General features: G+C 25.5%; 3 protein-coding genes and 1 long non-coding RNA gene across 6 annotated transcripts; 2 read left to right on the plus strand and 2 right to left on the minus strand.

Moving 5' to 3' along the window:
- The first annotated feature begins 23,791 nt into the window (after nt 1-23,791).
- Nucleotides 23,792-73,721, plus strand: LOC126906816 (intraflagellar transport protein 172 homolog). Of its 2 annotated transcripts, XM_050687688.1 has the most exons (31): nt 23,792-23,921; nt 28,547-28,690; nt 29,354-29,466; nt 29,565-29,750; nt 31,394-31,481; nt 35,316-35,539; nt 37,091-37,258; nt 38,206-38,408; nt 40,275-40,431; nt 41,181-41,299; nt 43,133-43,311; nt 43,548-43,691; nt 44,022-44,322; nt 49,377-49,523; nt 49,589-49,769; nt 54,519-54,721; nt 56,271-56,428; nt 58,217-58,361; nt 58,443-58,633; nt 58,692-58,874; nt 60,505-60,651; nt 60,897-61,051; nt 61,359-61,539; nt 62,146-62,337; nt 62,902-63,019; nt 63,602-63,746; nt 63,856-64,063; nt 64,823-64,996; nt 67,467-67,673; nt 69,022-69,246; nt 73,449-73,721. In XM_050687688.1, the coding sequence occupies exons 1-31, from the start codon at nt 23,883-23,885 to the stop codon at nt 73,719-73,721; spliced, it is 5,298 nt and encodes a 1,765-aa protein (XP_050543645.1). In that variant the 5' UTR covers nt 23,792-23,882. The 2 variants fall into 2 exon arrangements, with proteins under 2 accessions (XP_050543645.1, XP_050543646.1); XM_050687689.1 differs by lacking the exons at nt 67,467-67,673; nt 69,022-69,246; nt 73,449-73,721 and adding an exon at nt 65,063-65,304.
- On the minus strand, nt 73,387-79,222 carry LOC126906823 (regulation of nuclear pre-mRNA domain-containing protein 1B-like). The gene is made up of 7 exons (XM_050687705.1): nt 79,090-79,222; nt 78,612-78,895; nt 77,644-77,883; nt 77,352-77,575; nt 76,062-76,161; nt 74,525-74,700; nt 73,387-74,166 (listed from the first exon to the last, which is right to left on the minus strand). The coding sequence occupies exons 2-7, from the start codon at nt 78,760-78,762 to the stop codon at nt 74,017-74,019; spliced, it is 1,041 nt and encodes a 346-aa protein (XP_050543662.1). The 5' UTR covers nt 78,763-78,895; nt 79,090-79,222; the 3' UTR covers nt 73,387-74,016.
- A 6,233-nt stretch (nt 79,223-85,455) lies between these two features.
- LOC126906837 (uncharacterized) lies at nt 85,456-90,669 on the plus strand. Of its 2 annotated transcripts, XR_007704358.1 has the most exons (4): nt 85,456-85,569; nt 85,636-85,752; nt 90,140-90,251; nt 90,334-90,669. It is a non-coding gene; the product is annotated as an uncharacterized LOC126906837 (long non-coding RNA). The 2 variants fall into 2 exon arrangements; XR_007704359.1 differs by lacking the exons at nt 85,456-85,569; nt 85,636-85,752 and adding an exon at nt 87,523-87,790.
- Nucleotides 90,670-101,969: 11,300 nt separating this feature from the next.
- Nucleotides 101,970-104,523, minus strand: LOC126908235 (uncharacterized). The gene is made up of 2 exons (XM_050690148.1): nt 102,847-104,523; nt 101,970-102,544 (listed from the first exon to the last, which is right to left on the minus strand). The coding sequence occupies exons 1-2, from the start codon at nt 103,826-103,828 to the stop codon at nt 101,970-101,972; spliced, it is 1,557 nt and encodes a 518-aa protein (XP_050546105.1). The 5' UTR covers nt 103,829-104,523.
- Between the last annotated feature and the right edge of the window lie 13,157 nt (nt 104,524-117,680).

The following is a 117,680-nucleotide window of genomic DNA, read 5'->3' on the forward strand; positions in this document are numbered from 1 at the left end:
ACTATCTTACGAGGAATAAAACCCAATTTTTCTGTTCAAGTGTTCACGTCTTATCATGCTATTGATAAAATTTGTGCGCCAATATAAAGATCAACCTGGAAATCAAACCATGCAAAATCTATTACGCCAAAGTTATTGGGTTCTTTTAGCACAAAGTATCATCAAAAACACATCCATAAAAGTATTCCCCGTTTTCGTGCAAAATCAAAAGTAAATCATTCATTATTAGGTAACTTGTCAGTATCTCACATCTCTCAAATCAAATCATTCAGTAGTGATAGGGTGAACTTCGTTTGAAGTAAAAGCTACTATATTACAAAAACTTAAAACAACCAAGGCGTATCTTTGAATATTTATGTTTACATCGACCACATAGGTATATCGTAAATTGGTATCCGATCTATCCACTTCACTGTCTATTGCTGCTTAAATTCTATTCATCATTAGAAAGAGCACTGTTTTCATATTTATAGCGACTGCGGTATACATTTTATTGGGACGCTGAGATAATTAATAGAAGTGAACGTCATACTTCGAGAATCAAAATTCAGTAAAAAATATTGTTAGTAATCAAATAAGCTGACACTACGATCTTCCAGTGACCTCACGGAGAAGAGTTGTTTAAAGTGATCAAAAACGGTAATAGTAAATTTTTCAAAATATTTGTACAAATGTAGCACTAAAAAATGGTAAAAGAAAACATTTATATTCATAACTTGGTGCCTGAAATGATGACATCCCAGCCAACCGCAAATGTTTTTTTTAATTACTAAAAAGCGGTTATAGTAAAAATTGTCTAATATAACCAAAAAGAATTTTTTTTAAATTCCAAGATGGAGAGTCTGATGAAATTTACATTATGTTGTCTGTAAAACTTAGCTCTTGAACTCATATTTAATAATAAAAATAAACATTGACATTTTAATATATAATTGAATCATATTACGTTTTTAATCATTGATATTGTGTTCGGTAATTAAATTACGAATTTGATTAAATGTACTGTAACTTAATATCGGTTTCATATACTTAAAAATAATTAATTTTATGGATTGAAAACACTAAAATAAAATTTATCACTTAAAGTACAAGTTGAACTATAAGGTAAATATTATAACGCTTAATAATTTTCAAACTCCAATTTTTTACGTGATCATAAAAGTAAAAACAAGTTTTTAAATTATTATGATTAAATATTTTCTCAGTTTGTTTTTTATAATGGTTACTTTTTTAGAGTAAAAAGTGAGTAAAACTTGTTTACTTATAAAACAATAGGAAAAAACTTACTATAAAGTCTTTCAAATAAAGTATCAACAAAATAATATGATAAAATCTAACTACTGTCTAAAAATTTATACTACAACGATCGTAATATAAAATATATTTTCAGAAAAACTGCTACGTTCTTCGTTTACTGAAATATTATTTACCCTTACTGTGTTATTGTGACGTACAAAGTGTATTTAGTATCTGATTTTTGTTTGGTACATTATACACGAACTTAAAACATTACTTACATGATAAAACTAAGTGAAAGATTAAATTTTTCATGTAATATGTTTAGATTATAAACCTTAAAAACTTATAATTCCAAGTCACGTGATTTTTTAAGATACATGAAGACATGTTTAACAAAATTACACATCGGATCACGTACTATATTTATTTTTCTTAGCTAAATTATTATCAATTTTAATACCAAAATGACATTATTTTTAATTCTTTTATTTTATAAGTAAACAGTATTTTGGAGCAGAATTAATGTTATCTTAACATTACTTTAAAATAAGAAAGAACTACTTATTAAAATATCTAAAAGATATATTAAAAATTATTTAAGCATATTTGAGCAATAGTTTATAATGATTAGACTTAGGCATGATTTTCGAAAAAAAATAATTTATTAAGTTTTTGTGATAAAATTATATACACAATGTTTACAATGTATTTTACAACTCGAGGGAATTTAAAAAATGCTAGTAAAATATTATAACTTGAAATTGTGTTATGTGGTATGTTTTCAAGAATTTAAAAGATTTCAAGAACAGTTTTGAAAGCCACAATATGTCGAGAGAAAATTTAGGGTTTCAGTTTGTGGTATTACTTTTGTTTTCCGTATTTCTGTTGGTGCATTAAGAAACACATTCCAAAAACAGAGTTTAATTTAAATTTCTTTAAGACAATTGAATAGTTGTTTTTTGTGGTGCTATATTTAATTATTATTTAAATAAATCTATTTCCATATCAAACAATTCCTATGAGAAAGTAATTGTTTTATTATAAGTCATGGTTATTATGACAGAAACATGTCAAACTCTATTTTTATTTTTACTGAACTTAAAATTATAAATAACATCTTTAACCAAAAAAAATGATAAAAAATCGGTGTCGCAACACAATGTGGGCGTAGAATAGTTAGGACAAGTATAGATGATATCTGACAGTAATTAAAATCACAATCATAAGAGAAACGCTTCGATGCAAATCTGTAGATACTATTTAATTTTAAGAAATTGTTGAACTATTCCAAAAGTAACATCAACTCCTATTTTCTAAATTATATTCTGATTATTAATTTTATAATTTATATGTGTATTACAAAAATTAATACATATTTTAAAAATGAAATTTAGTATGAAATTGATATTCAATAATTTAATATTTTATTTTTACGAAAAAATTATAAAAAATTATAAAGTAATTGTATATTTCGTTTTTTTTTTTTTATTGATTAGTGAAGCTCAATATTTCGTAAAAATCAGTTTTTTTTTTGCATTTTTACGTNAATAGTTATTATCAGTTTAACTTAATGTTATAGAAAACTGGCTATAAACAAGAAAAAAAAATTCGATATTGCTGCTGGTTCTCCGAAGAGTTTCTTTTAGGCAATAATAGTGTAGAAAGAACGATACGAATTGGAAATAAGGTAACGCACCTTAGAAATAGACGTGCAATAAAGCGCATCTATTATCATATTATTATAGAACTCGTCGGTGATATCTAAAGAAATGGAAATTCACTAGTGCACGTCTACAATTGAAAAAAAAAACACCAAAACATATTGGCTATAAAATTAAAGTATTATAGTTGGGACTTCTGGGAGAATTTTTTACTTCAATATACAGTACAAACTCGAGTGTTTTATTGTGTAAAATTGAAAGGTGTTCAAATAAAGTTAAGGTGGAAAAACTATACGTTTTGTTAACGCTAAAAATATATTGTATTAATACTTTTTTACACAAGTATTTATTGGCTAATGGAAGCTTACAGATATTTTTTTTTTATAAAGCTCCATGCTAACTTTATTTATTTTATTTCTTCATTACCAACAGTATGTTCACAATAAAAATTTACATATTTTTCAATATTATATGATATTTAATACACTTCTAACATCTTTTTATTATAATATAGTTACTGTATCATGAGCATAACTTAAAAAAATTGTCTGTGAGGGCATCTCCCTACTCTCCCTATAAAATTTATTTAAAATATTTATTAAACGATAATGATCTGTATATTATTAGCAATGATGCTAAAGTTAAAAAAGTATATTTAAAGAACCTGAATTTGATCTAATTGAAGATTTCTCTTTCAAAAATAAAAAAACTTCTCTCAAAGGTTGATATTAAAAAAAAAACACACAAAACAGATAATCGTCAAAAATTGCAAAAATTTTCTGAATTTTAAGATTACAACAGCTTTTTTAAAAACAGTCGGATTTTATTGAAAAATTTAATAAAATATAATAAACTACATTTTTACATGCTATTTATAAAAATCCCATTAATAAGGCATGTGTGTGTATTAACCTTTTACGATGTACTGCAACTTATCACTACAATTATAATAATCATGGAGGGTTTGAACGAGGCCACTTACGCATACCAATTATTTTTTTTAATTCTAATTTTAAAAATGTGTCCAAAATGCATGCAATCATTTTTATTATATCAAATAAAAATATTATTACTTTACGTCCAATTGAGTCTATAAATCAAATATTACAACAATTTATTTACATAGAAAAGGTTTTCAAAACGGAGAATAGTTGTACAACTAATTATGAGCACAAGCAGATCTATACAACTACAACTACATCGTGACCGGATGGCCACTACGAAGTCCATCTTCCTTTTAGGCAATATTCGCCCCTTATGAAAATGCATAACCAATTCAATTCACTAATAATAGTTCAAATCGATGTGTAGAAAAAGTAAAATTAAAAGAAAACCTATCACTATTTTTACTCAGTCTATCGAAGAAGAAGCAGACGGAAAAATTTCCAAAGATTCTATACGATTTATTGGCTATGGTCAAAGGATCATTTTTCTGGAAAGTCTACATGGTCTACGTCACCACCCACTACAAGGGAAGGTCTTATAAGCTTTAATACAATGGTCGCATTGTGTATTTTTTGATATCTGCATGAAAACCAGTTTCCTTAAGCGATTGAAAATTATCACAATTTATTGAATTTTTATTTCGAGTGGGTGGTCGTTTATAATATTCACTACTATCTTACGAGGAATAAAACCCAATTTTTCTGTTCAAGTGTTCACGTCTTATCATGCTATTGATAAAATTTGTGCGCCAATATAAAGATCAACCTGGAAATCAAACCATGCAAAATCTATTACGCCAAAGTTATTGGGTTCTTTTAGCACAAAGTATCATCAAAAACACATCCATAAAAGTATTCCCCGTTTTCGTGCAAAATCAAAAGTAAATCATTCATTATTAGGTAACTTGTCAGTATCTCACATCTCTCAAATCAAATCATTCAGTAGTGATAGGGTGAACTTCGTTTGAAGTAAAAGCTACTATATTACAAAAACTTAAAACAACCAAGGCGTATCTTTGAATATTTATGTTTACATCGACCACATAGGTATATCGTAAATTGGTATCCGATCTATCCACTTCACTGTCTATTGCTGCTTAAATTCTATTCATCATTAGAAAGAGCACTGTTTTCATATTTATAGCGACTGCGGTATACATTTTATTGGGACGCTGAGATAATTAATAGAAGTGAACGTCATACTTCGAGAATCAAAATTCAGTAAAAAATATTGTTAGTAATCAAATAAGCTGACACTACGATCTTCCAGTGACCTCACGGAGAAGAGTTGTTTAAAGTGATCAAAAACGGTAATAGTAAATTTTTCAAAATATTTGTACAAATGTAGCACTAAAAAATGGTAAAAGAAAACATTTATATTCATAACTTGGTGCCTGAAATGATGACATCCCAGCCAACCGCAAATGTTTTTTTTAATTACTAAAAAGCGATTATAGTAAAAATTGTCTAATATAACCAAAAAGAATTTTTTTTAAATTCCAAGATGGAGAGTCTGATGAAATTTACATTATGTTGTCTGTAAAACTTAGCTCTTGAACTCATATTTAATAATAAAAATAAACATTGACATTTTAATATATAATTGAATCATATTACGTTTTTAATCATTGATATTGTGTTCGGTAATTAAATTACGAATTTGATTAAATGTACTGTAACTTAATATCGGTTTCATATACTTAAAAATAATTCATTTTATGGATTGAAAACACTAAAATAAAATTTATCACTTAAAGTACAAGTTGAACTATAAGGTAAATATTATAACGCTTAATAATTTTCAAACTCCAATTTTTTACGTGATCATAAAAGTAAAAACAAGTTTTTAAATTATTATGATTAAATATTTTCTCAGTTTGTTTTTTATAATGGTTACTTTTTTAGAGTAAAAAGTGAGTAAAACTTGTTTACTTATAAAACAATAGGAAAAAACTTACTATAAAGTCTTTCAAATAAAGTATCAACAAAATAATATGATAAAATCTAACTACTGTCTAAAAATTTATACTACAACGATCGTAATATAAAATATATTTTCAGAAAAACTGCTACGTTCTTCGTTTACTGAAATATTATTTACCCTTACTGTGTTATTGTGACGTACAAAGTGTATTTAGTATCTGATTTTTGTTTGGTACATTATACACGAACTTAAAACATTACTTACATGATAAAACTAAGTGAAAGATTAAATTTTTCATGTAATATGTTTAGATTATAAACCTTAAAAACTTATAATTCCAAGTCACGTGATTTTTTAAGATACATGAAGACATGTTTAACAAAATTACACATCGGATCACGTACTATATTTATTTTTCTTAGCTAAATTATTATCAATTTTAATACCAAAATGACATTATTTTTAATTCTTTTATTTTATAAGTAAACAGTATTTTGGAGCAGAATTAATGTTATCTTAACATTACTTTAAAATAAGAAAGAACTACTTATTAAAATATCTAAAAGATATATTAAAAATTATTTAAGCATATTTGAGCAATAGTTTATAATGATTAGACTTAGGCATGATTTTCGAAAAAAAATAATTTATTAAGTTTTTGTGATAAAATTATATACACAATGTTTACAATGTATTTTACAACTCGAGGGAATTTAAAAAATGCTAGTAAAATATTATAACTTGAAATTGTGTTATGTGGTATGTTTTCAAGAATTTAAAAGATTTCAAGAACAGTTTTGAAAGCCACAATATGTCGAGAGAAAATTTAGGGTTTCAGTTTGTGGTATTACTTTTGTTTTCCGTATTTCTGTTGGTGCATTAAGAAACACATTCCAAAAACAGAGTTTAATTTAAATTTCTTTAAGACAATTGAATAGTTGTTTTTTGTGGTGCTATATTTAATTATTATTTAAATAAATCTATTTCCATATCAAACAATTCCTATGAGAAAGTAATTGTTTTATTATAAGTCATGGTTATTATGACAGAAACATGTCAAACTCTATTTTTATTTTTACTGAACTTAAAATTATAAATAACATCTTTAACCAAAAAAAATGATAAAAAATCGGTGTCGCAACACAATGTGGGCGTAGAATAGTTAGGACAAGTATAGATGATATCTGACAGTAATTAAAATCACAATCATAAGAGAAACGCTTCGATGCAAATCTGTAGATACTATTTAATTTTAAGAAATTGTTGAACTATTCCAAAAGTAACATCAACTCCTATTTTCTAAATTATATTCTGATTATTAATTTTATAATTTATATGTGTATTACAAAAATTAATACATATTTTAAAAATGAAATTTAGTATGAAATTGATATTCAATAATTTAATATTTTATTTTTACGAAAAAATTATAAAAATTTATAAAGTAATTGTATATTTCGTTTTTTTTTTTTATTGATTAGAGAAGCTCAATATTTCGTAAAAATCAGTTTTTTTTTTGCATTTTTACGTAATAAATAATTTCAATTAAAATTATAGGAATCGTTTTTAGGCAACTCTTAGTATTAAAAAAGATTCTGCAATTGAAATTTACAGAACTTAGTTAATTTGAATTTTACTTTAACTAAAAAAATCTACTCAATTGAGCGAATTATAAAAATTGATTATAATTTTAAAAATCAATTGTTAAATTCACGTGAAAACAATAATTATTTCTTTAGAAATGATTTATATAATTATATGTTAGCAAAAAATTTGGAATATTATAAAATGGTAGTAGCACATACAAATTAAGTTTAAAATTAAAAAATAACAAAGTAAAATTATTTAGTTTAAATTAGAAATCTATTATCATATCATATCTGATTCGACAATAAATACTTTAAAAACATAATAAATATTTTAGTGATTTTAATCTTCTATAAAGATAATGTGAACCAAGTAACGTTTTAATTAATAAAATGGAATTTTTTTTTAATTTTCGAAAATAACATCTTCAACTATATATGAATTGTAATAATTTATCATTAAAGTAATTCAATCTAGACGAGAAAAAAATCAAATTAATTTTAAATTTTTTTCTAATTTTAAAAGAATTAAGAAAAAAATTTAATAAAATTCGACAATCAGAGTTTGAACTTTTTAAAGTGTCTTCGACTCGACAACCGTACACTGCACTTATAAAAAAGATAAATTAAGCTAGTTCAAAATTTCAAAGACATTTTTCTTTAACTTGATGTTCGTTTTCACCACAATGACAAATTCAAAGTTCAATTTTTTTTTCAAATCAAAGCATATTACACAAGTTGCTAACAATCAGTATTTCTGGAAAATTTTCAAAAGTTGAGTTGAAAAAATTGCCGTTTTGAAACCCCTCCTGTAAGCATGTAAACGGTTAGATTTTCAAAAAAATATATACCAAACGATTGGCAAATGCCTAAGTTATGTATAAAAAAAAATTATTTTTAATCCTTACATTTTTCAAAAAGTTATGGTAGTTTTAAGTAACAAACGTTAAAAAATGTCAAAAATTATCGATTTTTAAAATAGTAATTTTTTGTGGGTTTTCAACATTTACGGGGAATGTAGAAAATATTTTCGATTTTTGAGTGTAATATTTTCGACTAAATGCAATTTGAGATATTTTGACGTATCGTTGAATGAAATCAGTTTTACGAGAGCTGAGAAAAAATGGTAAATACCTTTTTAGAATCGCATCGTAGCTAAAAACAGAATAAATTTATTTCCGAAATGAATCTAGAAATTCTTATTTTTACAATTTCATTCAAACTATGCATGGATATTAACTTATTGTCGGTTATCTAATTATCTCAATTTAAAAAATATCAACAGTTTATCATTTTTTTGAAAGTAATAAAATATATGTATTAAAATTCTACATAGAAATATTATATACTTGTTTTCAACTTTTAGTGAACATCATATTCGTACTCTTGTAACTGTTCTAATGTTTGTTTTATCCTTCAGAAAATATTGATACTGCATGATACATTTTTATATGCTACATATTATAGTGAATTCCATGTGATCCACTTATTTTGTTGAGACCTACTATTTCCTCAAAAACGATAACGCTTCCTAAATTTATCGAAATACACTTAATTGGACTGATGTGTCCTACACGTATACTCAGTGCCATAACAACATCTAAGACCAAAAAAATACATTAACCATAAATCTACCTAGATTATTTTCCTTAGTTTTTCAAACTTCAATTTCTATAATACCCCATTATAGGGGTTTTCTTCAATCATATCCTTATACACACATGATGTACATATATAGTATAACAGCGTTTAAAATCTTGTACATTAGAATACAGTGAATTTATAAAATAAAAACCGGCACTCGTGTATTACTTGCTTGATTCCAAAATATTTGATCGATCTTATAAAAAAATTAAAATAGTAGAAAACATTAAAAATGTATCGATGTATTAAAAATAGGAAATGAATTAAAGTATATCATAAACAAAATACTTGATTGAATATTTTATAATATATAATACATGGATATACAGAGTGTTCAGGAAATAAGGGAACAGGTCAATTCTTACAAACAAAGAAAACAATAGAAACCCGTTTCCTTACTTATTGAACATTCTGTATAATACAAAACATGTAAAAACCACTTTAGATTAAATTTAAATACTTTGGATCATAAAATTGAGTATAGAAATATTGTTTGTATTCAAAAATCAATTATTAATAAATTATTATAGTATATTTATACCCTCCTTATTATTACAAACCCTATAAACTGTCATTACAAAATTAAGAATAATAAAATCTAATAAATAATAGATTCATTAAGGGAGTTAAAGTAACCTTTGAATAACTTTATTTAACTTAAAAAATTATATTCTAGATTTTTAACATAATTACTTTTTTTCTTCAAATGCGATTTTACTAAAACCTTATTGTTTCATTGACTTTAGTTTAAACTCATTGTATGGCTCATAGTTATTCGGAAAAACGCATAAGTAGTAAATAAATGATTGATGAATGACATCTGAAATTCTAAGTATACAGTATGATTTATTATGTATGCGACCCTCTCACATTTTTTTAATAAATTATAAATTTTTCATAAAAAGTTACTTTATTCAACTTTTATTCATTTTTATGAACTGTAATACTTGTCCATGTAAAAAATATACTTCTTAGTGAAACTCTGTAAGGTAAATTGCGAAACTTAATTAGAAATCAACCAAGAAAAAATCGAATAGGTTTAAAGTACATTTTTTAAGTTAATATAACTCTTAGGTAATGGCAATTGGAGTTCGTAACGAATTAGTGTTCTTATCTGTATAATAGAGCAAAGTAGAACGTGGCTAACTATTATTTCACTTCTCACCTTGTCTAAATTTTTAAATATTAATAACTCTAAACCCAGATTATAATAAACTTAGTAACAGAGATGAAATACTAGGAGAATTTTAAAAAACATTTTTGTTCAAGTAAGGAGCATAAAAATCCAATCTCAACTTAGGTCAGACTGAATAATTTTAACAATATTCTAAAACACACAATTATTATTTTTTTTAGTTTATTCTTCACGTCTAATATGATTTAACTTAAATAACCATATAAAGGATAAAGTGGAAGAATAATAGTAGTTTCTTTTTTTTTGTAATGATTTTTTGGTTCGATTCGAAGAAACAATTGTAGTACTATAATATTATTATAATGAAAAATATGCTGTGGAATTTTTTTCAATTATTATAAAGTTAAAGTGTTTTATAACCAAAGGAATAGACATTTATAACTTTATTTTTACACTCCTAAAAATCTTTAGACATGCACTACTACCATTTTTACTTTGTACACGTCATATAAATTTTTTTCGTAAGCATAATACATAACTCGACATTTTTTTCATTAGATAATTATAAATTAAATAAGAATTTTTAGAGTCTGGTGTACCTATATAAAACTACAAAATTAAACTTTTACATATAATAATGAACCAAAGAAATATAATGCCTTAAGAATCCTAAGTTTTAAATAAATGATAGAATTTTAAGTACAACGAAGTGAAAATTAGGTGTATTTTAAAATTAGTACTGATTGATAAATGATAGTGATTAAAATAACTGTAAAACGTTTCGGTTAGTATAAAAATTATATGTATTTTAACTTTAAAAGACCAATTACTCATATAAGTTGTCGGAACGTATTTTTTTTTTTAATCGCGTAGTATATACAAAACCTATCACTTGATATAATTCTGAATGATAAAGATGTTCCGTTGCTATGTAAAACATTTGAAAATTAGAAATTTCTACTGTAAGTTGTATGATTTTTGTCTTCAATGTCCAATAACTTGCAGATATTTAATTTTCGGAAAAATTTATTTTTTCATCTTAAAGTACATAATTTTATGTAATGTTAAATAAGTCCACTTTTCTGGAACATTATCAGATAATAAAATAAAAAAAGGTTGATATGATTTTTTAGCAAATATTCGAAAATCTTGTTGAAAAATTAAATTTTTAAAAAAAAGTTACCATCAGGAAGGCTTCTGTTTAAAGTATTATCAACAAAAATTTCGCAATGATATATCTATATATATATAAATATTTACTTGTCCTCTAATTATAGATTTCAAGTAATTGTCTACGAATTTCAATTTTATACTAAAAAATACAATGGTATAAAAACAAAATAGTATCAAATATTTTTGTAAAAAATTACCATTGAAAAAAATATTAAATAAATTAAAATCGGACTTATCAAAATTCAAACTAAATAAAAACAAAACAAATAAGTATATAATTAAAATAACAATTCAATTTTGAGCCAATATTTGGATATTGTTTAATAATTTTTTTCAAATTAAGTTAAGCGTTATTTGACTATCCATTTTTATACGCCTCTGTTTAATCCTACCGATAAGATAAATTGGTTTGTTTTCAGTTCTAGTTAATAGATAAATTCTTGATTAATCTTTTAGCTACTGTTTATAAATAAAAATATATAAATAATAGTGTTACGAATGTATGGTAGTCATATGTTAAATATAATTGTGAGATCTATACAATATATCTCAATTTAATCTTAGAGCTAAACCAAAGATTCTTTTTAATTTTAATCGCGTTTTCTATCGCCAGGATATTCCGTTGAAAGATTGTTTAGTTTTCGTAGTTAACAAGTAAATTTGTATATCTCTTGTGATGGGTTTCGAATTTTGCCATCAAGTTAAACCACTTGAGAAAACTTTTAGCCTTTATAGTTTACAGTTAGATTAATCAGGTTATCCGTTAAGTTTTAGAATTATTTTATGGTAATAATAATTTTATTTATAAGTGTACTGTCCCATTTTTATGATTTAATAACTATGTTATTTAATTAATAATTAAATAACTAATACTCAATGTTGAATGTTTAAAATAACTCTGTAAGTGTAGTAACGGAAAAAAGTTAGTAACTATCATATAAAATTACACTGCAAAAAAACTTTAGTAAAATTAAAAAAGTTTATTGTTAATATACATCCGACTATATAATTTTGTAGATTAAACAAATATCTTTGTTAGCAGAGTAAAAAAAAAATATCAAGCAAATAAATGTTTTGTTCCAGTACAAAAATATGATTGATTTAACAATAAAAATATTGTCAACTGTATTTTTTTCTCAGTGTAGTTATCTTATTGAAAAAAACTTTCTCATATGCAAAATTATATTGAAGGGTAATTTTCAATAAATAAACCCTATAAGTACGTGATATTTTGTTATTTTATGTATAAATGAAATAGAGAAACAGTGATTTATCTATAGTCTAATTAAAATGTGAAAAAGGGATTTTAATAATAAATCTAACTAACATCCGACATAATTGTCAAATTGAGATTACACTATTTTTTTATCTCATTCATCATGTACGTCAAACTTATAATTATTGAAATGTTACAGCATTGTACTAATATTTATGTACACATGAAAAATATAATTTATCATAATACGTTAGTTTATGTATTTTTTTATTGTTGTTATTTATATGGTTCAAAATTTTGAAAATAAAAACATTTAATCTAATAGTATGTCGTAAATATCTTTAAATATTTGAGCTAATGTAAAATTTAATACAAATATTTTAATTATAAAATTTTACAAATTTAGTTAATTGACACAAATATTTAGTCGTACAGACTATGTAGTAATTTTAATGGGATCTGTAGCATATTTTTGAAACATTATATAATTATTAAACAATTGAACTATTCTGTAAATAATTGTAACAACAAAGAAACCTAAAAATTACTTACATAGATATATTTAAGTAAGTATTAAAAGTTTTTAGAATATCCTTAAAATATACATTACTAGCAATAATTATATTCTAATTAAATATGTATGTTGCTATTTAAAAATATTAAACTGGTATCCTTATAAGCAATATAGGGTGGGCTAAAAAAAAATATTTTAATATTTATAAATCAAGTAATAAATACTAATCAACAAAAATTAGAAAATAATTCTTATTTTTCTTTATACTATTTTCTTTTCAATCGCTAGTTCAATTTTCAGTCTTTCATTTCATTTAATAAAATTTGTGTAAAAGCATTTTTGGAGACTGATTTATTAGATTAAAAAATTGTTTATAAAATATAATTTTTAAAATAATACAAAATAACTATATAATAAATACTGATTGGTTGACAAAATCTATCACGCTTAAATTATATAAGTTTGTCTGTCAAATTATACGTTTACTCAAGTATTTTTTTAAACAATATTAAAATATTAAATAAAATATGTTGAACTGTGTCTTAAAGTTGTAATATTTTGTTAATTAAATATAATGGTTCTCAAAAATTATTGTGTTGGTAGAAATATATTTGGTAGAAACATTATATGTAAACTGTCGCTAAAACGTGACGTGTAGGTTACATTTTGCATTATTTTGCGCAAACGATATCAAAAGTGGTAAAGAAATAAAATTAAATAGTAATTTTGTTACTCAAAATTATCAGGAGAAACTTTAGATTGAAGCTCGAGTACTTGACTACCATAACTATAATTTTGCTACCATAGCATCACTCGTATTTGAGATCATTACACGGCCGTCAATTTATAGCTCAAAGCCATATAATTATACGATGACATTATATTATTAATGACAATGCTTTGAGGTAGTACGTTAGTTATTTCTGATGGTAGTACACCATGATAAAAGTGTATAGACGTGTTGATATATACAGCGTATAAAACAACCGTTCAATGAAGCTAGAACTACCAGAAATGGGGGAAAATCCTAAGAAAGGGCAAATAGTGTCGATGACAGTTTTAAATGACAATCTCTTTCATTGTTATGCATCTGGCTATTGGCCAACAGTTTAAAAGGTATATGAATACATCAAATTTATCAGATTCTAACAGCTCATAAATATAACACATGAATATTATTCAACAATTTAAATATCTCATTATTCTTGGCTCCAACTTTTAACAAAATTAAAATTATTAGTTAATGATAAAGTATTTTATTAATATTCATCTTTTAAGTGTTTTCTTTAAGTGTAGTGGAGCTTCCAAATAAAGTAAATGAAGTGAAAAATACTCTTTGTAAAGACTAATTTAAAATGAAAAGAAAATGCTGTCGAAGGGGCAATAAAAGTGACAGATGATAGAAAAGTTGGTGTATCTTAGTGGCCTAAGAAAAAAAGTAAGTTTGATCAAAATTAGTAAAGTTATAAAGTGTGTTATTTGTTCAATGAAAAGTATTTTAAACAATAATAATATTTCAATATATCTTGTATTAAACTGATTTTCGATTAAAACTCTATAATATTAACTGTACTATAAAACTCTGAAAGCTCTCTGAAAGCTTGATAAAAAAAAAAACTATAAATCCAATACAAATTTATATTAATATTTTTTAAAAATTTCAAAATGATGTAATTAAGAAAATGACTTGACGAAAAAAATGTATGTGTTGATATTTAAAGAAATAGTGTTGATACCCTTATAAAGATAAATTAAAAAAATTATTATTAATAATAAATTGAGAAATATATGTATATGTAGCTAAAAATCCATATAGGATTTTGGTTACATAATTATTATTTTAAGAGAAATCGAAATGATATAAGAGTAGTTATCGAATATCTATTAAAAAAATCCATCTGTATTTCGTTATCTCGTTTATCTTGAGCCAGTGATAACTAGAACCATTTTTGGGGGGTATATACCAATTTTTAGAATTGTAATTTTTGTCGATATTTTATTCATTTACAACGAACGAGGAAATTTTTTTTAGTTTTTAAGGACAATGTCTTTAACTAGATACGCTTTTAATATTTTGACGTATTGTTGAAAAAAATCGGTCCAGCGAGAACTAAAAAAGAGTGTCAAGACATAAAAAAAAATTAGACATTGTACAGTTAATACCTTCTTAGCTTCGCGTCCGATCTGAAATCAGCTTAAAACATAAATGAACAGTTTAAATTGTCTGATAAGACCAACGTAAATTTTGAACAATATGTTGTTTTAAAAATACTATTTAAAACGTAATAACTTTGCTAAAAATAGCCATTTTAAAATTTCAAAAAAATTTATTTTTAACATTGCTAAAAGTATTTCACTAAACATTGTTTAAAAATAATAATAATGCAAAATATTTATTGAAATAAATGTTATTAAAGATATAAAAACGTGGTAAGACACTTTGATTATTCTCTGGTATAAAAATTAGAAACTGTACGATCTTTTTTTGATATTAGGAAAAATTTTGTGTATTTGTATTATCATTTCATAGATTTTTTATTTTTCTATTATTTCTAATGTAACACAGTTATTAAAAAATACTAATATCTTTAAGCATTTTAATGTTAATATCAGTGTAATACATATAACACGTCAAATAACCATATTATTAATTTATATTTTATTTTATATTATTATTTTTAAGCTCTTACTTGTGCGTGGGATATCGTGTCAAAGTGGAAATTTAGGATATGGTTGGCCGACATTAAGTAGTTGGGATAAATAATATGGAAAAATATGAAAAAGTTTTAATTTTATTATTTCTCTTAATGCTAATATATTATCATATTTACCATCTTTGTTTATATTAATAAACAAAATTGAAATTCCATATATAGTGTATGGAGTGATATTAACTTTTAAACTGTTAAGAGTTTTTCTTATTTTAAAGCATATTACTTTGTTTTAAGCATATTTTCTTTGTTTGAAAAATTAAAAACTACAACTTGTCTTAATCAGATTATAATATTTTAAAACTCTACGTTATTCGTCCACTAATAATATTCATTTATTGTTGATATTAGCCTAGATATGGGTTTTAAACTGTTTCATATATATAATTTTTTTTACATAATAAATACTACGTTAAAAAAAAATATTTACTCTGAACTGTATCTTATATATTTTTTCTACAGAAATGATGTAAAAATTTCATTGATAATAATTTTAAGGGCTATTAAACGTTTGCTAAAGCGTTTACTTTTAAATGTTTCAGTTATAACTGCCGTTTAGTACAATCTCGAATTAGAAATAATAGTGTTGTTAAAGAAACTTCCAATTACAAAACTGCTATGTTTGTGAAAGTAAAGAGATTTAACGGTTAAAATAAATGCACAAACATGCAATAATGAAGCATAAATGGACGAATAAAAGAAATATCTTAAAGGGGCTTAATGTGTAACCAAGACTATGGGCTTGAATTACTGGCATATAAAACTGTGTAAAACTAATATGCCATGAAAAAATAAATTACCATCATGTTATATGCACTGTACATATAAATGTATGAATAATTCATCTAGTTAACAACTAGTTAATTATCTCCACTAATGAATTCACCAGACATACATACACATATATATATATGTATAATTTTTTGAAAAATAATCAATTCAATGGATACAATTTTTAATCTGAATACACTAGACTTTTTAAATGTTTGTTGAAAAGAACTACTATAAAAATAAACTAACCTTATTTTTAAATTTATCATAATTTAGGCAGTTTTTGCATTAAAAATGCATATATTTCAAAAACTTTTCGCTTAACTAAAATTTACGGATACACTTGGGACACTTTATTACTTCTTTTCGCCAATTTTATTTTGACACTTGTACTTGTCATGAATAACTAGTGATAACGAATATTAAATGTGGTAAAAGTGAAGATAATAAAGCTACTTTAAAAATCTACTACAGTCTTGTAATTTGAAGATGTTTACTGTGCATAATCTAAGAAAAATTAATTAACTTTAAGCTTAAAAACCATTGAAAACTTAAGAATATTGGTATAACATTTATTTTTAATAAGATTTAGCTAAGCATCTTTAGATCATAAAATTTTTAAAAAGTCTTTCACGTTTTATACTTGAATGTCAATATCTATATTCAGAGCTTCATTGAATAGTAGCATTCGATAATAAACGTAAATGGGATAAGGTAGATACAAGCTGACATTATTTTAGTTTGTCATTTGAAATAGTCTAAAAAGACACATTATCCTATTTGTTAAAAAAAATAAGGAGAAAATAAATAACATTTATATACATAACCATAGAAAATAATGTCAAAATAATATATGTATAACTCCACGCTATGATTTATCTAATAACAAATATGATTAAAGACACTAATTTCCACGTATTTAAACTTTGAGCTTGAAATTATTTAAGGATCAATTTATGTTTAGACTAAATGTTTTACATGGAATAATGACAAAATATTAACATTTTACTTGCCACATAAATAAATAAAATATACTGATAATTTCCATAACCATCATAATTGTAAATGCATATTACATAAATTTAGATAAAGAAACTAAATTTCGTAAGATACAAAGGCTTTTAAATTTTACTAAAATTACTGATAAGTAAAGCTCGAATTTTGATTCATCAATAAATATTTTCCCGTCATTAAGTCATTAATGATTATCGCTAAATTATTTATCTATTTAATTACTAAAATAATCAATGGTGTTAATTTTTACCAAAATAATTACATTTCATATTACTATGCTTACATTTTGAAATCGGTTGCTTAGGAGAAAATTTAAACAACATTTATAAATATAATGTTATAATCATTAAAAATAAAAAAATATTAGAAATTTATTTAAAATAGAAAAATATTCACTCAATAAGAATTGAATACATACAATAAAATATTGTGTACAAAAATCCTGATTCAAACCTGATGACCAAAAATAGGGTTGTCAAAAACAGAAGTTAATTATTATTAAGGCATAAAGGGTGATAGTAAAAATTTAACTTTTCATAAATAAATAAAGAACTATTATTGTTGCGAAAAAAAAAAATAATTGGCTTTATATTTTTAAAAATATTTTGTCAGATGTAATTAAATAATCACTTTTTCCATATAGTATTTTTGTATAAAAAATAAGACTTGCTGTTAACCTAATTAAAAGGGTCAAAAGAAAAGAAATCGTGCAAAATTAAACTACTTAATTCGTGTATTTAGTAAATATTTAATTCTTTAAAATATTTTTATTATTATTTATTATTAGTCTAACTGAATATGTGAATATAAATTTTAGAACTAATAGAACAACTACTAGTCAACTAGAACAATAATACACTTTCGTGTGTACTATGATTCAGTGTGTTGCTCTTAAAATAAAAAATTCAGATTTATAATTTAAAAAGACANGTGTGTTGCTCTTAAAATAAAAAATTCAGATTTATAATTTAAAAAGACACCAAAAAGATTTTTTTATTCTATAGGTAATCATTATATTATCTCAACATGTAAATGTTAACAAGATTTAATATTCTAAGACAAATAAATTGCATCTCATCAATTGTTCTTGTTAAAAAAAAAAACTAAATAAATGATTGTACATGGAAATTCTATCACACAATTCTCGTCTGCTATTACTTAAATACATTACGATTTATTCTTTTCTCAATACATTTCAAATAACCGACACCACCTTAAGCTCATTTATCTATAGTGACTTTGATGGTCGTATTTTTGTTTTATTCGGTGATTTACTCCGAATTTACTTTACAGATGCGAATGCGATGAATGGAGGAGTAAGTATAGGCTAATACAAAAAGAAAAATTAATAACCGTCAACAAATAAAGTGACTAGTTGATTTAAAACATGTTAATTTTTTCCGTTTTGTCAATTCATTGTGTTGATACTTCGTATCAGTGGCGTACCTAGGATTTTCTAAAGTCCTAAAAAAGGTTTGTTCAGGTACCGATGAAGTAACTGATAGAGTTACAAATAATTGCAATTTGTATTTTAGCATTTTTATTGGACAAATATTTCTTCTGAGACTAAACTAACAAAGAAAACTTACACAATAATACACAAATGACCAAGTGTAAAAAAAACGGTAGCACAGTGGGGTCGTGGCACAGTACGAACGTGGCATAATTGAGATAAGTATAGATAATATCTGACAGTGATTAAAATCACTATCTTAACAAACGCTTCGATGCAAATCTGTAGATAGTGTGTGATTTTAAGAAATTGGTGGATTATTTAAAAGCAAAATTAACTCATATTTTTTGTTTTACTTCGACTGCCATTTGCACATAAAAAATAGGTCGATTGACTTTAAAAAGGCAAAATAATCAAAAGTTCTTGAGGTTTCAATAAAAAAAAATTATTTTTATTTGCTTATTTTTTTCAAAAATTTATAACAGTTTTAAAAAAAAAAAGTCAAAATTTAAAGATTTTAAAAAATGTAATTTTTTGGGGATTTGGATCATTTACAGAGACCTAGGGAAATTTATATTATTGCTAAATGTTATAAATATTTTAATTTATCATAAGCCATTTGTTTCAAGTTTACAAAAATATATACCAAAAGAAAAGAAAATACCTATGGTATTTAAAAAAATTGTTGATATTGTAATTATAATTATAATTACTAGATATTTGTACCTATTTTCCAAAATTACAATAAAACTATAAAAAAAAAAAATATGTTAAATTAATTGAGTTTAATTAATAACAAAATTAAATCAGATTAAATCTTTTATAAAAATATGAGACCTTAACTTAGGTTTCTCGACATTCTTGAATTAATGGGTTTACTAAAAAATGAATAAAAAATATTTTACATAATAACTGAAACCAATTAATTTATTTTATCAAAAAATTTTATTTAATTAAAAATGTTTTTTACCTTCATTATTGCAATTAATAATTAGGTGTATTCTGAGGTTTTCAAATGTAAAAGATCTTCTATTGTTTGACAATATCGTTTTATAAGCTGAAAATGTGTGTTCGATAATAACCGATGTAATAGGGGCATATTTAAACTATATCGTCACTGGAATAGTCTTCGGGAAAATCACTGAAGCCATATGTCCACTGTCATCTTCACCATTCAGTATTTTTGATATTTTTTCAATAATTCTCAAGCCATCATTTTTGTCAAAAACTTTATTTAGTATAGTAATAATTGGTTTCCCGTGATTACCTTTTAATGTAGAAAATGTCTCTTGTACATTTTGAACCACTGCTAGTGAATCACATAGTAAAACATCTTTTTTTTGTAGTTCTATAATGGCTTTGGTAAGAATTTCAAAATTAAATAGATAAAGCTCTACAAAATATTTTTTTCATATTTGATATTAATTCATCAACTGTACCAAATTGTACGAACATTTCTCCGGCAATTCTGTGTAGTCCGTGGGCACAACAAGTAATGTGAATCATTTTTGTATATACATTTTTAAGAACACTACCTGATTTTACCATATAGGGAGCAGCATCTGATAACAATAATAAGACGTTATTGTATTTTATATCAACAGGCTATATAAACCCCATTGCTTTTTCAAATAGTTTACAAATAGTTGAACGATTGGTTTTCTCTAATTCTTCTGAGTGTAGGAAAAATAACGGCCTGGACAATCTGGTCTAAGAATTCCAACAATAACATTGGTTATAAACCGTCCTTCAACATCACATGTCTCATCAATTGACACCTAAATTTTGTTTTGTTGAATTTCCATTTTCATTTTATCCATAGTAGTATAAAACATATCATCAATATAACCTTTTCGTAATGTCGATTCCGTTGGGATACTATTACCAGTATACTTCTCTAAAAATATTCTAAATATATTATTGGAAAGCTTATTTAACAGAATATTGGCAGAAACCATGGCTTGGCATAAATCCATATTAAAATTTGATTTCGCAGAATTTTTACTAATTAAAAGTGTTTGAGCTTTATTCTTCGCATATTTTTCGTAACGCTCTACACTGCTAATGTATTTATCAGTTCTTAAGTGTTGTGATATATTATACTTCTTTCCAAACTTTATCTTTATTTTTGTGGACAAAATTTCAGACCCGAATACTAAAACGTATTTTTTAAAAAGTACACTACCTAATACCTTTTCTTTTACCATTTTATTTTAAACACACGACCAAGATCAACTAATCACTAGTTAATACAACATGATCGGTTATCCCTATCGTGGTTATCATATTACGATGGTCTCTTACTATTTATAAAATATATTATTTATTGATAATGCCGAAATAACAAAAATTAGTTCTAATGTCTGCCATAAACTTAGCACTCTGCTACTTATTATGTTAATCCAAAAATATAAGCAAATGCTTTAAGTTCCGAGCCCTGATTATCATAGATAATAAAATGATACTGTACATGTATAATGAACTGTATCAGTATATATTGACAACACGTAGTTAACAGATATGATATTCATGATAAACTGATCTATTAATTTAACTGACTTTAATTTTTCTAAAGTATCTTAAAATAATCAGCGCTTTTCAACTGTATTATTTCTCCTAAATTTGAAGAATTTAATACTCAATTATTTAGTTTTAAATGATTCTGTAATAACTTACTGAGCAGTGTATCTTCATTTGTGTAGTTTTATTACTTTAAACAATATTTTAAAAGACTTTTCTTTGAGTAAGTTTATTGTATTCATCATAACCAATTTTCATACGATATACCTAATCAGTATCACAATCTCTAAAAGTCAAACTATAGTTTTACGTTCATTCTTAGTACAGATTTAAATAAAAATAATCATTTTTATTTCAACAGGTGTAAATATATTATTAACATATTAATTTTAAAATTCATAAACTCGATCAATGAATATGTGACTAAAAAATAAAAATTGTAAAGAAGGTAAAGAATTCACATTCAATTTGTTTAATTATGAAATTCAGTTTTCAGGGTCATAATATCTGCTAAATTAATAAAATAAATCTGTAATATTTTCATTTTTATATTCTGATTACATGAAATATTGTTATACATTTAATAATATGAAACTAATAGTCTATAAGGATAATTTTAAAAATTTTGAGAGGAATTTGCCATTTTTTCATATTAGGCTAATTCGAAGTTAACCACATAAGGGCGATTGATAAGTAAAATAATTTGATTAATTTTGCCTTAGTTTGATAGATAAAATCAATCAATGTAATTTCTCTTTATTAATTGATATGACGACACACATATCATGCAAATATCATGTATACCATTTTAATGTGATAAAACTGACATGTCTTAACTACTTAAAACAATAAATATCATTAAAAAAAAATTACATTAAAAATTAAGTGAAAATATTTGGTTATTATTGAACATGATCTTAAACAGTTTAAATGTCCGTGAACGAATTAAAGTTTTGTTGATATCTGTCCAATTCTATATTTAACAGAGATACGGTCTGTTATGCACGTTATTGACCGTATTAAGAAAAGCCTATCATCGTTGTAAACACATTGGAAATGACTGAAGTCTCAACGACAAGATGTTGGCAATACTTCAAAGGTTTTTAATATTATTCAATATTTATATTAATATTGTGCGTGAGATTTTTAACTAACATATATATTTATCATATTTAATAATATATCAAATTAAATATTTTTAATATTTCAGAATTTAATCATGAACAAAAATGTCATTCTTAAACAAAATACTAAAATTAATTTTTTTGTTAAAAATAAATTTAAAATTGTTTGTAGTGTCCAATTTTATTTCATTTTTATTTGTGATTATTCCGTTTAATTAGCTGCAATTTCAATTCTTATTTAATTATCAAATAATGAACCGAATCGTATCAAACCCAACATTGGTTCTATCATAATTTGTTAATGTAACATAATTTTTAATCCATTGTTTAATTGGAAACATTGGTTGTTCCTTTACTTCTTTTAACATTATAAAACGTAAATAAAGCATGCCGTTCTTTACTTTATTTTCTGTTAAAATAGCTAATAAATCTTATTTGCCACAAAATTGTGAAAAAATTTCATTAGAATTAAAAGTATATTTTGAATTTTAAGTATTTTTTTGTGGCTGCTTTTTACCAAGGGTTTTTTACACAATGGATTTCCGTTCCTTTATTTTAAAAGAAAATTTTATCCAATGATTATTTTCCGTAGCTTGTTTTTCCGTCTACTATCCAATACTTATATTATTCTAATAATGTTTTATATAACCAGATCATCTTGAAACACTACCCAGGTATTAAAATAAGTATGATTAAAATAAACATGATCAATAATTTGTTTATTGGACAGTGTGATTAAATTTAGGGTTTTTTTATATGTTTTTAATATTATGCATTTTATGTCAGCATCGAAAAATGGATGAATGTAAAAACTGTAGGTATAAAGTTAAAAAAAAAATTGATTTGAAATTTGTTTTTGGCTCATGGTTCTAAATGAAAACTTCATTCTATAGTACATTATTTGCACTCACTTGACATAACAATTCCTTCTTTATTTACAAGAAAAATAGTAATAGTAATAACAATAGTAGTAATAATAACAATAATATGTGTTAAAACCGTTATTACCAACATTTTGTGCACACTTTTCTAAAATATACTTATTTTACTCATTCTACCATAACCACTAACCGCAGCTGCTGCCTATGGCCAGGCGTAATACAGTCACCATAGCGACTAATTTCGATAACACAACACATATCGTATTAGTGAACATGTGTATGTTAACTCTATGAGTTTTTAACATTTTAATGTTTTATTTAGTTATTTCCGTTTATTTCTGAACAGGAAATTTAAAAAGAGTTGAACGTGTTATGAAGTTGAAACATTTACAAACATTGGTAGAAGTAGAAGTAAGTTCTTAATACTACGCGCTTGGAAAAAATTTCCTACACGAAAAATTAGAATTGTAATGAAATTAATTTAATGATAGATTACTAAAAACAAAATTATACAATTAATACTTAATAAAAATAAATAGTTTTAATACATAAAGTGCTTAAAAAATAAATGAAAACAACAAATGTAATTGGACAAAATGTGATGTCTTCAAATTATTCTAATAGTTATATAGTCTCATAAAATCTCTATAAAAAACACTTAATCAATTATTGCAGATAGTTTTTATGAATTTATGAATACAGAAAAATGTGAAGCAATAATATACGTATAAAATTCAATGACGATTTGTTAAAAATATCTTTAAGAGTAAGTTTGATAAGAAAAACAATGATAACACGAAATACTATCAATTTGATTTTTATAAACTCTACTATGAAATAAATTCAGATTTGTTATAATAAGTTACTATTTTTGAATAAAAAAATCATATCATTTATTATTCCTTGTTCGTATTGTTTCAATTGACCTTATATAAAGAAACTTTTTGATGGTCAATATCACATTAATATAGATTTATAGAGGTACCAGAAAACTGCTCTGAAAACAGTTTAAATGTGAACTTTGTCCTAGTAATCACTGGAAAAAAAACTACAAAACTTTACATTGCTAATCAATTATAGTCTGTTGCACAAGAAATAATCCACATAATTACTAGTATGTAAACTAATAAAGTCTACAAATAAGATTATGTTAACTGAAATTTATTGGACTAAACTATCTTATTAGTTTTACCATTAACTACTAATGTGTAATTTGAAAACAATGTAATTTTTCTTAACTTAATCAAAGTTTGTTACTTAACCTATTTAAATTAATCAGACAATATAATTCATTAATAAAACTGGTTGTTATATTAGTTAACATTGTAAGCAGAGTAATTGTCTATCTATATTATTAACAACAATATAAAAGTCTCATTTATTTTTCGTTAATTGTAAATCGATTTAAATGCATTTTTTAATCGACTAAAAAATCACTAAATTATTTTTATGAAAAAATTGAATGGGTAGTAAATTTTAAAATAAATTATAAATTAAACAAAAAAGCCTGTGTAAAATTATTAACAACACTTCTCTGTAATTGTTAAATGAACTCATAAAATTAACTTGACATCTCAACTTCTATATGTATTTAATCACAATTTTCTTCATTAACATACGATGACATATTTTCAGAATTACTGTGAAGTTACACGCTCAACTTCTTGTAGTTGTTATCAGTTCAATTTTCATAAATATAATGTCCATTAAAACACTTCAATATGATGTTCATCTTCAATTAAATAATTGTAGACGAATGCATAACATTCAATATTATGCAATCGATGCGTTTTTCCTTATATAGAAGAAATGGAATGTGATTTTTTTAAATTTTTAGAACCTATTTTATGTATGAACAGAATTGTTTTTTTTTAACTTAACAAATATAACTTTGAATAGCCCTTTCATCCTATAATTTTTTTTTTAGATGACATAAGGCAATGTTAATATTTTCAATTACATTTACTCTTTACATTTTAATTTTTTTGATAAAGTAAGATTATGACTACGTGTAATTAATTTATCAAGTCATCAGTAAGATACCATACAGATAGTTACTTATTTTTTAAAACTAACTGAACTTAAACTTCAACTAGCCAAAAAGAAATCATTAACTTGCCCAATCTTGCTTACAATTTTGATACACGTTCATCCCATAAAAATAATGAAATATAATTATTTATGATATCTTCGTAAAAATTTTAATATTAAGTTATTAAATAATAATAGTTTACTTATTTTAATTACAACTATAAGTATTTATTTAAGTTTTGTGCTTATAAATTTAATTTAAATGTATCCATTTTTATGAAAAATCAATATTTTACAAAAAGAATATTGTACACTTTAATTGGGATATAGTATACTTAAAAAATCACATTGAATGTCAGATATGCAGAACTGCAACACTTGGTTAACTTGTCTAAAAAGTTAGGGGCCAAATACGTAGGTCCATTTTTTTCAAACAATTCTTATTTTAATTTATCTATTTTTTTTAAATTTTACTTATTTATTCTTGAGAGAAACAATTTTTAACGAAACGATCTATTAATGTGACAAAACTGTGTATCTAATTCAACAGCAGCAAAAACAATTTTTAAATAAATACTTTAGATATTTTAAATAAAATTGTAGTAGACGGAAGTTAATCTTTGAGTTTTAAGTAAAAAGACTAAACACCTCTTAACGCTACTAAACACAATCGATTGTTAGAAATGTCTAATAATAATGTTACAAACACGACATAACGAAGAATAAAAAAAACCCAGCACAGGGGGGTCGCGGCACAGTGGTGACGTGGCATAGTTGGATCAAGTATAATGATATCTGACAGTGATTAAAATCACTATAAAAAAAAAACGCTTCGATGCAAATCTTTAGATAGTGTTTAATTTTAAAAAATTGGTGGATTATTCCAAAAGCTTCATAAACTGCTAGTTCCTTATTAATATCCTGATTAAGATAAAGTATGTCGAATAAAAAAGAGATTATTAAAAAATAGTATTTCTCATAAAAAAATAATGTTGATCCATACACTTTTCAATAAGTTATAGCATTCTAAAGTTAAAAATGTAAAAAATAAAATTGAGAATTTTCACACAATAATAGCATTTGGTAGCCATTTTCACCGTGAAGACAAAATAAAGTCTGAAATTTTTTTTTTTCATGATAAAGTATATTACATTAGCTTTAATTTAAGATATATATAAAAGTGTCAGACCTTCCGGAACACTTTCAAAAGTTAAGTTGAAAAAATTAATTTTTTTGTAAAAAAGTTGTCATTTTAAATCCCCTCCTGTGGGCAGGTAAAAAGTCAGATTTATAAAAAAAATATACCAAATGATAGGTAATGACATCATGCATCTATAAAAAAAAAATAATATTGATTTGTGCATTTTTGAAAATGTAATTGTAGTTTTAAGAAAAAAAAAAGAAAAAAATTTCGAAAATTAGCGATTTCTAAATTTATAATATTTTTTGAGGTTTCCCCCATTTACGGGGAATGAGGGAAATTTTTCAATTTTTAAGGGTAATGTCTTCGACTAGATACGATTTGTGATCTTTTGACGTATCATTGAAAGAAATCTTGTTTTTTTTTTTGATTTTTTGAATTGAGAAAAAGTGGTAACAGACAAAAAAAAAAAAAAAAAAAACACATCTTAGTAAAATCAATACCTTCTCAGCTTCGCATCGAAGCTAATATAATTCTATTATAAAACTATTGACAAAAAAAACTATGCAATATACTGACGAAAAAATAATTGAATTATCATATGAAAGACTGTCTATGACGTCGAGAATAACTGCTCTTATATAGTGTGGGGAAAACCTCTAGATGCGGTGCGATAACGACACACGGCGTTAAACATTCGAGTATCTTCCATTGCGTACTCTTTGCAATGAACCGGTTTTGATCTGATAAATTAATTTAATCTCATTATTTTGAAAATTGTCAACGTCGTAGAAAGTATAATTACTATAATTTGTGGGCTTTTTTTCTCTGCTTATTCATTTTTGCTACTTTTATAAGTGAAAATAATCGTCTGATCAAAAATTTTCATATAACAATTAAAGATAATTTTAATTTTGACTTTCTATCATAAATATTGAAAACAGCTGATACTCTAGTAAAATACATGCAATGTTTACAATGTAATTTTCCTATATGTTTACATGTCATGTTAAACATATAGAAAAACCCAATTATTAATAAGCCATTAAAAAAAAAAAAAATTTAGGAAGAAAACATTTTTTGTTTTATATAATACACAATTTTGAGGAAAGGAAGACAATATGTTTTTTTTTTAATATGTATAGGTCTAATATGATGTTCAAAAACAGGGACAATCATTTTACATAACATTTAATGTTAGCCCCGTAATAGCCGTTACAGGAAAATATCTTAGACGAAGAGCAATAATATGTAGCTTCGATACGACGCTGAAAAGGTGATTTTGGAATTGTAATGGTGTGTGTTTTTTTTATGTCTGTTCACAAAAATTCTCAGCTCTCACTGGACCTATTTTAATGACGAATACATCAAATGAGCTCTATTATAAACTAGTTATAACCTATCAGCGCTATCGCTGATATTAATCGCATAATTTTAGAATGAAATTAGTAACCATAAGCATAAAATAAAAAAAGCAAATTAATGAACAAAATAAAAGGTTAACCGCATTAATGAAATTACAGCCCTTTTATGTTCTAGGGGTGTGTCCCCACACTTATTCGATTTAGTCGGTAATTTTTTAATATAAGAAAATTCTACCAAAAAATAATGATTAAAAAAAAGGTTTTATAAATAAAAAAAAAATTATTCAATCTGCAAAAATAATATTGATAATTGAATTAACTGTCATATATACTAGATGTTGATTTGATGCCCAAGTCTTTTAAGTACAATTTACGTTGTAGCTTGTTTATTAAATAATCATATTTCCCTCGATATCCATAGAAATGTCTCAAAGAATTTATTGAAAACGACGTCGATGATCACATGTAGAAATTAATTATTATATTTTCATTTTTTATAGAATGGACCATGTCGAGTTTTGGCTGTTGCGTGGGCACCAAATAACCAAAAATTGGCGGTGTGCAACAATGACCGTGTGGTATTGTTGTACGACGAGAACGGTGCGAAAAGGGACAAGTTTCCGACAAAACCTGTGGACCACGGGGTAAATTTAAAGTGGCGGGGTATTATATTTGGGGTAGTAAGTCGAGGGGCTTATGTACACCCAAAACGCTAACCGACTACAAATCGGTGTATTTAAATGCATTAGGAGGAAGAGAGATGAACATAAACTCGTAAAATCATTCAGTGTATCCTAACCCTCCAACCTTGTTTTAACCAGTCCATTTTGTTTTTATGAAGGTTCTCGGAGGCGTCATTATTTTATTCATCCCAGTGGGACAGCATTATTTTATTGTAGTTCTGGGAATAGATGACATTATTATTGTTAATAGTACAAATAACAATTCGGTTATCAAAAAGGATTTTTGAAATACGCGTAAAATTAGATGCGAATTAAAATTTTTTTTCCATAATAGAATTACAACAATTTAAACGATTTGTTACAATGAGTAAACATATTATAGTTAAAATAACAAATCAATATGTTTCAAATTGCGTTTTTAATTATTCAATTAAAGTTACTCTTTTTGCACAAAGCAAATTTGATGCCATTTATTTTAGGAATATAAATAACTAATAACATTTCTGCGTCTAAATTTACCGTTTATATACTTGAACGACGATTTTAAATTATAATATCAATTTTTTACTAAACTATTTTCTGCCAATGGTTTTCAATAATTACATAATTCTATTTTGAACAAAGGCGGGTCGCAAAAGTTACACAGTCAAGGGTTTAGCATTTTCACCAGATTCCACAAAAATAGCCGTCGGGCAAACCGACAACATGGTGTTCGTGTACAAAATTGGCGACAGTTGGTGAGTTACATGGTTGTGTTTAGAAATGTAAAACACTCAGTTCCGTGTATATATTTTGAATATACATGTTAATGGCATGTGTTTATTTGGAATTACAGGGGAGCCAAAAAGGTGATATGCAATAAATTTAGTACACAGTCTCCTGTGACCTGTATGCTGTGGATGTCTGAAGGGCCGATAATTTACGGGCAATTAGACGGCAAGATACGAGCTGCCCACCACAAGACCAATAAATCTCAAACCCTTTACGCTTCTGGTTCATATGTTGTATCGTTAGCTTCTAAGTAAGTTAATCGTTTTGAATATTTTTATTTATTAATGCACATACTAATACTATCGATACATCGCAGTTGTATATTTTACCGTTCATAAGGTAACACAACCAATGAACGAACGCCACTGAGTATTTAACTAAAAAATTGTGTTATCTCATTGAAAATTTTTTATATTTTCTCATACTGCTGTATGAAAAATTGTTGGAAATTTTACTAGCTATTCATTCTCTGAAGAAAATAATTTCCATTATAAAATAATAAATTGAAATTTTATTTTTAGTTAATTAAAAATAATTTTTCAATATTACTATAAAGAAATTTCCAGACAACAAACATTTTTTTCTTAAATACAATTAAGTGTAGAAATTACGTTCCACATCTACAAAAATTCATCGCGGCTATGATTTTCAATAAATTTTAGTTATGATACCAAGTTTAAATGAATTTATGTAGCAATAAGTAGAGTAAATATACGAAATTTTCAAGCACTCCAATTAAGAAAAGTTAAACTAAGCAGATGGCTTTACCATTTATTACAGAAACAATTAGTTTAGCTATCCCATAAGTCATAATAAGAGAATATTACACGTTTTGTTTATAATAATAACATAAGACTCACAAGGATTTGAACATTATGTTAGTTATATAAAATGTTATGAAAACCTGTTTAGCTAGCTTGTACAAAGTGTCTCAAGTTTAACTGACAACTTTTAAAACTTTTGATACAGTTATCATTTTGTTGAATTCTTTTTTTAATAATTACCTTCTTAGACTACGTTTAAAGCCTATTTTCTATTTATGTCTAAATTAAAACAAAAAAACAATTTTTTTTTAGGTATTTTTCTTAAAAAAATATTAATTGACCAATAACAATGTTAGGGCAAATACATACTGAATTACAAGGATTTTAATACATAAAGTGAGTATGGAACAGCGTGGAGTGTACGTACACCACAATGAACTGCATCAACTCAAACTATATATATTTATTCTATATTTTAAATTACATGTTACTGAATGAGTACTTATCTTATAATTTTTATCGACTTTTCACCTTTTTTTGTACAATACGTCTAAAAAAATAGTAATTTTGAAATATTGAAAAAATAATTTTTTTTGTTATTTTGCTTATTAATGATAAATAATAAAACATATGCTTTGAACATAGTTTAAGAAAGCAAAAATTGTTTTTAACAAAATGATAATTGTAGTTATAAATTGTCAGATAAATCTAAGACACTGTATAGTGTAATTGTTATATATTACTATTATTTTTTTTTTCAAACTTAATATGAAATTTTGATAAATTATTGGAAAACATAAAATGGCACATAATTTAATAATCTGGCAATTTAATTGTATTGGTATAAATGTATAACAAGGATTTACTCGATATGGTTTAATTATATTATGATAAGTCTATATTAGCTTACATGCTTGATCAGAAATTAGTGTCCCCGCTGATTTACATTTTTTTTTTAATAAGGATATTATATTTTATATATTGCAATAAAACATATTTTCGGATGGAGAAAAACAAGTTTAGTATCTCCTCCAAACATATTATTCTATTTCTATATCTAAGTATAAATTTTGAGTTTTAACATTTTTATTAATTATTATATATATTTTATATTCATGATATTCTTTAGTACTAGGGGTACTGCTTTTTTATCCGGTCATGCTGATGGCTCAATTGTACGATATTTTTTGACTGAAGGATCATCAAACGAACCACAAGTAAGTATTTTTTACTACTAAAGTTAGGGATTTTATGCACTTATAAATTTTCTTTGAACCACTTGTGGGTCCCAAGTTTGTGCGACTTTACTATTGGTTTATAAAGTAGCATAGAAATATTTTTCATTCTGAAGGATACATCTCCCTAATCTACCCCAAAACTATATTCTCGGTAACAACACATTACTATGTTATTAAGTCGATATTATAAACAATTGTAGTGACTGATGGGGTGTTAAAAATAACTTAACAAAAATTATAAATTCATATAATTCTTAGCCCTAATGAATACAATATTAAAAACTAAAAAAAGTAATACTGAAAACGAAATTAATTTTCACTAGAGCACATATAATACAACGCTATTTTAAATTATTAACTTTATTTAATAACATTATAGTAGATCAAAAATGTATGTTTTTGTTTATAAAACTTTTGTGCTGTTATTTTATTACACGTTTGTCTAGGCAAACATACATAAATAATGTATGACGATTATTTCTTGGGATCTTTGACAGTTTTCTGTTATTCTAAAAAAACAGATATTTTCCCTTAAGACACAATTTATGTCAAAACTTTATTTATCATTTTTATCAGCTTTATCAAAGATAAAATAAATATCTAAATAAATCATTCATAGGTTCCGAGACTATTTTCTTTGTTACTATCTTAATTATAAGTTATTTGTGTTTAATATTACTATTTAGAAATAAAACAAATAAAAGGTAATATTATTTAAAATTTACAACACGAATGTGTATTTAACATTGTTATCAACGCGTGAAAATAAACAATATTGTATATGATATTATAAATAGAATAATATTTCATAGAACTCGCTACGCATTAAAAGTAGTTGCTTTGCAAAAGCAATTTAAATTCGTTAACTTTTCTAAGAATGCTGTATGAAAATGATTCATTATACTTTTAATTTAAAATAACAATGAAAAACTTTTACTTGCATGTTCAAAAATTAATCTCCTCATATGTTATGAAGACTGTTTTAAGTTAGAACCTTGGTCGTTTTCATACATCGTTTTCTACAGCGTAAACAATAATCCCCAAGGACTACATGTCTTCGTTATAATAGCACATAAGTTCTATAGCAAAACAATGTCTTCTAGAACGTACTGTGACACGTCTAACTCTCTATGTCAAGATCATGAGATAATTCTTGTAGACCACACCATAATTTTAAGTGTTTTGTCAGATTATTGTTTAGTCACATGAGAACAAATAATTAATTTGTATAGAATTAATTATATATGCTTAGTGTTTAAAAGGAATTTATTCATTTGAAATGGGAGTTCCTTAAAATTGAAATATAAATATGTTATTCAATTAAATAACTACAGTCTAGAAAACTTAAAAGTCTTAACTTAATAATTTGCCAATAATTTGATTAAATATTCTGTGTTATTGAACAACTGGTTGTTTAAACTGTTCGGTTTGGGTGTGATTATTCGCGTGGTTCAGTTTTTGTTATCAAGAAACGGTTGACGAGAAGACTGTATCGCAACAAGGGTGTAACTTAAAACTAATAGAAACTTAGGATAATCGATAAAACAACAAAATAAGACTATGTATTAAATATAAAACGAATATATATTATATCAATGACCAGAAGAGGCTAACTAATCACCACGAGTCTCAAATACAATAAAGTTTAACAAAAATGTTAAGTTCAGTGGGAATTCTGCGTAGTGGATATGAAGTATTTTTTAGATTAGCATTGATTAATATCTGATCAAAATCGCTGTCGCTTTGATGCGTTTTGTGATCTTTTGATGTGTCGTTGAGCAAAATGATAAAATGCAAGAGAGAGTAATTGTATATAGTGTCACAAAAAAAAAAACACGATAGAACAAAACCAATAGTTGCTCAGCTATGCATGAAAGCTAAAAATAATTAAATAATTACAATAAATAATATATTTTTTTATATCGAACTGATGACTAGCGGTCCAGACGATGAGTGGGTTGAATTGCAGTCTCAAGGTTAATAATTGAATAGTTTTGTATGGAACTGCATCATATTCGTTAGGACACTCTCGTGCACAAGATAGTGCGATGAATCGTAGAGACATGTGCACAGGAACATATAATTTCTACTTAAATAGTAACTAACAACAGGTGTAAAATAGCACCAATACTGGGAGTTGTGGCGCAAAAGCGGCTACCAGTACTGTATGAGTACTGGAATACGTCTAGGATGATAACGGTTGTCCGTACTAACAGATCAGTACAGCAGGTTTTGTATGATCAGTATTACGAAAATACTCTGCCATCAATGGCAACCAAGTACTGACCGTCAAAATTGGATTAGTGCTTAAGAAAGATGCCAATCAGTACTGCGCTATTACGGACTGGACAATAGTCAGTTGCCAGCACTGATGAATACTTCACACGTTGTCAATACTTGTACTTAACAAAAATTTCTGTTTGCGTAGGGCGATTAAATAGAGAGTACAATGTGCTGCTAATCACAAGAATAATTAATCAATAAAAATATCTATACAGTAATATACACTATAGAACAATATCGCAAATACTAACAATGTTAGCAAAATAAACATAAAAAAAGCATTCTTGATAGTCGTTTTAGTACTTTGTATCTCTAGGGATGAGAATCAATCAAGGTGCCTGGTACTTTCACTTCGATTCTTTAAACTTTTTCTATTTAACTTAAAACACTTATTGCCGTAAGTATTTTAAAAATGCTTGAGTCAAAAAAAAAATGTTGTTATAAATAATTTATGTATATTCTTTTCATTAAGTATATACTTATTGAAATTCTGACAACTTACATACCCACAAGAAAGGATAGCAACTTTTCCATGAAAAATTAACCTATTCAACTTAAGTTTTGAAAATATTCCGGAAGTATCTGAGCTTCAAACATATATTATATTATAACTTATGTTACCTACTATAAGATAAAAAAAAATGTATCCAAGTGACTTGTCTTCTTTATGTAAGTGGCCCCCGTTTAAATTTAATCGAAATGTTATTTTTATGTAAAAAAACCATTCCTGTATAATTTTTTTGTTAATTGTTCAAGTCTATACATTGTATGTAATTATTTACAATTATATTAACATAATTTTAATACACTTTTGCCATTGAAGTAATAAAATATATTACTTTATAAATTCTCCGTAAAAATTATAGTACTAATTAATTTCATACTAAATTTAATTACTATAATAAGTATTTATTCATGTATTATATTTATAAATCTGAAAACTTGTAATCAGTATATAATGAAGGGGATAATAATTGGTGTTTCTTTTGAAATAAACTAAAAATTTCTTTGTAAAATTGAACACTATCTACAGAATTGTATTGAAGCATTTTTTGTTATAGTGATTTTATCACTGTTAGATATCATAAATACTTATGCCACTATATCGCATTCCCTGTGGTGTAGATTTTTTTGTACAAAAAACTTTAGGGGGAATTAATATTTTTAAAAGAAATTCTTTTATAAAAACCGTATAACGATTACTTTCTGAATATTGTTCAATACAATTGAATGGACTAGTTTTAAAAGAACGTAGTCTAAGAAAAATTTTTTTTTTTTAAATTTAACTTTTTCCTATCTTATTGTTTTAAACAATTTTTTTGGACATACGTTCATTTTCAACTAGAATATTTAATTAATATATATTAGTTGAGCTTTTTTAAAGTTTTATTTCATAAAGTTGTTATTTTTTAGACAAAGAAAATCATATTACCTAGTTGACAATATAAATTAGAGCCATAGTTCTTGTAAAAGTTATTTACAACTATAATTCTTTCCGTTATATTAATAAATGTCAAATTTGTCTTACAGGGGCGCATCGTTGTACATCCGGTTCCGCCGTATGCATTGTGTTGGGCTTCCGGGTACATAATTGCGGCTGGATGCGACTGTACAGTACATTTTTACGACCAAAACGGACGGTCTAGTAGACAGTTCGATTACTCGCCGACCGGTGGTTGTCAGAATCAAAAAGAATTTACAGTAGCTTGTTGTAGTCCCAGTGGACAGGCCGTTGTACTTGGAAGTTTTAATAGGTTAGACATCTATTTTTTTAATTTCAGTGATATAAAAGTACGTAGTTAAATAAAAGTAAACAATGAGTTCATTATATTTTAAAACAATAAACTTGTTATTCTTTGTATATACACTTGATGTTTATTTTTGTTTACTTGATAGAAATCTTAAATATTAAAAATTTTACTCCCTTTGTACTGCTACATTAAGTAAGATATATTTAAAAACTGTTAATAATATTGAAATTAGCGACCTTTATGATAATAGGAATAGAAAACATAAATATAACTTATGTTTTATGATTTATCAGTTGTTGCTTAAAATGTTTACGGATGTAACCATGTTTTCAGTTATGAGTTGACGTACCTGGACTTGTTGTAAAGTACATCTACAAAGAGATAGTTACAGGCACGTGGTTTAAACTATACTGTCGGCTTAGCTTGTTAATAATTTGTTTTTATATCAGATGATAACTGATAACATCGATGTTGTTTATCTGTTGTTAATAACAACTTTCAGTTTGTTGTTTACATCTAGTTTTTGTTGTTGTTTACGGCATTCTTGGCATTTAGCTTTTTCTTTTCGACACTGGCAATTATCTGTTATGTTAATTGTTGTTTTTTCACACATTAAATTATTTTCTTTTAACCTGGTGTATTATAGGTAATTTTCCGGACATTTTTCTGTTTCTATTGCATCTTTGTACATTTATTTTGAAGAACTAAATACCGTAAACAACAACAACGACAAAAACAAAAAACAGATATAAACAACAAACAGACAGTTGCTATCAACAACAGATAAAAAACATCGACGTTATCAGTTATCAGCCGATATAAAAACAAATTATCAACAAGTTAAGCCGACAGTATAGTTAAAACCACGAGCCTGTAACTAACGCTCTGAAAATAGACTCTGCATAGAGTCTGAAACGTCAGCTTATAATTGAAAACATGAATATATTTCATAAACAAAATTATTTTGTTTTAAGCTTATAAAAATTAATAAATCTTTATTCAATACATTTTTATGTAAAATTAATTATTTTATGAAAAAACAGGATTTATATTCTTAATAAATAACATTGTATTTACAACATTACTAAACTGTGATGTTTGGCTATGTGCTTGGTATTAACAAGGAATTAATTTTAACAAAAATTTTTCAGCAAAATATTTTTTATTTAGTTCCTGAGTATTTAGATACTATTGTATAAATACTTGCATAAGTTAAATATTTACGAAAGTTTTACTTTTGTTCAAATTAATTTCTTTAACTTATATCACGTAAAAGCTATGTTTTAGCTGCACCAAAATCATTTTGATTCCCAGTCATCGATTAAAACAACCTGGTTAAAATTAATCATCAACAAGTTTTATGGCAGAATTTAAATATTCTACAGCATAATAAAACAGAATGCAATAAAATATGTAACTTATCAAGTTAAATATCATACCAATTGCTCGGTACTTTAAGATGAGAAATTATTTTAAACTGTTTAGATATTTCAATAAATTTTTCTCATATAATTTTATGATATCAATACATTAACTTTATGATATTATATTTAGACTTCGTTTATACTCCTGGAGTCCATCAAAATTAACTTGGGAAGAGGAAAACACTTTGTATGTTGATAATATTTACATTATTACATCATTAGCATGGAAAAAAGATGGTTCACGTTTAGTATGTGGTACGCTGTGTGGTGGCGTAGAAGTATTTGAATCGGTGATTAAGTAAGAATTTTTGGTCATGATTAAAATAATAGATTTAAAGAATGTGACTGATATTTATTCGGAAATATTTTGTTGAAAAAAAAAAGAGTAAAAATTATTATAAAAGTAATATATTTATGAAATAAAATTAATTTCTCACCTACATCACAGCGTCTAAAAATAAACTATGTGCTTTTAAAAATTATACTGCTGTGGGGGGTGAATAAACCGATATCATGTCCGATTTTAACCTCAGGTGCATAGCACATATTGTGGGTTTTCAAGTTGATAAATTAATTTAGCCAAAGCTAGACATTAGTGAACTGACTATAATTACTCGGACAAATAAAGCTTAAAGACTATACTCCCAAAGTAATCCTTACCTACCCAAGTAATTGAAAAGGAAGGTATAAAACTAATTAATTGTATACACTTAAATATATACCATATTCAAAAGTGTTGAAGTGGAATAACATGTACATTTTTAGGTTAGTTTTATTGTTTGACTAAAATTCTCTGAGTAATAATTTAAGCTTATTTAATTAGATATTTGATCTATATATCATGGAAACTACTTATATTCGTTAACACTGTTAAGAAAATGTTTACTTTTAATTATTAGAATGCGAGTTAAATTAGTTATACTACACCATATATGATAATAAAATTGAAAAACTTTTGAAAATGGAATAATATAAGACTAAACAAAAAGTAAATATTTGAAAGTTATTTTAAATTAAATCAATAAATTTATATAACTTTGGAACATTATGATACTAACTCTCTATTATGATAAAACTGTATTTTTTTTAAATTTATTTTATTAATGGTTTTTCCCAAATAATTATAAATTATATTTGAGATTTTAACATATTTTTCTAAGACGCAATTTTTGATTTGTAAAGCATTTAAACACGGTATTAAAAATTAGTTTATACTTTATTTAAATTAAATATTCTATATTTCAGACGAGCAGTGTGGAAAAATAAATTTGAAATGACTTATGTTGGGCCAAGTCAAGTTTTAGTAAAATCATTAAATATTGAAGATAACCAACAATCACATCAAGGTGTTATACTAAGATCACAATATGGTCATGAAATAGAAGATGTCCGTGTTATGGGTGATGATCGATATTTAGTTGGTCGAACTAGAGATACATTACTTTTTGGTTTGTACCTTATTTTAATTTGTGCTTTATTATTAATGATCATAATATATTCTTATTTTTTATAATATTAATAAATTAAAAATATATATTTTAGAGTATCTTTAGTTATAAATAAAAGAAAAAATTTAAAGAAATTCTCAAGTCTCAACCCCAAAGTTATGTATACAGAGAGAATCATTTAACATGAACCACTTAATTAAACAAAAAATAAAAATAGTATTGAGAATTTTTTTTGAATTTTTTTATAAACTAGGTTTTCTCAATTTATTAATCCTAATGTATTTTTTATGTTCATCTCTTATACCTTATAAGATTGTCATCTTTTTTTAATATGACGTCATATATAATTAACTAGTTTATTAAATAGGTCTAATTTAAAAAAATGATTGGTTAATACAACTTTTAGACCAGTATCTTGGAAATTATTGACATGTTTATATCTAGGCAGGAGAAAGAGTACGGCTGAGAAATGACTAAAAATAGCAACCGACATCTTAGCTTCAGTCATCACTACCATTATTATAATATCATGTTATCACTTATTACATTACCATAAAATGTGGTTAAAAATAATTATAATTTTAATAAATCTATTATAAAAAAATTGGTTTAAAAAACATTTAAAAATCAAGAAGTTGATATATCTTCTTTGGCTGAATATTTATTGACATATAATCATTCCCTTAAAACCATAAAACTAATTAAAATCGTAAATAATTACAAAAAACTTAATATAACATCGACTTTGGAAATGTTTAAAAATAAGAATAATTTAGTTAATCTTGGCCCACTATAAAATGTATTATTAAACATGTTATAACTGGCAAAATATATGACAATCTAAAATATCAAACCATTATGTGATAAGGTCACAAGGAGTATATAATGGAGTTTTATTCGGTAGGGGTGTCAGTTTTTATTTAACATTGGTAATGTTATCATGGTTCCAGAAATACATATACGTGCCTTTTTTAAATATTTTTAAGGCTTTTTGAGTTAAATATTTTTTAGTATTAAATGACGATATCCACAAGTGATCAATTCTTATTATAATTTATAATAAGAATTGATCACTTGTGGTTATACATACATTTGTACATGTATGTCATATATAATGAGTATACAAAATCACCAAAACAGGGTTCTCTTCTTTAAAACACAAAATAACCAGTTGACTATGGAACAAAATCTAATTATTGCACAGATTTTAAAGAAATGCTTACAAGAAGAACCTCAATGTAATTGACCAATTACAATAAAAATCTCAGCTTCAAGATTACACCAAGAACTACTAGATTACCCTTTTTAGACTATAATAAGCTAGTTAATTATGTATGTTGCCTTTTGAAAAAAATATGTTGACACCATTATAAGGTATAAGGGATCAATATAAAAATACTTTATGATTGATAAATTGAGAAAAGTATGTACATTTAACATAAAAGAAACCAAAAAAAAGTTCAATAAATTTTGTTTAACTATTATTATTAAATAAATTAAATATATAAAAATATTAAATATATAATGTAAAAAAAATGAATCACCTTGTAACTCTACATTTTTGAGGTCTATTAAACAAATTTAAACCGTGCCTACTTAGAGTTGAAAATTGGTCAATTATATAAATATTATACTATTAATGACTAAATTAAGTAAATATTCACATTTTTTTGATAATTAAATTTTCACCAATAATGGAAAAATGATTTAACAATGAAAATTTAAGTTAAATATTTTTTTTTAGTTAATTTATTCCAAATTTACCTTTATAATAATTAATTTCTTAAGTAAAAAAAACAATAGTTTGAAGATATAAGTATTCAATTTTGTACTTAATTTTATGCGTAAACTTGTTTTTCTGGATAGGTGATATGGAAAGGAATTTACTAAGTGAAATCGTTTGGCCGTACTCAGAACAGAATGAAAAATTTTATTTTGAGAATCCAAGTGTTTGTATGATTTTCAACAGTGGAGAGTTGACACTCGTGGAATATGGCAATGATCAAATATTAGCCACAGTTCGGTAAACAAATACATCCGTTAAAAAAATTATACTATGTAATTATTATAGTATTCTTTTGGATAAATATCCTACATTCTTGATTAGTTTTTAACACCATGCAGTTTATATTGGACCGGAGTCTTATGTTTGAAAGTAAAAATAATTATTGACAAATTTTTATAGTGTCATAGCAATTTCGTTATTTGGAAATAAACAATTAATTAATAATGACGTTTAAATGGAAGTTTCAAATACACTTTACACTTATAATTATATACATTAAATATATTAATTATAATAGGTAGTGAAACATTTCATTTCTCTATGTCTTAATGGATTTTGAAATTTATTCTAAGAAGTCACGAATCTTTTATGAAAAATTTGAAATACAGTTTAATATCTACATAGAAATGATACTTCAATTAATTTATAGTCGTTGCTAATAAATTACCCAATGATAACTTTTTCCTATCCAAATTTAGAGTATAATTTACTTAGAATTTTTATATCTCTGAAGTGACGTTTTATTGACAACTTGAATTTTATAAGAGCGTAGGTTAAAATGTATAAAATATTGTTCTCTGTGGTCGTATTTTTTCCTTGGTTAACTATATCCCTTGTAGTTGTAGATTTTAGCCTGACCAGTCTGTTTCATTTCGGTCAAAAGAAGTATTATCCAAAACCCACCCGATTTGTCAGTTAAACTATAAAAAACACACAAAATCCGTGATCTTTAAAGCTCTGTTTATATTTTTATATATACTTTTCAGGACCGAGTTTGTAAATCCTCATTTGATCAGCGTACGGTTGAACGAACGAAAACAATTCAATTCCAACGAGGACAATAAAAAGCTTGCCTATTTACTGGACCTAAAGACAATTTGTATTGGTAATAGAAAAATACGTTTATTTCCTTCTGCTTACTGTCTCTATTCTAGTCATTCCGTTCACAACATATCAAGCCATTATCTTACTACTGAATTCATTTTTACTACCAAATAAGGAAACAGAAACTTACTATGGTTTTAAGAAATTCAGTGTTGAAGTATTCACTTTTATGTTTGTGGCAGAAATGTTTGTTGATATTAAGTTTTATGTCTAAAAGCTAACACTAAAAGACTGAGGTATAAAAATACATAATCCCAGGGATATTATTGGTAATCAATTTCTCGTATATTATCACGAGTAGCGGTTAATTACATGTCTTATAAGCTTACTTACACCTACCATGACAATAAAGCACTCGAATGACATAAAAATGTTCAATTAACTAATTTTAAAAATTTAATATAAAAAATTAAAGATTTACGATAATGTTTATATAAATTTTACTAAAATTATAACAAAAAAAAAAAGACTAACACAGTCGGGACGTGTCATAGTAGGAGAGAATCAGAAAATTTTAAACATTTATAGGTTAACTAGTGATAATGATTTACATTTATATTTTAAAACGCTTTGATGAAAAAATATTCGTTTCAAAATTTCTCTAGATTTTAAGTTTTTGGAAAATTTATAAATATTGAAAAAGCCAATGGCTTGTGATGCTTTGGTTTTTAATGTAATTTTGACGTATTTTAATTCAACAAAAATATTTTCACATATAAGAATTTTTTTTTTAATAATAAAATATTCTTTAAAATCTTTAATTTTATGTTAATTATAAGAACAATTTCCCTTGGCTTACTAATACCCATAGTTATGATATTTAACAAAAAAACACGCTGATTATGAATTTTTAACTACAAATAATTAACGTGCGTGAACGTTTGTTAATACTAGTTAATAACAAAATGTCCTGCAAGAGGCTCTTTGTTAACTACGATATGCTGTTATAAGTGATTGATTTTGAGGAGTACTAAATTTGTCATTTCTTCCCATTCGTTATTTTAACACGTCTTACTTTACATATTATAAATTGTATTATAAATAGACTTTTAATCATTTAAAGAATATACTTATTTTTGTATTTGCTTTGTTTTTAAATATGATATAATAAAGAATACACGGGAAAAATAGTTTTATCCCTAAACTCTTCATTTTTCCACCGAACAGATATTTCTTAAATTGAATTGTTCAATTCAAAAAGTATACAAGGAGATTGTTTAACACTAATCACTCAATTTCTCTTAAGATAATATTTATTTTTTACCATACTATACATTTTATATATTTAAAACCTTTATGATATTTGGATTTGAGATATTATTAATATACACTCTTCTTGGACTTTCCCTAGATTATTATCGTGGTAGAAATATTTTATAACCCGAAATTGGACTCATTGTATTTATGTTACTTTCATTCGTATAGCTTGTATATAATTAACAAAGTTATATTTAGAATAAATAAAAAGTTTTCTAACAGTAGTTATTATAATCATTGAAACGAGTACGTAAATAATTTACAGTACTTTGTTCGGACTTCCTCTATACGAGGTTATTGATTAGTATTGTAATATATTTAAACGTATGAAATGATTTTATTTATAATTTTTTTTCCACAGATTAACAGATTCCTATGTCCCAAAATTCTTTGCCTTATTTTATAAAGACCCATATTTCAATTAAAAGTATTATTATGAAATAACATAAAAGCAACTTAGGTTCAATTAAAGTGCATTAATAAAAATAGTATTAATTTGTAATTTGTCAACTAAGACAGTATTTAAACTAATTTAATTTTGAAACTGCTTTGTTGTGTTTTTTTTTTAATTATTTAGTTGACCTAGTCGTCGGTGTAGTAGATCTTCAAATTGGCCATGGTTCAAAAATCGACTGGCTTGAATTAAATGAAACCGGACACAAATTGTTATTTAGAGATAAAAATGCCACACTCACGTTATTAGATGCAAGGACAGGCCACAAAGAAATTCTCTTGAATGGTTGTTCTTTTGTACAAGTTAGTAGAATAAATATATGACATATTGAAGTATTAACAAAAAAAAAAATCATTTAAATTAATTAAAAGTACTTAAGAAAAAATAGGAAAACTTAATTCTATGTTACTCTTGAACATATTTTTGAATGTTTTTACTAAAGTTCTTTAAAACTGGAAAATTTTTTTTTATTTATCGAGAATTTTCGATATAAAAAAATTATTTTTTTTTGATTTTGTATTAAATATTTTGCTAATAGTGGGTAATTGGCAGTGACGTTGTAGTAGCTCAAGGACGACATGGAGCTTGTGTATGGTACAACATCGATACGCCTGATAGGGTAACTGTATTATCAGTAACTGGTGAAATAACATCAGTTGAGAGGGATTCCGGAAAAACTACAGTGAGTATTTTATAATGCATATGAACATGCAAAAAATTAAGATAAATACTATATAAACACAATAATAGTTAATTTTTTTGAAATCGAAAATAATTCACATTAAAACATTATTATTTATAGAATTTTTATCTTCATAAAGTTAACTATTATTCACGAATCGTATAATGAATTATAATATTCACGAATCTTGGAGTAAAAACATCTTATCAATTTTTTTATTACAATCCTTAAAAATATTTAAAAAATATAAAATGAGTAAATATTGCTATAGTTTATTTTTTCTAATACTCTATAAATACCAGTAATTATATCATTATTGACATTTTTTAGATTTTTAGTCAAGATGGTGAAAAGCAGTGCACTTATAATCTCGATGAACGTCTAGTAGAATTTGGAACTGCTGTACATGATAGCGATTTTGGTCGCGCAATATTATACTTAGAAAGTTTAGAAGATAGTGACGATCATCAATATGAAGTCGACGGTATGTGGCAGAATTTATCAGACATAGGATTACAGCTCATGAACTTGCCTGTAACCGCCAGGTGTTTGGCAGGCGTCAAAGATTATTGCAAAGCATGGTATATACAAGAAACGTACAAGCTTGCAGAACAGTATTCTAAAGATAACAGTTAAGTGTATTTTTTTTACTCAATTGAACAATTAATAAGTTATTTGATTTGGTCAAGTTGTGTTTTAATAAAATTATTAGAAGAAAATTTGTATATATGTATTAGACAATTTTAAGGGCTAATCTTGATTGAGTAAATCATAATTTAGACAACTTGTGATTTAAGATAGAAAAAGTATACTATTAATAATTAATACGGTAATGCCATTTAAATAATAACGAGTAATTGTTTTTGATATTCGATGAAACAGATCAATATTTGTAGTAAACTAAAATTAGTAAAAGTAGATATTTAAAAAACATCATATTATACATATACAGAGTGATTTTTTTATCATAACCCACTCAATTACTTACAGAATAATAATAATTTAAAAATTTTTTTTTTTGATTACCTTTAGTTACACATTATTCTTGAATTATTAACTATGTGATACTTTTTAAGTTCATCCCTTATGCCTCGTTAGGGTGTCAACTTTGTTTTTTTTAATTGGTACACATATTTTGAATTTAATAAAATGTTTGAGTTTTTAATTTAATAGTAAATGACATTTGAATTTTTAGTATAACTTTATTTGTTTATTAGATATAAACATTTAAAGTTTCAAATTTTTTAGTTAATATACACGTATAATACACAAGGGATTACAAATACAGGTGGCTAATTGTTTTTTTATGACATTGTTGTCACAGTTACAGATTGTTTATTATCAATTATGACTATCAATATACTTTTTGTATGTCAGTTAGTGTATTTATAAACACACAACAATGTGCCTTACTACCATTGATAATAATAATGCTGTGTACCTGCTAATATCGATGTTATAAAAAGCCAATTAGCTACAAATACGTGTAATCCCTTGTGTATTATACATGTATATTAACTCAAAAATTTGAAACTTTAAATTTTTATATCTAATAAACAAATAAAGTTATACTAAAAAATTAAATGCCATTTATTATTAAATCAAAAACTCAAACATTTTATGAAATTCAAAATATGTGTTCCCATTTAAAAAAACAAAGTTGACACCCTTACCAGGCATAAGGTATGAACTTAAAAAATATTACATAGTTAATAATTCAATAATAATGTGTAACTAAAGATAATACATAAAAAATTTCTAAATTATTATTATTCTGTAAGTAATTGAGTGGTTTATGATAAAAAAATCACTCTATATACGTATGTATTTAGATTTTATTTAGAGATATTTTTAAGCTATTTAGACTCTTTGTCTAAATTTTGGGAATTAAAAAAATATATATTTGTAAAAGTATTAGTCATAACTAAAAGAACTAGGGGTGCTCAGTTCTTGGTGGACTAATGAAAAAATATATATATTAATAGTTTAATATATGTAAACAAATTTTTGTAGAGTGAAGAAAAAAATTAATTCAGCACTTCATAAAATTGTTATTCTAGTTGCACCAATAGTAAAACACATGTAATTCCGGGTATGAAAATCAGAAAAGGAAAAATATATAGTGTTTAGAAAAATCATTGAAAATGTTCAAACGGTGTTACATGTAAAAAATTCTAATATGTAGTAATAATTGCTTGTAATTAATAAAAAAAAATTATACCAAATTAAAATATAATCTATATTTATAAAATGCAATATAAATAAATATAGTTAAAAAAAACTGAAAAATACGCTTTTAAAGCATATCGAACTAAAAAGTTAAAAATAATTTTTAAAATAAGTTTAAAACAATAATGAACGAAAAATACTATTATTATTGTGAAAAAAACCGTTGGGCGCTCAATATACGAAAATGATGGCACAAAGCACTCACGCTTTTTTTCACAATAATACTAGTATTTTTCGTTCATTATTGTTTTAAGCTTATTTTTAAAATTATTTTTAACTTCTTAGTTCGATATGCTTTAAAGGCGTATTTTTCAGTTTTTTTAAACTATATTTATTTTTCACTTTTTAGTTTTTTATGACATCGCTATTACAGTCACGGAGTGTTTTTTGTCAATTATCACTAGTAATGGATATAATTTCTGTATTGCCAGTTAGTGTTTTTATAAACTCACAGCAATGTGTCTTATTACCATTGATAATAAAGGCTATATGCTTGCTAATATCGTCATAAAAAACCAGTAAGCTACCTGTATTTGTAATCCCTTATGTATTATACAAGTATATTAACTCAAAAAAATTTGAATCTTTAAATGTTGATATCTAATAACAAACAATAGAATTTGTTTATATATATATATAATATTGATGATACGCCCGCATGTACGGGTACGAAAACCAAAAATTATACAGGAAAATAGTGCGAGGGGTGAGCGGGGTGGGGTGAACGTGTTACGACAGTGTAGTCTCAAGGCCATAAGACGACGCGAGAAAAATATCACGTGGCGCGTGGAGATTTACAAACAACTAACGCACATCATGTGAAACTAATATAAGCGTGTTAAAAAAAGAAACCGTGTTTACAAGAGTGCCTTTAATAAAGTCCTAGTGGACCAGTTGTCACCAACACCGTTGAGAAGTTTATCATATTGTGTGGCAGCTGATCACTGCCGTCTTTTTTCACCTACCCCCTCGCCCGTCCTCCTCGGAAAACGGCCTACGCGGCAATTGCCTACCGTGTGCAGTTCGCCGTTGTATGTCAATAAGTGAATATTTTTCTACGTCACCTTTTCATAGCAACCGACTTGGCTTGTCCGGTCAATTGTTCGGCCATTGTGCGCCATATATTATTATTTGTTTGTTCAGTGATTATCACTGAAGAACTTTACTGCCGTTTGGTTTCGTCCGCCATTGCGTGCCTTGCACTTATACGCTGATTTGTATTACCAGGACGTGTGAAGTTATATAGCCTTTATGGTTCCTACCNGGCCATTGTGCGCCATATATTATTATTTGTTTGTTCAGTGATTATCACTGAAGAACTTTACTGCCGTTTGGTTTCGTCCGCCATTGCGTGCCTTGCACTTATACGCTGATTTGTATTACCAGGACGTGTGAATGTTATATAGCCTTTATGGTTCCTACTTACGTTGTGTGCTCGTCTGTGTTTAACAAGGCTCTTCTTGCCACACACTCCGGAACAACGTCATATATTACCTCAACCTTGTCATTGGTCACGTTATCACTCACATTATCATACAGTTCACTATTTAACAACATCAGCCCATCATCGAAAAACAATGATTCAGTTAAGTCATAATTTTTGATTTTGGTAATTTGTTCATTTAATTTCAACTATTTCGTTTTATGCCGCTTCGTCGACTATTAGAATTTAAAGACCCCCCGCTACTCCTCAAACTTAAGATACTCATTGCAGAACTTTAATATATTTGTTTCATTAGTGTTATGTAATAATTTTTATTGTCTACGCGTTATTTATTTAGACATGCAGTATCCACCCCGGTAACCCCTCTAGCCTTTTTCAACAGCGATTGTAATCAGGCAAGACGGTAATCTAGTGCCATTCAAAACTAGTGTCGGTCTAGGTGCCTCGTACGATATATTCCTTTTCATTAATTATACATTTACTAAACATAATAGTTGTTACTCTGATCACTGAATTGTTTTCGCAGTTGTATAAGAAAAATAAAATAAAACAAATTCAATTATTAGTGAGTTTCTTTATTTTATTTCTATAAATTCATATTTTTTTATTGTCTTATAATTCTACTAAAGTTAATAAAACAGACAAAATTGTAGATGTTTTAATGAAGAATAAATCGAAACTCAACATTTTAAACAAAAGTAATTATTCAAGTGATTGTTTTTTATTACAATCATAATGTATATTTTAATTCATAATTGTCTAACATTTTTAGAGTTTATAAATTGAATTTAATAGTTTTGGGATAAAGTTCCTTCCTTATCCATTAAAATAAACTAAAAACAGGATATTAAAAAATGAATGAGCCGACTTTATTAGTAGTTAAGTTTTCTGGATTTTTCACGAAAATATGTCAAAATANAATGAGCCGACTTTATTAGTAGTTAAGTTTTCTGGATTTTTCACGAAAATATGTCAAAATAACTCAATACATTAAGCTCTTTACTTTTAATAGAGAACCTCAGAGATAGAAATTATAAAACAGCTGAATAATGTAGTTTCTAAAATTTTCACTGGAACAACATTGTTTATCTTTTCACACGTTACTAATTGAATAATACTTGTTTAAGTATATAAGTTTATTTAGTACTATATATTGTTTATTGAACAGAAAACAGTTATAAAAAGAAACGTAAGCATGTCCCTCCGACATCTAATTTTTTACAATGTAAAATATTTTGAATCTTCAATTATCTCTATTATTATATCTATACAATTTTCTAAGATATTCACAAGACAATAAAAAAAACAAATAATTTTCAGAAATATATTTAATTTTAACTTAACATTAATGATTGCAAAAAATTTTAACACAATTAAATTAAATTATAGAAAATTGCAAAATACAAATATTAATTTAAATAGTGTAACTTTTTACGGAAAAATCTAAATAATATAATTTATCTCGAACATTTTTCTAAAAATCGGGGTCCCATTAAAAAAATTTTAATTTCAAATGTTTTAATCCTGAAGAGATTAAAAAAATTATTTTTTATCTACATATTATTGTTAGTTTTTTTTAATCAAACAATTTTTTCTTTTTTTAAATTTGAATTTTCTATAGTTTTTAAATAAATAAGTGTCTCACTCTTAATGAATCCCTCTGTAGTTTTAGTTAGACTCTACTTTGCTCACACCTTTTCTAAGTCCATCAAATGCGAATATCCCAAAAAGTAATAATAGAAAACTAGTTATCAATTTGTCAAACATTTTTTTAAACCTTTCTTCGTTTAAAAATAAAATAATAATAATAGGTTCTCATTTAACTTTCGAAAATTAAATTTTGATCTATAAATCTTTACGAAAAAACATGTGAAAAAGTATATTTAATAAATCACACAGAATATATTTGATCTAAAAGCTATGAATATTATAAAACGAGTCTCTGTATTTTTTTTTTTTTACGATGATTTTGCAATGAATGTATAAATATTTAAATTTAATTCATTTTTTAGAATGCGATGGAATGGAATGCCCTGAAGTCTGGGCACGCATAGCTGTGCTTAATGGACAATTTCAAGCTGCAGAAATATTATATTTAGAACAAAATAATGTGGATAAAGCTATTGACATGTATTTATCATTTAACAAATGGGATAATGGTATGAAACACATTAATACTAAATTCATAATAACTTTTTGTAACTTTTTTTTTCAAATTGACTAGCTATAAATTTGGCAGAACTAAAAAATCGATCCGATGTAGATGAATTAAAATCTAAGTATCAACTTTGGCTATTAGAAAACCATCAAGAAGAAAGAGCAGCTGAAATAAAAGAAATTGAAGGTGATATAGCAACTGCACTTCAACTGTACATCAAAGCCGGTCTTTTTAATCGTGCAGCAAAGTAAATAAAAATTTAATTAAAGGAATAAATTCTCATTAATCGTTAGGATATCAAGCCAATATAAATATTTTAAACAAATGTTCGCAAAAATGTGTTGTTAATCTTGTATTATTTATATAAGTTCACATATTGAGAATATATTGGCTTCGATGTAAAGCTGAGATGGTATTAATTTTACTATGATGTGTTTTTTTTTTGAGTCTGTTACCACTTTTTCTCAGCTCTCATCGAACCGATTTCTTTCAACGAAACGTCAAAAGATCACAAATCAAATCTAGCTGAAGACATAACCGTCAAAAATTGAAAAAAATTCCCTCATTCCCTGTAAATGGGAGAAATCTCCAAAAAAATTACAAATTTAAAAAAAATGGCTAATCTTCGACATTTTTTCATTTTTTAGCTTCGATGCGAAGCGGAGAAGGTATTAATTTTACTATAATGTGTTTTTTTTTTTTTTTTTTTTTTTTTTTTTTTTTTTTTATGTCTGTTGCCACTTTTTCTCAGCTCTCACTGGACCGATTTCTTTCAAAAATACGTCAAAAGATCACAAATCGTATCTAGTTGAAGACATTACCCTTAAAAATTGAAAAAAATTCCCTCGTTCCCCGCAAATGGGGGAAATATCCAAAAAAATTACAAATTTAAAAATCGCTAATTTTCGAAATTTTTTCACTTTTTTTTCTTAAAACTTCCATAACTTTTTGAAAAATCAACAAATCAACATAATTTTTTTTTATACTAAAACCTTAGATATTTACCTTTCATTTGATATCATTTTTTTGAAAATCTATCACTTAACCTGCTCATTGGGGGGGATTTAAAATGGCAACTTTTTTACAAAAATTAATTTTTTCAACTTAATTTTTGAAAATGTTCCGGAAATACTGCGTCCTTTAAACTTATATTAAATTAAAGCGTATTTTATGTACTACAAAATGAAAAAAAAAAATTTGTCCCGACACTTTTTTTTCTACATTTAAACGGCTGCCGTAGTTAAAAAAACACTATTTTTGTGTTAAAATTTTCGATTTTCGATTTTAAATTTTCAACTTAAAAATGCTATAACTTTTTGAAAAATGTATATATCAGCACAAATTTTTTTTTTCTAAATACATTATAAGTACATCTTTCATTTGACATACTTTTTATTAAAATTGGACAATTTCCCCTTATATAGGGGGCGTTCAAAACTTAAAATATTGTAAAAAACATAGATCTTTTTCAACTGAACTTTTGAAAATGTTCCGGAAATACTGCGTCCTTTAAACATATATCAAATCAAAGGTTATGTTATATACTATCAAATGAAAAAAAAAAATTTGTCCCGACATCTTATCTTCTATGTGCAAATGGCTGTCGAAAATTTAAAAAAAAATGTAATGTTTGCGATAAAAATTACATTTTATCGGGATGTTTTTTGTACTTAAAACTGCCATAACTTTTTCAAAAATGAACAAATAAAAATAATATTTTTTTGTATTGAAACCTTAGATATTTCCCTTTCATTTGATATAATTTTTTTTGAAAATCTAACACTTATTCTGCTCACTGGGAGGATTTAAAATAGTAACTTTTTTACAAAAAATAACTTTTTCAACTTAATTTTTGAAAATGTTCCGGAAATACTGCGTCCTTTAAACATATATAAAATTAAAGCTTATTTTATGTACTACAAAATGAAAAAAAAAAATTTGTCCCGACGATCTATCTTCTATACGCAAATGGCTACCATATTGAAAAATATACTATTTTTGTATGATAATTATGGGTTTTGTATTTTATTTTAATAGAAGTTGATGTTGCTTTTGCAATTATCCATCAATTTTTTAAAATTAAACACTATCTACAGATTTGCATCGAAGCGTTTCTTATGATAGTGATTTTAATCACTGTCAGATTAAATCTATACTGGACCCTACTATGCAATGTCTCCACTATGCCGCAACCTCACTGTGCTACCGTTTTTTTACTTAAAACTGCCATAACATTTTTAAAAATAATCAAATCAATATCTATTTTTTATTTATAAATATGTGAGATATATACCCATTATTTTGTATATTTTTTTTTATAAATTTGACCGTTTACTTGCTTATGGGGGGGGATTCAAAATGACAACTTTTTCAACTGAACTTTTGAATGTTTTCCGGAAATACTGACATTTTTATATATACCTTAAATTAAATCTAATCTAATATACTTTATTACGGGAAAATTATAATTCGGATTTTATTTTGTCTTCACGATGAAAATTCTCAATTTTATATTTTACATTTTTAACTTTACATTTCTATAAATTTTTGAAAAATGTATGGTCAATACAATACAATTTTTTCATGAGAAATACTATTTTTATACCTCTTTCATTCGACATACTTTTTTTTTTTAAATCGGAACATTTCCTTTTATACAGGGGGTTTAAAAACTTAAAAATACATTTAGAAAGTAGAACTCTTTCAACTTAATTTTTGGAAGTGTTCCGGAAATACTGACACTTTTATATATACCTTAAATTAAAGCTCATGTAATATACTTTAATATGAAAAAAAAAATAATGACTTTATTTTGTTTTCACGGTTAAAACGGACATCAAAGTTGATAATTAAAGATACGATTTTTGTAAAAAATTACAATATTAAATTACTAAATATCAATTTCATACTATACTTTATTGCTATAAAAAATATTTATTCATATATTACACTTATAAATCATAAAACTTGTAATCAGGGTATAAATAAGGAAATAAGAGATCATGTTGCTTTTAGAATAATCCACCTATTTTTTTAAAATAAACACTATCTACAGATTTTCATTGAATCGTTTTTTATGATAATGATTTTAATCACTGTCAGATTTCATCTATACTGGACTCAACTATGCTACGTTCCCACTGTGCTGGGTTTTATTCGTTATAAATTTATGTTTATATAAATAATACTATAATTTTAATGTATTTTTAAAAAAATGAACACTTAACTTTTTGAAGGTAAAATTTTTTAAACGTGCAATGCATAGAAAGAACTAAAAAATTTTTAAATATTTTTAAGGGAATCGAATTTGTTTATATTAGTGCATTGCATATTTGTATTATTAAAATACTTTTTAAAATAACAGCAAATAAAAACTTATACTTGGCAATTGACAATTAAAAAAGACTAATGGAATTTTTGTTTAGTATGCAGTATAGTCTAATAATATAATTCGCAGGAATTACATTTTTGTTTTCCATAGAAGCTAGAAAAAAAATGAGCACACGTAACTTCGCTACGTGACTCACATTTTATAATAAGTTATTATTTATAATATAAAGTAATATAAATTGCAATCATTTTATTAGAAAAGTCATCTTTAGCAACATACGTCATGATGTCGGTAAAATATGTTAGAAACATTCCATATCATAATAAATTACATTTACAGCTTAAGATGTACTATTTTTGGACTTCATAAAACGTTTAAATACAGTATTAAATAAATCTCTATTCTGAAAAAAGTAATTGAACTTTGTGTTTGTAATTTAGGATAACTACACCAGTAAATTAATTGTTGAGATTATTTTATCTTTTCAATTTTTTTATAAATTTATATTTTGATGTCGCACCTATGAATTAACACTAATTTGTTCTTTGAACAATGCTCCATAATAAAAATAAAAAATAAAAAATTATTAGTATATTAAACATAATTTTAGATTCATTATCATGAATTTTCAACCTAATGTAATTATTATATGTTTTTTTTTATATTTGTTAAATAATTTGTTAAATTTATCTGGGAGGCAATTGGAATTTTTGATACTCTTCACTAACGTAGTAAAGAAAGTGTCAAAAGGGCTATAAATTTCCCTTATTGAACAATTATTATTTATATTAGTATAAGATACATTCTAATAAGAGCATTTGATAAGCCAAAAACAATAAAAATTTCAGTTACTCTATTGCGCCCCTCTGATCAACTGATTCCGGTCGGGGTGTCAGTATGTGTTTATCGTTGATAATGGTAACATTGTTTCCAAAATACTACTATCCGTGACTTTTTAGTAATATTGTTGTGGTTTTTTGTTTTAAATTAATAATATTTTTAATATAGTTTTAAATTTAATTGATAGTTTTATATTTTGTGATGCCTGAAACAAAACTTTAACTTTTAATAAGGCACAAAGAACTATTAATAATTATGAAATATTAACTTTATTGCTTAGAAAAATAATAAATCAAACATTGTAACATAAATATGTATAAATTTATTTCATGCATTTAATTTAAAATAAAACAAATTATTTAAGTCATAGGATGTATGAGGAGGTCGCGAAAGTATATTTTTACAACGCTCAGGCTTTTTCATGGTCGCAAGGGATCTTTCTAGCCACCGCGACTGATATTGAAGAGAAAATTATTATATCACGTTAAACTAAATTTTAATATTTTAATTAATATAATTACTATTAACTAAAACTTATCGGTGTTCATTCACTAATGATATTTATTTACATAAAAAGACATATTATGAAGTTACTTAAATGTAACACATTTATAAAAATATTACGAAAATATATTTATTATTGATGTATTTTAAATATTACATAATTATTCACATATTTGCAACGATAAATCAAGACGGAATTTCAATATTCATAAAATGTAGATTGCGTTAAAATTTTTATATATAATTTTAACTTGTAAACTTGTTGTTTTAAATTTATCATGCAATCATTGGACAGGTAAATAATTAGGATTATTTATACAGGTTATTACAAGATGACTTGGAACTTTTGGCACACGATTCTTTAATAGAACAGGTACTAACAGGATTACTGCGTATAAATAACTATCACGCCGCCGGAGAACTTTGCCAATCACAAGGAAAACATAGTGAGGCTATGAAAATTTACTGCGAAGGAAATATATTTATAAAAGCCGTCGAACTTGCTAGATTTGTTTCCCCATCTGGTTAGTTCAATTTTAAATGTTTTTATACATTTTATTTTTAATCATTTAAAATCATTTTAATCATTAATAATATCATAATTAGGGTAAGTTGGGGTAGGATGGTTAAGTTACAACGATTATTCCTGAATTCTGTGAATAGATTTAATATTAGAAATTATACTTTTACAACACTACAAATTTTTTCAATTTTCTCTTTCTATCACCAAGATATAAATATGTCAATAACTTCTGAAATACTGGTCCTAAAGTTTTTATGGATTAGTCATTTTTAAATGAGATCATTATGTAAATAATAATCTAGTTAATTATGTGTGTTGTCATATTTTTAATTAAAGTTGACAACCTTATAAGATATAAGGGTTCAACACAATTTTTTAGCTTCAATGCGAAGCTGAAAAGGTATTGGTTTTACTATTTTTTTTTTGTGTGTGTCTGTTACCACTTTTTCTCAGCTCTCACCGAACGGATTTCTTTCAACGATACGTTAAAAGATCACAAATCGTATTTAGTCGAAGACATTATCCTCAAAAATTGAAAAAATTTCCCTCATTCCCCGTAAATGGGGGAAACCTCAAAAAATATTATAAATTTAGAAATTGCTAATTATCAAAATTTTTTTCTTTTTTTTTTTTTAAACTACCATTACTTTTTCAAAAATGCACAAATCAATATTATTTTTTTTTTATAGATGCTTAATGTCTTTATCTTTCATTTGGTATATTTTTTTCATAAATTTAACCCTTTACCAGCCCACAGGGGGGGATTTAAAATGACAACTTTTTCAACTTAACTCTTGAAAATGTCCTGGAAGGTCTGACACTTTAATATATATTTTAAATTAAAGCTTATGTAATATACTTTATTATGGAGCAAAAAAATTTTCGGACTTAATTTTGTCTTCACGGTGAAAATGGCTACCGAATGCTATTTTTGTATGAAAATTCTCGATTTTATTTTTTACATTTTTAATTTTATAATGCTATAACTTATTGAAAATTGTATGAATCAACACAATTTTTTTATGAGAAATAATATTTTTTAATAATCCCTTTTTCATTCGACATACTTTATCTTAATTAAGATATTAATAATGAACTAGCAGTTTATGAAGCTTTTGGAATAATACACAAATTTTTAAAAATTAAACACAGTCTAAAGATTTGCATCGAAGCGTTTTTTTTTTATAGTGATTTTAATCACTGTCAGATATCATTATACTTGATCGAACTATGCTATGTCACCACTGTGCCGCGACTCCGCTGTGCTGGGTTTTTTATGATTGATACATCAAAAAAAATATTAAACAAGAAGAAACTAATAAAATAAATATAAATATTATTTTTATTTTCAATTAATTAAGTAGTTTATAATAAATGAATCGCCCTATCTGTGTTTAATTTTGAGATAAATTGAATTCGTCATCTTACCGCGTTTTTCCTTACATTAGATAATTTAAAAAATTACGTATCGTTCTAAGTATACATAATTTATATATATATATATATTATGTTATAAAATTATATATTTTTTTATTCATCAATAATTTTAGAGGTGGTGAACTTGGAAGAGAAATGGGGCGACTATTTAGTGTCACAAAAACAACAGGACGCAGCCATATCTCATTATATTGAAGCTGGAAATACAATTAAAGCATTGGAAGCGGCTATTGGAGCAAAACAATGGAAAAAAGCAATACAAATAATGCAGGTATAAACAAATGATTCTTTTAACGTTAGTCACTCTATTTCTCTTGAAGTAATAATTATGTAAAGAAAGTTATTTTCAGTATTTTTTAGTTTCATATATTTCTCAAATTAACAGTTAACAATTTCATTCTTAATTTATCCTTTATCACCAATTTATCAATCATAAAGTATTTTTAATGTTCAGCCCTTATACTTTATAAATATGTCATCCTTATTTTGTTGAAATGACAACATAAATATTTAAATAAATAACTGGTCGATAAAAACTATTAAATCAATATTTCGGAAGATAATAACAATTTAAATATTAACTAAAGATGAATTGCGGGTGTGACAATTATAATTAATATTTTTTGCTGCCCTGATGCTTACTACCTAAATGAAAAAATTCTGATAACTTCCGAAGTACTTGTTCAAAAATAGTTATCAATCAGATATTTTCTTCATTAGAGATTAATTTAATTTTAATTTTATAAGCTAGTTAAATATTTATTTTATCATTTAAAAAAAATAATGTTGATACTCCTATAAGGGATGAACATTAAAAATACTTATTTAATACATTAAAAAAAATACGTACATAAAAGGCATAAAAAATTTTTTTCAATACTTTTTTATATTTTAATTAATTAAGTGGTACATGATATTGAATCACCTGTATAACAAAAGATAATATTAACTTCTGAAAAGAAAAGTTATGACATGTTTTATACTTTTAAATATATTACATGTGACATAGTTAATCAATCATTTTGTATATGAAGCTACAAATATCAAATATAATTTTCTAAACATAATTATTATTTCAAGAGAGATTGAGTGACTAGCTTTAAAATAATCATCATATGTATAGAAAATTAGAACTAACCTTCAAACTTCGTCATGATCACGTGGATGATTAAAATATTTAAAAAATTGTGATTCTTTTGTTTGAAAGACAATTGCTCTATTTTCAAATGTAGATCTATAAAAGTAAATCTTAAAATAAATACATTTTTTTAAGACAGAAAAGTAGTTAATAGTTAATAAACTTCTATTTAACTCGTATATGCTATAGTTTACTTTGGCAATTTAGATAATTACTTTATTTTTAATAAAATTTAAAAGAAAACTAAGTTAACTATACATTAATTCATTTAAACTTCATAAAATCTTGGTCAATTTAAGAAATGATTGTTTTACGTACAAAACTATTTTAATAAAAAAAAATTGTTTTCCTTTTTCGATAATATTTTCCAAATTAACTCGGTTAGTTTTTTACTAATTGATTTTGAATTTGATCATAAAATAAGGGTACAACCTAAATAACTTTTTCTATAAGAGTTATAACTAAAGTGCGAAATTCTATGTATTTATAAACTTTGTTTAAGCCACTTTGAAGGGTCCCAAGTTAACGCAACTGTGTCATAGGATTATATGGTAGGGTAGAAATAGTTTTCGTTTTAGGGGGATTAACCACCCTAATCCCCCCCAAAACTATACAATTGGTAAAAACACATTAGTAAATTTTCAAGTCAATTAATAAAAATGTGTACTGGCTGATGTTGTGTTCAAAATAACTTAACAAAATTTATAATTACATATAATGCAGTGTTTTATTTATAGCTTGTTGACATTTTTAATTAATACCTACTAATGTGTAATAATTTTTGAGTTCTACTAAACAATACATTTTTATCTAGTTAGACCTTATATACGGTTATTTCCCGCACCTGCCTTATTTTATCAAACGCATTAATTGAAACTAAGATGGTTAAATTCTCTTATAATTGTTTAGTTTTTATACTAGGTAATTGAAGATAAATCATTGATGACCAAATATGGAAAACAGTTAGCCGATCATTTTAAAAACGTTAATGATATCAAAACTGCTGAAAAATTATTCATGGAGTGTAACATGTATAATGAAGTTGTACAACTTCATCTAGAAACAGGTTAGAGCATAACAAATTTTAATTTTCACATAGGAAAACTATCTCGTTTTATTGAACTTTATAAAATGTATGTTTGCTCAGGAAACTGGGAAAGAGCTCTTAGGTTAGTTAAAAACAATCCAGAGTTGACTAATATGATTAGTGAGTTCGAAACACACGGTAAAACTTTAGAAAATGTGGGTCGCTTTAAAGAAGCTGAAAAACTTTACGTGGCATTAGATAAAGTAGATTTAGCAATTAATATGTATAAACAATTTCAACGATATGATGAGGTTTGTAGTTAATTTATATAATAAGAGTTCATGTCTTTTTAAAAACTAAAATGTATAGATGATGTCATTAGTCAGCAAATATCACAGTGATCTTGTAGGTACGACACATATTCATCTAGCACAAGATTGTGAAGTTCAAGGTAATTATAGAGCTGCTGAAAATCATTACATCCAAGCCGGGGAATGGAAACTTGCTGTAAAAATGTACCGATCATTAGATATGTGGGAGGAAGCTTACAAGGTAAAAAAAATAGCTAATACGAACTGGAGCATAGTTTAAAGATTTTTTACTGGATAGCACATATAAGGGCATATTAATACAGTGAGTTTAGATATAAAATTTCCAGAAACCATTTACTCAATTAAAATACAATGTGGACAGGATACGAAAAATGTATTATATGGAAAATCTCTTTCTTAATATAATTTCTTTAACCTACAACTTGTCACTATCAGTGAGAATTAGATTAATTCAATGATGAAGGAAAACTGTTACTTCAGGTTTGTCCTTAAGGTAATTTTTTACCTTTTTGCAAACAATTCTATTTAGAAAAAATAAATAAATTGAGAAGCTAATCTTTATATCATAACTTAGTGGTTATAGTCACGAGGTCACAATGATTTTTATTGGAGAGAACTAATGCCAACCATTTTATGTATAAAAATATGGTCTGGTATTTACTATAGTTTATATAAAAATATTTAATCAATAAATAAATTATAGGAATTTTCAATCAATAATTTTTGGATGAATACAATTAAACACTCACGTGATTCGGTGCAATGTGCGTATTTAAAATCACAAGGCCGTGATCGGCTTTTGTGCCTTCTATGCTTTGCTGTACGACATCCCTAAGATGGCTTTTTATCATTGCCTGCGGACTTTAATACATTTATCCACGGCTAAATGACTCACCAACGTTGGTGATTTTACTATTACAACTCAGTTTTAAGCCTTTCTTACGAAATGCTCATTTCGAATAAACAAAAATATAACCTAAACTGTTTCGATTTCATTACTAAAATTTGCCTAATCACATGAATTTTAATTATTTAAATCAATGTTTTCTCTATATTACTCAAACAATATGTTCCAAATATTTCATCGCCCAAACCTAATGTGGATTAAGAAATTATTTTTTTAAATTTAATTTAAAGTGTAGTAATACAAAAATAATCTAGTTAAATTTATAAATAATTAAATTTTTAATTAAAAAAAAATTAATTAATTATTAATTTTAAATTTATAATATTATAAAAAATGTTTGATTGAATCATTTAGTAATTGGTTTGAACACATTTCATTTGTGTAAAATTATGTGATAAAATTAATATCTAAATAATTAAATAAACTATAAGGAATTGTATTGATTTTTAGGAGAAATTATTCAAATTTTACGTTGACCAAAGGATTAGTCCTAATTTAACTTTGTTTGATGTAACATAACAATACCATAAGATTACTTCACATTACTAATTTGTGCAAATGAAAATACATTTTCTGAAATATATATTCCTTGTATCACTACAATTTATCTCAAAAGTTCATTTATTACATGTATGCGTTTTATCTTGAATTTGTGCTCCGAAATAAAGTAGTATGCGTGCGGTTTTGCAAACTCTTGATGCTTTACTAATTTATTCAGCATAATACTTCAATTTAATTAATATTGTTATGTTATTTTAAGTAAAATATATTGCTGCAATAGAAATAAATAATATTAACAAACAGAGAGTAACTATATTGTCTTAAATTGTAAGATCTTCAAAATTTACACCATAATTGATTATCCTTAAGACAACTACTAGCTGTTTTCCTAGTGTACTTTGAACTATATCATTATATTAAACGTAGTAATCCTATAATTTAGATAGCAAAAAATAACGGTGGAGAACGTGCTGCAGAACAAGTCGCTTTTTTGTGGGCTAAATCATTGGGCGGCGACTCCGCTGTGAAATTGCTCAACCGCTTGGGTTTGTTAAACGAATGCATAGACCATGCAAATGATAGCTATCAGGTATAAAACATTCAAACAATATTATTACACTTTGCAATATTTTTTTCTTTTAATTGTATTGATATGACAACTTAAATAGAGTATTTCAATAACTAATAATTTTTCATACGTGTATTTTTTTTTCTCGTTTCATTACCTTTGTAATGTATATCTCTATTTAGTGTGTTGTTGTATTAAAGAGTACCAGAATGTAACTTGTAAAATTAAAAAACTATCTTTTGAAATCAGTTTTAATATTTGTTAAGTTTGAATTCGCCTTTGAATTGGCTAAGTCAGGAAATGCCGAACGCTTACCTGACGTTCATTATAAATATGCTCTCGTACTTGAAGATGACGGAAAATTTCAAGAAGCGGAATTTCACTTTGTAGCTGGTTTAAAACCTAAAGAAGCTGTTTTGATGTAAGTAGATCTGCAAAATATATGATTTATAGATAACATAAAAATTTTATATTATATTAATATACATTTTTTGTGTTATTCATATAATAAACATTCAAAATATACTCCGCTTATAATAAAAAAATTCGAAAAATATTTATCTGTACTTAACGTTACATAATTGTAATCATCACTTATATAAAACTATTAATGTTTCAATATTTCGTTATAAACGCCGATGGTTACCTTAAACTATAACTTTGCAAACATTGAACGCTAATTGGACCAATCAAAAAGTAATCTACAGAAAAAACGATTTCCATTTTAGGTATACGCATAATCAAGACTGGGATAATGCAGAAAGAGTGGCTGCGGAACATGACAAGAGTTCTATTCCTGATGTATTGTTATCACGTGCTAAAATTGAATTTGAAGCAGCTAATTACTCAAAATTCGAAGCACTTGTGTTACGTTGTCAAAAACCAGAGCTAATAGTAAAACAATATAAGGTAAAATTTATTAGTTGGATTACTCAATATGTAACAAATAATAACAAATTTAGTAAAGAAAATTTTTGTTGAAATGTTGGATACTGTGACAGATCAATTTCTTGTTAACTTCAAAACAGTTTTTTGTTATTTATAACTACCATTTATATATTTTAATCGAGAATTTTAGTTTTATAAATTCAATTTTAATTTTACACCAACTAAGTATCTTAAAACGTACCATAAAAAACCTAACCGAGTTAAATTTATTATTGTTCTTCAACTACAGTAGGTACTGCAATATTAAATCTGAAAAATTGTTTCCTAGTTATTTGCCTAAGTGTTCCCTGTACTAAATATCCTTGTTTATTATTATATCTATATAGTTAGACAGTGTAGTTATGCAACAATTACTTTTCATTATAAAAAATCAATACTTTTATATTTTTTTCTAATGTAAGTTGTAGTAATTTAAAATGAATTTATTCTTCCCCACAAAAGAACGTAGTAAATAAGTAAAACTCTAAAATACAATGAATGCATTAATTATTTTTAAGTTTCATTGTGTTTACGAAAACTATTTTCCCTCGTGGAAAACGTTAAAAAACTACAATAGCAATATTATAGGAAAAAGGAATGTGGGTAGAGGCGCTTAAGGCGTGCCGTGAATATATACCAACAAAATTGAATGACCTTCAAGCAGAATACGATAAAGAGTGTGGTGCTCGGGTTACTAGAGATATTAACAGTCTATTCGTTCAATCAAGTCAATGGGAACAAAATGGAGAATTTAAGACTGCTGTAGACTGCTTGCTCAAAGTGAGTTTAAATTATTAAGTATTTAATAAGACGAAAATTAAAAACAACAAAAATTAATAAGTGACAATCTACTAACTCACAGACGGGCTTGAAGAAAACTCAGTGGTCGTTAAACTATAATTTTAAATTATCCTAATATTTTAATTATTATAAATAAACTATGGTAAGTTAAAATATTATTAAAGGCTAAAGCCTTCCTAAGAATCTAATTTTAGGTACTCCTTAGTTTAGACTTATAGCATTTAAAATATCAGAGTTGCTTATCACATTCGTAATATAATTTCAACACATTTTTAACACAAATAGTTAGAAAAATTAAATATTATCAAAAACATTTAAAACTGCGTCGTTTTGCCCAATGTATTAGTTTTTTTTTTAATTAAAATTATCAAAAGTATTTAAAGGTATTTATATTTAAAAAAATGTTCATGTTGAATTAATTTTCAACGTTTGCAATAAGTAATGAAATCTATCATTGATTGTATTTATTAAGTTCCGATTTTAAATCAAGTTCATTTAAACTTATTTTCTTCTAAAACTCTCATATAATGTTTCCTGAATCAGGTCACTTCAAAAAACTGCAAAGACGAAAGAATTATTTTGAAAACTCTGAATGAAGCAATGCGAATGACATTAAAATATTTAGAAGGCGATGAGTGTACTGATACAGTTAAAATACTAGGTAAAAAAAAAAGTAATACTATGAATTTATATTTTATATTTTTACACTAAGTTATAATATCTACACAATTTCAATTTAATTGAATTGATATAATTCAATAGTTCATTTCAACCCAACTTTATCAATTGATTCACCTTAATTTATTTAATTGCTATAGAAAAATAGTATATTCATTCAAATAAATTTATTTATTTGCTGTTAATGGTTTAAATATTCACAATTTTGCACTACCTTATATTTTTTATTTTATTCAAATATTATGTGCTCGGACTAAGATTAATACATATAAGCTTAGAAGCTTGGATGAAGAATTAAAAATTTCGCGTCAAATTCAGAGTAGAATTCAAATATTACTTGAAATTTAAATAGTTATTAAATTTTTAAACATTATTTCGAATAACTATTATGTGCTACTAAATATCACGTTATAATCAGGTCTTAATTTAAAAAAAATAATAATAACAATTTTTATTATTATTTCTTTATTAACTACAATAGTGTAATTATACAGTATAAGTGTAACTAATTCACGAGTAATATATTTACTTAATTATACACTTTAAATCATAAATATTTTAATAGGACCTCGGTTAATGGAGTATGGAGAACATTTGTCGGCTGCCAAAGTTTTTATATGCGCTGAAATGATGAAGGAAGCAATAGATGCTTTTATTGCAGGAGACTATTGGTCAAAAGCCAGAAAACTAGCGTCGGAACTTGATCCTTCGTAAGTTTTTGTTTTCCATTTTGAACACTTTTTTATATTATAGAAAAATAGATTAGTATATTTTTTCTATAGCTATTTTAAGTCTAATTAATTGTTGTGTTTTTTCTAGTTTCGAGAGATATATTTCGGAATGTTATAAAAATCATTTAAAAAAAGAAGGTAAGCCTGAACAGTTGTTAGCTGATATGAATATAGAGGAAGCCTTGGATATGTTGTCAGCACAAGGAAAATGGTCAAAGTGTTTAGATATTGCTCGGCCACATGGACAAGTTGTACTACACAAATACGTAGCACTTTACGCCACCGATCTTTTAAGAGTAAGTATTCAATATAACTAGCGGCTTGAAATATTAAGGACATCGTCATATTTCATATTAAGACACACGTTAATATTTACATTAAAATGCTAATTTATACATTAAATTAATTGAATCCAAAAACCAATAATACACAATTGATTATCAACTAGTCAACATTTTATCTAGATTACTATTCGTTAAGTAAATGAGGTTAATTTTTTGGTTTTTATTGGAGATCATTAAAAATAAATATTCAAAGTCTAGCAAAAAAAATAGGCAATTTCTTAGATAATAGATGCTATTATTTTTAAATTATGAAATTCGACCTATATATAATAATTATTTTCTAAATATACTTCCTTAAAAAATGAATTTTTTTCATGTATTAAAAAATATTATCCGATTTTACATCATTAAGTATTATTATTTAATTATTTTAATTATTTTAAATATCGTATTCCCATTAATCAGATAGAATAATTGCATTTAGTTGTACAATAGTTTTTTGTACTATCTGAAATAATAGTACTTTACTTGTTTTAAAATTAAATTTTGATTCAAAACAATTTTGTATTAAAATAAAAATAATAATAATATCTTTCATAGAGTTGATTTACTAATACTTAGGCTGTAATTAATTAATTAACTGTAATTTTCTTTTCTTTTAAAGAAATCACGACGACTTTAGCCATTAGTTTTTGTTTAATCGTAATTTCTGATTATGCAAAAAAAAGAACATTAAGATTTTTAGAATGAAATTCCTATATTTATTTTCAGGATTCTAAAGTGTTTGACGCATTAAATTTATACACGCAATATGAAGCTCCTCCATTTCCTCAAAACTTTAATATATATAGGCGTATAGCAGTTGATATGTTTTCTAAAAGAGATTTAGATAAAACTGAAAGTTATGACATGTGGGCAAAGTTAAGAAATATGTTTTACAATTTGGTGAGTTAATTATAAATTCAAATAGAACTTTAGAATTTTTGAACATCTATATCAATTATGTTATAGAATGAGAACGAGAATTGTATCGTAATATCCATAATATTTAAATCGGTTTAGAGAAAATAGAAGTTAATGTCCCCCTTGATGAAAATTATTACTTACTAAAGAAAAATATTGTTACGACTAGACGTAGTGGTAATAAATATCTTTCATATCATCTTATAAGAAAACTTAACTGGGATCCATTAGAAATTCAATAATTTTTTTAAAAAACTCAATCATACTTAAAATTGATAAATTGTTAAAGAATTGAGAAAAAATTGTCTTCAATTTTCTTGTTATATTTATAATATATTAATAATTTGTGCAAAAAAATTAACTAATTAAATTTTATCTAATAAAACTGTATTATGCTAGAAGATTAAAAATATGCAAATCATTTATTTGCTTTATGAAAGCCATGTCGAATTGAACTTTCCGCTTCGCTAACTTTTACCATTATATGTCAAAAGTTTCTCGCTGAAGTATAATGCATGACTTTTAAACCTAACTAACTACATTTTTAAGACAAACCAAACGTTATTACTACATAAGTTTAAGAATGAAGAGTACTATTAATAGTTTTAAGAAGTTTAGAAATTCGAAACTAAAAAATTGATACTCATATTTACATTATGTACAACGTAGGAATACTATTTTATTTATTTTTAATTGTAATTTTTAAAACTTTCTCAGACAATTTTATGTTGCCTACCAATTAAAAATGAATATAAGAGATTTATACCAAAAGTTTTGAAATACTTTTGTTTAATTAACACTACAAAAGAGGGCAAAAGACATAATCGAATAAATTTATCATCTGGCACTAAAAAATGAATGTTTTAACGACGGACACAGGAAATGTATTTAAAATCAGTTGATTCAAAATACTTAGTTCCAGTTCATTTTATGATTTTAATGAGATATCTTTACCTACATAGGTTGCGCACATATATTACAAATCTTAAAATGTTTCAACGGTAAATTTAATTATTGTGAAGCCAAATTCATATTGTATTCTCAACATCGTCTAATTTTTTGGAGGTTATGTTGATAGAAAAAAAAAGTTGAATTTTTTTTTTCTTTTGTTCAATATAATATTTAAAGGACGACTCTGAAAAAAAATGGGAGCGCCGAAATTCGTGTAGTGACCCCAAACCAAAATCTTAAATACAGACTTGCTTATGAAGTAAATTATTCATTTTTCATTCAATTAATAATGTGAAAATTAAATGATTGTATATTTTTCTATTTAAAAAATTTATTCGTACTATTACAAAAAAATATTTTTTTGAATTTGCACTCTCGGCTAGATGGTACTACTTTCATTTCTAAATAAAAAAATTGAATATCAAATGCAGACTACTGAATTGCTGCACATTAATATTTCACAATACAATGAAAGTGATGAACAAAATTTTATAATGTTATTCGTTAGTATTTCATAGAAACATGTAAAAAAAACACGCCTTTCTAAACAAACCGCAAGCATTCTCTAGGGATTTTTTTAAACCCAAAGTTCATAAATAATTCAAGTATTTTGTGGTAAAATGTGTATCTTAAATTAATTTTTATTGCGATAGAGGATTCATCTTAATTTAAATAAAAATAAATTTTAAAATATAATAAAAGGTTAGTTAAATATAATCTTGGATAGTATTTTGAATTCGACAATTTTTCTTATATCTAGTAAATTAGTTCATCTATAACAAATTTTTTTTTTTTGTAAACGTTTAAAAAATGATTACAGAAACTAAAAGTATTATGCGACCGCCTTTTCAATCTTAATTGAGCTAAAATTTAACTTGAAAAAATGTTAAAAATCCGAAATTAACCGTAAATACTTTTATTAGTTAATTTTGGTTTTAAACTTTATAAGATCAAATTTTAGGTTTTTAAAGCGATTAAATAAAACTTTGAGTTACTGAAGGACGTCTAACTCGTTAGATTTGTTGGGTCTGAATTATAACATCTAAAATATTATATTGTAATAAAAATGCAAAATGAAATACCTTAATTGAAATAAATACCCTATAAATAAACCGTTGATTTATATAAATATCGTGTGACAATAAACACCGCTTTAATTACTCGTTACAGAGTCGTGTATTTTATATGTTATAACTAACTTAAGTTATGGTACTTAATTATGCTTTATTTACCATGGGAAATGTACACGAATTCATACTTTTATTGTTGTCTATGTAATGAAAATTATTTCCTTTACCTTCGTCGCTAAAAAATTAGATTTCCTTTGTGTTATGAATAGATTTTAAAACCACAACATAAACTATTATGTAAAGTGTTGGTACTTGGACAAGAGCCAAGAGTTTCAAATGTTATTATTCTTAAAATCCATAAAATAAACTAGAAACATATAAATGAGGAAAAAGCAAATCTTAATAATAGAGTTAAACATTTTTCTTTTTAGATGGAGAGTACAAAGCAAACAGATCCGGATTGCGGCAAAGAATTTGAAAAATATATGTTTATTTCTCATCTGTATGGGATGCGGTGTGCTTTTAGTGCCGTTTCATCGCTGAGCACATTGGTCGTGAAATTACTGGTAGCTCTATTGAGATATACCGACGTGATACCCGCTGATAAAGGATACTACGAAGCTGGAATGGCTGCACAAGTACGCACACGTCTTAAATTTAGTGGTTTTATATTATTTGACTTTATTGCAGTCGGTTTTTTAGATAAGAGTCATAAAAATATCATGATCGTACTAGCAGCAGAGTTTATTATAAAACATGTGTATTGTAAAATTTCAACATACTATTGAATTTATATGTTTTGATAAAATTATTTAAATTTAACAAAAATTATAACTCATTAGACAAATTATTGCAATAAGATGTTATACACTACTTAGAATTTCTTATTGTAAACTTGGAAATTGTTATTTTTCTTTGCAAAATAATGCCTCGTGAAATTTTTAAACATGTCAGTTTAACGTATCAACCCCTTCAACTACAGATGAATAATATCTATAATAGGTGTTTATAATTACAGAAAAAGTAATTTTTGAGAGTCATTTTTTCCATAGTCAGCTGTCATATTCAATTCAATGTTTCAAGTCTCTTTTCTTATGACATAAACAATAGCACCGATTTTTAAAACGCTCAATTATAACAATCACCTTTTACAATTGAATTGTCGTTGGTTTTCCATGACCATTTCAGGGGCCAATTGATTTTAATAAAAAAAACGTGTCATATACATATGTGTTGGAGAAATTATGTTAAAAAATAATTTTATTTCAAAACATAAATAAAATTTGTTGAAAAACGCATAATTGTCTAACAACGTCGAAGTTTATTTCTAACTTATTATTGCTGTCGATGAATATTCATTTAAAATTAAAAAAATCATATTAAATTTCGAGGGGAAAATGATAAGTTTCCAAAAAAAAATGTTCAACGCGATTTCGTAACCATTAAACTTATTTAATAGTTTATTAAGCTTATTGAGAAGCTTAAGGCATAACGTTTGTGTACAGCAAACATGTATATAAATAGTAAAATAACTTTATACGCGTTGAGTAACGCACATGCAAATATCGCTTATCTAAAATAATATGATCGCGTTAACACATATTACACTAAAATATAAGATTTTAACACAAAACAAATGGCGCACACTCTCGTAGGTATTTGAAAAATCATAAAATTATCAACACCATATAATTTGAATAGCCACACGGTATTTTGAGCCGTAAGAGACGGTTCGTGGACAAGTCGAGAATTGTTCAAATAATAAGTGAATAGAATGATGTCGCCAAAGTTTAGAGATACTATAGTGTATATATATCTATAAACGTTGTAATGTCACGACCTGGAACTATCGGATTAAGGAAAGGTGTGATTTATTTTCCAACTAAATTGCTCGGTGATTTTTCAACGAAAGATCTATTGTTGTACATCACATATTGTCTATTATTTAACTCTCTTATTGTTGTCGATTGTTGCTGTAATATTTAGGACGGAAAACGGTATGCGGAAGCATTTGTGTTCTTAAACCATTATTTGGATATAACGGACGCCATAACGGAAGGACAAAACGAAATGGTGGACGACATAGACTTACGTGGGACGGATTTCCCTACAAACGTACCGCTACCCCAGTCTTTGTATACGACCGCCGAACAACACGAGCAAGTCAGGGATTGGATCCTAACCAACGCTATGGACCGAGATACTAATCAGGTAAAGCTCAATTATTTGACAGACAACAGAACTCCACATGTTAAACTACACTAATAATTCGCAACGACACATTTTTGATTAAAAGAAAATATGAAATATCGGTTAAAGTTTATTTTTGTCGAACCAAATGAACAAAAATAATTAGTTCGTTAACATGAAGCTTTTAATTACCAAGCCCGAATAGTGCAGTGTAGTTTTTCAGTATTGCGTTGGTATAATAATTATAATAATAATAATCACAACAACGATTTACTTAGCTCTGCCAGCAAAGCGCCTTGCGCAGTACTGAGCTAAGTAGATTTTCTGTAGATCTTATCTATAAATAGATAAACGAATTAGTTAAACAAAATAATGACGTACAAATTAGTGATTTCAACGAGTAACTTAGTTTTCATAGTCAAAATCAAACTCACGCCTACACACAGTGCATTTTTTACTATTAACCAATATAATTATTCAAAAAAAAAAAACTATAATTTTGATAACTTTTTTTTTTTTATACTTTTTGTTACACACATTTTTCAATTTATCATCAATCATTAAGCATTATTATATGCGTTCCTGATATTTTATTAGGGTTTCGATTTTATTTTTCCAAATAGCAACATACATATTTAACTAACTTATTTATTAGATAATAATCTAATTAGGAAAATGACTGGTCGATAATAACTTTTGAAACAGTACTTCGGAAGTTAGTAACATATTTACATTTGGTCAGGAGGAGAGGTGCGGTCGAGAAATGTCAAATAATAAATATTGTCTCATCTCCAGTCTTTGTTTTAAAATGTTAATAACTTTCGAAATACTATTTCAAAAGATGTTTTCCTTAATAGTGGTTTCCTTCATTAGATCATTATCTAATCAAGATAGATAACTCAACAAATAAGTTAGTTAATTTTGTATTATTCCATTTGGAAAAATAACTATGACACCATTATAAGGTAAAAGATATGAATATAAAAAATTGATAAATTGTGAAAAGAATGTAATTAAAATAAACAAAACTATATATATTTATATTTCTTTATTAATTAAGTGGTTTATGAAAAATAATCACCTTGTGTGCGAGCAAAATATTAAAGGACCTTCCTAGAAACTTGAAATTTGACACGTTTATACATAAAACGTGCTGTGGGACCTTTGCGTGGCTTATAATTTTTGATTGAATGGCAGTTCATTTTATCCGCGTTACTCTCATTGGTTATGAGCTGAGCCCTCATCCTATGGGTAGTATCCTGCAAGTCCCCAACTTAATCTTTTTTACAGCAAAAAACAACCTATCCATCAATTATCTTTCATATTAGTTATCCCTTGTACGCTAAAAAATTTCAGTAAAATCAATAATTTTTTGTTAATTTAAAATGGACAATAAATTTTTGTTGAATAAACAACATTTTTCGTTAATAGAATAAAACATTTATCAAGCAAACAAATATTTTGTTTTAGTTACACAATAGAATAACTCGTCGGCTGTATTTTATTTTCAGTACAGCATTGTTAAAAAAAACCAGCTCAGTGGGGGGGACGTGGTATAGATGGATCAAGTATAATGATATCTGACAGTGATTTAAATCACAATCATAAAAAACGCTTCGATGCAAATCTATAGACAGTGTTTAATTTTAAAAAATTTATTTAAAAAAAAAAAGTATGTCGAATGAAAGAAGTATATAAATATTATTTCTCATAAAAAAATTATATTGATTGAAAAAATATAAAATCCAGAATTTTAACACAAAAATGGCTACGGTATGAAGACAAAATAAAGTACGAACATTTTTTTACTCCATAATAAACTATATTACATAAGCTTTAATTTAAAATATATATAAAAGTGTCAGTATGTCCGGAACACTCAAAAGTTAATTTTTTGTGAAAAAATTGTCATTTTGAATCCGCCTGTGGGTAAAGAGTCATATTTATAAAAAAAATATACCAAATAATAGGTAAAGACATCAATAATCTATATAAAAAAAAAAAAAATTATTGATATGTTCATTTTTGGCAAGGTTATGGTAGTTTTAAGTAAAACAATTGAAAAAATTAGCGATTTTTTAAATTTGTAATTTTTTTGGAGGTTCCCCCATTTACGGGGAACGAGGGAAATTTTTTCAATTTTTGAGGGTAATGTCTTCGACTAGATACGATTTGTGATCTTTTGACGTATCGTTGAAAGAAATCGGTTTGGTGAAAGCTGAGAAAAAGTGATAACAGACACACAAAAAAAAAAAAAAAAACATAGCAAAACCAATACCTTTTCAGCTTCGCATTGAAGCTAAAATGTAATATTCATATTTTAAAAGTCGAAACGTTTGATTAATGACACTATAATTATATGGAAAATTAGTGAGAAATTAAAAAATTTCCTTGTTTCAAACATTGATTTCGTTTTGCAAGACAATTGTCGGTCGTTATCTAAATTTTTGGTTTTTTTTTTTGTCGTCAAAATAAAACTAATAGAATTTGTTTCGTTTTATAATAACGCAATATTTACTTAAAAATTCTACACACTTGTTTTCGAAAAAAATTCAAGTGAAATAAATTTTTTAGAAAATTTATCGTTTATTTGATTATTGTAATAAAAATATCTCGTAAAATTAATTTGTATATTTTAATTATATAATAAAATTTATTAACAATACTACCCTCCAGTTTTTAGTATAACGTATAAAAAAGTGTGACGAGTAATAAAAAATGTATAATAACGACTAAATCACATAAAATCAAACAAAACAAAACTAAATAAAAAACATAACAATGATTCATTAAAACTTATGAGGTACAATAGATTTGAGGAAAATACTACTGCCAGCAAGCTAGTGATTTTTAAAATAAAAACTATGTGAGGTAATTTCTCACATGCAAAGAATGACTGGTTAATTCATTAAAAGGTAAAAAAATATCAATAACATATGAATACCAAAAAACATTAAATATCGGCAATGTTTGAATATCGAAAACATAAAACATTATAAATCCATAATGTTTTAATTATTTAAAACGTATAACGCAATAATATTATTAACTTTTAAACTGTCATAAGGTAAAAACAAAATAAATAATTTTGATTCAAAACATGATCACACTCAATTAACTAAAACTGTGGTTTATAATATAAACTAAATTCAATTATATTTACAGTAAAATGGTAAATATTAAATATAGTCGTTAATGTTTGAGCTGATACTGTATAATTTTTATCTGATTTTCACTATACAATAACAAGGAGAATAGTTTAATTTTCCCAATTGTTCTGATATTGTCTCGGAGGAGTAATTTCAGTTGTGCTAAATGTTCACATAAATTTTGGAAAATGACTGTTTCCTCGTATGTTTTTGATTTTTTCGCTTTAGCTCAAAAACTAATAAATTATTTAATTCTTAACACAAAACTCTTTATTAATTAAGCAAATAAATATTACTATCTACTCAATTATGATAGTAAATAACTTTCATATGAAATATCACGTGCACCACCTTAGAGGAATACAAAGAAATGATATGCAACTCGGTATCTCCTTAACTAATAATTTATATACTTAAATGATAAAAACAAAAACAATCACCTAACCCAGTTATTTGCATTGTTTTATAATAGTATCATCATCACGTGAAAATAGTAATGACTCATTACATTTCATTACTAATAAGTGATATAAAATTTTTCAAAATAAAAGTTATATTTTTAGATAAAAAGGTATTGACTCACTCAATATCTATAAAATTATAAAACATAATTTTTACTTCTACGCAGTATATAGTACCTTACGTTTTATAAGTTCCGAGAAATACTTTTTTCCTAATACCTCCCATTTCATTCACAAATTTTTATCAACTTCAGTTTTTAAATGAAAATGTATGTGTTTAACTAACTTTCAAATTAAAAAGTGCTTTGTTTATAAAAAAAATATAACATTAATAATATCTTTAAAAATACTATTCCAAAAGATTTTATTAACCAGTCCTTTTCTTAATAATGAGAAAATGATCCAATAGAAAAATTATTGGTTGTTTAACTTTTAATTCAGTATTTTCAAAGTTTTTAACACTTTACTATAATCAATCACAGGAGGTGAACATTGATGTTATTTTTCATATGATAAGTTAGAAATAAAATACAGCTAACATTAAAAATATGTAATAAGGCAAAATCATTTTATTAAAATATGTTTAAACAAATATAATGTTATATAATTATAGAGCCTACCATTGGATCATCGGCAACTGTATTTATCCAACTTAACAGCTCCAGATGGTAGTAAATTCTCTGTTTGTGTTATATCTGGGTGGCCAGTCATTGATACCAAAAAAAGTGCAAGTATTACATTTGAAAGTGGAAAGGTAGCAATAAAAGACGACTGGACAAAAGTTATGACAGTTTCAAAAACAATTCAATCATCGAGTATAAAACAAGTTATAGAATTTGTAATAAAGTGGTGTGGACCTCCAGCACAACAATACTCATTTCACTAATTTTATTCAATATTAAAATTACCAAAAAGATATAAATAATTGAATAATATAACACTTTAAACTTTTTTCTTTTTTACATTAACAGTTTAAATGTAATTCTGTAATTATAAACTTATATTAAACAGATATTAAATGATAATATGTATGAAAATGTCTAGACTTAATTTGTCAAAAAAAATGAACAATCTCTTATCAAATAATTACACTTATTACATAAATTTAACAATACAACTTTAGTTAAAATATTTTTAATTGAGAACAATGACATCATACTAAAATGTTTAATAGCAGTCAATTAACCTACAGTAAACAAATCACCAGCAGATGGCAGAGGTGCTAAACCTCCTTTTACACTTGGTAACTGAGCTAAATCGGGTAAGTTCTGTAAATGTGTATTAACCTCTTGTCGCACTTGACAAACTTTTTGCAATTTACCTTGATACTCCTGAAAACAAAATTGTAATATTTAGATAAATAAATATAGATAAATTCGAAGGATTTATTGCTTAATTTAATAAAAAACCAGACGAACATGTAGATTCTTGTGGTTAAACCGAAAAAGTACCCAACACATAGACAAAAACTAAAAAAATTATTTTATCAAAAGCAATGTTCAAGTAGTCTTATAAAGTGATTAAATTATAAAATAAATATTTGCCCCATGCCAAATGGTTTAATTAACTTGTAATAATTGAAAAACTATACATTTTCTATTCTTTTTCTACCAAGTTTATTAGCATAAATACTTATGAATAATCATTTTAATAATATTAAAAAAACTAAAAAATAAAAATAAAACTGACCTGCAATCTTTGTTCAGCTTGATCAATTAAATCTCTTTGGGATTGAATAAAATCTTGTAGCATAGCAGTTACTTTTTTACGATCCTCCATTTCACACACTAATCTCGTATTATAATCAGTCAATAAAGCTACAGCATCATTAACTTTACGTAAGAGATCTTCAGCTTCACTCTTACCTACAATAAAAACATTTTTACTAATTAAGTATTACTGTAAGAGCTATTGTTTAATAACTAATAGAATTATTGAAATATTAACACAATAAAAATACCAAAAAAAATACATAACATTGGAAAATTAAAATGTATCTTAATGACAATAATAGTTTGTATTAATTCAACCACCACATTAATAAAATGTTAATGAATGGTTGTATTAAACTTATATTTAAGTAAAAATAAAATAAATTTTTTCACATAATGTTATAAATTAAAATCAAATTGAAGAAACTCTCATTGAAATTAGAGCTTAAATAGAAGAAATATAGTCATACATAATTATTAATACAAATAATTTTTTACAGCAACCATTGGACAACCATCAGGAGTAAGTAAATTTTATAGTTTAATGAACTACTGATTTTATTAAAATTATAACAAAAAATTATTAATTAATAATTATTTATTAAAAATCATAACGTCAGTAATGGTAATAATTTTTAATTAGATGAGTTTGATAGTACAATAATATTGTATCATAATTTTTTATATATTGTATAAAAATAAATTTTCTATTTCAATTAAAATAGAATATAATTCATCAGGTAGTTTAAGACGTAACATATATTTTAAAACAAGATTTAATAATAGAATTATAGTGGAATCTCAATGATTCAAAAAACTTGATAAGATAAAATAAATTTTTGTTTCCTTGTGAAACTCCTTGAAAGGAAATCTATAGATAACTCTTAAAAATGTTTGATTTATTGTTATTTCTTACATTGTTGTTTGTGTTTGATTATCTGATTGAATTATATGTGATAAATTAACCTGATAAATTTTATTGAGTTAATCATCATATTGTACTTTTTTATTTTATTCAACTTATACTCCATTACATTATTGTTAGTTTTGATCAATTAGTAACATGTATATTTAAAACTTTCCAAACTGAATTTACCCTTTAAAATTATGATAATTAAAAAAATTAAGCCATAAGTCAACAACCTAAATTATTTATGAAAACACATGTCACTAAAATTCAATTTATCAAATTTCCCATAAATAATAAAGTTTTTACATAATTTATTATTCATACTCATTGTAAGCTTTTAGATGACTTCAACAATAATAAAATACATTATAAATATGATTACATAGATAAAACATTATTAATTGAATATTCACAGTAAACCTTGGGGTCAACACTAATATATAAAATTTAATGTTTCTTTTTTGTAAATGTATAATATCCAAATAACATAAAAATGTATGATAAAAACAGTAGTAATGCTACATTTTTAAGGTTCTATTGATTACATTTGATCTGAAATGAGCAACTGTTTCTCATAAATAAATGTTACAAAAAGCTAAGTAACCTTTTAATTGAGATAACAAGCTCACATCTGCAATTTCTGGTGGAAGTTTGGAAATTCTTTCTCGTACTACTGCATCACATGATGGTGCATTTTCTAAATCCTGTAAATTAAGATTTAAGATATAATAAAATTGGAAGAAATAGTGACATTTGATAGTAACACATAAGATAATTTTTGATATGGAACAAAGTGATTTTTTTTATCACCTTTTTTCACACAACACTAAAATTATTTAACCATATATTTTAATATTTTGGTAAGTAATAGTATAAAATATGATTAAACATTGCTATTTGAAAATTGACAAAAGTTGACACCACTATAAGAAATAGCGGATGATCTTAAATCATTTATAAATAAAAAACCAGAATTTTTTTTTTAATATTTATTTTACGAGCAATTAAGTGGCTTATGACAAACAAATAACTCTGTATTGATCTAAACACTATTTTATGAAGTACATAAAAAAAAAAATTATAGTTTTTTATCAATTTCTCTTGGTTATTAATTAAATGAAATACCTAATAAAAATATCTCCAATAATTATATTAAGGTGTTTAGAATACAAAGGATAAGTGGTATTTAAAAAAAAATGAGTTAAAAAAGCATTAGTCTGAAAATTTATTGTTTTATTATCATAATTTTTTTTTAAAGTACATATAAGTCATGAAAAATAGATTTCATTTTACATTAGTTATTTGAAAACTAAAACTAGAAATCAATTTCAAGTTTAAAAACAATTCACTCATACCTTTTATGTTCTAAATGCTTCAATTGTTATTTTATTTATTAAATTAATTTTAGAAAAAACTTTTTTCAATTTTTTTTACAACATAAAAATGTAATGCATTAATGCTACCTAATACATTTCAATTTCTAAAAAAAGTTAATGAAATAAAAAAGTAGAACCTATGTAGAATATATTAAATTACTATAAATAGAAATAAAATGCATTAAGTTTGAAGACAGTATGAATTCTACAAAAAATAAACAAAATTTTTATTTCAGTAATATACTATTTAACACGGCCGCCGGGGATTGACGGCCGGTTATAGAAAGTGTACCGGAAATCATGTGAAAAAAAGAGGCACGGTACGGGATTAGAACCCGCGACCCAAGGCGTCGTAAAGACAAACCTTACCACTAGGCCACCGTGCACTTATGATTCAGATCCCGATACACTTTCATAGAGGTTGATAACGTGATGTGCGGCTGAGGGAAACACGGTACCGTGTCATATTAATAATAATATTTTAAACTTTCTTAAGAAAATAAATTATTTATACATACATTTAGTGCTTTGATTAGTTCTTCTGGTTCTGGAGGATCATTAACTGGAGTTTTTGGTGATAAAGTAACATGCAACTCTTTAGTACCATCAATTTCTACAACAACTTCTTTTTCTTTTTTTAATCCATTATTTTGTGGTTTGGATTTTTTTGTTTTATGGTTTTCTGTGTGTTTAACTTTTTTATTTGGTGGCTCATCCGTTGAGTTATTTACAGTTTCAGTAGCTACAAAAATTAAATGAAAATATTACTATTTATCTTTAGTAAGAAACAGTAATTGATTAAATATATACCAAAAGAATCTTTGAATTCGTCAATTTGAATTTTACTGTAAACACCTCTTTCCTCCCAAATATTTAATAACCGTGTCAAGCTCTGTCTTGTTTTCAGAGTACAATTATTTAATGAAATTTGTTTAAAAGCTTTAGCCAGTTCTTTGCCAAACTCTTGTCCATACTCAGGTCCTTTTTTTTTACCATTTTGGATAACATCATTTGCAAGGTACATCAATGTTAATTGTTTGGCCTCATTTCCTAAAAATTAATCAAAGTTGTATTAATAATATTAAGTGATAAATACTTGAGTACTTTTTAAATAATAAAAATATAAATAATGAATATACAGACTAGTCTACGAAGTTTTATCAAATCTAATAACTTTTAAACTACTAAATACTTTATTAATACTTTGCATTATTATTTTTTATATATATTTCAAAATAGTCATTTTTGATCTTTTTTTATAAAAATTTTTGGTAGATTAATAACAATTTCATGGTGAATACTTATTGAATTATAAGTATTTTAATACATAGGGTAAGTATGTAGAATATATATATATATATATATATATATATACTCTTGTATATATTATAAATGTACACCAGTACAAGCTTTACATATCTAGATATCTTTAAAGTAACACAAAGTAGCATTAAAAATGTCTTTACATATAATAATAATGATAAAAAATGTTTTACTGTTAAAGTATAAACTATAAATACAAGTATATCATTATCGTATAAAATGTTTTATGAAAACTATTATAATAAATCATATAATAAAAATACAAGTATGCTTAATAGCATGTTAATAGATATTAATAAATTTCTTATTTTTAAGTCATATAATGGTATTAAAAAATATTCTATTAGTTCTTCTATCATATAATTATAAAATTTCATAATTGATTAAATATTTGTTTTTAAAATACTATAAAAAGAATTAATCAAGAAATAAAGTTTTAGCTAATATTTATTTACCTGTTGATATTTCCTTAGCCCAAATTTTGACAACTGTATGAGCATACTTTCGATGATGAATTAACCAAAGTGATAAAGTTTGAATACTTTGTTGTGATGAATTTAGTTCTTTTAAACGTTTATTTAAGCCACTTTCAGTAAATCCAGACATATTATACGAGTAAAATATGTTTTTTTTACTTTTGGTATCAAAAATTTTAATTTTACATTTTATTTGTGAACTACTCAAATTAGCAATGATTTGATTACGTTTATTTTCATGTTGTAATTTATTTGATGGTTACCTAAATAATAACTAATATTAAACTCTAGGTCTTGGCGTATTATATTTTATTAAATTAATAATTATTAACTAAAAAAATTATACAATAATATCCTAATGGGCTTAATGAATATTAATAAAATACATTATTCCAGAAAAGTATTTAAAAATTATTTTAAAAAAAATGAGTTAACAAATATTTATATTAATACTTACAATATTGTCTTATAAAGAGTATAATACGAAGTGTATTTTGAGCCGACAGTTAACAATTAAACTACAAAACCAACTAAAGACTCATGAAGACACACTAAATTGAAGTGAAATTTAACCATCACATGTTTAATGTTTACATACTACGTTTTTCAAAGAGTTCTAACACAAGTGATGTTTTTAACCTCATTGTAGAACCATTAACTGATAAAAAAAAGTTTTATCTGATAATAACAAAACCAACTTGGTTACGAGAATTTATTTGTAATTTACACAGATAAAGATAATAAACTAGTATTGCTAACTGTGTTACATTGTCTGTGTTTTTCATAGATAGCCGCCATCTTATTTAAGGCCAAAAATTTTTGTTTCTTATACTTCGTGTACATGTTATTTTGTTATCAGAGCAATAAATTGTTAATGACAAAAATGTTTGTATATACTATTTAGGAAAAAAATGGCGATTATTTGACTTCAGAAATTATCATAAAATAGCAATCTAGTTAATTATCTATTTCTATATTCAAATTCGATTTATCCACATGGCTTACAATTTATAATTGTAATTTTTTGTATGATAAGTTTGCTCTGATAATAAATTAATTTGTATACGAAGAAAAATGTTTGACCTCAAAAAAGATGGCTGCTATTATGCTTTAATGTGAACATAGGCAATATAGGATAGGTTGCGATCTAGTTTATTTTTAATATTTATGGCTAAGTCATTTATCAATATTTTTTATACATTTCAATATTTAACCACAGGCTAAATCAGAATGGTACACTGATAAGAAATTATACAGTCTCTTAAGAAAATACGGTAATTTTGGCTAAATTACATCCAGTGCGACCACCAAATTAGAAGAAAAAAATACTGTATCAAATTCTTTGTACCTTACGCTATTTTTTATCTTGGCGGTCGATGATTAAAAATGTATACAATATGATTCATTTATAATGGACCATTTAATTAATTAAAAAATAAAAATAATATTGACAATTTTTGGTTTTTATTTTAATCATAGGAGAGCAAGTGCCCTGTACCAACGACACCGTCTCCCAACTCTTAAACAAAATTACAATAGATTAGCTAACTCTCTCAAGAAAGTTTTATCTAAAAATAAAGATCTTTCATTTGAAAATTACATGACTAACCTCTCGGCCAAAGATAGAAAACAACAAAACAAACTCTCCAATATAAAGCCACATCGCCCCCAATAAAAAACCCAGATGGTAGTCTTGCTTCTTCTGATGCTGAAAAAGCAGAACTATTCAAAAATCATCTTCAGGAAACTTTCCTACCTAACCCTGAAACATCCTCAATAGCTACTACAAACACTGTACAAATGTATCTTGACTCTCCTCTCCCTATATCTCTACCAGTAAAACATTTCACGCCCAGTGAAGTAAAATATACGATACAAAAATACTCGCTTAGGAAATCCTCAAGATTTGACTTAATTACAGCCGAAGTCACCAGATGCTTACCAAAACGTGCAATCATCGTTCTTATCCACATTTTCAACGCTACCCTAAGGCTCTCATACTTCCCTCTTCTATGAAAATTCTTTAAAATCATTTTAATCCCTAAACCAAACAAACCACCTGACTCCGTAAATTCTTACAGATCAGCTTACTACCGTTTTTCGCCAAAATACTGGAAAGGGTTTTGCTTCCGATCATGTTCGATAAAAATTTATACCTGACTATCAATTTGGTTTTCGTGCTCAACACTCGACTATTCACCAAGTCCATAGAGTTGTTGACGCCGACTCTTTTGCCCTCGAAAAAAAAACTTTACTGCACCTGCGCATTCCTTGACATATCCCAGACCTTCGACAGAGTATGACACGAAGGTCTGCTATACAAATTAAAGCAATTCCTACACCCAACATATTACATAATACTGAAATCATATCTCACAGACCGCTACTTCCAGGTTCATTATGGCTCTTCAGACTCTAATACAGCAGGAATTGCGGCAGGTGTTCCGCAAGGCGGAATACTCTCCCCAATTCTTTACAATATTTATACATCCGACCAACCGACTACGCCCAACACTTTAGTAGCAGACTATGCGGATGATAAAGTCATAATATCATCCAGTCCAGATCCTATTATAGCCTCCAAAAACCTACAAAATCATCTCTCACTTATGGAAGATTGGTACAAAAAGTGGCGATTTAAAATAAACCAAGCCAAATCAGTACATACTACATTCACACTTAAATTATCACCATGTCCAGAGGTATCAATTTTTGGCGCTCGGATCCCCTCATTCCCAAACGTTAAATAACTCGGGCTAACTATTGATCGCCGCATTACTTGGGCTCAACACATCAAAGCCAAAACATCACAATTAAACTCCCGTTTAGAAATACTCAAAACCCTAATCGTCAACAACAAACACTTAAACCTAAATATTAAACTACTCCTTTACAAATCTCTCCTAAAGCCAATCTGGACGTACGGCTTACAGCTATGGGGCAATGCAAAAATTTCTAATCTAAATAAAATTCAACGGTTCCAAAATAAAATACTTAGAAAAATTACCAGTTGTTCACCATATGTGTCAAATCACTCTCTGCATAAAGATCTACGTATGAAAACAATTCAAGAAGAGGCAAAAAATTATTATAAACGTTTCCACCTACGCCTTAGCTCTCATCCAAACGAGCTCATAAAAAATCTATCTTCATTAACCATCCCTGGTAACCCTCCTCGCCGCTTAAAGCATAAATGGTGCAGAGACCTACTCAATTCATAAAAAAAAAAAAATATGTGTATAAGGATAAAACAAAATAATTAAAAGACGAAAGTGTCATCGGTGGGTGGCTTCTTCATTCATTATTTCATTCTTTTTTATCTTAGCTAATACTCTTATTGTGTTGTTTGTGTATATATTAATAAAGAAAAAAAAATTAATTATATGTTTTTCTAATTTTTTTTAATTCTGTTATTTTTAATGTTCATTAAGGTAGTCCTTAATTTTAAATGTTTCCATTTTTGTTACTTTATATATATGCAAGGGTGGACTTAGGTTTGTGGGGGTCCCTTGGCTGCAGCCCAATCAGTCCTCCCCTAAATCTGGCTCTAGGGCCCCTTATACATAAACAAGGAAATATATTTTTTTACTTATTAAATAACAGTTATTATCATATTTGTGATACCAATGTATACCAAATTTGTGGGGGCCCCTGGGCTGCAGCCCACTTAGCCCTCCCCTAAATCCGGCCCTGTATATATGCTAAAATCTCCCAATTTTATAAAAAAATCGTGATAACTTATAACATATTGGCTTAAAAGTTATATAGAAAAGGTATTAATATGGGTTTTGTATTTTGATTAATTGAATAATTATTGTCGGATTTATAAAAAAAGACCACCAGTATCCATAATATTAAGAGACCCTTATACCTAATCCTAGGTCTCAGTTTTCAAATCTTTATTAATTTATACTGAAATGATAAGTCTCATATCCTGTTTCCTTATCAATATTTGACCAATCATTTATTTGTTACTTTAAATCAGTATTGATATATTTTAAACATTTTGTTTTAAACACTCAAAACAAACAAAAAACGTTTTATTTAAAAAGTATATTTTAAACAAGTAAGAATAACATTATTTAAAACAATAAAAATGTTTTTATTAAATATTTTATATTTATTAATGGAAATTTAGTTTAAAAGTCACATGTTAACAGTTAAATGTATTTAGTGTCTACGTATTAAAAAAAAATTACCTATTTAAATTAATAAAACTTTATTAACCATGTAAGAGGCTTGAGTGTTTTAACACATTTTTTTTTAAAAAGATAATTTTTATAAGGAAATCCATGAGCCTAAAAGGTGATTATTTTAGGCTAATTTCTGGATGATAAATACTGATATACTTGTAATTGTAGGTTATATCCAGTTGATCTTCATTCAAACTATAACCCAAATATCTAGGATCAGTAAGTAAGCTAAAAAATAATAGTCTGTCTAAGCCATTTTAAAACAGTTATAAATAACTCTAACAAACTTTCATTGCAAATTCAACCTCAAAAATATTTTTAAATCTAACCAGATGAAGATAGCATCACTAATAGAACATGAAAGAGCTTGTACTCTATCTAAAGTAATTGAAATCTTTTTAAGTGTAGTTAGGAATATTTTAGTACTATTTTTAGATTACAAAGTCTTATTTTGTCCAACTCTATTAGTAACATTTAGTTTTGTTTCAGATGTCTACTAATGCTAACCCACAACAGAATTTATTAAAAAAATCTTTAATATTTTTAATGTAATACATAAAAATATAAATATAAAAATAAATTATTATATAGTGTTCAGTAAGTAAAGAAATGGGTTTATATTGTTCTCATTGTTTGTAACAATTGACCTGTTTCTTTACTAATTGAACACTCTGTATAATTATAATTTATTTTATTACATTAAATGTCATATAATATTTTAAACTATTTTCCAAGATTTTTATTATTCATTTTTTTTAAATTAAAACGATTAAAATAATTTTTTTTTAACGTATTTTTGATAAACCCTGCTCTACATCAATTTAGACAAGCAAAAAATTACGACATCAAAAGCATCATCCTTTGAGATGATGTTTTTGATGACATAATTTTAGCTATCGCATCATAGAGCTCATAGAGCGCGCCATAATAAATATAATAGAAAATATTTTATATTTAGCTTCATAGAAATCGAAGATAGAATGCAAAAACATGGATTAAAATGGTAAAAAAAATGGTAGCACAATGTGGACGTGGTTGGGTTGGGACAAGTATAGATGATATCTGATAATGATTAAAATCACTATCGTAAGAAACGATTCGATGTAGATAGTATTTAATATTTAGAAGGAATTATTGAATTATTCCAATAGCAACATCAAATTTTATTTCCTTCATTATTTCTGAGTAATAGTTCTTTGATTTATAAGTATAATACGAATTTGTATTAAGTAGTAATTTGTATAAGTATATACTTATTATAGAAATTAAATATAGTATGAAATTGATATTCAATAATTTAATTTTTGATATCATTTTGACTTAATAATAACGAGTATTTACATAAAAAAAATAATTTAAAACAAAAAAAATTATATTCTTCAAATTATTATTTATTTTGATTTTTAATATGTTAAAAATTATCCGTGCAAAAATTCGTTACAAAATGTCATGTTTAACTTATTTTTTTGGTACCAAAAGTTGTTTTTTACGAAATTTAATGATAAAATAAGTTGAATTTTTTACCAAAACCTTCATTTTTCAACTTGCAAGTTTAAGATTGACATCATTAAATAGAAAATTTTATGAGGATTTAAAAAACCATATTGTTTAGATTGATATGTAATCAGGTACTTATATAATTACTAGAAACAGTAAATTTATGAGAAAAGTTTAATTTTTCGTTAAAATCACTATTTTTTACATTTTTATCGTAAATAAATCACTTCAATAGAAGTAATACTAATCATTTCTATGTAAGTCTTGGTGTTTAAAAAGATGCTGTAATTTGAAATATTTAGATTTTAATTATTAATTAATTATTTAAAAATAACCCAAAAAAATCATTTAATAGTATATGGCGACGAAATCATAGGTGAAACTAAATCCGATCCGACTAGGCTATGATCAGACCTAAAATTTATGACCGTTACCGGATAATAATCGTAAAACTTGATCAGTCGATGTTCCATAGGAATAATATTACAAAATTATATGTTATACCCACTGTACAATTAATGTTTCAGTACGTCGGGGGGGCATTTTTTTAGTGTTTCATACGTAACATCACTTTGAAACATAAATAAGCTGTTATATGGTTGTTGTTTTTGGTTAATACAAATTAAGTACAAAGTAAATGTCCACGCGATATCATTTTGACTTAGTACAAATTTGGTACGAATGTAACATACATACTACGTTCCTCCGAAATATTATACTATGTATTATAACTTGGAAATTTAATTATAGAAATATATTAAAAAAAAAAATATTTTGTTATAAGACACTGTAATTGCCCATCAATACCTGGAAAATCCAAAAACCTCATGTGACGTATGCCTTCAATCTTTTATTTTAAGGGATCGGCTACAAACGATCAACAACTCTGCAGTAAACGCGTTATTATGTTATGTACAATCTTACAATTTTTATGTTAGTCTGTATAATTATATAACTATTATTAATTGTTTAATTATAATTATTTTTTTTCTTATATTTTTTAATAGTAGTTGAACAAACAAAAAAGGTAAGTTATACAATTTACATATTTACACTTGTTATAATACCGCGTCCACACTTAATAACATTGCCATATAAGTACATTTAGTGGTGTAAAATTTTAAGGATTGCAACTTATTAATCAATTTGGAAATCGTTTTTTAAAAACTCTTACAAATACCAACTTGAAATTTTATGATGTGACATAAATAAAGTTTTAAAAATTTATTTATTAAAACTTTAAAAATGTATAAAATAATATATATATAAATAAAATAATATATATATATATAAAATTATAAAAAAATGTTTAGGAGAAGTTACAACTAGATACTTCAAACAAATGTTAAAATTGGAAAAACAGAAATTAACAACATCTTCAAACAAATCAAAGAACTCTAATATGCTTATACATCCAATATTAGAATCTGGTATGAATTCAAATTTAGATGTTAATTGTAGTTCTATATCATTGTCTCTTAATGTAATAGAAAATTCTTTAGTTACATCAATTAGATGGTATAGAATACTATAAAGCTACTGAACTAAGAATGTTTGTTCTACACTCAGGATTAATAGTTTTAAAAGAAAATTTAAATAAATTAAAGTATTCTCATTTTAAACTCTTGGTGTGTGCAGTAAGAATTTTAATATCTCTTGATACATGTCAAACTTCAAATGATTTAGCTCAAAACTTACTGAATGAATTTGTTTCTCAGTACTCTTCTTTGTATGGGGTTCATTCTGTGACTTATAACTTTCATAGCTTATTACATTTTCCTATGTATGTTAAAATTCATGGTTATCTTCATAATTTTAGTTTAATTTGAAAATTATTTACAATACATAAAAAAATTAAAAAAAAGTGCCAAATATTCTCTTTCAGAAGTAACTAATAGAGTTATTAAAAAACAAAAACATTCAATATCCACTAGTATAATTCTTGATCCTATTGTCACTTTAAATAATTATAATAAAGTAATTATTAATACATGCAATAAATGTGATAAATATATAATATTAAAAATAGTGACATTGTTATGGTTAACCACATCATAAACCAAAAAATGAATCATTTTAGCTTCGATGCGAAGCTGAGAAGGTATTAATTTTACTATGTTTTTTTTTTTTTTTTGTGTGTGTGTGTCTGTCTGTTACCACTTTTTCTCAGCTCTCACCAAACCGATTTCTTTCAATGATACGTCAAAAGATCACAAATCATATCTATTAGAAGACATTGCCCTCAAAAATTGAAAAAATTTCCCTTATTCCCCGTAAATGGAGGAAACTTCCAAAAAAATTACAAATTTAAAAATTGCTAAATTTCGAAATTTTTTTTTCTTAAAACTGTCATAACTTTTTCAAAAATGACCAAATCAATATAATTTTTTTTATATAGATGCTTATTGTCTTTACCTATTATTTGATATATTTTTTATAAATCTGACTCTTTACCTGCCTACAGGGGGGATTCAAAATGACAACTTTTTCAATAAACATTTACTTTTTTAACTTAACTTTTGAAAGTGTTCTGGAAATACTGACACTTTTATATATATCTTAAATTAAAGCTAATGTAATATACTTAATTATGGAAAAAAAAAATTTCGGACTTTATTTTGTCTTCACGATGAAAATGGCTAACGAATGCTATTTTTGGGTGAAAATTCTCTATTATTTTTTTACATTTTTAACTCTATAATGCTATAACTTAAACACTATCTAAAGATTTGCATCGAAGCGTTTTTTTTTTTGATAGTGTTTTTAATCACTGTCAGATATCATTATACTTGATCCAACTATGCAGGTCACTACTGTGCCGCGACCCCCCTGTAATGGTTTTTTTTTTATATTCAAAATTTTTTAATTCATCTTCAACTCTTATTGAGTCTATTACATCTTCCATATTTCTGATATATAATTCAAATGTTTTTTATTTGTATATCTAATGAACAAGCAGTTATATCAATTTTAAATCGTTCACTTTTTGCAATACCTTATTAAATTAACTTATTAACACAATCTGGGTATAAATTATTAATTATTCAAAATGCATTCATTTTTGTATAATTTTTATATTTTATGAGTATGTTTACTAATTATTAGATTTAATAGCCTACTATAATGTTTCATATAATTGTAATATATTGTGATACTATTTTAATAATTTGTATAATATTGACATACATACATGGTTTAATACAGTTATGTTTATTTTCGACTTGCTTCAAGTGATGTTATTTTTGTGTGGTGGTTATGTATTTAGTCTAAATTATTATTTATATGTTAATAACACTTATTGTTTCAATAAACATAATTAATACAATTAAAGGTGTTTTTAATGTACTAAAAAGGTAAAAAAGTTCTGACTACTAAAGCCCAAATTTAATATTCCATGAATATTATTATTGTTTTTTAATATACGTCACGGTTATAACATTTTATCAAAAGATTAAAGAAATGTTTATTGTAAGTACATCTAGCATATTATGACGACATTATCTTTAAATTTTCCGGTAATATTCCAATCAAACATACACACAACGTATCTAGGGGATGTGTATACAATGTTTGAAGGAAACATACTATTATTGCTTATAAATAACAAACCTTAAATATTTTATGTGTTGAAAAATAAACGGTTATTAACAAGCTCGGTGATATCGCCTTTACATAATAGTAATAACGTATGGGTGTTACATGTTCCCATGAAACGTTTTAAGAACATCAATGATATGTAACATTGCACAGTGGGTATACACTTAAATTATGGTAATCTAAGAATTTTATATTAGCTAAATAATAATAAGGAATTAAGTCCTAAACATTAATAGCGGTAAAGTTTTTACCGATTTAAAACACAATAGATTAACAATTGTATTTCAAATCAGTAAGTTTTAATTATCATTTTATTAATGTAAATAATTATTACGAACACCAAATAGTGATTTTGAAGAAATATCGTTGAATATTGACTAGTAGTAATCAAACATTTTTTAATGCGCTCTAACTAAATTGGTTTGACTATTTTTAATAACAAATCTTAGAACAAGAACTAAAATTTTTATCTTCTATTGATATTGTATAATAGAATCTTCTAGTATCGAATTGCAAAATAACTAAATAGAAAAATTTAGGATGGCCAATTTAATTTATCTTTTGTATATATTATCCAACTGGTAGGCTATATTCACATAGTTTCACTAGAATACGACAAAAAAAAACAAGTTACTGAAAACTTGATTCAATGTTTTTGGCCCGATCTAACTCAAAGGTATAGTTTCGCCTAAGAATGTTATAATAACAAAATCCTTCTAATTAATATAAAAAATATTTGTTTGGTTATTGGGTTACATTGGTATAATCAATATATATACTTAAATTAAAAAATATGAAGTATATCTATATAAATAATTATGTAATAATATAAAAAGACTAATTAAGTTCTTAATATTTCAATTGTAGCATATGTTTTAACACCAAAAATTACATAGTAATCATTTGATTGATTTCTATTAAAATGATTTATTACGATAAAATTGTAAAAAAAATAATGATTTTAACGATAATTGAGCTTTTCTTATAAATTTACTATTAATTATAATTGTACTAAGTTTCTGACCGCATACCAATCTACACAATACGATTTTTTAATTCTCATAAAATTTTATATTAAATAATATTATTTTAAAACTTGCAGTTGAGCTAAAAAAAGTTAAAATCTTCAACATGTATTATTATAAACTTTCATAAAAATCAACTCTAAAGGACCAAAAAAGAGGTTTTGAATAGAAATATTTCACGGATAATTTATAACTTGTAAATAATCTGAAGTAATATTAGTTTGTAAACATTTTTTTTGCTTTAAATTAATTTTTAATATGTAACACTCGTTTCTTCTAGTTAATAATAGTCTGAAAAAGAGGTAATAGAAAAAATCTCATTGCAGATTTGAAAACAGCACAAAAATTGTTTTAGAAAAATATTCTTTGGTCTAGAATGTTTTAGTAATACAATTTTTCTATGTCATTTAGTATTAAACAAATTCTTAATTATAGTCTTAATATTCTTATTATTTGTGGAGATATTTAATTTTAAAAATGCATATTTAAAATAAAGTAGTTTTATTACTTTTATATTTTTTAAGTAGATCTAAGGTCTCTATAAAAAATTTTATATTGATTTATCATTTTTTAAAAAGTTATAACAGTTTTAAAAATGTCAAAAATTAACGATTTTAAGAACTTAATTTTTGGGGACATTCATCCATTTACGGAGGATAAAGGAAATTTTTTAATTTATGAGGGTAATGCCATCAACTAGATACAATTTGTGATCTTTTAACGTATTGTTCATCAGTATCAGTCCAGTGAAAGCAGAGAACAAGTTGTAAGAGATACAAAAAAAATATAACAGTAAAATTAATACCTTTTCAGCTTTGCATCAAAGCTAAAATCTGTTGTCTAAAATTTTTTAAAAGGGGAAATCGTTATCGTGACTCTCCTCTAATGTGTGCTCCAGGATAATTATGAGGTTTATTTCTTTCAGTAACGAAAAAATCAACTTCTCTATTTCGTTTTTATTAAAAAATTTCCACTAGTACTCCCCTAATTTGAATATGACTTGAAATTTTAAATATTTTTTATTGGTGATGTTTTTCTTTAGGTATTGCGATAAAAAAAAAATGTATACAATTAAACATGCCCAAGTTAAAACCTTATTTGCCATAAAACAAAAACATATCATTCTTGAAAATTTTGTTATTGTTTGGTTTTGTATTTTAATATACTAATTTGTTAACAATATTATATTTTTTAGATCTAACGAGATAACTTTGCCCTATGCGTCAACTTGCCCTGCTCTCCTCTATATTAGTTTTTTTATGGGCAATTGTAAGACCATTTCTGTCTATATAAAACTACGTAAAGGAGTATGTATATTCCTACTAAGTTAAATGGTTGCATTTCCATCTTTGCAACTAACGAAATGTTTTAACAAATGCGTTTTTTAAGTTTTTCAGGACTGGAGTAATTTTAATAGATTTTTCTTCAAAATCAGCATGAAGTCAGTTGAAGGTCAAGTTGAGCTCTAAGAAACATAATACAATAAGCTTTCTAAAATAATTATTTAGTTATTGAAATTCTATATGGCTTTACTTAAGGAAATTTATGAAAATGTCTTAAATTATCAAGCCCCTAATTTGTGTGTGTACTTGGTTTCCAAATAATATGAGATATGAGTAACATTATTTTAATATTTAACAATTTTTAAGTATTCATATTTAATTTTTACTTTAAATATTTCAATTTTTGTTAAATCGTGAAATTTTAAATCACTAAAAATATACTATAAATCATCTCAAAAAATAAGTTCTTTAAACATTAGAAAACCACATTTTACTAAGTATTTGTTATTAACATGACGTAAATAAATTCTGAATAATATTTCTAAAATACATGAAAAAAAAAAATAATTCATAAATTTTAATATTATATCTGGATATAAGAAACAATTTTATAAGTTAGCTAAAGTTTATTCATAATTATTTTAACAAAAGTTAAATAAATATAAGCATAGCAACCTTGGTATTCTAAAATAAATAAAATTTAGAAATGTTAGTGTTCGTTTAATAGATATATATTTCAAAATTCATGAATATTTTAAATTGTACCTACATTTTTGAAAAATACTTCAAGGTTATCGACAAAGACAATAAATTTATGTGATTTAGGCTAAGAGAAATCTAAATAGACAATTTTTATTATTTATTATTCATTTGTTTATTACCTAGTTCATTTGAAATCAACAGTTAGACATTTTTAGTAAACATCATGTTTACTAAAGATGTTCAGAAAAAATGGATTATTTTTTTCTTATCTATTTATAATAACCGAATATAATATAAAACTAGGAATATTAAGTATGCTTATTAAGTAATTTTATAACTAACCTTTTTTCTTTTTGATTGACAATATTATTGATATTTTTTATTTAAAGCCTGAACTGCATTTTTTTTATAAATATAAGAAACATGGTATGTATTATTGGTAATTATCTTTTTATTAATTTATATATTGTTATGAGTCTAGTTCTTATAGCATAGGCTCATTGACTTAATTGTTATATCAGGGTCGTCGTAAAACAATTATAGTACCATACAGAATTATAGTCATAACTCACTACTAAATCGCATGTTACTGTTTTGTAATTTTTTTCCTGACTTTCCATCACCATAATTTAGCCATATTAAAGAAAATGATACTTTAAATATTATTTTATATTAAAATGATACTTAAAATTTGTTTATTTATATTTATTTTTTTCTGTTTTAAGGTCTTAGTAATATGTTTATCTTATTATACACCTATACTTAAATATTGTTTTTATATAATGTATATTAACTGTACTCATTGCCTGTATAGCCGTTACTTAAACAATAAATAAATAAACAAATAAATACATCGTAATTGTACATACAATTGTATGTAATTATTTTTATTTGAGTTACTATAATAATTCAAATAAAAAGAATAGTTATTAGTTGTTGAGTAATAAAATTATTTTGGTTATGGTTATTATGTTTTAATTAATATAATATATCTCTCAGTGTACGTGTACAAAGGTTTTAGTATATAATAAATATTGATAATGGTTTAAATAATAGAAAAATAAAGTGATTTTGATTTATTAACATAAAAATTATTGTGATAAATATCAATAACACCACGAGTATTAATTGTTATAAGTTAGAAGGCACCTTAAGTGTCTACTTAGAGTAGTATAATGGCTATACATGTATGCAAGTGCATATGAATCTCAAACTTGACTATTGAAATAGACACAAAGATCTTGCTCTATCGATTTAACCCATATAAACGCTTTTGATCTATTAATTTAATTATTTTATTTTTATACAGCTGATCACTTCTTACATATAAGTCGAATAAATAATAAGCGAGATGGTTTTTTGGTGTTGTTTAGGACGTTTGAGTTAACATTTTATGCAAGACGTGTCACTAATTTTACTGTTATATCTTAATTAAATGATTGTGATGATTATTACCGAAGAGTAGTGAGACAGAGAAATCTATAGTGATAAAATTAACAGCACCTGCGTTAAAACTATTTGTTTGATCTACTTTGTCTTTTTTTTTTATATTATAAATTACAAATTATTATTATATTATAAGCGCACTGTTCAGTGCCGCCCTGGTTTTTATTATTGTTATCGAGTATTAGTGTATAGGCGTTGAAAAACGCGACGCCTCCCACTATGTAAGCGACCAAAAATAAAGTTTCGAAATTTGTTTATAATAATGTTTTTTTTAGTTATTTATTCATATATTTAAGTAAAGCATACAGTCCACATATAGCTCGAAACACTCTTTAGTCATTTTCTTCATTAGATCATTATATAATAAACAGGCTAATATATTATGCATGTTATTATTTGAAAAAATAAAGTTGACATTCTTATAAGCTATAAGTAATGAATATTAAAAATACTTCATTATTAATAAATTGAGACAAGCACGTATGAAAAAAAAATCAAATATTAGTTATCAATGTTATTTTTATTTCATCGAAAAATGTACTGGATAATAAAATTTTGACGACATTTTATTTGATAATAAAAAATGATAAATTTTATACTAGAGAAAAAACTTTTAAACTATATTTTAACAATCGCTTAATTATAAATGTATTTTTATCAAGGTTGCGAAAATTAGTAAACTTTTTAAACTCGTTAAAATTAAAAGTAGTATGTTAAGTTAGGTTACTTATATATATTTTTAACTTAGGTCATTTAAAAGTAAACATTACATTGTTTTAATGTTGTTGAATTTAATTTATTATTCTGGTTAAGAAGTAACAAGACGAATAAAAAATTAAAATTGTAAACAAATTAAGCCTTGAATTTTATTTAAGAAAATGACGATAAAATTTATTTTGCAGATTAAGATAAAATCAGTTATAACACTATGTATTCTTTTCTTTATGTTTTATGAAGTTATAACAAGTAATAATTATTTATTAATATACTCTTGTAAATTAATATCATCGCTATAAAGTTTATACATGCACAATAAAATTTTTAATAAATAATGACTAATATATTAATTTTATTTTTTGTATGAGATATTTTATAATAAATAACATATTTTATGTTTTTTTAGTATACCATTATGATAGTAAGTTTTTTTCTTCGATACGTGTTAAAACAATTGATACAACAATATTATAATTAAGAATTAAAATATTAATAAAAAGAGTTTGAACAATATTATTAAAACAAAGACAATATGATATTGCATGTATTATTTATACATTAATATATTTATATTAATATATAACTTATACATTGATCTGTTTATTATAAACCACTTACAAAATACATACAATATTGAAATTCAATTTTTTTCTTGTTTAGTTACATATATTTTTGGATAAATCATTCATTAATTATTTTTTATCGGCATCCTTTATAACTTATAGGATTGTCCACATTATTTTTTGAACTGAAACATATATATTTAACTTATTTATAAAATAGAAAATTATCTAATTAAGAAAATGACTGGTCGATAACAACATTTGACCCATTATTTTGGAAGTTATTAACATTTTAAAATATATACCAGTGATGAAACAATATATATATTATTTGACAAATCTCAACCGCACCTTTCCTCTTGACCAAGTGTAAATATGTTAATAACTTTTGACGAATTATTGGTTCAAAAAATTGTTATCGACCAATCATTTTCTTAATAAGATATATATTTTTTTTATAAGCTGTCGAGTACACACTGTCTTTATTTCTTGTTATTCCGACTATTTTTAAAATTGTACGTGGCAATAAGGATAGATACCGGCCATTGTGTATGTGTATATGCTCACGAACACAGGTGTATAATCGGTCGTATCGTGATTGTGCGTTTAATAAAATATCAGGAACAATGTATTATAAAAAAACCAATTCTTATTACTAAACAAAACCCTTTTACTATACCATTCCCTTAATTTATTAACATAAGCTAGTTCAATGTATAAATTGTTAAAAAAAAAAAATAAAGATGACACACTTATAAGGTATAAGAGATGAATTAAAAAAGTAATTAATAACTAGTATATCGAAAAATACATGAAGCTTAAAAATCTCGAATGTAATTTTCGTAACATAATTATTATTTTAAGAGAAATCAAATGGCTAGCGTTAAAAGAATCGTCTTGTATAATACCATAATAAAACTAAATGGTTTTATTATGGTATTTACCAAAACAGTTGATCGGATAAAAAAAATTGTAAGAACAAAGTTGTTTGTAAATTTTTATTTTATCATAATATAAATCCAAAAATAGGGGTTCCCACTTAAGAAAATTATAAATAAGAATTTTTATCCTCGAAGGGGTGAGAACAAAAATGATTTAACAACTTATAATTGTTAAGTTTTTTGATCCTAACATTTCTTCTATTTACAAAAGTTTAAAATTCTCTAATTTCTGAGAAAATAAGTATTTTATCAGATTTTGATCACTGTATATTTTTAAATCATTAATGACAACATAAAACATTAAATAGATAAAATGTTTCAAATTATCAATTAGTGTGATACGCACTATCGATTAGTTAGACTACCGGTATATTAATTATGTGAGTAATTGAGAACTAATGAGAAACGGATGTTTATGTATATATACAAATAACATGTTTAATATTACTAATAATACTTATGAAAATGTAGGAAATCAAGAATTTTTTTGACATATTACTTTCTTTTAAATTTTTACTATTTAGTTAAACTCTTTATAAAAGAACAAGATTTTTATTTACCACTCTCTTTCTTACATTATTCAATTACAAATTATAAATTTCAAGATAATTTGAGTAGAAATTAAAAGTTTAACATATTAAAAGCTATAAAACGGTGTTTTATTAGTGGGAATTAGTCAAAACTTGTAATGTTGCAAAATTTGTACTAGTTTTTTTTTAATAAATATTATCAGTTCTACAGAGTGCATAGACGTACCATTTCATTTTTTAATGCTTTTGCCGTTTGTAAAAACCACATTTTCTTTACAGATTTTTTTTTTTCTAAAAACAAACGTTGCGATTAACCATTGTGACAAACAGGCTGCTGTTTTTTTTTGTTTGTGTGAAATAAAACGTTGAGATATGATGGTGTGAGGCGCACTAACTATGGCCGGTGGTGAACCGGCACATCTGGAGAACGTCCATCAACAACTCCAAGTATTCGTAAAACCCCCGTTTTTATGCTCCCTTCATTTATATCGTGTTTTCTTTCATTTTGTTTTTTTAATCTTTATATAAATATACATGATACATATAATATATTCATATGATAAATATTAAATAATTTAAAAATGTTCAGATATTATACATAAGCCTATGTTTTTATTATTTTACTCCCCCATCATTTTATAAATATTTGTTTTTAACACGCTTATATTAGTTTCACTTGAATGTATGTATGTTTGTAACTTTTCACTCGCCACGCGTTATCGCATATTCCGTCGTCTATGGACTTGAGACTAGACTGTCATAACGCATTCACCCCACCCCACGCCTCGCTCATCACACGTTGACAACACTATTCCTATAAAAATTTATTTTGATTTATCGTACCCGTACACGCGTGCTTGTCATCAATAATATATATACAGGGTGTTCAGTAAGTCAGGAACGGGTTTCTATTGTTCTCATTGTTACAAACAATTACGAAAATTATGGCACAAAGCATATTTTTCGTATAATGAGCGCCCGACGCTTTTACCACAAGAATACTAGTATTTTTTGTTCATAATTATTTTAAACTTTTTAGTTCGATGTGCTTTAAAATCATGTTTTTTTAGTTTTTTTTTAACTAGATTTATTTTTAATTAAAACCTAGTAGCTTCGTCGACGAGTAATTATTCTCGATTGGCTCCGCTATTAGGTCACTGTCCATTGTTCCCAGTGGGTAAATAGTAGGCGTTCTGGTTTAGAATAATCATTACAAACTTTTGATACAACTTCATATTATGTTCAAATCCTCTTTGTAGCAGTAGTTTTAAATTATAAAAATAATCATAATAAACCTTTTTAGCAATTTTAATTTTTTTTAGTTGTTTTTATCTTTATAAAATAATTTAGAAAAATTTTCTATTTTTGGAAAGAATTTCTTTTACTTTTTATAATCTGAATTCTATTGTTGCGATAATCCTATAGGTCAAGTAGGAACTGAGAAAAACTGACGATAGGAATAAAAAATCATATTTTATAGTAAAATCATAGGCTTTAATACTTTGCACCAAATCTAAAAAATATCATGTATAGTTAAATATATTTAAAAAGTTACTTATTACCTAACACAATAGTTGTGTTAAAAAGTGTTGTTCATTAAGTTTCTAACAGTAAAAATTGTCCTCCTATGAAGTAATATCGTACTAATGTACTTTGGAAAATCATGTGTTAATTACCTTTATACAACTTTAATTATTCCATACAATAAAAACTTAAAAAATATGAGTTTGTCTAGATTAAAAAAAATAACTTGTCTATTTACTATAATAATTTAGTAATAATTATTAATATATGAATTCCACTACGATTATATCTTCTAAATTTTATCATAAAGTTTCTCATAACATCAAGTTATTTTGAAATCTTAACTATATTTCAGAAAATGGTGACCCAAATACCAAAAAAACATGCGATGATTGTAATAAAGGAAAGAAGGAATTTTCTGTGTGTACAGAATGTAAATTCCATATTTGCTCCGGATGCCATAATAATAGGAGAAAAATTAATGAAGAGAAACACGTAATATGCCAGCCTAATTATGGAATGTCAGCAGATAATTTTCAACCAAGTTTTACTTAATATATTATTTTTTAAAACACTTTTTGCTATACAAATAAATTCATATAATTTATTACTCAGTACAAATGTTTGGAATTTGTAAAAAAAAATCATTATAAATTTAATATAATAAGAATTGATAAATAAGATACTCTGTCTATTCATTTTAAGTAGAATATTAATAAAATTTACAAAATATACAACAAAATTGAAGGGTACCTTTCTATTACTTCACAAAACTTAATAATGTTATTAAATATTGCGCTTACTGTATGATATGCATTATATATTTATGCACATTACATGTCTAATTCAGAAATATTTAACTAATAACCGCTATAATGTAACTATTTCTTTACTTAATAAAACATTTATTTCTACAATTCCATAATTATAGGTATACTGGTAAATGATTAATAATACGATTAACTATATTATTTATACTTAATAATTCATTTACATTAGATCAATGATCTAACTAATTATTAGTATTTTTTTTTTTAGTAACTTTCATAAATAACCAAAAATCTACGTGCGAGTGTTTAAAAAAATTATCTAAAAATCAATTTATTAGTAATTGATAATGCTCAATAATATAATAGATTACAATGTTTATAGTTAATTAAATTGTTTTGTCAATTACATGGAAAATTAACTTTTCTTTAAAGTCTTTTAGTTTTTTTTTCTAGTTCTAACAACTTATAATTTAATTTTTACTCATTGATAATTTAAAAATGTATAAATGATAAAATAATAACTAAAAATAATTATGGTTATATTAATTTTTATTTACTGATATATTAATTATATAAATAAGTGTATTAATTTGATTAAAACTTTATATCTTTAGATATAATCTTAATTCAGGTGATTTCTCTGAATATAATTTAAATGTTATAAATAAAATATATACGATTTAGTAAGACATAGTCTAACAATTTTTTTTATTATAAATCAAAATATTTAGTTAATTTTAATTTTTTTTTAATAAGTTAATGTTTTTATAAAAACATTTTTTAACATGTATAAATACTTAAATATTAAAAATCAATTAAATTATATATTTTTTATACTTCATGAAATATTTAAATCAGAAGATATACATATATCATTATACATATATGTATATTTATTTGAAGTTTTGCAAATTTTACTGTTTTCTTAGCTCTAACAGGACCGATTTCTTTTAACGACAAGTCAGAAGATTATAAAACGTATCTAGTTGAAGTCATTGTTCTCAAAAATTAAAAATTTTTTCCTCGTTCTCCGTAAATAGGGAAAATATCCCAAAAAACTACATTTTAAAAAATTTTTTAAATTAAAACTGCCATAACTTTTTGAAAAATGAATGAATCAAAACAAATTTTATAGATACCATAGGTATATTTCTAATATTTAGTTTTTGAAAATATAAATTTTAACCTGCCGACTAGGCGGTTTCAAAATGTTTTTTTTTTTAATGGGAACACATATTTTGATTTTACTTAAAACAAGCACAGGGGGTTCGCGGCACAGTGGTGACGTGGCATAGTTGGATCAAGTATAATGATATCTGACAGTGATTAAAATCACTATAAAAAAAAAAAACGCTTCGATGCAAATTTTTGGATAGTGTTTAATTTTAAAAAATTGGTGGATTATTACAAAATCTACATGATTTCTAATTCCTTATTTATATTCTGATTACAAGTTTTATGATTTATAAGTGTAATATATGAATACATTAGGGTGGTCCTTAATTTTCATTTTTTTTAAATTTGAACAGGCTAACCCCGGAATTTGTTCAAAACTATAAAACAATAATTTGTGTCAAATTTCATTAATTTTGGTCAACCCTAAGCCGTGTCTCAAGAGGGTTGAAAATTCAATCATGAGGGCACTTTTTCAATAATTGTAGTTTATCTCAAAATTTATGACTTTTACATAAAAGTTTATAAGAAAAAAATTGTAGATATGAATATTTTACATAAAAAAGTTATTACTGAAAAAGTCATAAGTCAAATATTTACCTCGCAAAAGTTAAAAGTTCAACAAAATTGAATTCGTGGTACTATTTTTTCAACTTTTTTTTGTAAATTACCGAGTCTTGGAAATCAAATTGCCCACCTTCATTGCTTTCCTCCTGAGTGCCTAGTATCGTTTCACAATTTTTCTCGATTGGTAAATACAGTGCGCGTCTACGTCACTTGCCGAGGACTTGAAAGTTAGCTTGCCTATACGGAACGCCTGAACTCATAAGTAATCGAAACATTCGTTCAAACTTAATCATCAGTGAGCGTATCATAATGTTTACACTATTAAAAGTGTAGCAATTGAAATCAATTTTATTAATTTGTATAAATGTAAAATAAATTTATAAAATAATTTCTTTATGTAACTCAGACAAATTGTATTATTCCTTGAATAACATATATTGTTATATAAAAATAATGTTATTCCGGATTATTTTAGTGATAAAAATAAAGTTATCAAGTTACCATTTAGAGTTAAGAAAAGTTAAATTGCCAAAATTAAAATCTTTTTACTCGAATTATAGAAAATACATTTTTTTTATTATAAAATACTAACGGTCCATACCAACTAAAAAAATACTGATAAATTGCATATTACATCTTAAAAAAAAAATGTTTAATTCTAAAATAATTTTTATTTTACAAGAAATTAAATGGTTTAGAACAAGAATCAATATCTGATCAAATTAGAATGATTGATAAGACTGATAGTTAATCATTATTTATTAGAAAAATATTCATATATTAAATATGTCATCCCTTTATATTTTGTTAATTTCACGTGAGTTTATAATTAATTTGTCTACCTTAAAATTTTTGAAACTTATTTATGTCGGTTTACACATTTTTGTATTTAAATATCTCAAATACAATTATAAAAATATAATATGCAACAATAAAAAAAAATTTATATGAAGAAAATGGAAATTTTACAAACTTTTACAACAATAAATATAATTTTAATTTTAATTTTTCTGGCTAAAAGTTTTAATGGTCAATATATTTTTCGTTTTACATAATGCAAAAGCGATTGTCTATTACAATTTATTTGTTTTTATATAAATTTTTCTTCTTGTTTCCATGACTACAAATTTATATTGTTTAAGTTAATATTTTTTAACAGACACGGGCGATTTAGGTGTGACACGGAAATTTTCTTAAGCCCGAAAACCCCACAAAAGTTGCCCAAAACCTCTTTAATATTTGATTTTTTGTAGTCAGATATTTAATTTATATCTCTGCGCGAAAAGTTAAANTGAACAAGAAAATGTAAGAATTAACAATTCTTGTAAGTAAGCTTAATTTATTTTATATTAATATATTTTGTTTTTAATTTACAATTTATATATTTTACATGAAATATTTATCAAAAAAATATTTATAATTTTTGAATTTATAGATCCGATTGTACTGATCGAAAGAATTCCACAAGACATTATAGACTATTATGTGTCTAGTAAAAAAACTAATGCAGACGAAATAGTAAATAATTCTGTTGAACAAGAAAATGTAAAAATTAATTCTGAAACCCACAAGATGTATCGAAAAAAGAATAGAACTCCTGTCATCGACATCAACATACGTTTAAATCCTCATTATGTTGGCAAACGTCCAAGTAAACGTAAAATTATAAAATTTTATAAAGATCTTTTAACAATTAATGAAGACGAGGATTCAAAGATTCAAAAGCCTGAAACTTCCAAGACGTTTCAATCAAAGAAGAGACCTCATCTCGACGACGTTAACGATTCACGTAAAAAACTTAGACTAACAAATAAATATGAAGACAAAGTAAATAATTCTTATACTCTTAATTCAAATCGTAAGAATAAAACTCCTGACGTGTCAAACGTCGAGATATCTACTGAAAACAAATCAAATCCAATTAATGTGGAAATACCATCCGACAAAGTCAATCATATGAGTAAGTGTCATTTTTTTTATAATAATATACACATGTGCATAGGATGAGTGGGTAAAGTATGTCAGCTGCCCCCCACTCTTGATATTTTGTGCCTTGCTAATATTGCGTTTTAAAACACTATACGGCCCCAATATGTATTGAAAATTGAGACTGGGTAAAAAGCCTAGTTGTCTCCACCCAAATAACGCCTTTGTTTTTCTTATAAAAAAAATTAAATTCCATTGTTAGAATATATATAATAGTTTGATAGTAACAGCTAATCAATCATTCATTTTATACTATTATTAAAAATATATAAATAATATATTTTTAAATTTTGTATTAGTGTATTTTAGAGTTATATTTTGTTTTAATGTTTCAAGTAATAAATTAATGAAGTATATTTCATAGAGCTTTACTTTTTAATAATTAAATTTAGTCTAATTAAGTCACTTAATTATACATATAACACTTAAATCATAAAATAATCTAACATTTTGGAGGGTGCTAATTGGATTTTCTTCTTACCCCAAACAATTATACAGGATGTCCAACTAGGTTAGACATATTTTATTATTTTTGATCAAATAATAATTTCGTTGAAATAATAACTTAAGATATATTTGTCCTAAAATTATCATCGATCCACAAAATTTATTTGTAAGATAAGGCTGAATAATGGCTATTTTTAAATTTTGAAGAAAATAAAATTTCAACAAAATTATTGTTGTATTATAAGTTATGTCATATCAAAACATATGAAAATTAAAAAAATGTTGGGGGTAATTAACATAGAACTATCTAACAATGTTGATGGCATAAATAATTTTGATACACCAACTGATAATCCCACAAAAAATAAAAATTTATCTATGAATTGTAATAACTAAAAGAAGTACTATATGATATTAATTGGGAAACTATTGCATGTGTGTTAAGAGAGTGTAATGAGGAGAAATNTGATTTTAATTTTTGTTTGAACACGCGCGCAGTAATATCATGACGATGTGTCGATTGTTGGCCTGGTAATAGCAGATTTTTTATTTCTTCCCATTTCGGATTACATGTAAATGTAATAAATAAATCTGGACGGCCGTAATGACGTACATAAGTCATTGCATCTTGTGTATATTCCTGCATGTGCCGTGGACTACCAATAAAACTCGAGGGTAAAATAAATGCATTACCTATATCGTTTATATTTATTTGTTCATCGACATGTCCATTAATAGCATCTCGTAAGTGGATGTATTCTTCTGATCTTAATTTAGCCTGATTGAATCGAATATATCGCAAACGTTCACTTTCAATCTTTGCGTACATATCGACAACATATTGGTGGAATAGCTGGCGATATCGAAGAATATAATTATCCTGATTACGTCTTATCATCAATCGATGGGCATAGTAGTTCATTGAACTAACTTTTTTGTTTGTTTCACGACCTAAAAATTCATAATAAATTAAGCATTAATAATTAAAAATTAAAAAAAAAGTGTGAACATTTTTAATTGATTTTAAGTAAATTTATATGGAATTAATTGAAAAAAAAAATTTAAAAATACAAAATTAATTTTTCTAATAAATATATTTTAGTGAAATTAATTTAATGAAAAATAAAAATGTGAAAAATTAGAAATGAATTTCAATTTTATATAAAAAAAATTAATATAATCAAAAATTGAAATATTAATACCATAAAATAAAAATAAAAAATAGGCAAAAAATATTTAATTTGATATTTTACCAGTAGTTGAATTACGCTGTTTAATATTAATGTGATATTCATCCTGTCCTGCCCAAAATATCAGCGGATATTGTAGTGCATCGTAGGAACGGTGAGTGTCTGAAATTATGCTTATGGTGTTGTCTCGACGTGTAATTTTGATGGCTCGGCTGTCAGCTGGATCACCGGCCATAATAACTGCTACTTCGTCTACGGTGGGCGCGTTGAACCTTCCAGCATGCTCTCCTGATGGTACTCTATCAGCCTTAATAACAATTTGATAGTTGTCGTTTAATAATTGTGGCGATACACGTTTGAACAACTGAATAAGTTGGTTTCGATTTTCTAAAAAAATTTCCAATGATTCCACAATTGCTCTCTCATCTGCTCGTTCAATAAAATTATGAACACAGCGGGTTGATACGCGTTCTTCACAATTTCCCATAAAATAGATTTGCAGAAACTTCGGTTCAGTATCAGGCATCGGCATCAATGACCCAATTTGATGATAAACCTGACCTTGTATCTTAAATGTAGATTCGAAGTAATTACCATCGGATGTGAGATCACAAATTTTTGTTGCCCTAAAAGACGTCATTTGGAAGCAAGAATTAAACTTACGAATCTTGCTCAAAAATAATTTTGAATCATCAGATTGGCCAGCAAGAAGTGATTGTAAAGGTTCCAGCGGAGATGGAAGCGGCTCCAGTACAACTTTTCCTGATGCGCAACACAGTCCAGGTGTTTCATTGGGGAATTTCAACGCCTGACAATATTGGCATACTTTGTTCATTTCACCGATGGAAATTAAAGAATGCGCAGAGTAATTAATATCCGGTGCATATTCAAAGGCAAGACGAACAAATGATCCAAGTTGTAATTCGCGACTGGTTCGCTGTCTTTCATGTTCTTCATGTTGCTGTGCTGACCGAAAACTTCTTTTTGCACGTTTGCGCCGTGCCTCTCTACTACTCGCGGAAAGGTTCGATTTTTTCGGTGGCATTTTACTACAAAAATATTAAATAAATAAATTTCGAACCGGTTACGATGAAAAAATAACATAAAATTATTATAATAATACTTATAATACTACTATTATAAGTATTATTTGAACTATGATAATTTTTTTTTAAAATAAATATAAATATGTTCAATTAATAATTAAATACATACAAAAGATAAAAAGAAATAAAGTCGAACTTACTTAATCAATATCCAAATCAATTTGCGCGATGTTATTCAGTAATATATACGCAAAATTTACAAAAAAATTAACGTGTCTTAGCAGAGATCACAAATTATTACAAACACAAAATATATATCGTTATAATTATGTTGCGCCGTTTTATAGTGTGTAGTGGGTCTAGAATATTCTTTTTATGGCCGATCGAGAATATTCGTGCATATATGTATTTTGGTTGCCTATCCGTCGCGAAGATTCTTGATCGTTCTATTGTCATTACAATTACAATTATTGAAAGAAAATACACGTGGACAGGCGCTATCTATTGGACACTTACATAACTTTAATACCGTTTCATAACGCCATCTATGAGAAAATAATTATTTATATTTATTTATTTTATATTATAAAAAATAAATAAGGCCATCAATCAAAATAAAAACTATCCTATGTTCTAAGTTAGACCTAATCGCACATTTATGCCAAATTTCATAAAATTCGGTTCAGTAGTTTCGGCGTCCATATTAGATTTTATATATATAAGATATAAGCATAAAGCTGATTAATAGTAGTATAATATTTTAACTATAATTTTAAATGTAAGTATAGCTAAAAATATGTAAAGTATTAAAGATTATTGTTATAGTAAATATTATTATAAAGCTCATTGGAAGNGTTATAGTAAATATTATTATAAAGCTCATTGGAAGAAAATAGTATAAAAGTGTGATTGATTACGAGCAATTTATACTCCCGAAAAGTATGTATCATAGTATTTAGTACTCGTTATAGTGGTTATATTCATTAAATTCGTCATAATCGGAATATTCAGAATACATACATTCGTAGGACGTAAAGAAATCTCTTATATGCTCAATACAGCCCTCCATACTGTTATCATTGAAGTTTATAGGTCTGTTAGTTATGGTAGATTCTTTTATAATGAGACAATAGCGTGATATAACTCTTTTATAATCTGTATCCATATTATGATACCATTTATAGATTGATTCAGAGTTATCTTTTATCACATTTTTACTTTTTTCATCTGTTATTAGTGTATATTTGTATAGAGAACTTAAATCTGAATAATCTATTTCGAATTTTTTTATTAATAATTGAAATATGAGATTAATCCAATAATTATTTGAAGGGATGGGGTATATATATTTTTTGTTGGGTTTGTTTGTTATACTATTGTCTCTTAATTTATTTTCCCATGTTAAATGTCCCCAATCAGATTCTGTGTTGGGCAAAAACACAGTTTTATAATATTTTCTCATTTCCAATTCTACATCATATTTTGCGTAAAAAGCTATTTCACTAGCTAAAAAAGCAATAGGTTTATTACTAAAATAGGATTCCACATCCCGTGTCCAAGTATACCAATATCTCAAAAGATGATAATTTTTGTGAGATATTTTTCTATTAGTTTCTTTTATGGTACACTTAGGACATAGCTGGCGTAGACTGCATTTCTTTTGTACTTGCCTCCGGCAAAATCTTTTTACCAGATACATATTACCACAAGACCGCTCCATTGAGTGATTTTTATTGGTACTGGTGTTAAATCAATCCTATGATATTTATTTGTTAATTATATATTTTATTTATATATAAATATTATTAGGGTTATAATATGTATTATGTTTAATATTATATATAGTAAAAGTATTATTTTTTATATTCATTAAGTTTCTTATTCTATATAAAGTATTAAATATTGAATATATTAAATATTTAAGTGAATTAAATTTTAATTAGTAATAGTGAGTATTAGGATGTATATAAACAAGAGTTACTGTTTGTTCAGGAAATTGGAAATTGGTCTTCAAAACATCTTTTAATGTATTCTATTTTGGTTTTGTGATCATCTTGTTTTCGAAATTTATATGGGTAATAATAAATTTGAGAAAAATCAACTATAAGTTGATATTTCTTTATAACATTATAAAAATCTCTTTTAGAATCTAAATACCATTCATCATCCTCATCTATATCATATTGATTATGAATATGAGGTGTGTCTATATGGTATTTATTTAAGTGTTTTAAATTGAAATATTGTGTAGGTCCCCCAATATTTAAGATAATGTAGATTAAAGTGTTCCAGTAATTTGCATTTATATTTTTGTTGGTTGATATAATACTTTTATCTGTTAGATGTTTAAGCCATATTGTATTATTTGTATCTTTTACCCCATTATGGAATTTAGTATTATAAAAATTGCGTAATTCGAATTCTACATCAAATTTTGAATAATAAGCAATTTGTTCAGCCATCCAATTAATTTTTTTATGTCGAAAATAATTGATAACATCTCTTTCCCATGTTTGTTCATTGTTAATTAGGTGATAATTCCTGTATAGCATATACCTATGTTGGCATGTTGAGCAGAGATCGTTTTCTATACATGTTTTATTTATGAATCTCCACCATGAAATTTTTGATTTATAATTTTTGCCACAAGCAATAGGCATTCTATAATAAATATATTGTATTCTAATAATATTTGTATTGAATTATTAATGAAATATAAATATAAAAGTAGTTGTAACTTTTGTTAAAAATAAAAAATTTTAGAGAAAAATTATAAAATTAAGATTATTTGTTTTATAATAATTATTCTTATGTGACCCACTGACTTAATTTATTCAAGAATCCTTCATACTGGCTATAATTTACCCAGTGACATATTATGCAGTATATTAATTTTACGTTATATTTAGGATGATATATTTTTCCTGAATGAGATTTATTACATAAAATATCATGCATTTGCTTTAATGTTAGTTTAGTATTTGAATGTGTATTATCATAAAATTTTTCTACAGCTAGTATTAATATATCGTATATATGATGGACTTCTAAAGTTAAGCGAAAATGTCCCCCATCGTATTTTTCTGTACATCTAAGATTAAATATAGTTTTATCTGGCATGAGCATTTTTAAAGTTTGGTAATGAGTTTGTTTACAATCCCAAATTATAATTGCATGTTTAAAATTTTTGTAACTAAAGTGTTCTTTGATTGTAAATCTGTCAATTACTTTTTTATATTTATTGAAATTTATTTCTAATTGTGATGTAAGGATTTTTGATTCCTCAATAGGGATATTTTTTGTGATTAAATGTTTTAAGTGTGGAAGTTTAGCTGCTTGTAGTGGATTTATTTGTATAGATATTACAGTAGGTATTCCTGGTATAGTATTAATTTTAGTACCATACTGAGAAATTTCTTTTGTAGCTCCTCCAATGAGGATTTTGCCTAAATTATTTAAATTTACTAATGCTAAATCTATTATATAGAATTTGGCTTTAGGCATTTTAATTTAATTATAATTCTGTGAGAAATATAATTATTTGTGAATAAAATATTATTTATTTATTTATGTGTTGCTAAATTTTATGAAGTATATATAAGATTGATTATTTTAGTTACGAGATTGATGAATACGATAAAATATATATGTATAATATAATATAATATAGTATAATAGTATATAGTATAGAATGATATGAATATAAATTAATATACTCATGAAAAGATTAATAATATCTTACTATTATTCAATATTCTTGTATTTTGTAACTAATGATTTGTTTGTTGTATTGAATGTATTTATGTATGATTGTACCTATTTTAGAGATGAAATTTGCTTATTATGTTATTTATTTATTTATTTATTTAAAAGTATGCATGTTTTAATTTTTTAGACTGTTGTGGGCTTATTATTGAATAATAAACTTTGTGAGTGTAATATGGGATACATTCCGTTTGTGTTGCTAGTATTTGAATTAGTATATTGGACATAATTGTGTTTAGTATTATTGTTTGTATTTCGCGAATTTGTGTCTATGTCAGTTTTTACTGCATGTGAAATATTTTGCTTGTGATTTTCGTGCATAAGATAATGTGTAAAACTTGAAAATATTCCTGCTATTAATTTTAGACTAAAGCCGAATGTTTGATATAAGATAGCTATGTTGAGTGTTGTATTAATAAATATTATTATGATTTTCCATATAAAAATTATTCCTAAACAGCCGCTTATTATATTACCGAAACCAATAAACCAACCCCAAAGTTTTTCCATTTCTTTTTTGACTAGGTTACTAATGGTTTCTTGATCAATAAAAGATGATATTTTTAAACCCTGATTGTATACTGTATAACCCATTGATTGTCTAGCTAAATTATTTTGTGCGGCATATACTTCCTGTGGGAAGAGTAAATGTTTTTGGAATGAATTCATTAATTCTCTCGAATATAGTCCCGCATTCATTAAATGTTCTGGGCTTTTATATGTCCAAGTAAAGGCAGTTTCAGGTTTTAATAATTGTGGAGGGTTAATTTGTCTAAATTCAGGTGATAAGCTAAACCAAATACTTTCTATAAAAAATGATGAAGGTAATAAGTCGTTACAACCAATTTCTGTGCCATATTCTTGCAATATGTGTGTTTTAGGTGATAGATACATAGTTACATTGTTATGTGTGACTGGTAATTCATTAAAGCAATTTGTAGTTTTTGCTAATTGTACTTCCACTGGTTTACATTTTAATAAATATACTATTTCTCCTGCTTTAAGAGCTGTATACCCAGGTCCTTCACCCATAAGAAAAGCAAATTCAGATATGCTGTATGAGGCTATAGATAATTTTTGCATTAGTAATTTTCTTTCTAAATTACATTGTTTCATTACTAGATCTGCATACATTGAAACTACTGAAGTACTTAAAAAGTTTTCTATGTAAACAAATTTTGTATTAATATAAGCCATTAAATCTGTATTATATTGTGATATAGGTTTTGAATTAAAATTATTCATATATTGCATATCTGCTAAAATTAATAGACGAGGGTGTTCAGTCAAAACTACTTCAATATTACAGGCAAAGCCTAGACCTGTTTGTTTGAGTGCAAAGGCTATTTTATCAGTTTGTACTATGTATGTACGAGTTTCTAAAGATTCATTATATATATTGGAGATTATTAGAGAAGAGGGGCCAGAATAAATGACATCGAATTCGTAAATATTACAATCTGTTGAAGGTTCATTATAGTCCCAAGCTGTTATTCCAAATTTCATATCGATACCATGATAATTTGATAATTTCATGCGTGTACCAGTTGGTAATATTATTATATCGTCTTTATAATTAGCTATTGCAAATCCATCAGAAAGTAGAATTTTATATTTAACTTGTGCAACTACATTTTGATAATTGTTTTTATCATTAGAAAATGATCCACCTTCACAGTCACCATTAATAGAAACAGATCCTGCAAGGGTGGTATGAAAATATTTTGTTTGGTTAATTTTTAAGCCTGTTATTATCTGATTGTTATTTAATTGATAATAAAGTTTTTGATGCAAGTCTTTGCATTGTAAAGGACTTAAGTCTATAACTTCTGTGTAAAATCCATTATCTACAATCTGAGCATCATCAAGTAAACTACATTTTGTTATCATATAATCAGCTAAAATATAACATGATTTGTAAGGGATTGAGTACGATTCTACGCGCTGTAAAAGTTTTATATTTGATAATCTAACTACTTGGGGTGGCGGAGGTGTAGTGCAGTGATCTATATTTAATGTACTGAATGATGTAATGTTAATTTTAGGACCAGCACAAGAATAAGCTATAAATGCTTTGGTGTTTGCAAAGAATGTAAGAAATATAACTATTGTGAATGTGTAACATCTTAATGTGTGTACATGCATTGTTTGGTAATTTTTTTTTTTGTTTTTAAGAAGTAAATTATTAAACAAATATTATTATTTATTTATAAATATTAACTTATTACCTTTAAAATTATGAAATGAGGATTCTATATGTTTTGATTAATTTCTTCTCTAGAGTGATAAGGTTTGATCCGCCTGATATGAACAACATCTTTAATTAATTTATTATTTAAAGTTAATTGTACTAAGTAATTAACATTATTTAATTTTGATAATATTTTGAATGGGCCTCTAAATTTAGCTGCAAGTTTGTGACTTTTCTCAGGTTGTTGAAAAGGAAACTTAATTAATACTAATTGGCCAGGTGAGTATTCGGTTAATTGATGATTTTTATCATAATTAATCTTTTGTATATTTTGCGCATTTTTTATATATTCAGGTATTTTTTTTCTAACTATTTTTAATTCTTGTAAAGATTTTTTAATGTTATAGGGTAAAGTTTCTGGTATTATTTGTATGTCAATTGATAAATTAGCATTAAAGCCATGTAAAAGATAAAATGGTGAATGTTTGTGAGATATTTGTGGTGTGTTATTGTAACTGAATGTAATATATTGTAAATAATAAGACCATCTATGTTGAGTATCGTCTTTAACATAGTTTCTAATAGCTTGACAAATAACTCCATTAATTCTTTCTGTGAACCCTTGCGATTGCGGAGCATAACTAGAAGAAAATATTTGCTGAATTCCAAAATTTTTGCAAATTTGTTTTAAAGCTATATTACGAAAATGAGTTCCTCTATCAGAAGTTAAATATCTAAATACACCATATTTTGTTATAAGATTTATTAGAAATTTTATAACAGTATTAGCATCAGCTGATCTAGTAGCTTTTGTAAAAACATATTTAGTGCTTTGACACGTAAAAACTAATATATATTTTTTATTATTACTACTAATTAATGGACCAAGAAAATCTGCGGTTAGTCTATCTAAAGGTTTGCAGCATATTAATGGAATAGGTTGTAATTCTCCTGCAGGTTTACCTTGTGCTTTTTTATTTATTTGGCATTCATGGCAGGTTTTAATAAAGTTTGTTACATCTTTTATTAGATTTGGCCAGTAATATTTAATTTGTATTTTCTTTATTGTTTTAGTGATTCCCATATGTCCTGACATAGGTGGGTTATGATATGCTGAAATAATATCTTTTACGAATATTTGTGGTATTACAATTAAATCTTCGATATTTTGTTTCGAAATAAATTGTTTAAAATATAATATGTCATATTTAATTAGAAATCTCCTAGAAATTTTACAAAATTTGTTAGTTACATTATCTCCATTTATTGCTTTAATTATTTGTTGGCAAAATGGATCGTCTTTTTGACTATTAATTATATCAATATTTTTTAATGATGGTTCCGAATCTATGATATTTAATAAAGTTATATCATGGATGTCATCACAATTATAAGCAATTTTATAATAATTATTATTATTAGATGCATCGTCTTTTTTAGGAATTAAACAAACTATTGGTTTAATATAATTATTATTCTGTGTATCATTATTCGACTTGAATCTATTAAATTTATGATCGCAGTTTGACTTACAAATTCGAACGTTGTTATTATTGTAATTTATATTGTGATTTTTTATATCAATTTTCTTATTGTGCGCATTATTTTTATTATTTATCTTATATTCATCATTATAATTATTATTTGGTATATTATATTCATTAGGTACACCATTATTATTTGATTCATCATTTTTAATATTATGCGCTTTATTTTTATAAATTACCTCATTCTCATTATACTCAATAAAATTTTGCGCGTTTATATTATCTTCTATATCATAATTATCAAATTTATTATTTTGTTGTATCAGCGCAATATTTTTATATTTTACCCCTTTATATATGTATTTATTATTTTTATCAATTCGTGTATTATTCTTATAATTGACCTCTTTATATTCATATTCATTATTTTTATCATTTTGCGCATTATTTTTATATTTTACCCCTTTATTATTATAATTATATTCATGATGACACGGTACCGTATTATAATTTTTTATATATTGCGCGCTATTTTCTTTATTAATCTCATNATTTTTAATATATTGCGCGCTATTTTCTTTATTAATCTCATTATTTTTATATATTTGCGCGCTCATTATTCTTTGGGGTATATTTTCATTATTTATTCGGGCGTCCCCTTCATATATCAATTCATTTTTTATATTATATTCATTATTCGCGCAATTTAATTCTTGGGGTTTATCAATATTTTTTATATTATGTTCTTTATTCGCGCAATTTAATTCTTGGGGTTTATCAATATTTTTTATATTAGAGCTGTCTAAACNTTCTTGGGGTTTATCAATATTTTTTATATTATGTTCTTTATTCGCGCAATTTAATTCTTGGGGTTTATCAATATTTTTTATATGAGAGCTCTCTAAAANCTTGGGGTTTATCAATACTTTTTATATGAGAGCTCTCTAAAAGTATGTTTTTCTTTTGTAAGCTTACGTTAAGATCATATTTATCATTTTGGCCTAAATGATTAAATGTTTTATCGTGATATTTACTATTTTTTATTGACATGTCAACATTAAGTGCATTTGCGTTTTCATTGGTATATACCGGTATATTACGTGTATTGGTTTTATTTTGGTCGAATTTGTTTTGAGTGCATTCAATTTCGTCAAATTGTGCATAATGATGGAATATTATTCCATCAATGATATTCATAATACCCTCCCTGGAGAGACAGTCAGCTACTCTGTTCTCTTTGCCGGGTTTGTGTTTTATTATGAAATCATAATCTAAAATTTTTAAAGTTAAACGAGCAATTCTTGCCGAAGGTATTTTTAAATTTTTATAGTATAGCAAACTGATGTTATCGGAAAAGACGGTAAATTTTCTATTCATTAAAAATTCTCTAAAATATGTAATACCAAATACTAATCCCAATAATTCAAGGGTAGTGCTAGAATAGGTTTTTTCCGAATTAAGTAATTTACGAGAAGCATATCCGATCGGTCTCATAACATTGTTTTCGTCTGGCTGTTCTAATACCGCTCCCAAGCCCATTAAACTGGCATCAACAGTTAAATACGTTCCCCTTTCATCCGAGAAGTGTGTCAGCAATGGCTTCGAGGTCAGTATTGATTTTAGTTGTTGAAACGCTTTTTCATGGTCAGAGTTCCATGACACTATTTTAGATGCGTCTTTCTTTATTAAATTTTGTAATGGATATACTATTTTAGCAAAATTTTTTATTAGTCTACGATAATAACTACACATGCCTATAAAACTTCTAACTTGTTTAGTTGTTTTGGGTGTTTCGAATTCAGTAACGGCTTTAATATTTCGTGTTAACGGTGTAATACCCTTTTCAGATATGCCGTGCCCAAGAAGTTCTATATTATCAGCAAGTAAATTACATTTTGATGTTTTTAAAGAAAAAGAATATAGATCTAATATTTCAAATACGTTTTCTAAATTAAATATCGCGGATTCAAAATCTTTTCCAAATGTGGCTAAATCGTCAATAAATATAACTACTGATTTAAATAGATATTGAGAAAATGCTTTATTTAACTCTCTTTGAAAAATAGCGCTAGAATTACGAAAACCTTGTGGTAGACGTGTAAATGTTAATAAGCCATGTACGGTAGTAAATGCTAATTTATGTTGATCTTGTCTTTTAACCGGAATTTGAAAAAAACCAGAATTTAAGTCAAAAGTACTAAAATATTTTGATCCTTCTAAACTTCTAAAAAGGTCTGCGGTTCTTGGTAAAGGATAATTATCAGGTTCTACCATATTATTTAGATCTTTATATGATACGACTAATCTATATGAGCCTTTCTCCTTTTTATTAACTAAAAACGCAGGTGAAGCATAACTAGATTTGGTATGTATAACAATATTGGCTGCCATTAATTTGTCTAATTGTGATTTTAATTCCTCGCGCTGTATAGGTGATACTCTATGAGGTGAACAAAATTTAGGTTGTTTAGCATTGGATTTTATCCTAATTTCACAGGGTTGTACATTGGCTGGATGTAATTTAGCTATATCTGAAGTAAATAAATGTACATATTTTTTTATTAGAGAGATTAATATATTATGTTGATCAACCGATAAATGCGGAGAAATTTTTATTTCCGTACCTTCTGAGTCATAAATGTGTTCTTTATTGTTGTTGTTAATTGTATTAATAGTTTGTTTTTGTGTTTTATTTTTGTTGTGTTTCGCTATTTTATCCCTAATTGTATCTAAAGATATGTAATTTGTGGTTTGAATAATGGTTTTGGGAATTTTGGAAGTTGCTTTTTTTGTTCTTTTTAGAGTACCAGGTATCCAATGTGTTCCGTCATTTACATGATAGAGTACAATTGGTTGTCTATCTCCCGTTCCATATATATATCCTAATTTATCTTTATTTGAATAAATATATGTGTCAAATTTAAAGTGATCAGCTAACGCTGCTAACTGATCGTCATGAAACCAATAACCAGGTAGTTCGTTTATGTTTAGTAATTTGTATATTTCATATAAGTTAGTTATATTACCATTATCATTTAATGCATTTATTAATTGAATAAATGTAAGTGTCAAAATTAAAATGATTAGCTAATGCTGCTAATTGATCATCATGCCACCAATAATTAGGTAGTTGATTTATATTTAATAATTTATAAATTTCAGCTAAATTAGTTAAATTGTTTTTATCATTAATCGCATTAATTAGCGCATACAATCCACAATTACCATCTGAGGGAACATTCTCTCCCATTTGATATTGAGAAAATGTATTGATAAAATTTAAATTTTGATCAGGTATTTTAGATGAAGTAATATTGTTTTTTATTATATTTATTGTAGATTGTGGTTCAATCACATTATTTCTATATTTTGATGTGGGATATATAGGATAACATATTAGGACTTGTATTGACTGATTTTGAAATATTTGATATATTATACATTTAATTACATCCCAAGATAAGTTTTTGAATGTTAAATCTTCTAATGAAAATGCTACAAATGGAAAATTTTCTTCTATAAGTATGTTTCTTAAGTTATATAAAGCTTCAAATATGTCTAAATAGGAAGTTTGAGAATTATAAAATTCTTTGATAATTAACATGTGTATAATTCTATCATATATCAGAGTATTTACTTGTCCTAAATATGTGTTAGAATTTTCTAATAAATTTATGATATCACCTAACTTATTTGAAATTTCGTGGAAAGTTTCAGATTTTTGCTTTAAGTCCATTGAAGTACATAAAATTATATTATAATTACAAGGTATTTCTAAAATATTAACAAATGTCTCTTTTATGTTATTGACAACGTTAATGTGTTTATGATTATTAATTTTAACATTCTGTATGTTTTCTGTAAAATTTTTAAATTTATTATTCATTAGAGGGGTTTGTATTTCATCTAAGAAAAGAATTTTTTTTGGATAGTCAATATTTGCATTATGCCGAGATAAAAATTCATTGCCTAATATTATTGTGCTACTTAAGTTTTCGATTACACATACAGGAATATCATAAAACTTATTTTCTATTTGCAATTTAATTATGGTAGTGCCTAATAAATTTAATGGTGATTTATCTGGACCGGATAATTTATAATTGTGATTTTTATTAATATGAGATATGTTTACGAGATCAGGTCTTATGCAATTAATATTAGCCCCAGAATCTATTGTGACTGCTATGGGTTCATTATTTAATTTAGCTATTATATATAATGCATTTGCTTTTCTGTTATCATTAAGAATTATAAGGATGTTGTTTTTGACAAAATTTGAGTCGTGATTTGGAATTGGAGAAGAAGGTGAATGCATATAATCTCCAATTATTGCATTTGACCTTGACGCGTGTTTTTTTTATTGGGATTATTGATTTTATTTCCCACTGCTGAATTGTTTCTATTATAATTACCATTTGAATTTCCTTTACAATTTTCCGTTGTATGATCGTTGCGATTACAATTCATACACCTATTTCTTTGTTCATGTCTATTTCCTGCATAATAATCTGTACGAAAACCTCTATTATACTGCATATCATTTCGCTGATATGCGTTACCACGAAAGTTATTATTATAATGTCGGGTTTTGTTATAATTTGATTGAATATTATTGTAATAGCCATGAGAATTATTATACCCTGATCGAAAGTTATTAAAATTATTGCGTAAATTGTTATTTCTGGGTAGATTATAATTATTAGGTCTTTGTCTATTAAAATTATTATTTTTATTTAAAAGTAAATGAAGTTTTGAAATTTGCTCTGTAACATTATCTAACTGTTGTTGCATTTTATTTTGCTCTCCCATGTTATAAACATTTTCTGTAGTAATTTTTTGTGTAATTTCATCATTAGATTTTATGGTGTCACCCTCTAACATAAATTCAATAGATTCATATTTTCTTATATTCTTTTTTAAATCTTTTAAATTATTATTATCTAAAATGCCTACATATCTAGCAATTTTAGGATATAAGCCTTTCATTATATTATGAACTAGTTCAGATTGTGACATGTTGGGGTCTATACGTCTACATAAATTTTCTATATCATTAATAAAAGATGCAACGGATTCATCAGGAAGCTGTTTACGTTTTCCTAACATAATTCTGAGCATGTGAGTTTGAGCTGTGGGTTCAAATTCTAGGCGTAACGCGTTTTCTAGTTCAAGCCATTTAGCAGAAGGATTTTCTTTCTCAAAATTTTCGTAAAATGTTAAAGCTGTGTCAGTTAGATATATGGCTAGAAATGATTTCTTTTGATTTTCAGTCCAATCATTAATATTACTAGCTCTATTATACTTTGTTAAAAAAGTGTTTATACTTTGGTGTATAGCACCAGAAAATTTTTCGGGTTGACAAAATGGTATTCTTTCTGTCATTTTTTTAGAAGGTAATGGTTGATTAATCAAAAAATCGGATTCAATGGATTCACCTAAGAGAAAACGATGAAGACGATCTTTAAGATCAGTAATAGAACCTTCAGTAATTAATTTTCTTTTATTTAATTCTTCAGATAATGAATTATATGAAGCTTTTTTAATCCAGAAAGCAAAATCAATAGAGTTTTGTATTATTTTATTTGATTCCTCGGGATTTTCTCCCATTTAATAATACAATTGAAATAAAAAAAAAAATTTTGTATGTTGTAATTTATAACTTTGTTGAATTATTATAAATAGAGATTATAGAAACTATAAGAAAACATAGATATTATAGAAAAGTTATATTAAATAAATGATATTTTTAATTAGGCTTTTGTATTATTATTAGAAGGTAACGAATTTAATTGAATAACTCTGTTAGTTTTAAGTATAATGTCTGCAATTTGCGTTGAGGAATGTTCAAATAAGTATTGTAGTATAATTGTAAGTTGTGTAAGTATATTACTCTCAGTAATGGGAAAAACTTCACGATGATTTACAAAGGCTTTAATTAATTTTTCTATCATGTGGGTGTTACTGACATTAATATTAAGTAGTAAAGTAGAAGTCCAAAGAATATCAGATAAGTATATCATTAAATAATGAATATTTAATATACTTTTGTTAGTGGATTGATGAATTACTTGTATTATCATACGTTTTACAACTTTAATAATTAATTGTTTTGTAAGTTCCGTCATTTGTATGAATAACGATAGAAAAATGATGTATAAAATACCTCCCTTTACATAAATTAAGTGAGTTAAAAACCACTAGTTGGGCGCCACTTGTAATAACCAATAAAAAGANATGATGTATAAAATACCTCCCTTTACATAAATTAAGTGAGTTAAAAAACCACTAGTTGGGCGCCACTTGTAATAACCAATAAAAAAGAGTGCTAGGGGAGAGAGTGAGAGAGTGATGGTGAAGTTAGATAATATAAATAAATTAACAGAAGTGATCGTTATTTGTGGGAAG

The sequence above is a fragment of the Daktulosphaira vitifoliae genome, unplaced genomic scaffold (assembly GCF_025091365.1).
Source record: "Daktulosphaira vitifoliae isolate Bord-2020 unplaced genomic scaffold, ASM2509136v1 Scaffold_5, whole genome shotgun sequence".
Classification (NCBI taxonomy): Eukaryota; Metazoa; Arthropoda; class Insecta; order Hemiptera; family Phylloxeridae; genus Daktulosphaira; species Daktulosphaira vitifoliae.

Coding starts and splice junctions, on each gene's coding strand:
- LOC126906816 (XM_050687688.1), top strand. CDS start 23,883: ATGAAGTTGAAACATTTACAAACATTGGTAGAAGTAGAA. Junction 23,922..28,546: donor AAACATTGGTAGAAGTAGAA/GTAAGTTCTTAA, acceptor CATTTTTTATAG/AATGGACCATGTCGAGTTTT. Junction 60,652..60,896: donor ATGCAAATGATAGCTATCAG/GTATAAAACATT, acceptor ATATTTGTTAAG/TTTGAATTCGCCTTTGAATT.
- LOC126906823 (XM_050687705.1), bottom strand. CDS start 78,762: ATGTCTGGATTTACTGAAAGTGGCTTAAATAAACGTTTAAAAGAACTA. Junction 77,576..77,643: donor CGAATTCAAAGATTCTTTTG/GTATATATTTAA, acceptor TAATTTTTGTAG/CTACTGAAACTGTAAATAAC. Junction 74,701..76,061: donor CTTGTTATCTCAATTAAAAG/GTTACTTAGCTT, acceptor TTTTTATTGTAG/GTAAGAGTGAAGCTGAAGAT.